This window comes from Mobula hypostoma, chromosome 2, assembly GCF_963921235.1.
Source record: "Mobula hypostoma chromosome 2, sMobHyp1.1, whole genome shotgun sequence".
NCBI lineage: Eukaryota > Metazoa > Chordata > Chondrichthyes > Myliobatiformes > Myliobatidae > Mobula > Mobula hypostoma.
Genome location: NC_086098.1, coordinates 28,695,164 through 28,805,303, shown reverse-complemented (window position 1 = coordinate 28,805,303; position 110,140 = coordinate 28,695,164). Strand labels below are relative to the sequence as shown.

Here is a 110,140-nt window from a genome sequence, read left to right as displayed (position 1 = left end):
CTTTGAATCCTAAATTCTGAATCTTCAATCTTTAATTGACAAACTAGATGATAGCTATATCACAAATACTGCCAGTAATATTGATTGATGTAGTTTATTTTCCAATGCATCTACAGAGTCAAACTGTTATAGAACACCTAGAAGTGACATGATAGAGAGGTATAAAATTATGAGCGGCATTGATAGAGAGGGTGGATGGACAATGTCTGTTTCCCAACGTAAGGGTCCTCATGGTAATGATAGTTTGAAGGGTAAATATTTCACACCAGAGGAGATGTTCCAAGCCGGAACAGTAACAATACATAGAAGAAATCTGAAGAGGTACTTCAATGAGCAGGGCTTTGAAAGATATAGAATTAATGCAGCCATATGGGAATGGAAAAAATAGGCGTGATGGTGGGCCAAGGGAGCTGTACAACTCCATTACAATATCTGGATGGGAATTATCACATTAGGAGCTCAGATGGCTTAGAGAGTATGCTTGGTTTAGAGATTATGCATTATGATCAGAGTTTAAGGGAGCTAGGGCTTTACTCTTTGGAGAGAAGGAGGATGAAAGGAGACATGATAGAGGTGTACAAGATAATAAGAGGAATAGATAGAGTGGATAGCCAGCGCCTCTTCCGCAGGGCCCCACTGCTCAATACAAGCGGACATGGCTTTAAGGTAAGGGGTGGGAAGTTCAAGGGGGATATCAGAGGATGGGTTTTTACTCAGAGAGTGGTTGTTGCGTGGAATACACTGCCTGAGTCAGTGGTGGAGGCAAATACACTAGTGAAACTTAAGAGACTACTAGACAGGTATATGGAGAAATTTAATGTGGGAGAGTTATATGGGAGGCAGTGTTTAAAGGTCAGCACAACATTGTGGGCCGAAGGGCCTGTACTGTGCTGTATTGTTCTATGTTCTATATCATAAACTACAGACTGGTATTGCAGTGCAGTGATTTATCTATGAGAGTACACTTCTCTCTCAGCCCAGTTACTTTGATTTTTAAATTCATTCTCAGTGTATGAGTACCCTTGACAAGGTCAGAGGTTATTGAATATCAAAAAGGTACAGATGGTGGAAATCTGAACTAAAAACAGAACACACTGAAAACACACAGCAGGTCAGGTTGCATATGTGGAGTGGAAACAAGAAAGCTTTCAAGGCAGAAGACCCTCTGTTTATTACCTCCATTTCTACCGAGGAGGTGGTTTGAGGCTGCCATCTTGAAATGTTAAAGTCCTTGTCGAGGTTGTACTTGCTTCCACTGTATAGCGCAGTAGGGATTTTGACCCAAGGATGAAGAGGAAAGACATATAAATTTCAAGTCAGGGTGGTTTATGATTTGAAGAAGGACTTTTAAAAAAGTGTTCTGAATCATCAGCTGCCCTAATCCTTTGAGTTGTAAACATTGCCTGATACACTGAAGCTCCATGCAGCAGGTAAATACAGTGTTAGTCAAGTGAGCTGCTTTGTTCTGTGATATTTTCAGATTCTTAAGTGTTGTTGGAGTTTCACAAATTACGGTCACTGGCCTCCCTGGGTTAGAATGACATAACTTATGGGAATCTGACTTTATGCAAGTCCTCCCATATATTTTAAAGCATTTTGAAGCTAATAATGATACTTTTTTCATGGTATTCATTAATGACTGGTTTTCCATCATCTTTATATTTCCATTAGCTTAATTATGGGCAGTGTTAGGGTAATTATTACATGAAATGAAAAAAATCATAAGTACTGAAGGACCTAAATAGAATGGATGTGCAGTGATGTTTCCTATCTAGGACCAGAGGGCACAGCCTCAGAAAAGAAGAACGGAGATGAGGAGGAATCTATTTAGCTAGAGGGTAGTGAATCTGTGGAATTCGTTGCCGCAGAAGGTTGTGGAGGCCTAGTCACTGGGTAGTTTTAAAGCAGTTCTTGATTAGTTAGGGTGTCAAAGTTTAATGGGGAGACAAAAGGAGAATGGGGTTGAAAAGGATAATAAAGCAGCCTTGATGGAATAGTTGTACAGACTCTAGGCTGAATGACTGAATGGTCTGCATGTAGGGCAGTACTATAGTAAATGAATGTTTCTGACTTCTGGAGAAATCAGCTTGTGGACATTTTACAGAAACAGAACCCTTACACAGGGACTGTCTATACTCCTGACGCACTAGGATGAACCACATACGTCGTCTTTAACCAGCATCAAGGTTCGAATATCTCCCCCTATCTCACTAGAAAAAGAGCCTTTTATTATAATTCTGATTTGCTTTCTTTATTGTGTGGTCCAGAGAGAATCGGGCCTTGTTCTATTGTGGAATTCTGAGATGAATTCAATATGTTGGCAATCCTCCATCTCACACTTGTATTACTACTGTGAGCATTCTCTTGTTTTCTGACATTGATATTCGTTTCTAAGGAGGCATTACATTAATGTGTTTGAAGTACTTGAAAAACCATGAAAAGGAGGTGTGTTTCTTCTGGAAGATTGTATGAGGCACTGTGTATTTCAATAGTGCTCACATTTCATGATCAAACCTGCATAATTATTTCTTCAATGCCGGACTTCAGAGCGAAGGCTCCCAAGTTCGAATCCATCCAGCTCACTTGCACACTTTCCATCCGTGCTGAGCTGAGCGTCGAGCTAGCAACTTGGCCTTGTAAAAATAAGAAAGCCTGCTAAACAAAAAGCCGTCATGATGGCGTCCCGATGACTCCACTCAAAGTTGAGGGCTTTCTTCTTCTTCTGTTAACTTCTGGGAATGACAAGGCCAACATTAATTTCCGGTCTTTAATCATTTTCTGGAAATAGCTTGTGGGCTGTTCTCCAGGCTGCTGGAGTGCTCGGAGCAAAGGTGGGCTGTCCAGACGGTGTGCACGAAGAAACGGCCATGATGTTTAACTCAGTATGTGGTGTGATTTTGAGATGATGGTTCTTTGGCTCTGCTGCGTTTGTTTCTAGTGTAATGGAAACTATAGAGTCAAGAGATTGTAAAAAAAAAGCTTTATGAAAATACCACAAGGATGTGAAAGATAACACACACTGCAGACTACAGTTTGCTGGGCAAAGAGAACATGTATTTCAAACGGTGGGTGGAATTGTCCAGGATTACGTCATACTTTGAGAATCCCAGGTTTCTAAGGCAATGGTTCATGTTTTTTGCAAATTTAATGATCAAAAGTGCCCTGGGACGGGATGATAATGAGAGAAAGGTGGAAGTAAGGGCTGGCAGAGGCATATGACACGGGCCAGGACATATGCATCTTTCCTCCACATTAATGTAAAATCACAATTCAAAAACTGATCTTCATATTTCTGTATCTTCAACAAGCAGGGTTTTTGCAAGGAATCCTACAAAGATCATGGGGGGAGTGCAAAGCTAAAGATGGCACCTGAGGGTGACTTCTCCTGGCCCATCAGCGAAACAGTTTAAATTATTCTAATGTCTCTATTTATTTTTTCAAGATTTCTGGGGTCCGTGATCTACAGCTACACTCAAACTGTGGTTCTGCACAGGAACTGTGTAGACCCATTCTTGGAGCTCACCACTCGGCCACATTTTCAATATCTCCAGGAGCAGCCTGAAGACGGGTGCCTTCGGGGTGCGGCCTGTGGACTCAATTTCTCGCCAGGGTGGCAAACTGAAGTGTTGCCGGGAGCTGGAACATGAAGATGCCGCGAGTGCAGCTGTCGGAGGCCTCTGCACTCAGGTAATCTATCTCTCTCTCCCTCCCCTCTCTGATCCTTGAGTCCAAGAAACTCAAAATAAAAGTACAGACAGAATATAACATCAAAATAGTGACTGTTTTGTCTCCCCTCTTGCTGAGGAAGGAGTGATATCTCTCTGTCTCCTTTGTTAGCGAGAGAGAGGCGGAGTGATGCTGAACTGTTGGGAATAACACTAGTTTTTGATGAACTGTAGACCAGGGTCTCTCTTTGGGGCGTGGTGGGTGGTAGGAATGCTGATGCTTTCTGCTAGAATAAGTGGGGGAAGGGTTGATGCAGTTTGCATGTGGAAGGGGGTGGGACTTTGGGGTTCTTAGGTTTTATTTCTGTCATTCATTCTTTGGCTGTTTTCTTCTGTTTCAAGAATGTCTGCAGAGAGTAAGAATTTCAGGTTGTGTACTGTATATGTTCTCTGATATTAAATGGAACCATTGAACTATATCATGGAAGCCAGTAAGGTGTCAAACATGCTTCTGTGTGCCCCTACGGAACTATACTATTTACCTAATCTCTACACCCAAAAATGAGTGTGCCAGCTTCCAATTTATGTCCTGTTTGGGTAACAAAACTATGCCACTTACTGGTTATAATGCACAAAGAACAGAGGATCACACACCTATTTTGTTGCTACGATTTATTCATCATGGCCTCTTACTGAGAGCAATTGGGAAGAGATGAAGTTATCAGGGTAATCACCGGCAGCTAACAGACATGCCTCTCAACCATTGGATACTTAGTGACATAAAAAAAGATCTTGAACTGCCTGCCATTTTATTTTTTGACTTGTTTGCTTCATATTGATCAACTGTGAACAAGAGATCAGATTCATCATTATAGATATGTATCACAATAATCAATCCATTTTGAATATCTGCCGAAGAGGCAATATACACATATCAGTTCTAAATAAGCAAAGTATTGTTGGAATCATTAATTAAACATGAGGTGTAAATTCAGGTAGGTATGTTTTAAGCTGTAAAATCTCTACGACTGGCTGCTTCCTGTCGTGATAAAAATCGAGTCCAGTGATCAGCTCCACATCCCGTACTCGTGCTGTGTGAGCCCAGATTCGCTCTTCAATCCACTGAGGATAACGTTTGCCCTCCTGCCAAAGAATATAGGAATCAATATCCACTGGCTATATGCTTAGGTTACTCCACATTCTTACCATGAACAATCTACGTCGTCAAATAAAATTAATGTACTGTTTACAGAATGAAATGTATTGCTAGGTCATTCATGTGCCTTTAGCTAGTTTGTTGATGTAATTACCAATTTCAAAGGCTGCGGCAGGGAAGGCACAGTCACCCCCCTCTTTGCAGACTGTGGATTTACAAATGGCATGGTGACAGATGCAAGGGAACTGTCCCAATTGATCACCAGCATCTGTGGAACAGAAGACCCAGTCCTAGCATATGTTCTCTGCTGCTGGAGGGCCATTATCTCAGTGAAAGACGCCCTTTGCACTGCCACACGCTTGTTGATCTTCAAAGGGAAGAGGATGCTAGGCAGCCTGCACACTCCAGGATGCAGGAGTACGTGTTGAAGGATGCCTCGAATCTCAGTGCAGACAATTCTCTTGGGGAATGTCCACAGTCCAGAGCCCTTCCACTACTACACATAGAGGTGTAGAGCTGGATGGGGAAACTTCTTGAACAGTGAAAAGGGTACATCACACACAGGGGCCATACAGGTGGCATGGTTCTATCTCTACTTGTCTGTTATTTATTTATTTATTGGGATACAGCCTTTGCAGCCCTTCGAGCCACAGCCCTGATTTAATCCTCGCTTAATCACGGGACAATTTACGATAATTAATCTACCAACTGTTACGCCGTTGGACTGTGGGAGGAAACTGGAGCACTCAGAGAGAACCCACACGGTCACTGGGAGAACGTGCAAACTTTTTACAGGCAGTGGCAGGAATTGACCCAGGTTGCCTGTACTGTAAAGCACTGTGCTAACCACTATACTACCTGCTGTCCCTTAGCTGATAAGGAAAAGTTTAGAGTGCTGATATAAGTTTTTGCACTGTCCTTTGTATATAGAGTATTTTTCTATTATGAATAAAGTTTATTTCTGTAGAAAAGAAAACTTCTTCAGAGTTTAGAGGACCATGAGATAAGCTTACAGAGACATAATATTATAAAGGAGCTTGAGAGGATTGAACCTAGAAAGAAAATTATTCTGGCTAAGAAGACTAAAGATCAGATCCTGAAATATAAGGTCCGGGATCAATAACTGAGATATAGAGACAATTCTTCAGATAAAACACAGTGAATCTTTGGAATTCTTTACCCAACAGGAGAGTGGGTGCTCAACTACTGAATGTGCTCGGGACCCAGAGTAATAGATTTTTGAATGTTCATGGGATGTAGGAATCTGGAGACAATGGAGGAAGTTGGCGTCGAGGTAAAAGATCAGCTGGGATTTTATGCAATGGTGGAGCTCCTGCTCCCATTATTTACTTATTACTTTTTCTCACAACAGGGGAGGCCATTCTGACAATTAACTTCACGCTGCCACTTAGCACAATTCCTCTCCCCCGGTGGAATTTTCCAGTCACTTACTCTCTCTCAGATGCCATCAAACACCTCCAATTCTCCTATCACCTACCTACGCTTGTGAGCATATGCAGCCGATTAACCAACCAACCAGAAAGAGCGTCTTTAGGATGTGGAAGGAAACCAAAGCACCCAGTGGAAAAACATGTGGTAATAGGTAGAGACTGCAAACTCCACTCAGAGAGCATGCAAACCCCACACAGTGTTTAAAAGACTCTTGTGTGAAAAGAAGCTCTCTTCATGAATAATTGTTTCAGAAGATGTTTTTGTTTGTTCACAAAGGCAACAGAATAATATTGATTATAATTCTGACATGCAGTATTTTAGAATATAACACTGAAATACAATACTTTAGGGCAGTAATTCTTCTGGCATTGTTGCAGGTTGAATTATCAATGAGTTATGTGACTGGTTTTCCTTTCACATCACTTAAGGAGGGAATAGTGAACAGGAGGAAAAGGTTTCTCCTGCCTCCTCGATGGAGCCCTCACATCCTTGCAACAGCTTTATCTTGGCAGCTGGGTATCTCTGAGGTATTTCCTGGCTGCCTCAGGAATCCAGTTAGATGTGCTCACTAAAGGCCCAAAGCAGAATGCGAACTGGTTAGTCTAGAAAGTAGTAGTTTGGAAAGGATCAATGTTTTTTTTTATAAAATTGGGTCGTTATGAAAAGATTCAGTGCATGTTAGGACAGATCCACTGTTCATTATTGAAGTAGAACTGATAGATTGTCTACTTACCGGGCAGCTCTCACTGTTATCCGGCCGATGAGGTAGAATGAATGACCTTACACTCAAAGGGCCAACACAAGACAGAGGGGTCTGTGCAGTGTTGTTGCAGTTGGTAAGGATCACATAAAAGTGAGTTGGAATGGGGACGTTCGTGTCATTTACATGCCTAGAAAAACAACATGGAAAGTCATTAAAAGGGTAAGATTTTATATCAGTATCAGTGCCCCCATCTTGTAATGACATTTGATCGGATTACCCAAAGCTATCTTTGCCCGAATTTCCCTGCTCCAGATTTGTACATTTGGTCTCGTTGGCCCTCGCATTCTGCAAGCTGAACCATGAGGACACAAGCAGAATCTGTGAACAGTCCAGATCAGGCCCTGTCTAGAAAATCTCTCTGGAAGTTTCTGAGTCAGGGACATTGAAGAAAACTGAGTAACCATGGAAACCAAGGCAGTTGTCAGCGTTTTTTTTTCTATATTACTATATATTGCATTTCAAAACATTTTCAGTAGAATAAATTTAGAATGAAGGTGAGGAGAAATTTCTCTCGCCAGAGAGTGGTGAATCTGTGATTTTATTACAACAGGTCGTGGTGGAAGCCAAGTCATTGGGTATATTTAAGGCAAAAGTTGATTGATTCTTGATTAGTCAAGGCATTGAAGATGCAGAGAGAAGGCAGGAGATTGGGATTGAGATGGAAATGGATCAGCCATGATGAAATGGTGGAGCAGACTCGATGAGCCAAATGGCCTAATTCTGCTCCTGTATCTTATGGTTTTATGGTCTTAAATAGATTAAAACACTAATTAAAAATGTATACAGTTCATGGCAGGATCCTTGGATGTACAGAGGGAACTTGAGGTCCAAGTCCATTGCTCCCTGTAAGTGACTGCACTAGTTGATAGGGAGGTAAAGAAGATATCTAGTGTGCTTGAGGCATTGAGTTCAAGAGTCAGGAGGTTACGTTGCAGTTTTATAAAACTCTGGTTAGGACTTATCTGGAGTATTAAGATTTGTATGTTTTGTATATAATATGTGAAGGCTTTGCAGAGGATACAGAAGAGGTCATCAGGATACTGCCTGGATTTTTGGGCATGTGCTATAAAGAGAGGTTCTTCAAACTAGGATTTCTCTGAAGCTACCAAGACTGTGGGAAGATCTGATAGAATCCTACAGGATTATGAGAAGCAGTGAGTAGACAGCTGATATCACTTAATGCCTAATACAGCAAAAAATATATTTACAGTGAGAGGGGGAAAGTTCAAAGGAAATGTGTGGGTTCTTTACATAGAGAGTGAGATGCTGGAAGTCTTGAGGAACACAAAAAAACACTGGAAGAACACAGCAGATCAGGCAGTGTCTATGGAAGGAAATGAACAATTGACGCTTAGAGGCATTTAAGAGGCCTGTTAGATAGGTTTATTTACCTACCTAACGGATGTGGACTGTGTGCAGGCAAAGTTGGGTTAGTTAATTAGGCATCATTAGTTTAACTTTTTTTTCACCATTTCAGAATCAGGTTTAATATCACCAGCATATGTCATGAAATTTATTATCTTTGCAGCAGCAGTACAATTCAATACATGGTTAAATATAGAAAAGAAACTGAATTATTGTAAATATATATATGTATATTAAATAGCTAAGTTAGAATAGGTAGCGTAAAAACAGAAGTAAATAAAAAAAAGTAGTGAGGTAGTGTTCACAGGTTCAATGTCCATTTAGGGATCGGGTGGCAGAGTTCTTGAATCACTGAGTGTGTGCCTTCAGGCCTCTGTACCTCCTACCTGATGGTAACAGTGAGAAAAGGGCATGTCCTGGGTGATGGGCATCCTTACTTACTCAGTTTAACTATTTAATATATATATTTATACTGTAATACACATTTTTCTATTATTGTATTGTACTGCTGCCACAAATTTAAGACATTTCACGAGATATGCCGGTGATATTAAACCTGATTCTGATTCTGAATTTGTTTGGTACAGCAGTGTGGACTGACGGGCATTTTACTGTGATGTATAGTTCTATGCTTTTGGTTCTATGTTCTTTGTTAGTAATGTTAACTCTAATGATTAGAAAATAATTTTCTTTCCCTCACCTCGACTATAATAGCAATATTCTTTCCCCTACTGTATCAAACTGGAGGGCTTGAGGACAGTTTTCCCAAAGTAAATGCAGGACCACATCAGCGAGAGTCTACACTGCCTGACTCCATTTGGAAGCTAAAGATGGACTGCAATCAGTTGTTAAGGCAGTTAAGTTAACAACTCTTGAGTTTATGTCAGGGACTTGAAGCATGCCAATAGTAATGCTGAGAAACACAGGCAGCTTTGTGTGGGACTACTCCCAATATTGGCAACAAGGGCCAAATGGCAGCATTTGTACAGCTATTTACTAATGAGCAAGGCATATAGAGAAATAAATGGTTCATGATGTTGCTTTCTTTACCAAGATTCAGGCAGCATAAGGACAAAGTACTGGAAATTCAGCAGGTCAGGCTGTGAAAAGAAGGATTAATGTTTCAGCGCTAAGAACCTTTATTAGAGCTGGGAAAGAGGTAAAAGGAACTTTTGTGGCCTGATTAAGGGTTTTCACCCAAAACTTGAACAGACCATTTCTCTCCATGTCTCCTGAGTTCCTCCAGTACCTTGTGTGTGTTGCTCCAGATTTCCAGCACCTGCAACCCCTTGTGTCTCCTTGCAAGGAGGTTGGGAGGACGTGATCACCAGTGTGAACAGAGAGTTAAACTGGAAACGAGATTACCCGGTAAATGGGAACAGTCAAGAGAGTGAGAACAGACAAAACAAAAGCACAGATGTGGTTTGTGGACGTGGTTTTTGGACAATGATAAAAGTATTTTTAAATTAATTTCTCTTCCCACAGGTATGACCTGACCTGTTGAATATTTCAAGGTTTTTATCATTTTTAATTAGTTTTAATTTATTAAGCCTTTTTATTTCAGATTTCCAGCATCTACAGGTTTTTAAATTTTATTCATTTTTTAAAAATTTCTATTTGGATACACTGTTGATGATCAGAATCATAGGCAATTCTCATGATTTGAAATGTAACAGCATTTCCCCTCACTGTGGCATTATTACAAAAATTTAATTTGCTTTTTCTAGAGGCTTGAGATCTCTAGAAACTTTTATTTGAAACCTATACTTATCCAAGATTATTTTCTCCAATGTAAGGCAAAGATGAGGGGGAATTAATACTTGCATAAGGAAAAGAACAGATAACACAATGTTGCAGTACGAAGTTACTTGCTATCCTCTATCCCAGAGAGCACCAGGGACAGAATATATTCAAGGTGCAGATTAACAAGTATTGGAACTGCGTGGCATGATACAACACACACAAAATGCTGGAGGAACTCTGCAGGTCAGGGAGCATCTATAGAAATGAATGAACAGTCACTGTTTCGGAACAAGACCCTTCTTCAGGACTGGAAAGGAACAGGGAACGTGACAGAATAAAAAGGTGGGGGGAAGGGAAGGAGAACTAACTAGAATGCAATAGGTGAAGCCAGGTGAGTAGGAAAGGTAAAGGGCTGGAGAAGAAGGAATATGATAGGAGAAGTGAGCGATCAATAGGAGAAACGGAAGGAGGGGGGGTCCCAGACGGAGGTGATAGGTGGGTGAGAAGAGGTAAGTGGCCAGAGTGGGGCGGGGGGGATTTTTTTTTAACAGGAAGAAGAAATTGATATTTATGCCATTGGAAGCTTGGAGGCTACTCAGACAGAATATAAGGGTGGCCTCATCATGGTACAAGAGGAGGCCATGGACTGACTTGTCGGAATGGGAATTGCAATTAAAATGTTTGGCCACCGGGAAGATCTGGTTTTTGGCAGGTGGAGCAGAGGTGTTCAGTGGAGTGCTCCCCCAATTTATGATGGGTCTCACCAACGTAGAGGGGGCTGCATCAAGAGTACTGGACACATTAGACAACCCCAGAAGATTCGCAATAAAGTGTTGCCTCACCTGGAAGGACTGTTTGGGGCACAAAATGGAGATGAATGAGGAGGTGAATTGGCAGGTGTAGCACTTTGGACGCTTAAGAGGGATAAGTGCTGGGAGGAAGATTAGTGGGGAGGGAAGAATGGACAAGGGAACCATGGAGGGAGCAATCTCTGCAAACAGTTCAATTCAATTTCACTTGCCCCATCACTAAACTGTTCCCACAATCTATGGGCTCACTTTCAAGGACTCTTCATCTCATGTTCTCAATACTTATTGCTTTTTTTCTCTTTTGTATTTGCATAGTTTGTTGTCTTATGCACATTGGCTGTTTGTCCTCCCTGAGAATGCCTGCGAGAAAACAAATCTCTGGGTTGTATATGGTGACTTGTATGTACTTTGATAAGAAATTTACCTTGAACTTTGAATCAGTAGGTTTTGGAGTAGTGGGAAAGTGGCACTGAGACCAAGACTGGATCAGCCATCACACTGTTGAATGGCAGAGCAGGACAAAGAAGCCTTCTGGTCGTTGCCTGCTTCTATTTATTTCATTCATATTAAATGTATTCACAAAGCATCATGGCGATATTTTGAAATCAGGTGTCTTGTTGGCTCTATTTTATTTTACATTATGGTTCATTACGAAAGCCATCTGGGTGTTGGAGTGGAGATACATCTCTAATGAAGGAGGTGTAAGACGTTCCTTTCTTCTGACAGACTGCGGATCAGCGTTGAGCAAGTTGTAGTGCCTGCTTAGCCCTCACCCCAGTTGACCAGGGTCAGGGTCTTGTGAAGCCATGGGAGCAGGTGGTGGCTGGTCGTATGAGCAGCTGGTGCACATCACAAGTCCTGGTTATGCGACCATTGATTTAAAGGTGGGAATTCTTCGAAGTCAGCTACACTCTATTACTGATGTAGCTGACAACTTTTCAGACGTAATGGTACCACGTATCCAGAACATATTATATATTTTTATCTATTCTTAAATAAATTTCAAGTAGTGAGATTATCCTTTCCACAAACCAGGTTTCCTTTTCAATATTTCTTAATTATGCTCTCAAAATGGTGATCAAAATTTACTCCTTGTGTCAAACAAAACAAAATACAAAATGAATGCTTCTTACTTACATTTGGATTTCCTTTGGTGTATCAAAGTGTCCATCATAATTATAATCAAACACTGGCCCGCTCATCACATTGATACCATTCTTCCGTACAGCCTCCTTCAGCAACATACTATCATGGAAGTAATGCCATATCTCTATGAAGCATCAGATAAACTGAAGTTGGTCACTTTGATATTTATTATAGGAAAAGTTCTGTTCAATATTTATTTAGAAACATTTCCACAACATTCCTCTTAAATCCCATGACACAGAAACAGGTTTCCATAGGGGCTTTTTGTAAGCTTTATACTTTTTTTTCGCTAGTTCATTGCAAGAAATAACTCTTATAAGGTTTTTCTTTAGCACTTGGTACCATGTTTTTTTGATCCTGTGCATCTCTGATATGTGTTTCAAGATTTCTTGAGTCTAAAGGGAGGTATTGAGGCCAATGTCTTGAAACTTTTGATTAATTTTGAAGGGATGATGGTTTGAATGCTGAGCTGTAGTCAATAAAGAGCACCTTGATGAATCCTTATTTGCTGTCCAGATATTACAGAGTTGAGTGAAGAGCCAGGAGTGGGCGTTTGCTCACCAGGGTTTATGGGACAGTAGTGCTGAAGGCTGAACTGAAATCCAGAAATAGCATTCTGACATAAATATCCTTGTTTTCAAGGTGTGTCGGGGCCAGGTGCATGACAGATACTATGGTGCTCTTGGCAAGCATTTCAGCGAATGGCCAATGTGACACAGATGGAGTCTGTCATTAATATGGTTCAGATTTTTACTGGTTTCCAGAACTTTATTCCAGTGTTCCAGAGTTTTAAATCTTGCCTTACACAATTTGAGTCTTCCTGACAATACTGCGAACTGATGAAGAAACCAGCATTTTGTTAGATTTAACCAAAATCTCTACCACAGAAACACATAAAATATGCAGTATAATTAATGATAAATTATGATTTTAGAAGAGTACAAAATTAAGTCAGCAATATTTCATGGCCCTATGTCGTAAAACGTTCTGGTAATAAATTAATTTGGAAAGATTTCATCTGGCGCCAAAATAGGCCCATAGCGAACACCATTTCACTGAGCCTACGCTCATCTCTGGAGCATCTGGATAATAAAGGCACCTTATTATCTCTAAAACTCAGCCTTCAATACTATCATTCCTAGCAAAATCATCTTCAATCTCCTATATCTGGGATACAACAACTCCCTTTGTAATTGAATCCTTGATTTCCTGACCAAAAGCCAACAATCAATAAGGAACGGCTGCAAAATCTTTGCCACAATTATCCTCAACAAAGCTGCGTTCTTTGCCCACTACTCTGCTCTCTGTACAGCCATGGCTGGGAGTACAGATTCTTCTCTAACTCATGGTGGACAAGAGCTCAAATAATGATGGGTCAGAGCGCAGAAAGGAGACAAAAGAGCCCAGTGGCACAATGTCATGGCAACAACTATTCCCTCAAGGTGAGCAAAGGCGCCAGCCACTGACCTCAGGAAGGGAAGCTGTGAATGTGGTCCTGTTTATGGATGGTGCTGAGATCAAGCAATTTGACAACTTCATGTTCCTAGGAGTAAACATCATGAATAGCCTGTTCTGGTTCAACTATGTAGATACCATAGCCAAAGCACACCTGAGGAAGCATCTCCACTTTCTCAGAAGGCTAAAGAAGTTTGTCAAGTCCTCGTTGACCTTCACTAATTTTTATCGATGAACCTCAGAAAGCATCCTATCTGGATACACTATGACAACTGCTCTGACAAAACCACAAGAAGCTACAGCGAGTTGTGGACACAGCTCAGCACATCACGGGAATTAGCCTCCTCTCCATGGAATCTGTCTACATTTCTTACTGGCTTGGCAAAGCAGCTTACGTTATCAAACACCTCACCCATCCTAGACATTCACGGTACTTTCTCTGTAACTGTAACATTATATTCTGTGTTGTGTTATTTTTTTTGTGCTACCTTAATGTACTTACGTTTTTAAAATGATCTGGATGGCAAAACAAAGTTTTTCACTGTATCTCAGTACATGTAACAATAATAAACCTATTACCAATTGAAGTTTCTAAAATAGTCATGTCGTACGTAAAAGGACAAGTTGGAGCCATTAACTCATGGTTACCCAGGAAATAATAAATATTAATCACACTTACTTTTAAAAGCCTGATACATAGGCACAAGATTGCTGGTAATTAATGCATCATATTGTTGATTTCCTGTTACCATATCTGCAAAAATACCATTACATATTATTAAAGGGAAATAATATTCTGATCTGGATTCACATGAATCTGAACTATTTCATCAACTTGCCCCCATTACATTACAGATTAATAAAAGCAAATGACAAAAGAAAGTATTGTTTCACAAGACTTTTAGAGAACTGAAAATTTGCCATCAATTCTATTTGTTGCAACATTCACTCACAGTCCATCACTGAATTATTCAAGTTGAGACCATCTTTCAAATCCAAACTTCAACAGAGTCTCTAGGCAGGAACACCCAATGAACACCCGATGGGCTTTTTTCCCAAGTTATAATTTACAAGTTGAAGAGCTGACCAACAGGGTAACTAGTTTTCAACACAGTAGTTACTAACAGTTACTGTTAGTTACTAACAGTAACTAATGAAGTTTAACTGAGATTCCTTTATATAGTCGGTGCTCCTTTCCGAAATCAAGCTAAAGTGAATTCACTTACTGGGAGGATATAGAAACCCGTAGGTGATGTTTGAAGCTGTATTATAATATGAACACCGCTGGCTGTTACTTGGAGAGATTCGAGGATCAGCCCGTAGGCAGTTGTGAATGTCAGGGGGTAGAACAGACTGTCCCTGCTGGTGAAATAAAGCAAAAGTTAAGTAAAATAAAAGGTTTTAATGTGAACTTGCAATATGTTGGACTGGGTTCAGCTCCTGAAACAATCAGATATTAACTTGCCAAACCGCGCAGACCAACTCCACAGTACTGTCAAGCATTCAATGTCATATATTTGAATCATTTGATTACAGTTTAATCATCTTGTACGTTTATGGCTTCATTCATAACAACACAATTTATTGGGAAAGGAGCAGCAATTCACTTGATTGCTGGCCTCCACAGATACTTAGAAAAACATTGGACTATTTACCTCACCAGCATTTGTCACCAGCTTTGTTTTGGCCTATGACAGTGGTGTCATCAGCAAACTTAAATATGGCATTGGAGCTGTGCTTATACTCACAGTCTTAAGTATAAAGCTAATAGCGCAGTGGGCTAAGCACATAGCCTTGTCCAGAACAAGCTATCTAGTTCACCAAACCTGAGAAACAAGATGTTAAAATAAAAAGGCATCAGGGTCTTGGGAGTAGATGGCGTTCTTGTTAAGGTTCTACTGTGTGAAGGTCATGTCAGGGACAATGTAATTATTACTCTCTTCAAGTCCGGATGGATTCTGTCCAACTACAACACAGTGGACATAATTTTCATTGGGTATTAAGTCAAGAAATATGCAGGGAGCAGTAGTAACACTTTAGTACAGCCTTTTTTGACTTCATTAAAAACCTTTCACTCCATCAATCAGCAGTGATGGTGCAGAATTCTTCTCAAATGTCAATGTTCAAAAATATTTGTCTTCATTTTATAAATTCTGCATGATGCCATGCAAACTAATCTCTGTGTGATCAGCTGACAAATAAGGTTGTGTTATCACCCCATTTCTTCTCTCAATTGTCCATGACATAATACTACACCCCATTTTCAACGAACTACTGCTGGAATGGAAAATAGGACAAATAGAAATCTCTTCAGTTCAGGTTATCTCCACTTGAGGACCAAGATCGCCTCAACTTCAGTCAACAAACTACAGTAGGCAGATGACACATGCAGATACGCATATTTGGGGAGCAAGTTCCAAGCCATCTTGACTTGTCCACTGGAGCATGCAAGCAGATGGGCTTAAGACATGCAAAATGAAGGACATTTACTGATCTCCCCGAACTGTATAACATTGCACTTCAACAGAAAAGGTCCACTAAGAAATTATGTAAATATGGGCTACATCCCATGACTGAGGAACCACCTCTAATTGACACCAAACATTGATGATCATAGTCACCACTCTGTTCAATATACCAACACAGATTTTGCTCAACTGAGGAAAACATATGGTTAAAGATCAAGACCTCAGACCCACCACATGATCCACTGGACAGCTAGGATCACTGCCTTCCCTAGGTTTTTGAACCAGGGACTACCAACAGCAGGCTTCTCAAGCACTGGAAAGACATGGCCATTACTGTCTGCAAAATCCTCTAAAAGCCTTGGCAGTGTATATAATCAGTATCAGTGTCTCTCCTAGCCAACACCCCCTAGCTGTGTCCCACTAATATTATTTACTGGGTTCAGATGAGCAGCCCATGCCAATTGCAACACCAAACAACCTCACCATGCATTGTGTTCCAAGATCTGTAACAGCCAGAGATGGCTAATGGAAATTGGAACCAATCCATAGATCTTCTCGAAGCATCTTGAAACTTCCTCACTGACTCTCCAGCCTCCCTGATGGCCACATCTGTGCCAAGTGCACCGAGATGCAGCTCCTCAGAGACCATGTTAGGGATCTGGAGCTGCAGCTTGATGACCTACTGCTTATTAGGGAAAGTAAAGAGGTGATAGACAGGAGCTACAGGGAGGTAGTCATCCCTCAGCTACAGGGCTCAGAAAACTGGGTGACTGTCAGGAGAGGGAAGGGAAATGCCAGATAGTGGAGAGCTCCCCTGTGGCTGCCACCCTCAGTAACAAGTATCTCATTTTGGATGCTGTTGAGGGGGATGACCTGACATGGGATAGCCACCGTGACCAGGTCTCTGGCACTGACCCTGGCGCTGTTGTGCAGGAGGGAAGGAGGGAGAAGAGAAAAGCGGTGGTCATAGGAGATTCCATAGTCAGGGGAACAGACAGGAGATTCTGTGAGATTCATAGGGATACCCGCATGGTGTGTTGCCTCCCAGGTGCCAGGGTACCGGCTGTCTCGGATGGGGTCCAGAATATTCTGAAGGAAGAGGGCGAGCAGTCAGCTGTCTTGGTACATGTTGGTACCAATGACATAGATAGGAGAAGGGAGGAGGTCCTGTAGAGAGATTTCCAGGAGTTAGGAAGGAAGCTGAGAAGCAGGACCTCCAGGGTAGTAATCTCAGGATTGCTACCTGTGCCACGTGCTAGCGAAGGCAAGAATACTAGGATCAGGCAGATGAATGCGTGGCTGAGAGACTGGTGCAGGGGGCAGGGCTTCTGATTCTTGGATCATTGGGATCTCTTCTGGGGGAAGTATAACCTGTTCAAAAAGGACGGGTTACATCTGAACCCAAAGGGGACCAATATCCTGGTGGGAAGGTTTAATAGAGCTGTTAGGGAGGGTTTAAACTAATGGCAGGGGGATAGGAACCGGAATGATAGAGCAAAGGAAGGGGAAAACAGAAATAAATCGAAGGTAGTGAGTAGTAAAGATGTCAGGAAGGACAGGCAGGTGATGGGGCAAATTTGCAGCCATTACAGTGGCATGAGAGAGGAACTGGCCAAAGTTAACTGGAAAGGGACACTGGTGGGAAAGATGGCAGAGCAGCAGTGGCTGGAGTTTATGCGAGAAGTGAGGAAGGTGCGAGACAGGTATATTGCAAAAAAGAAGAAATTTTCAATTGGAAAAAGGATGCAACCATGGCTGACAAGAGAAGTCAAAGCCAAAGTTAAAGCAAAGGAGAGAGCATACAAGGAAGCAAAAATTAGTGGGAAGACAGAGGATTGGGAAGTTTTTAAAAGCTTACAAAAGGAAACTAAGAAGATCATTAAGAGGGAAAAGATGAACTATGAAAGGAAGCTAGCAAATAATATCAAAGAGGATACTGAAAGCTTTTTCAAGTATATAAAGAGTAAAAGACAGGTGAGAGTAGATATGGGACTGATAGAAAATGATGCTGGAGAAATTGTAATGGGAGATAAGGAGATGGCGGAGGAACTGAACGAGTATTTTGCATCGGTCTTCACTGAGGAAGATATCAGCAGTATACCGGACACTCAAGGGTGGCAGGGAAGAGAAGTGTGCGCAGTCACAATTACGACAGAGAAAGTATTCAAGAAGCTGAATAGTCTAAAGGTAGGTAAATCTCCTGGACCAGATGGAATGCACCCTTGTGTTCTGAAGGAAGTAGCTGTGGAGATTGCAGAGGCATTAGCAATGATCTTTCAAAAGTCAATAGATTCTGGCATGGTTCCGGAGGACTGGAAGATTGAAAATGTCACTCCGCTGTTTAAGAAGAGGGCAAGGAAGCAAAAAGGAAATTATAGACCTGTTAGCTTGACATCAGTGGTTGGGAAGTTATCGGAGTCAATTGTCAAGGATGAAGTTACGGAGTACCTGGAAGCATATGACAAGATCGGCAGAACTCAGCATGGTTTCCTTAAAGGAAAATCCTGCCTGACAAACCTATTGCAATTTTTTGAGGAAATTACAAGTAGGCTAGACAAGGGAGATGCAGTGGATGTTGTATATTTGGATTTTCAGAAGGCCTTTGACAAGGTGCCGCACATGAGGCTGCTAAACAAGATAAGAGCCCATGAAATTATGGAAAAGTTACATACGTGGATAGAGCATTGGCTGATTGGCAGGAAACAGAGAGTGGGAATAAAGGGATCCCATTCTGGTTGGCTGCCGGTTACCAGTGGTGTTCCACAGGGATCAGTGTTGGGGCCGCTTCTTTTTACATTGTACATCAACGATTTGGATTATGGAATAGATGGCTTTGTGGCTAAGTTTGCTGATGATACGAAGATAGGTGGAGGGGGCTGGTAGTGCTGAGGAAACAGAGAGTCTGCAGAGAGACTTGGATAGATTGAGAGAATGGGCAAAGAAGTGGCAAATGAAGTACAATGTTGGAAAGTGTATGGTTATGCACTTTGGCAGAAGAAATAAATGGGCAGACTATTACTTAAATGGGGAGCGTATTCAAAGTTCTGAGATGCAATGGGACTTGGGAGTCCTCGTGCAGGATACCCTTAAGGTTAACCTCCAGGTTGAGTCGGTGGTGAGGAAGGCGAATGTAATGTTGGCATTCATTTCTAGAGGAATAGAGTATAGGAGCAGGGACGTGATGTTGAGGCTCTATAAGGCACTGGTAAGACCTCACTTGGAGTACTGTGGGCAGTTTTGGGTTCCTTATTTAAGAAAGGATGTGCTGACATTGGAGAGGGTTCAGAGACGATTCACTAGAATAATTCCGGGAATGAGAGGGTTAACATATGAGGAACATTTGTCTGCTCTTGGACTGTATTCCTTGGAGTTTAGAAGAATGAGGGGGGACCTCATAGAAACATTTCGAATGTTGAAAGGCATGGACAGAGTGGATGTGGCAAAATCGTTTCCCATAGTGGGGGAGTCTAGTACGAGAGGGCATGACTTAAGGATTGAAGGGCGCCCATTCAGAACAGAAATGCAAAGAAATTTTTTTAGCCAGAGGGTGGTGAATCTGTGGAATTTGTTGCCACGGGTGGCAATGGAGGCCAAGTCATTGGGTGTATTTAAGACAGAGATTGACAGGTATCTGAGTTGCCAGGGCATCAAAGGTTATGGTGAGAAGGCGGGGGAGTGGGACTAAATGGGAAAATGGATCAGCTCATGATAAAATGGCGGAGCAGACTCGATGGGCCGAATGGCCGACTTCTGCTCCTTTGTCTTATGGTCTTATGGACTCATGAGAATCCCTGGTGCACGATGACTCAATATTCCATGTGACAGAAGTCCAGCATAAATACAAGTAGCAGCAAACCACCTGCCACATTGCCAGCTGCCCCAGATCCCACAGGACTGGAGAGGAAGTGAGTCAGCCTCAGCGCCACAACCCTATTTAAAAAGAAGAAACAACAACTGATATGAATTTCATAGAAGCCAACGTCACCAACGTGCACCTCCTAGCAGTCAAGATTAGAGTAGATTTCTTAGCAGTACAATGTAAATCTCCAATACACCCTCCTGCAGTAAAAGCTCCATGGTCTTTCTCGTGAGTTGAAGTAGGGAGTAACAACCAAACGTCATATGAAAAACCTAAAAACAAGGTTATGTCTTAACGTTGCCTATGTTAGTATTAATGTTGGAATCACTCTAAGGATGTGGGAAAATTAATCTTTTTTCGGTGGTTTTTGTTCCTGTTAGGATTACTTTAATGATACAAGGCTTTCACTGCCATAGCACAAACACATCATTATTGGCCACTAAACCACAACCACATCCCACACCTCGCCCATGCACCAGCATTCCAATGAGTTTTACTTGGGATTCTTTGGTTATTTCTGGTTGTTAGCACCTCTTATTTTTCAACTCACATTTTTCCGGTTTCTGTCTTTTTTTTCCTTATTAATAGAACATTAATGCTCATTACTATTTACCTCTTCTCCTGGTCCCTCTGTGCCATACCTTTTCTCCTGTTTTATTTTTGAGTTGTTTTGATTCTACTTCAGTTCCTTATCATTCTCCCATTGCTCCCTTTCAATTACCCACCTTGTTTTCTTTCCTCTCTCACTTTAACTTTTCTGTTTCTCTTTCAGTCTGCCAAGTTCTGCATTCCCCAGTGGCCCAGGAATTACAGTGATTCTGATGAATGCAAATACTGAAGTTAACAAGTCCTATCATCTTCAAAGGCAGTGATGTCTTTGTGAACTTTGTGTGCATTGGCTGCTTCTAAATACTTGGCGCTTCCTGTTGCAAAGCATATTGTGAACTTTAACAATACTTAATGCCTTGTGCAAAATAAAACAACAAAATATAGTTCAGTCAGGATAATAGTCTTAAATAGCAGATTGTGGAGTCTCATTAGTCTAGAAGAATATTCAAAATTTGTAAAATTTTATTTTATTATAACCATATATCAATTACAGCACGGAAACAGGTCCATGCCAAACGCTTACTCTCACCTAGTCCCACCGACCTGCACTCAGCCCATAACCCTCCATTCCTTTCCTGTCCATATACCTATCCAATTTTTCTTTAAACAACAATATCGAACCTGCCTCTACCACTTTTACTGGAAGCTCGTTCCACACAGCTACCACTCTCTGAGTAAAGAAGTTCCCCCTCGTGTTACCCCTGAACTTTTGCCCCCCAACTCTCAACTCATGTCCACTTGTTTGAATCTCCCCTACTCTCAATGTAAAAAGCCTATCCACTTCAACTCTGTCTATCCCCCTCATAATTTTAAATACCTCTATTGAGTCCCCCCTCAACCTTCTATGCTCTAAAGAATAAAGGCCTAACTTGTTCAACCTTTCTATGTAACTCAGGCGCTGAAACCCAGGTAATTTTCGAGTAAATCTTTCTGTACTCTCTCTATTTTGTCTTGTTATACCTTTCTTAATTCCTTGCATACTTCCCAGACATAATTTGCTTTCTATACAAGGATTAAAATGTTACAAATTTTGCTTTATGCTTCACTGTTTTTGAGACTTTTATTATGTGACTGGTTGGTCAGCCAGACTGCAGGCCTTCTTTTTGTCTTTGATTTTTGAGGTCTTCGATTCCTTTGTCATTTACTGCAAATTCAATCAACATCTTAATTTAAAAGCTTGATCTGAAGAGAGAAATTTGTGCACTAGTGCACTGATTTGAAACTAAATTGCGTTGAATTGCATGACGTTAGCATTGAAATGGAGTAAATTCTTTGTTAAATGCCCAGTCAACACTAACCACATCATCTTTTAATATAACTTCAATGGAATTAAAATGAAAACAGATTTTAAGTTGTGGGGTCAAGCCCTATTTGCCATTCTGCATTTGTGGTCCAAACAGCAAGTTCCATTTTGTCAGAATACAGTTTATACTGTGTGAGGTGTCAAAATGAGGCTGTGCCTACATGTTCTGCAGATAAGAATTTTTAAAGGAATATTGAAGAAGAAAAGGGATTTTTTTTTTCCAGTGTCATGGCCAATAATCATCTCTCAATCAGCATTGGCAAAAACAGGCAAGCAGGCTGTGTTGTCAATAGGAGATTACTTTGTGAACAGTAGGTGCTTCTCATTAGCCCTAGTCCTTGCTGCTGCACCACACATTGAAAATGCAAAGGGGTAAGTGTCCAATGGGAAACATCTCAGACACGAGGAATTCTGCACAGGCTGGAAATTCAAGCAACGCACATCAAGGTTGCTGGTGAACGCAGCAACTTTGATGTGAACGGGAAACATCTGATGATTTATGCAGAAATGCAACCGATATGTCTTTAACATTTTTCCCATTTCTCCATTGCCTCCTTGATTGCTGCATTCTTTAATGACTTTTCTTTGCTGTTTACTTGCCTTTCCTGACTCCAAAAATCCAGTTCTTCTGGCTATTTCAATCATCATATCCTCTATGAGAAGCACAGTTTTAAAAAAAACTTTCTCTTACTCAGGTAAGCCAGTTCAGAAATAGCATCTCCTTCTCACTGACAACAACACTGGTGCACCTGAAGGATGTATGCTCTCCCACTGCTCTACTCTCATGTCTGTGTGGCTAGGCACAGCTCAAATGCCATCCATAAGTTTGCTGACGCAACAATTATTGTTGGCAGAATTTCAAATGGTTACAAGATGGGAGACAGGAGCGAGATGGCTCAGCTGGTTGAGAGATGTCACATCAGCAACCTCCCACTCAGCATCAGTAAGACCAAGGAATTGATTGTGGGCTTCAGGAAGGGGAAGTTGAGGGACCACACACCACTCATTGAGGGATCAGGACTGGAAAGGTGAGCTGATGTTGCTGGGTGTCAACATCTCTGAGAATCTATCCTGGGCCCAAGATACTGATGCAATTATAAAGAAGGCATGACAGCAACTATATTTCATTAGGAGTTTGAGGAGAATTGGTGTGTCTCCAAAGACACTCGCAAGTTTCTACAGATGTACCAGGAAGTGCATTCTAATTGGTTGCAACAACATCTAATATGGAGGGGCCACTGCACAGGATCAGGAAAAGCTGCAGAAAGTTGTAAACTCAGCCACCTCCATCATGGGCACCAGCCTCCCGTGCATCCAGGACACCTTCAAAAGCTGATGCCTCAAAAATGCAGCATCCATCATTAAGGGCCCGCATCACCCAGAACATGCCCTTTTCTCATTGATACCATCAAGGGAGAGGTACACTCAACATTTCAGGAACAGCTTGTTCCCCTCCACCACAGATTTCTGAACACTACCTCAGAATTTTTAAAAACGCAAACACGAGGAAATCTACAGATGCTGGAAATTCAAGCAACACACACAAAATACTGGTGGAACGCAGCAGGCCAGACAGCATCCATAGGAAGAATAGGTCCTGACGAAGGGTCTCAGCCGGAAACGTCGACTGTGCTTCTTCCTATGGATGCTGTCTGGCCTGCTGCGTTCCACCAGCATTTTGTGTGTGTTGCTTGAATTTTTAAATCTTTTTTTCCTCTTTTTTTGCACTGCCTATTTAATTTAATTTTTATACATACACTAATTATAATCTTTAGTTTTTATTATTATGTATTGCAATGTACTACTGCCGCAGAACAATACATTTTACAACATATACCAGTGATACAAAAGCTGTTTCTGCTTCTGAATGGATGTATGTTGTAATTTCTTGCACTCCCAACGTGGCATTTGAAATTAGTGAGAGGAAAGATATTAGAAGAAACAATCTTACCGATTTGTTAACATTATATGCACTCCATAAAGGCATTAAAATGTCAGAACTATATCCATTTGTGTAAGATTTATGTGTCAAGAGGCAATATTTGCTGTTCTTCTGTAAAACTCTTGGTCTTCCATATGGCATGCTTATTGCTCCAGCTGTTTTGACTAAAAAGAGATGCAATGTTAACATTATATACAGTTGGAAATAACTTGGAATATGTGTAGCTCGGGTGGTTGATAGTTGGGTTGAGTTGTTTCCCGATCTTGGCAATTTACTTGTAAACATTTCGTCACCGTGCGAGGAGACATCGTCGGTGCGCTGTTGTTTGTGGCGTGTCCTCCAAGTGCTTGGCCATTATATATTTTCCAATCAGCTGATTGGTTGTCATTTCAGAAAACCAGTTGTAGACCTCGATCCTATTTATTAGCCAATGTGGGCAAAATTCCAGACCGCAACGCACGAAGTTTGCCACGCAGCCAATCAGCAATAAGGTTTCCTCCCCACAGCACAATTGAGTTTCCAAAATGGCGTCCAATCAGCTGATTGAAAGTACATAAAGGCCTAGCATTGAGGACATACCACAATCAACAGCGCACTGATGATGTTTAATCGTATAGTGAGAAAGCATTTGCAAGTAAATTGCCAAGATCGGAGAGCAGCTCAACCCAACCATTATATACAATATTTAAAGCCAACCTATCCACAGCAATTATTCTATTAATTCCATTGCTTGTTCATTTCTATTGCTTGGGAGTGGGAGAGAAGGAGGAACAGTCAAGATGACCTATTTGGCAAAGCAGCAGCTGCCAGGTCAGTACAGGTACAGATATCACTTTTCACTACAATTGAAATCTTTAACAAAAAGGACTTCTGAAATCTCTAATTGTAAAGAAAGGATATAAAGTGAATCTGTGACGTGAAGGAACACTTTTCAAATTACATGAAAGAAAGGCTGTTTAAATGAAATTACAATTGTGAGTATCACAACTGAACTTAAGCCAATGTTAACAGCTCTGGTATTTATGACTGATATTAAACAGTGCATATTTGCACATGTATTTATCTGGGGGAATAGTTACTGTCAATACTTCTGAAAACACTTTATCATTAATATAGAATTACTATTGCTGCATTAATCGAACATTCCACTCAAAGCTGAATTATGAAAGGATTTACATCTATGGCAGATACAGGAAGATCCTGGGAATGAGTGAATTCCATTTTTATAGACATCCATATGGACAACATTGACTTAAGTCGGAAAGTACAGACACATCATTCAATGTGGTAACTGTGCCTTCACAGTGAGTGTTGAGTAATGAGTGATAAAACACCTATATTACACTGTTGCTTATTTACTACAGCTCTGCCTTCAATATGTACAATAATTGGATGCAAGCCCATCTCCAAACTCCAAGACTTTGGATTTAATACCTCCCTTTGTAACTGGATCTTTGATTTCCTGTCCAACTATGAATAAGAACAGGCAGCAACACCTTTGCCCCAATTATCCCTACATGTCTGCATACTATTCCCCTGCTCTTCCCCCTTTATACTCATGACACCATGGTCTTTTCCTGCTCCAACTCCAGCTATACATATGCAGGTGACTCTACTACAGTGGGCCGAATCTCAAATAATGATGAGGGGGGAGTACAGGAAGGAGACAGAGATGCAGTGGTATGGTGCCACATCAACAACCTTTCCCTGAGTGCCTGCAAATCAACAGAGCTGGTCATTGATTAAGCAAGGGGAGAGTGCAGTCACGCCTGTGTATATCAATGATGCAAAGGCTAAGAAGGTTAAAAGCTTCAAGTTCCTGGGAATGGACATCACCAATAGCCCATCCTGGTGCAGCTACAAGAAACTGCAGAGTTGTGGACACAGCTCAGCACATTGTAGAAGCCAGCCACCCCTCCATGGACTCTGCTTACACTTCTCATTGCCTCGGTATTCAGCCAACATTATCAAAGGTTCCACCCAGCTTGGACATTCTCTTTTCTCCACCACACCGCCCTCCCAGTGGGCGGAAGACACAAAAGCCCAACAGGATGAAACATCAGGCTGAAGGACAGTTCTATTCTGCTGTTATAAGACTATTGGACAGGCTCCTAGTATGATAAAATGGACTCTTGACCTCACAAACCATCTTATCATGACCTTGCACCTTATCGTCTACCTGCACTGCACGTTCTCTGTACTGTAACACTATATTCTGCTCTCTGTAATTGCTTTCCCTTGTACTACCACAATGCACCATTGTAATGCAAAGATCTGTCAGGATGGCAAAAGAGATTTTCACTGTATATGTAGCCATATTAAACCAAATTACCAATTTGAATGATAACAAAAACACAGATGACTGATTAGGAATGACAATTACGAAAAGTAAATCCCTCTGCGAGGGTAACATGACTTGCAGAGGGATCTGCATCAGCAGGAAAAGTGGGCTGAAAAATGGCAGATGGAATTTAATGCAGACAAGTGCAAGGTTTTGTACTTCGGAAGGACCAACCAGGGTAGGTCTTATACAGAGAATGGTCGGGCACCGAGGAGTGTGGTAGAACAAAGGAATCGGAGAATGCACGTCCATAATTCATTGAAAGTGGTGTTACAGGTAGAAAGGGTCATAAAGAAAGCTTTTGGCTATTGGCCTTCATAAATAAATGTTTTGAGTACAGGAGATGAGAGGTTATGTTGAAGCTGTGTAAGACATTGGTGAGGTCTAATTTGGAGTTCTGTGTGCAGTTTTGGTCACATATCTACAGGAATGATGTAAATAAGGTTGAAAGAGTACAGAGAAAATTTACAAGGACGTTGCCGGGTCTGGAGGACCTGAGTTATAAGGAAAGATTGAATAGTTTAGGACTTTATTCCTTAGAATGTAGAAGATTGAGAGGAGATTTGATAGAGGTATACAAATCTATGAGGGCTATAGATAGGGTAAATGAAAGCAGGCTGTTTCCACTGAAGTTGGGTGGAACAACAACCAGAGGTCATGGCTTAAGGGTGAAAGGTGAAAAGTTTAAGGGGAACATGAGGGGAACCTTCTTCACTCAGAGGGTTGTGAGAGTGTGGAGCGAGCTGCCAGCACAAGTGGCGCATGTGAACTCGATTTCAATGTCTAAGAGAAGTTTAGATAGGTACACGGATGGTAAGGATATGGACAGCTATGGTCCTGGTGTAGATCGACAGTAGTAGGCAGTTTATCTGGTTTCAGCATGGAATAGATGGGCCGAAGAGCCTTTGTCTGTGCTGTATTTCTTTATGAATCTATGATGAAATGAGAGGGAAATCTACTTTGACTATTCACAGGAATGAACATATGTATGTTTCTTTTGAACTTAATAATGTTATAGGAACACGTTCAAGTGTAGGATCCAAAATTCAGGCATTTTTAACTCAGAGATGGCTTGTACGTTCCATTCATCAGAATGCATCCCTGACTGTTCACTTAGCAATGGTCTCACTCATGTTAAAGCTGAAGATTTCCCAAACTTATATTATGTGTTCGAGAACCATTGTGTATATTAACAATGGGTGGGGCTACAACCAGAGGTCTTGTGTTAAGGGTGAAAGGTGAAAAATATAAGGGGAACATGAAAGGAAACTTCTTTGCTCAGAGGGACGTGAGAGTGTGGAATGAGCTGCCAGCACAAGTGATGCAGCGAGCTCGATTTCAATGTCTAAGAGAAGTCTGGATAGGTACAGGGATGGGAGGGGTATGGAGGGCTCGGGTCCCTTTGCAGGCCAATGGGAGTAAGCAGTTTAAATGGTTCGGCAGGGACTAGAAGGGCCAAAGGGCCCATTTTTATGACTATGACTAACTCCTGCTTGGCGGTTAAGAATCATGTCTTGTAATGAATTATCCTTTAATATTTGGGTAGGTTTCCAGGAATTAGCTGCTGAAATTTAATCAGAGTATACTTTTTTCATATTTGCAGAACATTTCTCACAGCAAAACACTCATAAAACCCACACATTATCCTACCTTGTTCAGCCGTTAGGTTGATGTTTTCATTCATTTCCTTAATTGTGATTGTCTAAGGAATATGAACACATTCTGTTGAAGTTAACAGTTTGAATGTTGTTCAAAGAAGTTTTAAAACAGTTCATCAAACTTCATTCCTGTACTTACTGAATTATCGCATAAACATCCCAAGTTGTCACTTGAATTTCGTGTGGAGAGGGGGCAGTTAGATAAACCAGATACCTCAGCAGGAAGAGTAGGACTCTTAGGAGGATTCCTCAGCAGGTGATTTAAGCTCCCGTGAGTTCCATTATTAGGCGAAGGTATGATATGCAACATATCTAACAGAAACATCATAAAGCAATCGGGTCAGTCTTCTGTACCTCCCTTTCTTCGGTACTTTTTTAATAACATACATGAAAAAAATCGATGATTTACCCCTAATGTCTGATAGCCTCTAAGTTGGTGTATGAGAAATTAGTTAATATGGCTCATTTAGTACTGTATCTAAGATTAGAAAACTGGTAAAATTAGAAAAAGATTAGAAAATACAGTAATACATGAGATACACTAACTAAATTTAGAAACCAACAAAAGAAGTTTTATTTGGATTTTTCCTTGAGCTAATAAGTAATCTATATGTTAATTGTCCAAAGACATAGATTTTCCACATGTTAGATCAGTTTACATCCTACTAATACAGGTCCATTTTATCATTCTAGAAGACAATCACTAATCCATCCCTTTCCCAATAATAATGCACCCTATTGTCATGACACACCACCAACAAAAGACTCTTTGCATCAATCCTACTGTAGGAGGAAAATGTGATTGCTTTTGGCAAAGCATCTGATACAGCTTCATGAATCATTTGGAAATACTTAGTTATTGTTTCAATGTAGAGTGTTCAACTTTAAGCACTTCAATAATTAGACAGATTTTTATAATCAGACAGTCCATAACAAGCACTGTTGTGGATCAAATTTCTGCTAGGAAAATATAAATAATTTCCTGGATTCAGAACCTGGCAGATTGGCTATTTTACATACCACTCTACAGACTGAGGCCAAAACAAATGACGTAAATCTTTAGTAGGTTTGGGTTATTAATGAGAAAGGTTTTCTTATTTGCATTCATACTCTCAAACTAGTTCAGAGTACACCATTGATTTTTTTTTAATTAGAGAAAATCACAGCTAGTAGTAGTTAATGGCTCAGATTTCTGAAGCAAGGGATCAGATCAGATTTCAGAACAAGTGATATGAATTACGAGAATGATCCCAGAAGTGACAGGTTGAACATATAAGGAATGTTTGATGGTTCAGGGCCTCTACTCGCTGGAGTTATGATTATGAAGACACGTAGTCCTCTTTTATTGTCATTTAGTAATGCATGCATTAAGAAGAACAAATGGAAATCTCATGGAAACCTATGAAATACTGAAAGTCCTAGTGGGGAGACCATAAGACCATAAGACAAAGGAGCAGAAGTTGGCCATTCAGCGCATCGAGTCTGCTCCACCATTTTATCATAGAAACATAGAAACATAGAAAATAGCTGCAGGAGTAGGCCATTCGGCCCTTCGAGCCTGCACCGCCATTTATTATGATCATGGCTGATCATCCAACTCAGAACCCTGCACCAGCCTTCCCTCCATACCCCCTGATCCCCGTAGCCACAAGGGCCATATCTAACTCCCTCTTAAATATAGCCAATGAACTGGCCTCAACTGTTTCCTGTGGCAGAGAATTCCACAGATTCACCACTCTCTGTGTGAAGAAGTTTTTCCTAATCTCGGTCCTAAAAGGCTTCCCCTTTATCCTCAAACTGTGACCCTCATGAGCTGATCCATTCTCCCATTTAGTCCCACTCCCCCGCCTTCTCACCATAACCTTTGATGCCCTAGCTACTCAGACACCTATCAATCTCTGCCTTAAATACACCCAATGACTTGACCCCCACTGCTGCCCGTGGCAACAAATTCCATAGATTCACCACCCTCTGACTAAAAGAGTGGCATAGAAAGGATAATTCCTGTAGTGAGGGAGTCTAGGACTAGAGCACACAGTCTCAGGATAAAAGGACATCCCCTTAGAACGAGATGAGGAGGAATTTCTTCAGCCAGAGGGTGGTGAATCTGTGGAACTCGTTGCCACAGATATTTGTGGAGACAAGGTCATTGGGATTATTTAAAGCAGAGGTTCATAGGTTCTTAATTAGTCAGAACATCAAAGGTTATGGGGAAAGGGCAGGAGAATGGAATTCAGAGGGTAAATAATTCAAACATGATGGAATGCGGAGCAGACTCGATGGGCCCAATGGCCTTCTTCTGCTCCCACATCTTATGGGCTTAATGTTTATTGTTGTGTGTACCTGGAAATATGAACTGAATCAAAGAATAGTCAAAGAAATTCATGTATACTGAAAGACGCACAATAAATTCAAATCAAATTAGGTACCATGCAGACAATTCAAGGGAGAGAATGAAGAATTTAACTGAGAGAAAATAGTGATGGAAGTAAAAAAGTAAGAAAACAAATTAAATCTAAAAATCAAACTCATAGGAAACTTTTAAGGACAGTTTGTTACCTGCAAGGATAAAACTGTTCAATTCTTTACCTGCCAGGCTAGTAAACTTTACCCACAGCTTAGTGAGCTATCTCCCCTTGTAAGTGTGAGATCAATTGCTATCTATAATGCAATCCAGCCACTCCTTAATTTTCACAAGAACCTTGACTACTTGCATCCAGTTTGTGCATCAAATCATTCAGCATTTCAGCAGTTTGCCAGATGTCATCTGTGTGCTACTCATTAGTGTGGTCTGATGCACAAATAGTGTTCAGCTTTGTAGCAATTGAAATTTGAAAGATTCTGGTAGCACTTACAAGCTTTCTGTATCACTACAGTGGCTCTCAATATGTGCGCAAACATTGCAGTGTTAAATTAGAATTGCATCAGTTAAGTGATCTTAAGCAATTTTCCATTCGAAACAATTGCCTAGAGCAATTAAATAGGTGAAACAAAAGATCTTGATGGTATCAAGTTAGAAACAGGATTAAATAGTATTGGATTTCATTATTATTACAGAGGTATCTATACCCTGTCTTCATTATTTCTAGACCTAATTCATCCACTATCACCTGATTATAAGAGAAAGTAAGCACAACTCAGGAACTAGAATGATTTAAAAAATAAACCATTTGCTTCAAGTCATAAGGTTTCTGGTACAAGCACTATCATGCTGAAAAGTTTGGATTTGTTAATGCACTTCATAAGGAATAGTTTACTTGCAAATTAAAACAGCAAGAGCAATAAATAAACAAATCTTGTACTTTTACTAGTAGTCCCCCAGAGAACTGAAGGCTTTATCTTGCTCACTCTTTAGCTTGTGTCCAACTTTCAAGACTTCCAGGACTTTGATTTTTTTTCTAATTGTGTTTTTTCTTGTTTTTTTTAATAACTTAATTTAAGGTATTCTTGTGACTGCTGCTTATATAGAAATTAGAACATTCTGGGCCCTCAGCCCACAATGTTGTGCTGATCTCTATAAACCTACCCTACTATCAATCTACCATTTCCCTTCTACACAGCCAACAACACTCAGTTTTTCCTACATCCATGTGCCTAATCTAAGAATCTCTTAAATGCCCTTACCACCACCCCAAGCAGATTGTTCCGGACTCCTACCACTCTCTGTGTGTGACAAAAATACCTACCTCTGACTTTCTCCTTTAAACCTTCCTCCAATCACATTAAGTAGATGTCCTCTGATATTGTTCTGGTAAGAATATTCTGGCTGGTTGAATATCCTTTCTATGTCTCTCATAATCTTTTACACCTCCATCAAGTTGCCTCTCATCTCTCCTACACTCCAAAGAGTAAAGCACAAGCTCAATCAACCTTTCCTCTTAAATGATGTTCTCTAATCCAGGCAGCACCCTGATGAATCTCCTCTGCACCCTCTTTAAAACTTTCACCACCCTTCCTATTATGAAGCAACCAGAACTGAACACAATACTCCTAGTGTGGTCTAACCAGAGTTTAATAGAACTGTAATGTTGTCTCACGGCTCTTGAACTCAACTCTCTAACTAATAAAGACCAACACACGATAGGCCTTCTTAACCACCCTATCACCTTGCTCGGTAGTTTTGAGGGATCTAAGGTTTGGACCCCAAGCTCCCTCTGTCCCTTCACACTGCTAGGAATCCTGCTATTAACCTTGTACTCTGCCTTCAAGTTCAATCACTACACACTTTACTGAATTAAACGCTATCTGTCATTTCTCTGCCCAGCTCTATATCCTGTCTCCAGTACATCCCTTTGTATGTGTCCTCTTATAGCTGCATTGTGGAGGGGAGTGTTAGGTAGAAAAGACTTCCTTTTTTATAGTGCCTTTCAAGAGCTTGGGAGGTCTCAGAACGATTCTCTTGAATTGTAGTCATTGTTCTAGTATCAAATAACCTACCACACATCAGGTTGTAGAGTTCAATATTGTCAAATGGACCAGCCTCCGTCTTGAATTTGAAGCCAGGCCCGTGACCTATGAAAATAGCCTGGATTTTTCCATTGAGACAAAAGATGGTTAATACAACTGAGAAACATAGTTTATTAAAGAAACAATTTAAATTGAATTGTGTTTATGTCTTGCAAGACAAAGATTCTGCAGAAACAGGGTTTAACTCAGTGATAACATTTATAATTCACTGGAATTCAGAAGAATGGGGAGGGGATTTCATCGAAACTAGTCAGATGTCAGAAGTCCTTGAAGGAGCAGATATGGAAAGATGTTTCCTATGGAGGGGGCACTTAAGACCGGAGGACACAGCCTCAGAATAGAGGGACACCCATTTAGAATAGAGATGAGAAAGAATTTCTTCAGCCAGAGAGTGGTGAATCTGTGGAATTCATTGTCACAGGCAGCTGTGGAGGCCAAGTCAGTGGGTATATTTAAGGCAGAGGTTAATAGATTCTTGGTTAGTCAGGGGATGAAGGGATACAGGGAGAAGACAGGAGATTGGGGTTGAGAGGGATATGGATCAGCCTTGATGATGATGAAAGTGGAGCATATTCGATGGGCCAAGTGCCTAATTCTGTGCCTGTATCTTATGGGCTTAAGGGTTTGTGTGAAGTTTCATGAGTGTTACTATTTTCAACTTCCCAAATTGATATTTATTTCAAAGATCGTCTTACATTTTTCAAGAAAATGCTGCAATTTTTCTATTTGTTACATAAATAATTTTTATTTTGCAAATTTTCCACCTGTATAACATCTTAAGTCAAAGCTATTTGTGGAAAACTTCACCAATTGAAAACTGAAGATTGAAAATTTGGGGGCATGCTACTTAATATTACTTTCTCATTACAATCATATGCTTGCAATTATTACAGTCATAACACACACCATTGAAGTTCCCCACTGAAAACGGACTCATAAAGTTACCCATCCATTGTCTTTGCATCTACCCCTCTAATGGCATTCCATGATCCAGCCCAAACCATGTGCTGACTAATAACCTCAGCAAATTTATATTTCAGCAGTGGTTGATAGACTCTTGATTGGTTGGGGCATGAAGGGATACAGGGAGAAGGCAAGAGATTGGGGTTGAGAGGAAAATTGGATCAGGCATAATGAAATGGCGAAGCAAACTCGATTGGCTATATGACCTAATTCTGCACCTATATCTTATGGTCTTATAGAAACACCTTCTTCTGTCCCACATTATCCATCTCTGTGATATGTCATAGTGATTTCATAACTAAGGGAAAATGATTATGCTCTCAGGATTTCCATGATGAATAATAATCTGTGCAATGTTCTAACATGGGGTTATGGTAGGTGATATTTAGTACCACCAATGCAGAAAGATGAAAGCTGACTAAATGTGTCAAGTGGTGTAAATTGATATTAAATAGTTATGAGTACTACATTCATAGAAAGTTCATAAATGGAATAATCTAAGTTTCTGTCCAAATGTCAAATGTCAACACAGTATAACACTGATAGATACACTTAATACTTACACGCATACTTTTATATTCATTATCATAGCCATGATTTCCACCACCACAGAAATTATATGACTTGTCTCTGAAAATGAATTTTTAAAAAAAATATAGACATAAATCACAAAGAATGGGGCTGATATAGCCAAAGAGTACAGATACCCTCCGGTGCAATACTCGCTAGAGAATACAAGATAAACCTGAGGATGCCAGATTTGGCATGGAGCAAGAATGTCCATAGAACATAGAGTAGTACAGCACAGTACAGGCCCTTCGGCCTACAAAGTTGTGCCGACCCTCAAACTCTGCCTCCTAGATACCCCCACCTTAAATTCCTCCATATACCTGTCTAGTAGTCTCTTAAACTTCACTAGTGTATCTGCCTCCACCACTGACTCAGGCAGTGCATTCCATGCACCAACCACTCTCTGAGTAAAAAACCTTCCTCTAATATCCCCCTTGAACTTCCCACCCCTTACCTTAAAGCCATGTCCTCTTGTATTGAGCAGTGGTGCCCTGGGGAAGAAGTGATGGCTATCCACTCTATCTATTCCTCTTATTATCTTGTACACCTCTATCATGTCTCCTCTCATCCTCCTCCTCTCCAAAGAGTAAAGCCCTAGCTCCCTTAATCTCTGATCATAATGAATACTTTCTAAACCAGGCAGCATCCTGGTAAATCTCCTCTCTACCCTTTCCAATGCTTCCACATCCTTCCTATAGTGAGGCGACCAGAACTGGACACAGTACAGTACTCCAAGTGTGGCCTAACCAGAGTTTTATAGAGCTGCATCATTACATCACGACTCTTAAACTCTATCCCTCGACTTATGAAATCTAACACCCCATAAGCTTTCTTAACTACCCTATCTACCTGTGAGGCAACTTTCAGGGATCTGTGGACATATACCCACAGATCTCTCTGCTCCTCCACACTACCAAGTATCCTGCCATTTACTTTGTACTCTGCCTTCGAGTTTGTCCTTCCAAAGTGTACCACCTCACACTTCTCTGGCTTGAACTCCATCTGCCACTTCTCAGCCCACTTATAGAAAACATAGAAAATAGGTGCAAGAGTAGGCCATTCGGCCCTTCGAGCCTGCACCACCATTTGTTATGATCATGGCTGATCATCCAACTCTGAACCCCGCCCCAGCCTTCCCTCCATACCCCCTGACCCCCGTAGCCACAAGGGCCATATCTAACTCCCTCTTAAATATAGCCAATGAACTGGCCTCAACTGTTTCCTGTGGCAGAGAATTCCACAGATTCACCACTCTCTGTGTGAAGAAGTTTTTCCTAATCTCGGTCCAAAAAGGCTTCCCCTCTATCCTCAAACTGTGGCCGCTCATTCTGGACTTCCCCAACATCGGGAACAATCTTCCTGCATCTAGCCTGTCCAATCCCTTTAGGATCTTATCCGTTTCAATCAGATCCCCCCTCAATCTTCTAAATTCCAACGAGTACAAGCCCAGTTCATCCAGTCTTTCTTCATATGAAAGTTCTGCCATCCCAGGAATCAATCTGGTGAACCTTCTTTGTACTCCCTCTATGGCAAGGATGTCTTTCCTCAGATTAGGGGACCAAAACTGCACACAATACTCCAGGTGTGGTCTCAACAAGGCCTTGTACAACTGCAGTAGTACCTCCCTGCTCCTGTACTCGAATCCTCTCGCTATAAATGCCAGCATACCATTCGCCTTTTTCACCGCCTGCTGTACCTGCATGCTCACTTTCAATGACTGGTGTATAAGGACACCCAGGTCTCGTTGCACCTCCCCTTTTCCTAATCGGCCACCATTCAGATAATAATCTGTTTTCCTATTTTTGCCACCAAAGTGGATAACTTCACATTTATCCACATTAAATTGCATCTGCCATGAATTTGCCCACTCACCCAACCTATCCAAGTCACCCTGCATCCTCTTAGCATCCTCCTCACAGCTAACACTGCCACGCAGCTTCGTGTCATCCGCAAACTTGGAGATGCTGCATTTAATTCCCTCATCCAAGTCATTAATATATATTGTAAACAACTGGAGTCCCAGCACTGAGCCTTGCGGTACCCCACTAGTCACCGCCTGCCATTCTGAAAAGTTCCCGTTTATTCCCACTCTTTGCTTCCTGTCTGCTAACCAATTCTCCACCCACACCAATACCTTACCCCCAATACTGTGTGCTTTAAGTTTGCACACTAATCTCCTGTGTGGGACCTTGTCAAAAGCCTTTTGAAAATCCAAATATACCACATCCACTGGTTCTCCCCTATCCACTCTACTAGTTACATCCTCAAAAAATTCTATGAGATTCGTCAGACATGTTTTCCTTTCACAAATCCATGCTGACTTTGTCCGATGATTTCACCGCTTTCCAAATGTGCTGTTATCACATCTTTGATAACTGACTCTAGCATTTTCCCCACCACCGATGTTAGGCTAACCGGTCTATAATTTCTCTCTCCCTCCTTTTTTAAAAAGTGGAGTTACATTAGCCACCCTCCAATCCTCAGGAACTAGTCCAGAATCTAACGAGTTTTGAAAAATTATCACTAATGCATCCGCTATTTCTTGGGCTACTTCCTTAAGCACTCTAGGATGCAGACCATCTGGCCCTGGGGATTTATCTACCTTTAATCCCTTCAATTTACCTAACACCACTTTCCTACTAACATGTATTTCGCTCAGTTCCTCCATCTCACTGGACCCTCTGTCCCCTACTATTTCTGGAAGATTATTTATGTCCTCCTTAGTGAAGACAGAACCAAAGTAATTATTCAATTGGTCTGCCATGACCTTGCTCCCCATAATCAATTCACCTGTTTCTGTCTGCAGGGGACCTACATTTGTCTTTACCAGTCTTTTCCTTTTCACATATCTATAAAAGCTTTTACAGTCCGTTTTTATGTTCCCTGCCAGTTTTCTCTCATAATCTTTTTTCCCCTTCCTAATTAAGCCCTTTGTCCTCCTCTGCTGAACTCTGAATTTCTCCCAGTCCTCAGGTGAGCCACTTTCTCTGGCTAATTTGTATGCTTCTTCTTTGGAATTGATACTATCCCTAATTTCTCTTGTCAGCCACGGGTGCACTACCTTCCTTGATTTATTCTTTTGCCAAACTGGGATGAACAATTGTTGTAGTTCATCCATGCAACCTTTAAATGCTTGCCATTGCATATCCACCGTCAATCCTTTAAGTGTCATTTGCCAGTCTATCTTAGCTAATTCACGTCTCATACCTTCAAAGTTACCCCTCTTTAAGTTCAGAACCTTTGTTTCCAAATTAACTATGTCACTCTCCATCTTAATGAAGAATTCCACCATATTATGTTCACTCTTACCCAAGGGGCCTCTCACGACAAGATTGCTAATTAACCCTTCCTCGTTGCTCAAAACCCAGTCCAGAATAGCCTGCTCTCTAGTTGGTTCCTCGACATGTTGGTTCAAAAAACCATCCCGCATACATTCCAAGAAATCCTCTTCCTCAGCACCTTTACCAATTTGGTTCACCCAATCTACATGTAAATTGAAGTCACCCATTATAACTGCTGTTCCTTTATTGCACACATTTCTAATTTCCTGTTTAATACCATCTCCGACCTCACTACTACTGTTAGGTGGCCTGTACACAACTCCCACTAGCGTCTTCTGCCCCTTAGTGTTACGCAGCTCTACCCATATCGATTCCACATCTTCCCGGCTTATGTCCTTCCTTTCTATTGCGTGAATCTCTTCTTTAACCAGCAACGCCACCCCACCTCCCCTTCCTTCTTGTCTATCCCTCCTGAATATTGAATATCCCTGAACGTTGAGCTCCCATCCCTGGTCACCCTGGAGCCATGTCTCTGTGATCCCAACTATATCATAATCATTAATAACAATCTGCACTTTCAATTCATTCACCTTATTACGAATGCTCCTTGCATTGACACACAAAGCCTTCAGGCGCTCTTTTACAACTCTCTTAGCCCTTATACAATTATGCTGAAAAGTGGCCCTTTTTAATGCTTGCCCTGGATTTGTCGGCCTGCCACTTTTACTTTTCTCCTTAGTACTTTTTGCTTCTATCCTCACTTTACACCCCTCTGTCTCTCTGCACTGGTTCCCATCCCCCTGCTGTGAACTGACCTCCTCACGCCTAGCCTCTTTAATTTGATTCCCACCCCCCAACCATTCTAGTTTAAAGTCACCTCAGTAGCCCCCGCTAATCTCCCTGCCAGGATATTGGTCCCCCTAGGATTCAAGTGTAACCCGTCCTTTTTGTACAGGTCACGCCTGCGCCAAAAGAGGTCCCAATGATCCAAAAACTTGAATCCCTGCCCCCTGCTCCAATCCCTCAGCCACCCATTTATCCTCCACCTCATCGCATTCCTACGCTCACTGTCGCGTGGCACAGGCAGTAATCCTGAGATTACTACCTTTGCGGTCCTTTTCCTCAACTCCCTACCTTGCTCCCTATATTCTCCTTTCAGGACCTCATCCCTTTTCCTACCTATGTCATTGGTACCTATATGTACCACGACCTCTGGCTCCTCACCCTCCCACTTCAGGATATCTTGGACACGATCAGAAATATCCCGGACCCTGGCACCAGGGAGGCAAACTACCATCCGGATCTCTGGACTGCGTCCACAGAATTGCCTATCTGACCCCCTTACTATTGAGTCCCCTATCACAACTGCCCTCCTCTTCCTTGCCCTACCCTTCTGAGCTACAGGGCCAGACTCTGTGCCGGAGGCACGGCCACTGTTGCTTCCCCCGGGTAAGCTGTCCCCCCCAACAGCACTCAAACAGGAGTACCTGTTGTTAAGGGGCACAGCCACCGGGGTACTCCCTATTACCTGACTTTTCCCCTTCCCCCTCCTAACCGTGACCCACTTGTCTGCCTCCCGTGGCCCCGGCGTGACTACCTGCCTGCAACTCCTCTCTATCACCTCCTCACTCTCCCTGACCAGACGAAGGTCATCGAGCTGCAGCTCCAGTTCCGTAACGCGGTCCCTTAGGAGCTGCATCTCAATGTACTTGGCGCAGATGTAGACGTCCGGGAGGCTGGGAGACTCCAGGGCCTCCCACATCCGACACCGAGAACAGCAAACGGCCCTCACACTCATACTGCCCCCTCCTCAAATAACAGCAGAAAATGAATGCCAAACCTTCCTCGCTTCGCCCGTTTCCGCCTAAGCATCCTATCAATGTCTCTCTGCAATCTGCGACAATCCTCTACCCTATGTACAACACCACCAACCTTTGCGTCGTCTGCAAACTTGCCAATCCACCCTTCTACCCCCACATACAGGTCGTTAATAAAAATCACAAAAAGTAGAGGTCCCAGAACAGATCCTGTGGGACACCACTAGTCACAATCCTCCAATCTGAATGTACTCCCTCCACCACCACCCTCTGCCTTCTGCAGGCAAGCCAATTCTGAATCCACCTGGCCAAACTTCCCTGGATCCCATGCCTTCTGACTTTCTGAATAAGCCTACCGTGTGGAACCTTGTCAAATACCTTACTAAAATCCATATAGATCACATCCACTGCACTACCCTCATCTATATGCCTGGTCACCATCTCAAAGAGCTCTATCAGGCTTGTTAGACATGATCTGCCCTTCACAAAACCAGGCTGACTGTCCCTGATCAGACCATGATTCTCTAAATGCCCATAGATCCTATCTCTAATAATCTTTTCCAACGGCTTTCCCACGACAGACATAAGGCTCACTGGTCTATAATTACCTGGATTATCCCTACTACGTTTTTTGAACAAGGGGACAACTTTTGCCTCCCTCCAATCCTCCGATACCTTTCCCGTGGACAATGAGGACATAAACATCCTAGCCAGAGGCTCAGCAATCTCTTCCCTTGCCTTGTGGAGCAGCCTGAGGAATATTACGTCAGGGCCCAGGAACTTATCTATCCTAATGTATTTTAACAACTCCAACACCTCCTCTCCCTTAATATCAACATGCTCCAGAACATCAACCTCACTCATATTGTCCTCACCGTCATCAAGTTCCCTCTCATTGGTGAATACCGAAGAGAAGTATTCATTGACAACCTTGCTCACTTCCACAGCCTCCAGGCACATCTTCCCACCTTTATCTCTAATCGGTCCTACCTTCACTCCTGTCACCCTTTTGTTCTTCACATAATTGAAGAATGCCTTGGGGTTTTCCTTTACCCTACTTGCCAAGGCCTTCTCATGCCCCCTTCTTGCTCTTCTCAGCCCCTTCTTAACCTCCTTTCTTGCTTCCCTATATTCCTCAATAGATCCATCTGATCCTTGCTTCCTAAACCTCATGTATGCTGCCTTCATCCACCTGACTAGATTTTCCACCTCACTTGTCACCCATGGTTCCTTCACCCTACCATTCTTTATCTTCCTCACTGGGACAAATTTATCTCTTACATCCCGCAAGAGATCTCTAAACATCGACCACATGTCCATAGTACATTTCCCTGCAAAAACATCATCCCAATTCACACCCACAAGTTCTAGCCTTATAGCCTCATAATTTGCCCTTCCCCAATTAAAAATTTTCCTGTCCTCTCTGATTCTATCCTTTTCCGTGATAATGCTGAAGGCCAGGGAGCAGTAGTCACTGTCCCCCAGATGCTCACCCACTGAAAGTTCTGTGACCTGACCCAGTTCATTACCTAGTACTAGATCTAGTATGGCATTCCCCCTAGTCGGCCTGTCCACATACAAGAATCCATCCTGGACACACTTAACAAACTCTGCCCCATCTAAACCCTTGGAACTAATCAGGTGCCAATCAATATTAGGGAAGTTAAAGTCATCCATGTTAACAACCCCGTTATTTTTGCACCTTTCCAAAATCTGCCTCCCGATCTGCTCCTCTGTATCTCTGCTGCTACCAGAGGGCCTATAGAATACCCCCAGTAGAGTAACTGCTCCCTTCCTGTTCCTGACTTCCACCCATATTGACTCAAAAGAGGATCCTGCTGCATTACCCACCCTTTCTGTAGCTGTAATAGTATCCCTGACCAGTAATGCCACCCCTCCTCCCCTTTTTCTGCCCTCTCTATCCCTTTTAAAGCACTGAAATCCAGGAATATTGAGAATCCATTTCTGCCCTGGTGCCAGCCAAGTCTCTGTAATGGCCACTACATTATAATTCCATGTATGTATCCAAGCTCTCGGTTCATCACCTTTGTTCCTGATGCTTCTTGCATTGAGGTACACACACTTCAGCCCTTCTACCTTACTGCCTTTACACCATTTATTCTGCTTCTCTTTCCTCAAAGCCTCTCTATATGTTAGATCTGGCTTTAGTCCATGCACTTCTTTCACTGCTCTATCGCTCCAGGTCCCATCCCCCTTCCAAATTAGTTTAAACCCTCCCGAACCATGCTAGCAAACCTACCTGCAAGGATATTGCTCCCCCTCGAGTTCAGGTGCAACCCTTCCAATCTGTACAGGTCCCACCTTCCCCAGAAGAGATCCCAATTATCCAAAAATCTAAAACCCTGCTCCCTGCACCAACTCCTCAGCCACACATTCAACTGCCATCTCCTCCAATTCTTACCATCACTGTCACGTAGCACTGGCAACAATCCTGAGAACGCTACCCTTGAGGTCCTGTTCTTCAGCCTTCTGCCTAGTTCCCGAAACTCACACTTCAGGACCTCATCCCTCTTCCTGCCTATGTCGTTGGTACCAACATGTATCACGACTTCTGGTTGCTTTCCCTCTCGTACCAGTATGTCGTGCACCCGGTCAGAGACATCCCGGACCCTGGCACCCGGGAGGCAACAAACTATGCGGGTGTCCTTCTCACGTCCACAAAATCTCCTGTCTGCTCCCCTGACTATAGAGTCTCCAATGATGACAGCTCTCCTCTTCTCCGTCCCACCCTTCTGCACCACAGGGTCAGACTCAGTGCCGGAGGCCCTGCCACTGTGGCTCACACCTGGTCAGTCGTCCCCGCCAACAGTATCCAGGACGGTAAGCTTATTATTCAGGGGAATGGGTACAGGGGTGCTCTGCACTACCTGTCCGGTCACCTTCGCTTTCCCCCCTCTGACTGTCACCCAACAACCTGCTTCCGACAGCCTAGATGTGACTACCTCCCTGTAGCTCTCATCTATGACTGCCTCATTCTCCCTTATGAGTCGAAGGTCATCCAACTGCTGCTCCAGATTCCTTACACGGTCTTCCAGATCGCCCAGCTGTATGCACTTCTGGCAGATCTGACTCTGCGGTAGAGGGGCGTTCCCCCAAGACTGCCACATCTCACATGAGAGGCACATCACCGTCTCAGAGGGCATTGTAATGACTAACTGCGAGCTTGCTTGTCCCCTGCCTCTTCTCGTCGAAGCTTCTTGAGTCAAAGCCTCAAAGCTCTACTCCTTCACTGGCCCACTCACGCTCTGGCCGCTTTCCAGTGAGTGTCAGAATGTGCTGTCCAATGTGCTGTCAGAAACTCTGTAGACATTCTGATAGAAACCTATTTCACACGAGATGGGTTATCTGAGGTCCCCTCCCCTCCAAGTCACTGACCACAAGGCTGCACCTACTTCAGTTGGAAGTTGGCTTATCTGCTACGTGCTTAGCCCCCTGCTCTACTCACTTTATACTTATGACTGTGAGGCTAAGCACAGCTCCAATGCCATATTTAAGTTTGCTGATGACACCACTATCATTGGCCAAATCAATGGTGGTGACAAATCAGCACATGGGGGGAGGGAGATGGAAAACTTGGCTGAAAGGTGCCATACCAACAACCTTTCACACAATGACCAAGGAGTTGGTTACTGACTTCAGGAGAAGGAAACCGGTCCTCATTGGGGGATCAGAGGTGGGGAGGGTCAGCAACTTTAAATTCCTCGGTGATATCATTTCAGAGGTTCTGTCCCAGCACGCAACTACCATTACCAAGAAAGCACGGCAGCGCCTCTACCTTCTTAGAAGTTTGCGAAAATTTGGCCTGTCAAAGTTCTATAGATGCACTGTGGAGAGTATATAGACTGGTTGCACCACAGCTGGTATGGAAGCACCAATACCCTTGAATGGAAATGCCTGCAAAAAGCAGTGGATACAGCCAAGTCCATCATGGGTAAAGCCCTCCCCACCTTGACCACATCCATACGGAGCGCTGTTGCAGGAAAGCAGCATCCATCATCAAGGACCCCCACCATCCAGGCCATGCTCTCTTCTCACTGCTGCCATTGGGAAGAAGGTATAGGAGCTTCAGTCCTCACACCATCAGGTTCAGGAACAGTTATTACCCTTCAACCATCAGGCCCTTGAACCAAAGGGGATAACTTCACTCACGCTGTCACTGAACGGTTCTCATAACCCTTATGAACTCACTTTCAAGGACTCTTCATCCCAGGTTCTCTAGATTTATTGCTTATTTATTTATTATTACTATTATTTTCTTTCTTTATGTATTTGCAATTTGTTTTGCACGCTGGTTCTTTGTCTGCCCTGTTGGGTGCAGTCCTTCATTGATCTTGTTGTGTTTCTTGTATTTACTGTGAATGCCCACAAGAAAATGAATCTCAGTGTAGGGTTAGTATATGGTGGCACAGATGTACTTTGATAATAAATTTATTTTGATATCCAGATCATTGTCAACTCACACTGAAGTTACTAAGGAATCCAACAGAAATACTAATAGGGACCTTAATCATTCAGAAGCTACCCAAAAAATCCATGTTTTATGCTGAAAAAATTAACAAAAACTAATAAGTTTAGCTTTGTAAAAAATCTTGGTAAATACTGATTGATCTGAAACTTAACTGCTTTTTCCTCCACAGATATTGTCTGACCTGCTCAGTATTTCCAGCATTTTCTGTTTATATATCAAACCTTCAGCTTTTGAAGTTTTATTTTAACTTTTTTCAACTTATTTAAATATCATTACCCAATGAAAGAATGATGTGCATTGAAAAAGCAACCTTCCCATCTTTTACGATTAATTGCTGTTGAAGTGCAATCACTGATAAAATGGAGGAAACAAGGCTGACATTTGGTACCCAATTATCTCCCACAAACAGAGGTTGGTAACTTGTCTTTTCTATAATATTGTGTAAGGGACAAATATTGGCTGGGGTGCTGGAGTTAAAGCATTTGTTCTTCATTATACAGCAGGCAGCGGAGTTTGCATGCTGCGGAGTGAGTCGGGAGCAGAGTGAAGGCTTAAGGGCTTCGGCTCAACGGGCTTAGGCGGAAACGGGCGAGGTGAGGAAGGTTTGGTATGCATTTTTTGTTGTTATTTGAGGAAAGGGGCAGTATGAGTGTGAGGGCAGTTTGTTGTTCTCGGTGCTGGATGTGGGAGGTCCTGGGGTCTCCAAGCCTCCCGGACACCCACATTTGCGCCAGGTGCGCCGAGATGCAGCTCCTAAGGGACCGCGTTAGGGAACTGGAGCTGCAGCTCGATGACCTTCGTCTGGTCAGGGAGAGTGAGGAGTTGATAGAGAGGAGTTACAGGCAGGTAGTCACACCAGGGCCACGGGAAGCAGACAAGTGGGTCATGGCTAGGAGGGGGAAGGGGAAGAGTCAGGTAATAGAGAGTACCCCGGTGCCTGTGCCCCTTGACAATAGATACTCCTGGAAAAAATTTTAGATTTAAATCTTTCTCAGAAAAGTGTTATAGCAATTATATATAATATAATTATAAATGTATGTCCTGATGTTTCAAATAAAATTAAAGCTGATTGGGAAAGAGAACTTAAGATTATTATACCGATTGAAAAATGGGAAAAAATTCTTCAATTGGTGAATTTATCCTCTGTATGTGCTAAACATGTGCTGATACAGTTTAAAGTAGTGCACAGGGCTCACATGTCCAAAGATAAACTATCTCATTATTGTTCTTATATTAATCCAATATGTGACAGATGACATTTCGAGATAGCTTCTTTAACTCACATGTTTTGGTCATGTCCTTTGTTGGAAAAATATTGGAAAGACATTTTGACATTATTTCAATGGTTTTGAATATAGACTTACAACCTCATCCAATTACTACTATCTTTGGACTACCTATGATAGATTCAAATTATTTAACATCTTCAGCACACAGGATGATTGCATTTCTTACTCTAATGGCTAGAAGATCCATTTTGCTGAATTGGAAAGAGATTAACCCTCCTACTGTATTTCATTGGTTTTCACAAACTATGGTGTGTTTGAATTTGGAGAAAATTAGAAGTGCGGTTTATGACCCTTCCATTAGATTTGAAAAAACTTGGAGGTCATTCATTCAGCATTTTCATTTGATGTAATTTGACCATTTCCAAACTTGTTTTATTTCTCTGTACTGTTGTTGGAGGGGAATGGAGTCGTCGACACTAAGGTTTTCTTCTTTCCCATTTTTAAGTTGTTAGTACTGCCCAAGTCTTTTAGTTTAGTTGACTAATTCTGTTTAGTTTAGTTTTTTTTGGGATGGGGTTTTTTTCTATTTTTTTTTCTTTTTCATGATTTTTCTTCAGTTTTTTTTGCCCTGTATTATTCATTGTTATTCTACACGATTGGGAGCTTTGTAAATTTATACCATTTGGTCTTACAATTACTCATTTTAAGTGCAACAATGTATCTCCTACTATTTGAATTATTGCTATGTTATGTTTTCATTCTATGAAATTAATAAAAAGATTGAAAAAGAAAAGACAATAGGTACTCCTGTTTGAGTACTGTTGGGGGGGACAGCTTACCCGGGGGAAGTGACAGTGGCCGTGCCTCCGGCACAGAGCCCGGCCCTGTAGCTCAGAAGGGTAGGGAAAGGAAGAGGAGGGCAGTAGTAATAGGTGACTCGATAGTAAGGGGGTCAGATAGGCGATTCTGTGGATGCAGTCCAGAGACCCGGATGGTAGTTTGCCTCCCTGGTGCCAGGGTCCGGGATATTTCTGATCGCGTCCAAGATATCCTGAAGTGGGAGGGTGAGGAGCCAGAGGTCGTGGTACATATAGGTACCAATGACATAGTAGGAAAACGGAAGAGGTCCTGAAAGGAGAATATAGGGAGTTAAGAAAAAGTTAAGAATCTCGGGATTACTGCCTGTGCTACGCGACAGTGAGAGTAGGAATGCAATGAAGTGGAGGATAAATGCGTGGCTGAGGGATTGGAGCAGGGGGCAGAGATTCAAGTTTTTGGATCATTAGGACCTCTTTTGGCGCAGGTGTGACCTGTACAAAAAGGACGGGTTACACTTGAATCCTAGGGGGACCAATATCCTGGCAGGGAGATTTGCGAGGGCTACTGAGGTAACTTTAAACTAGAATGGTTGCGGGGGGGGGGTGGGAATTAAATTAAAGAGACTAGGAGAGAGAAGGTTAGTTCACAACAGGGGGATGGGAACAAGTGCAGAGAGACAGAGGGGTGTAAAATGAGGGTAGAAGCAAAAAGTAGTAAGGTGAAAAGTAAAAGTGGCAGGCCGGCAAATCCAGGGCAAGTATCAAAAAGGGCCACTTTTCAACATAATTGTATGAGGGCTAAGAGAGTTGTAAAAGCGTGCCTGAAGGCTTTGTGTGTCAATGCAAGGAGCATTCGTAACAAAGTGGGTAAATTAAAAGTGCAGATTGTTATTAATGAATATGATGTAGTTGGGATCACAGAGACATGGCTCCAGGGTGACCAAGGATGGGAGCTCAACATTCAGGGATATTCAATATTCAGGAGGGATAGACATGAAAGAAAAGGAGGTGGGGTAGCATTGCTAGTTAAAGAGGAGATTAATGCAATAGAAAGGAAGGACATTAGCCGGGAGGATGTGGAATCGATATGGGTAGAGCTGCATAACACTAAGGGGCAGAAAACGCTGGTGGGAATTGTGTACAGGCCACCTAACAGTAGTAGTGAGGTTGGGGATGGCATTAAACAGGAGATTAGAAATGCGTGCAATAAAGGAACAGCATTTATAATGGGTGACTTCAATCTACATATAGACTGAGTAAACCAAATTGGTAAGGGTGCTGAGGAAGAGGATTTCTTGGAATGTATGCAGGATGGTTTTTTGAACCAACATGTCGAGGAACCATCTGGAGAGCAGGCCATTCTGGACTGGGTTTTGAGCAATGAGGAAGGGTTAATTAGCAATCTTATTGTGAGAGGCCCCTTGGGTAAGAGTGACCATAATATGGTGGAATTCTTCATTAAGATGGAGAATGACATAGTTAATTCAGAAACAAAGGTTCTGAACTTAAAGAAGGGTAACTTTGAAGGTATGAGACGTGAATTAGCTAAGATAGGCTGGCAAATGATACTTAAAGGGTTGACGGTGGATATGCAATGGCAAGCATTTAAAGATTGCATGGATGAGCTACAACAATTGTTCATTCCAGTTTGGCAAAAGAATAAATCAGGGAAGGTAGTGCACCCGTGGCTAACAAGGAAAATTAGGGATAGTATCAATTCCAAAGAAGAAACACACAAATTAGCCAGAAAAAGTGGCTCACCTGACGACTGGGAGAAATTCAGAGTCCAGCAGAGGAGGACAAAGGGCTTAATTAGGAAAGGGAAAAGAGATTATGAGAGAAAACTGGCAGGGAACATAAAAACAGACTGTAAAAGCTTTTATAGATATGTGAAAAGAAAAAGATTGGTTAAGACAAATGTAGGTCCCTTACAGACAGAAACAGGTGAATTGATTATGGGGAACAAGGACATGGCAGACCAATTGAATATCTACTTTTGTTCTGTCTTCACTAATGAGGACATAAATAATCTTCCGGAAATAGTAGGGAACAGAGGGTCTAGTGAGATGGAGGAACTGAGGGAAATACATGTTAGTAGGGAAGTGGTGTTAGGTAAATTGAAGGAATTAAAGGCAGATAAATCCCCAGGGCCAAATGGTCTGCATCCCAGAGTGCTAAAGGAAGTAGCCCAAGAAATAGCGGATGCATTAGTGATAATTTTTCAAAACTCTTTAGATTCTGGACTAGTTCCTGAGGATTGGAGGGTGGCTAATGTAACTCCACTTTTTAAAAAAGGAGGGAGAGAGAAATTATAGACCGGTTAGCCTAACATCGGTGGTGGGGAAAATTCTAGAGTCAGTTATCAAAGGTGTGATAACAGCACATTTGGAAAGCGGTGAAATCATCGGACAAAGTCAGCATGGATTTGTGAAAGGAAAATCATGTCTGACGAATCTCATAGAATCTTTTGAGGATGTAACTAGTAGAGTGGATAGGGGAGAACCAGTGGATGTGGTATATTTGGATTTTCAAAAGGCTTTTGACAAGGTCCAACACAGGAGATTAGTGTGCAGACTTAGAGCACATGGTATTGGGGGTATGGTATTGATGTGGATAGAGAATTGGTTGGCAGACAGGAAGCAAAGAGTGGGAATAAACGGGACCTTTTCAGAATGGCAGGCAGTGACTAGTGGGTACCGCAAGGCTCATTGCTGGGACCCCAGTTGTTTACAATATATATTAATGACTTAGATGAGCGAATTAAATGCACCATTTCCAAGTTTGCGGATGACACGAAGCTGGGCGGCAGTGTTAGCTGTGAGGAGGATGCAGGGTGACTTGGATAGGTTAGGTGAGTGGGCAAATTCATGGCAGATGCAATTTAATGTGGATAAATGTGAGGTTATCCACTTTGGTGGCAAAAACAGGAAAACAGATTATTATCTGAATGGTAGCCGATTAGGAAAAGGGGAGGTGCAACAAGACCTGGGTGTCATTATACACCAGTCATTGAAAGTGGGCATGCAGGTACAGCAGGCGGTGAAAAAGGCGAATGGTATGCTGGCATTCATAGCAAGAGGATTCGAGTACAGGAGCAGGGAGGTACTACTGCAGTTGCACAAGGCCTTGGTAAGACCACACCTGGAGTATAATGTGCAGTTTTGGTCTCCTAATCTGAGGAAAGACATTCTTGCCATAGAGGGAGTACAAAGAAGGTTCACCAGATTGATTCCTGGGATGCCAGGACTTTCATATGATGAAAGACTGGATCGACTAGGCTTATACTCATTGGAATTTAGAAGATTGAGGGCGGATCTTATTGAAATGTATAAAATTCTAAAGGGATTGGACAGGCTAGATGCAGGAAGATTGTTCCCGATGTTGGGGAAGTCCAGAACAAGAGGTCACAGTTTAAGGATAAAGGGGAAGCCTTTTAGGACCGAGATTAGGAAAAACTTCTTCACACAGAGAGTGGTGAATCTGTGGAATTCTCTGCCACAGGAAACAGTTGAGGCCAGTTCATTGGCTATATTTAAGAGGGAGTTAGATATGGCCCTTGTGGCTAAAGGGATCGGGGGTATGGAGGGAAGGCTGGTACAGAGTTCTGAGTTGGATGATCAGCCATGATCATACTGAATGGCGGTGTAGGCTCAAAGAGCCGAATGGCCTACTCCTGCACCTATTTTCTATGTTTCTATGTTTCTTTGGTACTTTCCCATTGGGATTTTTTTTTACACCCTTAGGAAAGAGCAGACAGGTCTTTGGTTAATGTTACATTCCAACAGAGCATTATTAATTAGTACAACCTCAACAATTAGACACTGCTTTCATGCAATGTTTAATGTGGAACTTTCATTTAAATGTTGTTTCCTGGCATGCAGACACACTTACGAAAGTGTAATTTCAGTTTCCTTTTACATGATAACCAAGTTTGAAATGCAGCTTTTTGTAATATTTTATATCGAATGGTAACAATTGCAAAATGGCTTGCTATGTATTAAAACTTTCTCAAAGGCCTGAACTTGCAACAGAGTAATGATACTAACATGAAAATCATTAAATTTTAAATATTAGAATATGGATTGCTGCCATCTCCTTTGCCTTCCGTTCCATGTGCACTCAATATCTTGCTCAACTATCTTAAACGCAGAATGGTTTCCTTCCTTTCTCATAATTTTCTGATTTAAGATTATGACCTGTTTCTGAAACTGTTAACAATAACTATATAACAATTACTGCACAGAAACAGGCCATCTCGGCCTTTCTAGTCCGTGCCGAATGCTTACTCTCACCTAGTCCCACCGACCTGCACTCAGCCCATAACCCTCCATTCCTTTCCTGTCCATATACCTATCCAATTTAACTTTAAATGACAATATCAAACCTGCCTCTACCACTTCTGCTGGAAGCTCGTTCCACACAGCTACCACTCTCTGAGTAAAGAAGTTTCCCCTCATGTTACCCCTAAACTTTTGCCCCCTAACTCTCAACTCATATCCTCTTTGATGCCATCAATCATTTTACATGTCATTAAGACACCTCTCCAAATGACCAAACCAAAATCAAGATTCCTTTTACATTTTTCAGCCTTATTATTTAATTGAGATAGTGGTGAATAATTAATGACCTACATTACAGTAATAATGCTGAAGAATCATAGATGGCACAGACAGTGACCTCTCATCCCACCAAGTCTACACCATTTATAATAATTCTACACTCTTACCACTTTAGCTCTCCCCACCCTACCATGAACTTCCCCCAGATTCTACCATTCATCTGTACACTAGGTGCTACTTATAATGGACAGGTAACCTACCAATACACACATCTTTGGGATGTGGGGGGAACCCAGAGAACTATAATCCATAGTTTCATTTTTTTAAATTCTTAACAAGAATTTTTCAAACAATATATTGATGATACTATTTACCATCAGTTAAAGATTCTTCCCTTTGGAGTGTCATACAGCACCATGAACCAACTGACGGAGTATGGATGTAGCTGAAATTATTTCTAAATGTTTCAGATAACAACACATGCACTTCAGGAAATAACAATGCCCAAAACTCAAAATATATACTGCACAACTGCGGAGCAAAAGGCAACTGAGGAGATTGGATTCAAGAATAGAAACAGAAAGTTGTTAGTGGTAGTGGGTTGGTGGGGGTGGGGATGCAGGGCGAGGGATTCTAAAAACAGAGGAAGAATTTTTATTTGCCGGTTTTGATATACAATTTCAAATAATGTCTTATCTCTCTAATAACCCGCATAAGAGATAGCTATTGCAAACAATAAATCTTGCTGGAACCCAGATCGTATCAACGATGGATTAATTAATGCTGATACAATTGTATTTCTAAGCTATATTAACTGTTCTGTTGTATATCTTACTGTACATACTATTTATTATAATTTGCACATTGCACATTCAGATGGAGATGTAACGTAAAGATTTTTACTCCTCATGTATGTGAAGGATGTAAGAAATAAAGTCAGTTCAATTCAATTCTTTACAGAGACAGTACGTTCACAATCTAGCACTGGATGAGAAATGCCTCGGTTTATTGCCAGATAGAGAGAATATGATTAATATATTATTATAAAACATAGACTAGGTTTTATGGGGTGCTATGTAGAATTCTGGTTGTTATTTAAGGAAAATGTGATTGCAGCACAGGGGCTGAAGAGAAAATTCACCATGATCTTGTCTGTGATGGAGAGTTTCAGTTCCTAAGAGAGATTGCATAGGCTGGGCTTGTTCTCCTTGGAGCAGAGGTGACTGAGAGGGGATCAGACACATATACAAGATTATGAGGAACCTAGCAAAGATAGAAAATAGGAAATGTTTCCCTATACCAGAGATATCTAAAAATAGAGGGCATAGGTTTAGGATAAGTGCTAACAGGTTTGAGGGTATAGGTTTAGGATAAGTATTTGCAGTTCAAGGGTATAGGTTGAGGATAAGTGTTAGCGGGTCAATTGGAAATTTGACAAAGAACTCTTTCACCGAGATGGTGGTTGGAATCTGGAAAGTACTGCCTGAGTGGATGGTAAATGCAGGTCCTCCCACAATAATTAGGAAATACCTAGGCATGCATTTTAATTGCTAATATGCAGAAGACTACAGACCAGATACTGGAAAATGGAATTAGTATAGATGTGTTAGGTCAGCATGGACATGGTGAGCTGAAGTGCCTGTTTTTGTGCTGTATGAACCTGTGGCTCTGATACATTTATTAGAAGATATGTTGAAGGTTTATTAGAGATAAATACTGAGAAAGAAGCAGGCTATTAAGAACTTAGAATTAAAACCTAAAGTTGAATAAAGTATGAATGAGAATATTAGAGAACAAAGCATCTCAACATTCCGGAAAATCAGAGTGGCATCAGATAAATATCTAGTCTTTCAAAGCCCAACCCTACAAGGATGTTGCCTGGATTGGGGAGCATGCCTTATGAGAACAGATTGAGTGAACTCAGCCTTTTCTCCTTGGGGCAACGGAGGATGAGAGGTGAACTGATAGAGGTATATAAGATGAGAGGCATTGATCGTGTGGATAGTCAGAGGCTTTTTCCCAGGGCTGAAATGGCTGCCACAAGAGGACACAGGTTTAAGGTGCTGGGGAGTAGGTACAGAGGAGATGTCAGGGTTAAGTTTTTCACTCAGAGAGTGGTGAGTGCGTGGAATGGGCTGCCGGCAATTCTGGTGGAGGCAGATACGATAGGGTTTTTTAAGAGACTTTTGGATAGGTACATGGAGCTCAGAAAAATAGAGGGCTATAGGTAAGCCTAGTAATTTCTAAGGTAGGGACATGTTCGGCACAACTTTGTGGGTTGTAGGGCCTGTATTGTGCTGTAGGTTTTCTATGTTTCTATATCCCTGTCATGAAAGGCGGAAACAGAAGGCTGGGGTGAAGCTGTAGAGCCCAATCCCCCGTACAGTGGATATAAGGGATTACAGAAACATAGATAAACTCCAACCATACCATTGACTTTGATGATGGAGGTGGGAGGTTATACATGGCCGATGCTCCACTAGGAGCTTAGGGGCCAAGAAGAAGAAGATAAATGTCAAGAACATTCTAAACAAAAGTGTGGAGAGAAATGATTTGCTACCAGTAAGGTATGGCTTAAATTTAGATAGAAATAGGACATCAATAAGGATGAAACTATCATATTCTGGAAGACAACCGGGAGAATGGGAAACAGGAGGTAGAACGGCACTACTAATGAAATATTATTTCACACTGCTAGAATGTTGTAAGAGTTCTAACAAGATACTGTCTACATGGGAAAAATCAGGAAAGAGAAGGGAAAAAATGGTACAATTCTTTGTTTCCATTACAGATAACCGAACAGTAGAAATTGGAGAGAGGTGAAAACACCATGACTAAATAAAATGACATACCGTGCAGCCTGCCATTGCTTATCCAAGTACAGATGGACCTCCTTACTTATCCTTCTGTTGTTGGCATAGTGGAAACGTTTTGGCAGCTCATATGCCATATAAGGTATAAAATGCTGGTTGGAGAATCTGCACTAAAGGAGTATTAAATAGGTATTAGAAAAAAATGTTAACTTTATTTTTAATACATTTTGTTATTATAATAAATCCTGTTTGCTTTTATAAGACCATAACATATAGGAGCAGAATTAGGCCATTTGGCCCATCGAGTCTGCTCCACCATTTCACCATGGCTGATCCAATTTTCCTCTCAGCCCCAATCTCCTGCCTCCCCGCCCCACCCCTGTATCTCTTCATGCCCTGACCAATCAAGAATCTATCAACCTCTGCCATAAATATACATACAGACTTGGCCTCCCCAGCTGCCTGTGGCAACAAATTCCACAGATTCACTGCTCTCTGGCTGAAGAAATTCCTCTTTATCTCTGTTCTAAAAGGACACTCCTCTATTCTGAGGCTGTTCCCTCAGGGCTTTGGCTGTCCCACCATAGGAAACATCCTCTCCACATTGACACTCTCAAGGTCTTTCACTAATCGATAGGTTTCAATTAGGCCACCACTCATTCCTCTGACTTCCAGAGAATACAGGCCCAAGTCATAAAACTCTCTTCATATGGCAAACTGTTCAATTCTAGAATCATTTTCATGAACCTCCTTTGAACCCTCTTCAGTTTCAGCACATAAGGGGCTTAAAACTGCTCACAATACTCGAAGTGAGGCCTCACCAGTGTCAACATTAAAGTCTCAACATTACATCCTTGAACACATTGAATGTATACATTTTATACCATGAAAGAAAAATGTTTCCATAGGGAGCAGATTGTTTGCTGCTTAAAAAAATTGTCTCCTGTGGTCTAAATTATATTAATTTTAAGCTGCTTTATGATGTCATTTGATGAAGACAAGTCATTTATCACTTCATATAATTCTACTTGTTTTTTAGTGCTGCCTTATTAATGTGTTTACCAAATACTGTAAATCTGAAATAAAAGCAGGGAATGCTGGAATTCTCGGCAGGTTAACCACCATTTACAAAGAGTAACATTTTCATAGTTAAGATTTCAAGTCAATGACCCTTTACCCAGGAGAAATTAAGAAACCAGCCAGCAGGGTATGATGCTATTGAAATAAGTGACAGTGCAGACTTTAACATCAAAGCAGCGAGCTGTTGTTCTCCCTCTCGATGTGGCAGGAGTGATCCCTCTCTCCTTTGTTAGTGAAAAGGAGAGCCTATGTCGAAGTGTTGGGATGAACAATGGTTTTTGATGGACTCCAGATCATGGTCTCCTTGGGAGTTTCCTATTGCTTGCGTGATGGGTAGTGTGTTTGCTGAAGCAGGAAGGTGGGGGGGGAAGAAGGGGAAGGGAGAGAGGGAAGGGGGAGGGGGAGGGCAGGGTAGATGCTTTGCTGCTTCTTGTGTGTTGGAGTGGGAGGGGAGAGCTTTGGGGTTCTAACATTTTTCTGTCATTCCTTCTTTGGGGTTTTTTCTTCTGTTTCATGGATGTTTGTGAAGAGTAAAAGTTTCAGGTTGTATAGTGTATACATTCTCTGATATTAAATGGAATTCTTGAACCATTCAACCATGCTTTAAGTTGCCGAGAAGAGATTGGAGGATGGATGTAGGGGGATGTCTTTGATCTGGTAAAAGCCAAGTGACGACATGTAAATCACAAATGACATCTGGAAAAATTGTAAGTAAAAGGAGATGAATCAGGAGAGGGGAAATGGAAAAGGACAATACCACAATGGTAATCAGGAAGAAGCTACATATTAACACCAGCAATATTAAACAAGCTCTTCACATGGAAATACTAAATTAATTTTTGACAGCTGGGCGAATCATTCCCACAAGATCCCAACTTGGCCAGCTGTCAGGTTTACAAAACTACAATAATTTTTTCTAAATTGTCTTATATCACAAATCATTCCAAACTAGGAAGGTAAATTAGATTGTTAAAAATGCTTTAAGTTACAGTGTAATTAATTTAAAAGGAATGCAAAAAAAAACAACTAAAAGTGCTGATCTTAGTTCCCTTGCAATTCACCTCCATTGAAATCAGAGTAAGAAAACTCTCTTGAGTCATGTCACATTTGAAGACAAGTTCTTCAAATGGGTTTGTGAGGATAAGTGCAATATTGTACTCTACCCTTTGATCCATGGGAGGTTCAGTTCCAACTGAACTGAAATACCTTGTGAGCAACAGCCAGCAAATGCAAGCTTTCACATATGTGGAAATATGCTGAACTTAATGGCATTTCCTTGCAAAATCCAGCTAAATGTTTACAAAATATTGAAATGTTCTATTACTTACAGAAAGGCTCTGAACAATTCCTTCTGCATCAACTGGAAAAGAAACAAATCCTTGTCGTAATTCCACAAAAAACTGGTGGAACATGAAAGTTCTGCCCTCTTGCCCCATCACTAATAGTGCATGCTGTATTGCAACTTGTGACCCTTGGCTCAAACTCTCAGGAGCCCAAAGAACAGAAAATATCCCTCACGACGTGGGAGATGTTACATTTGAAACAGAATAAAGAGTATAGTAAATAAATTAGGAAAAACATGACCATAATTAATTGTTATATAATTAATACTTTTGACAAATTTGTTTTATCTTTCTCATCTTAGCACTTCACTTGTGTCTTCTGCAGCTTTCATCAATACACGGAAAGTAAAACAGTGACAGAAATCAATGTAGGTCTTTTATGGACTAAGTAAGAGGATTTATAGAGAGAGTAAAGAAATGTCGGAGAAATGATACAAAAATTTTATGTTGTCCATCTTGAAAGATGCAAGAAATTTCCCAGAAATATTGTAGAATGGGTCTAATTGAGATTGTTCCCACAACCAATGATCTCACTTTAAGGACCCTTTATCTTGTTATTTTTATGTCCTCGTTATTTATCTTTTTATATTTGCGTTTGCACAGTTCTCTTCTGCACTCTGGTTGATCTTTTATTGATCTTGTTATTGTCACTATTCTATAGATTTGTTGAGTATGCCCTCAAGAAAGTGACTCTCAGGGTTGTATATGGTGACATGTATGTACCTTGATAATAAAATGTACTTTGAACTTTTAATTTACTTCTAATATGAACGAGGAGCTGAAAGAAATAGTAGATTGAGGGGCAATCATTGCCAGTTCGAAAGAACACTGTGAAGAGTGTCACTACTCTGTCCATAGCAAATAATTGTTTTTATTACAAGAGACCTCCTCAATTGCCTCCTCCCAATGGCCAGTGGGCTATTCCCCAAACAGCAGTATGACTTCCGCCTTCAAGCACAGAATAGGTTCGTGAAATTTGGTAAATTGATTTGATTTTTTTTTGAGTTTGCAACTATCAGAATTGAAAATAGGAAAGTAATTGGTTATTTTGGAGTTTCAAAAAGAGTCCGATGGGGTGTTGCGCAAGGATTTATCAAGTAATTTTACATCACATGGTACTGGACACAATCGGCATGGATTTCAGATTGGTTAATGGAGACCAAACAGAGAGTAGGAATAAACATTTGACTTTACATTTTTGTCTTGAGAGGCTGTGACTAGTGTGGTGCCATGGGGGTCAGTGCTAGGGATGCAGCTGTACACCATGTATGTCAATGACCTGTATTAAGGGACTAGGTCAAATAGATATCCAAGCCTGCTAGCAGCACAGAGCTGGATATCAATGTAAGCTGTGAAAAGGATGCAAAGAGGCTTCAAGGAAAAACAGACAAGCTGAGGGGATGGAAGTTAAGATGGAATTTAATGCCAAAAACAGTGAGGTCTTCCGCTTTAGTAGAAAAATATAAAGGCTGAATATTTTAAACAGTGACAAATTGAAAGATATCGGTGTTCAAGAGGTTATGAGTGTCTTTATATGCAAATTACTGTAAGTACAACAAGCAATTAGAGAGGCCAATTTTACTTTGACCTTTTTGTAAAGTACAAAAGTAGAAATACTTTGTTCGGTTATATATGGCCCAGGTGAGGCCACACTAGGAATATTGTGCAGGTCTGGCTTCCCTACCTAAGGAAAGATACAGTTGCAAAATAAAAATGTGCAAAGATTCGCCAGAACGATTCCTGGGATGTGTTTCTATCCTTTGAGGAAAAATTAAGCAGAACAGATCTTCAGGCTTCAGAGCTTGAGTGAATGAGAGGTGGTTATCGCAGGCCTTGACAGGGTAAATGCAGGAATAATGCTTCCCCTGACTGGAGTGTCTGGAACCAGGGGTTCAATTTCAAAATATGGAGTCAGCTATCTAGGGCATGGTTGGGAAGAACAGTCTTTGGAATTCTCTGTGTAAAGTGTACGTGGGAGCAGAGTGATGAAGTACACTCAAGTCAGGGGTTAAAAATAATTGAAGAATATGATACAAGAAAGCAATGTTAAGGAAAAAGATTAAGCATGATCTTTCTGAATGGCAGAGCAGATGGACAACTTAAGTTCTGTTTCTATAGATGTTATGACTGATTATTTTGTACATAAATCTGTGATTTTAACATATCCTGTTTATATTTATTAAAAGTACTTACATTTCAAATAATCCTCTGGAACTTTTTTGGCTCGGATGCGAGCAGCCGGACCACTATAAACATGTAAATTCTTTACACTGTCAAAGTAGTTTGTCATAAACTCAGTTTGATCACAGTAAGTATTTTCCATACCTGGAATATATATTAAAAAATCAATGAAAAATCATTGTAACATCTTACTCAATTCAAATCTAGTTTTTTAAATGTAAAGTTTCTAAATGAAAGGGCTAATTTTCCAAGAATATTGTCTGCATTGATTGCAGTAATACAGCAACAAACAAAATGTCAATCTAGATGTTATTCTTGGAAAATTAATTTTTTCAAAATGTCAGTTACATTATTCTTTAGGATCACCACCTAACGCACAGTGGCGTAGTGGTTAGCACAAAGCTTTACAGCACCGGCGACCCAGGTTCATTTCCCGCTGCTGTCTGTTTGTACGTTTTCCCCATGACCTCGTGCTTTCCTCCCACAGACCAAAGACCTACCAGCTTGTAGGTTAATTGGTCATTGTAAGTTGTCTCATGATTAGCCTAGGACTAAATCAGGGGATTGCTGGGAGGCGTGGCTTGAAGGGCAGGAAGGGCCTATTCTGTGCCGCACCTCAATAAATAAATAAATAAACAAACAAATAATTAACAATTAGTAAGTTAACTTTTACAATTTTAACTCTCCAGCAGAAGCTTGTACTAGGAGGTCAACAGAACCTGTGACATTTCCTATTGCTTTATATGAGCCACCAAACACTCGGCTCTCAACTGTGGCTCCATGCAGCTGTTCGCATGCAACAGCGGCCACACCCCGGTACACCGCTTCGACAGGTGGAAGAAAATAGGTGAAGTGTAGCTGACAGGCCTCACCCCAGTGAGAGAGGGACATGCCCGTCCTAGCAAAACAACTCATTTCTGGTGGCAAACAACAGGAATTCTGCAGATGCTGGAAATTCAAGCAACACACATCAAAGTTGCTGGTGAACACAGCAGGCCAAGCAGCATCTGTAGGAAGAGGTGCAGTCGACGCTTCAGGCCGAGACCCTTCATCAGGACTCATTTCTGGTGGACTAGGTGGATGAGATCAACAGTGAGATTCAAAGGGCCAGGAAGCCGGGTCCACCTTTCACGGAGAGCACACAGAAGAAGTCATGGTCATCCACTGAAACCAAGGAAGACCCCAGTTGTGATGACTACTCAAACCACTGGACCTGATCTTCCGAGGTCAAGAAAGTGGAATGGCTTTTCCATTTAAAAAACTCTTCCATGCAGGTTTCGCTGCCTTCGTCGGATATGACGGACAAGCAATTAATCATATAAGCCATTTGATTCCTTCCCCTTCTAACATTTGGTTCCATTGGTTTTAATGGGAGAGGTCCACGATAAGCAGCCTACAATATATCACACCTGACCAGCTCTGGTGTGTAAACCCACATCTGGGTGAATTTCTAGTCCAAACATTTACATCTGAATTTTTGGATTTCCACATCAATAATTTACAGTACAATAGCATAGAAACAGTATCTTTTGGAATTCAATGTGGTACAGAGAATGAGTGCATCAATTATTAAGGCAGAGAAATAGCTCATGTGAAAAATAGCACATCTAAAATCCCTCTGACCACAAGTGGTGGCGTTTTCCTGCTGGGACAGCTTAACAAATGTTTGAAGAAAACAAGTTACAGATTTGAAAAGCCACCTGTGCCAGAATGGTACTTTTGGAGATCCTTAAGAACAGATGTCCAAGAACAACCTCAAGAGTTTATATACATCTGCTCTCAGGATGAGGCTTTTCATTCTAGGACGAGGGAAATGTCTTCATTTTTTAAAGAAAGGGGCTTCCCTTCCTCCACTATCAACTCTGCTCTTAAACGCATCTCCCCCATTTCACGTACATCTGCTCTCACTCCATCCTCCCACCACCCCACTAGGAATAGGGTTCCCCTGGTCCTCACCTACCACCCCACCAGCCTCCGGGTCCAACATATTATTCTCCGTAACTTCCGCCACCTCCAACGGGATCCCACCACTAAGCATATCTTTCCCTCCCCCCCTCTCTCTGCATTCCGCAGGGATCGCTCCCTACACAACTCCCTTGTCCATTCGTCCCCCCCATCCCTCCCCACTGATCTCCCTCCTGGCACTTATCCGTGTAAGCGGAACAAGTGCTACACATGCCCTTACACTTCCTCCCTTACCACCATTCAGGGCCCCAAACAGTCCTTCCAGGTGAGGCATCACTTCACCTGTGAGTCGACTGGGGTGATATACTGCGTCCGGTGCTCCCGATGTGGCCTTTTATATATTGGTGAGACCCGACGCAGACTGGGAGACCGCTTTGCTGAACATCTACGCTCTGTCCGCCAGAGAAAGCAGGATCTCCCAGTGGCCACACATTTTAATTCCACATCCCATTCCCATTCTGACATGTCTATCCACGGCCTCCTCTACTGTAAAGATGAAGCCACACTCAGGTTGGAGGAACAACACCTTATATTCCGTATGGGTAGCCTCCAACCTGATGGCATGAACATTGACTTCTCTAACTTCCGCTAGGCCCCACCTCCCCCTCGTACCCCATCTGTTACTCTTTTTTATGCACACATTCTTTCTCTCACTCTCCTTTTTCTCCCTCTGTCCCTCTGAATATACCTCTTGCTCATCCTCTGGGTCACCCCCCCCCCCGTCTTTCTTCCCGGACCTCCTGTCCCATGATCCTCTCGTATCCCCTTCTGCCTATCACCTGTCCAGCTCTCGGCTCCATCCCTCCCCCTCCTGTCTTCTCCTATCATTTTGCATCTCCCCCTCCCCCTCCAGCTTTCAAATCCCTTACTCACTCTTCCTTCAGTTAGTCCTGACGAAGGGTCTCGGCCTGAAACGTCGACTGCGCCTCTTCCTATAGATGCTGCCTGGCCTGCTGCGTTCACCAGCAACTTTGATGTGTGTTGCTTGTTCAAGAGTTTTATGCTGGGTTGTAATCAGGAGAATTTCTATCAGCCTGTCCAGGACTTCCATATTTATGTGTACATATCTGAACTTGGCAGTACATCACCATAGTGATATGAACTGCTCAGCTAAGATGCTATTTTATTCTTTTGAATATTTAATTTATTTAATGGATAGTTATTTAATTAGGTTTGAGTACATTTGTACAGAACAGTTCATACTACTTACAGTAGTAATGTGCCCTCAGAATTGTAAAATTAAGTATGTAAGTTGATGCAGTTTTGCTATCAACACTGTATTAATCTCTTTTAAAACTTTTATTTTAGTAAAATCTTTATTCTGACTACATGTTTTGCTTTGGCAGAAAGCAACACTTAAAAGCTCATACCGTGATCTGCTACAATGATGAGGTTCACACATTTATGCAAGTTCCTCTTTTTAAGCTCGTCCATCAACATTCCTACAATCCGATCAACCAACTGCAAAGCTTCAACCACCTGAAAAATGAGGTAATTTTTTTTATTAAAGGAAGCAAAATGAACTCACTCTGAGAGTAAATGATTTATTTCTCGTCTATCGGCTTGTATGAGGTTTATTCAGAACCAAGCAATTCTGAAATGAGCATCAGCACAGAACTACAGGTAGGAGGAAGGCATCTGGCCCTTCATCCATCAAGATCATGGCTAATTTATAACCTTAATGCCATTTCCCTGTAGCATCCTTTGAAGTCAAGAAATCTATCAATATCTTTTTTGAATAAATTCAATACCTAGACATCCACAGTTAAGAATTCCAAAGATTCACCAAAAGTTGCACAAAGACATTTCTCCTCTATTCAATCCTAAGTGACATCCCCTTATTTTTGAAACTGCCACAGTGGTTCTAGATGCTTATGTCAGAACCTGCCACCTTTGTCCTTCTTGGAATGAAGTAAGTATCCATACAAATCTTTGATTTCTAACCTTTCTTCCTTTCCTTTATTAATTCACTTCAATACCAGGAAGTGACAAGCTGGAAGATAACATGTCTCAGAAAAGCCATGTAACACCAGGATGAATTTTACCAATGGGTCATCAATGTTTAATTAAATATCCAGGATCTGCACAATGGATTTCAACAGCTGAATGATTTTTAATGTGGGTGGGAAGTTAATAAAATAGCCAGCATTGACAGTACCTTGATTTTTTCCAAACAAACTCTAAGTTAGGCTGTTCTAAAAGTGGGAATTTCCTCCTGATGTGTCTAGATATTGAACACTGCTGAAGAAAAGGAGAAAAGGGCAACTGCGTTTTATTTTCAAGAGAAGGTTTAAATCAATGGTGATGAATTGATATCCCAGAAGAAGATGTGAATTAAATATCTCAACTTCAGCTGACAACGGACAGTGTCAGGATTAATGTCAATGGTCCATCACAAACTGTGATGTTGATCAAGATAATATATGCAGTATCTGATGAGAAGACGCATGTATAAAGACAACTCCATACCATAATGTGTGTATCATTCGTCCAAAACCTGCTTTACTCCAAGAACAAAATCTATTCTGGTTATCTAGCAATCAGCAACAGTAAGCAAGGAGTCAAAGTACTGTATCTAATTTTGATATGTCAAATTTTAATATTATTGCTTATTTATTTACTAAAGGACCGTAAGATATAGGAGCAGAATTAGGCCATTCGGCCCATCAAGTCTGCTGCACCACTTCATCATAGCTGATCCAATTTTCCTCTCAGCCCCAGTCTCCTGCCTTCCCCCCCACCCGCCGTATCCCTTCATGTCCTGATCAACCAAGAGTCTATCAACCTCAATTATTAATATTATTTATTTTTCTTTCTTTCTTTTTGTATTTGTACAGTCTGTCATCTGTTCCACACTGTTGGCGTGGTCTTTTATTGATTCTGTTATGTCTATTGGATTTATTGAGTATGCCCATGAGGAAAAGAATCTCAGGGATGTATATGGTGACATATATGGACTTTGATAATAAATTTACTTTGAACTTTGAACTTATAATAAAAGCAAAGAAGCAAGTTTACAAGTATAGATCTAAGAAAAAATACATGAAAACTAAGTAGGCATTTTGTAAAATAGGTAATAAATCTTATTTTAAAGAGTTAATTCAAAAAACATTAACTTACTTCACCACTGCCAGGGCCGGAATTATGTCCTGCGTGGTCTGGTTCATCAAAATAAAGGGTGTAAAAATCTGGCCTGATATAACAAAATCAAACATTAAGTAAACCATGAGTAAGATTTTCAGCAAACCGGTATTGCTAATTTTAATGGTAATTTTGGTAAATTATTTCAATTCCTGCTGCTTTATTCACAGAATTGCAAACGTGCATCATTCTTTCCCAAGTCTATCATATTGATTATTTCATATATTCTTTAATGCGAGTGTTCCCAATCTATTTTATGCCATGGATCCCTACCACTAACTGAAGGGTCCATTGACCCCAGGTTGGGAACCCCTGATTTAAAGCTTAACAATCTGTATCTGGCAGTGCATCTCCCCCCCTCCCCCTACTCTCCCCTCTTCTCCCCTCCCCCCCAATTGTTATCTCTATCTGTGAACCTTTTATTGTTCTTTTTTTCCCTCTGTCTCACTTTCTTTCACATATCTGTGAATACTCCTGATGTTCCACCCTTTTTAATTCTGTCTGTAAATCTCCCATATTTTCCTTCACTCTCAGCCTGTTTCTATTCTTTTCTCATCACTTTCTCCTTTTCCTTTCACTTCATGGAGTGATATTAAGCGGAGCATGGAGCACTAAACTTCTGAAAGCTTTTGAAAGGATATCATCCTTCCACAGATCACAGGAAGAAATAGATGCCAGGGTTTTGAGATTAAGTTCTGAGAAAGAATAGGAAATCTAGGACCACAGGCCGGGAAGGACTGAATCTATGATACAGCTTGCAGAGCTAGTGCCTTACAGTCCCAGACAGCAAGCTCAAACTTAAGCTCCAGTGCTGCCTGACTTGAATTTGTTTCGTTTGGCTGCATCTGTGGTGGTTGAATGATAATTAAACTTGATTTGATTTGATTTCAGTTTGCATGTTCTGTCCATGATCTCTGGGAGCTGTTGCCTCTCAGCTACCAAAGATGTACAGGTTGGACACTATCAATTACCATCTGTGCACAGGTGACCAGCAGAATCCTGGAAAAAATGAGAAATACAGGAAGAAATAGTGTAGGATTAGTATGATTGGGTTCTTGATGATCAGTGCAGACTAAGTGGGCTGAGGGGCCTATATCTATACTATAAAACTTATGGTACATTATGATATAGCAGGAAGGGCTGGATTTGAAAGTTAAACAAGGTGAGAGAAAGGAAACAGATACAAAGAAAGGGTACACAAAGAGGACAGAGGCCTTGGAGCAGGATTTCAATAGGTACATTTAATGTCAGAGAAATGTACACAATATACATCTTGAAATTTTTTCTCTTTGGAGGACACCTGATGCCAAGGAAGTCAGAATGAATGATGGATCAGAGCTTAGGCACAGTGGTCAAGGAAGGAGCAAACACATTTGATAAATAAGATTGTGAACAAATGATAGATAACAGGTCTATAAAGGCTGTTAGAAATTAGCAATTAAATATCAAGTTACCTTTCAGACTCAGGTAAACTTAACCATTCCAAAACAGTACGTACTCTTTCTTCAAATGGAATAGATCTGGAATGTACAAACAGTTACATGAAAAAGTGACACATCAAAGAGATTCGAGATAAATCCCTGACTATTGCTAGTCCACTAGCTAGTCTGAAACTTATCTGGTAAGATCTGGGATGGATGCGGCATGTTAGCTTGTTCCAGAGAATGTCAATTGCCGTACCAGACTAACATGGTGTTGGTGTCTACCTAACACCAACAGTGATTGTTCTCACATTAAGGTTTATTGCTGGTTGAAATTTTGCAAGTATTGTATATTAATTCATTAACTTACAGAATGTAAATAATGCAGGAAAGGTTGATATTTATTGTGCATGAGGGCAGCACTGTATCGTAGTGGTTAGTCTTACAGAACAGGCGACCCGGATTCAATTGCTGCTGCTGCCAGTAAGGAATTTGTATGTCCTCCCCGTGACTGCATGGGTTTCCTCTGGGTGCTCCAGTTTCCTCACACAGAAGAAAGAAGTTCCGGTTGATAGATTAATTGGTCATTGTAAATTGTCCCGTGATTAGGCTCGTATTAAATCAGGGGACTGCTGGATGACCTACTCCGCGCTGCATCTCAATAAATAAAAGGTTAATGGTGAGATCCTTCCTGGACTGCTGCAGTCCTTGTATGATGCGCCTTCAATTACTCCAAAAGACTGAAGTAGGGTAAATACTGAAAGGCTTTTATTCACAGTAAAATATGACTTCCAACGTGCTGAATATCTGCCCCTGGACTGAGGAGGAGGAGCAGGGTGAAATCATCTTTATTCAGGGGTCTGTGGGAGGAGCCACAGGGGCAGTCAGCAGAGGGGCATGTCCAGACAGGTAACACAGTTACAACATATATATATATACGGTTTACCACATTGTGGCAGGGTTATTTTGGATTTGGACATAACATATCCAAACATGAGCATGGTTGAGGTGAGACATATGACTAAGGCTTATTTCTCTGCTGTATGTCTCTATGAGAACAAAGGATGAAGAGGTAATATAAAAAAAAGCTGGCACTTAAGATAGAGGCGCTGTGAAACTTTTTGATGGTGTTGAGTCTTTGGAACTTGTGCAAAGAATGACGATGGGTTTAAATCGATTCTTGCTAAGTAAGGTTACAGGAGTAGGCAGGAATACAGGCTGGATTCAGATCGGTAATGATACTGAGAGATTGAGAAGGCTAGAGAATGGAATGGCCTACTCCACCTCCTAATTCATAAATTCATATCCTTGACAGGGTAAGAAAGCAATTTAAAACCGACGCTGGATTCTTGGCTATAAAAGGTTCAAAGGCTCATTTAGTATCAAAGCGTGTATCCATATGCAATGCTAACATTTGTTTTCTCCAGAGAGTCACGAAACAAAGAAAGAGCACAAAAGTCATTCAGGGAGGAAAATGTCAAATCCAATCCCCACCCCCTGTACAACAAAGAATGGCAACACAATCATCAACCCCAAAACCCCTTCCTTCGCACAAAACAGAACAGGAACATCAACCCCCAAACACCCTCTGCTCACAAAACAAAATGGAAAAGGATTCGTAAATCAATTATAATGGTGACATGATCAGCCTCTATAGACCATAGTTTGGACACAGCTGGGGTATAGTATCCAACATTAAATAGGACTTTATAAAAAGTGACAAAGATTGCTCAGAGACTCAGCTTAGACTATAGGCTAAATTGCCTTTTAGCAGTTAGACAGGTCAATGTGTTGGCCTAAATCCCATTTTATTGAATACAAGGATAAAGATATTTTACTGAAATCATACAAGGCCCTGATCAAGCTGCACTGGAAATATTATGTACATGGCTGGCTACAGAGGAACTGCAGTGGACAATCACCAGATAGATTCCCGGGATGGGAGATGTTTGTCCTAAGAGGAGAAATTAAGAAGCATGTGTTCACACTCTCCAGAGTTTAGAAGAGTTAGAGGAGATCTCGTTGAAAAATATAAAACTGTTACAGGGCTTGACAGGGTGAGGTAGGGATAATATTTCCCCAGATGAAGGGTCTTAACACAAAATGTCAACTGCCTATTTCCTTCCACAGATACCGTCCGACCCATTGAATTCCTCAACGTCTTGTCTGTTGCTCCAGATGCCAGCATCTGCAGCCTCTATAATACTTCCCCTATATGTAACATCTGGAACTAAAGATCCCATCTCAAAACAAGGATCTAGACATTCAAGATAGAGATGAGAAGAAATGTCTTCACTGCAAGGGCCATCTCAAGTTCCTTGATTTTAAATGAGCAGACTTCCATTCTCCTGAGCTAAAGAAGCACTACATTTGAAAAAGAACTCCTGAAAGAAAAGCTGACAGTCAATTGGTTGGCGTCTGCATACATTTTGTCCATGGTAATGAATAAATCTGGTTTTGGATGCTGATTTGTTTTGTTCCTGCAAAATTCTGCCCAAATTATAACAGCAGAAGGAAGGTTATTTACAAATTGCATTGCAGTGGGCAATTTTGTTTGAGCTCATTTTGTGGTTGTTTAAATAAGCATTTAACTAGAGAAGTGTCTGAGGCACATTCTCTGAATACTAGGGATTTCCAGGATTTTTTTCTGAGTGAGTAGAAGGTGTGCCAAGTGACTCAGAGACAATCTTCCATATGGTAATATGGCAATCCCTGCCCTAGTCCTTAGACTAGAGTATGGAGGTGGTGTTTTTCCCCCACAGATATCATCAAGGAGGCCTCAGGGAGCTGCTGATACACATTTTGTAGATGATGCCAACTGCATGCGTATGCAACATGGACAGAGGTAGCAGATGCTCAAAAGTTGTGGGTGGCCTATTAACCCCGTAGGCTCTTTACACCCATGACTGAGTGTCATCTATAAATTTGCTAACGACACAACAGTTGTTGGCAGAACTTCAGATGGTGATGAGAGGGCATACAGGAGCGAGATATACCAGCTAGTTGAGTGGTGTTGCAGCAGCAACATTGAACTCAGCATCAGTAAGACCAAGGAACTGACTGTGGACTTCAGAAAGGGTAAGACGAGGGAACACACACCAGTCTTCATAGAGGCATCAGAAGTGGAAAGAGTGAGCATTCTCAAGTTCCTGGGTGTCAAGATCTCCAAGGATCTAATCTGGAACCCCCAACATATTGATGCATCAACAAAGAAGGCATGACAGCAGCTATATTTCATTAGGAATTTGAAAAGATTTGTAATGTCACCAAAAACACTCAAAAATGTCTGCAGATGTACCATGGAAAGCATGCTGACTGGCCGCATCACTGATTGGTATGGGGTGGGTCTATTGCACAGGTTCAAAGTAAGCTGCATGGAGTTGTAAACTTAGTCAGCTCCATTATGAGCACTCGCCTCCGTAGTATCCAGGACATCTTCAAGGAGTGAAGTCTCAGAAAGTTGGCGTCCATCATTAAGGACCCCAATCACCCTGGTCAAGCCTTGTTCTCATTGCTACCAACAGGAAGGAGATACAGAAGCCTGAAGGCACATACTCAACAATCCAAGAACAGCTTCTTCCCCTCTGCCATCCGATTTCTGAAAGGACATTGAATCTTTGAACACTACCTCACTAATTTTTAAAAATTTCTATTTTCACATGACTTACTTAATTTAACTATTTAATATATTTCCTGTACACTGTAATTCAGTTTTTTTTGTTGTGTATTGTACTGCTGCTGCAAAGTCAAAAAATTTCACAATATATGCCGGTGATATTAAACCTGATTCTGATTCTGATTCTTGGTCCAGGATAACATTGAATCTTCGTGGAAGTAGAGAATATTCTATCACATTCTTGATATGTTGTTTTGATAGTGGGGATGTTTTGGGGGAATCATGAGGTCAGTGCCATGTAACAGAAGTGAAGCATTCTTGCAACTACCGAAAGCCTGTGAGGTGTTCTTACAACTGAGCAAAGTACAGTGTGTCTGCTGGTAAGAGCAGTTTTACTATATGTGACGTGCACAATGCTTTAGTTGGACTAAGACAGCCTAATTGCCTGAGGATTGACAACTGCCCAAACTACATGCTTTAGGCAATTTCAATTCCCGAATTAGCATAAATCATGCAAATCAGGTGTTCGTATTCACAAATTTAAACATAGCCAATTAATATGCTGTCATGACATGACCCAATATTTTGACAACTGTCTTCATATAAAAATGTCAAATCCTTTTATAATTTGCACACTTGTTTAAAATGGCCGAATGAAGAGCCTCAAATGTCAACTGTTTATTTCTCTCAACTGATGCGGCCTAACTTGCTGAGTACCTGCAGCACTTTGTATGTGTTGCTCAAGATTTCCGGCATCGGCAAGATCTCTTGTGTTTATGTCTAAATTTAATTATTTTCCAATGTACAGAAATTGCCGTTTGCGTTTGAAGTCATTTTGTGAAGATTTATCTTCTGGCATTTCTTACTCTGACACAATTAGGCAAGTCAATGAAAGGAATTTCATTTAAAGGAATTAACTTTTAAATGAAATTCCACTGAATCTGCTCAAGAGTTCATAATTTCATTTGAAACAACTGTGTACGGGTGTGTCTGCAGCATGCTTTCAATTGTAATTCAATTCAGGATACAGGGGCGTCCATTTAAAATAGAGGTGCAGGTAAATTTCTTTAGCCAGAGGGTGGTGAATCTGTGCAGTTTGTTACCACAGGCAGCAGTGGAGGCCAGGCCATTGCGTGTATCTAAGGCTGAGCTTGATAAGTTCTTGATTGCACACGGCATCAAAGCTTATGGGGAGAAGACTGGGGAGTGGGGCTGAGGAGGGGGAAAATGGATCACCCGTGATTGAATGTTGGAGCAGATTCGATGGGCCAAATGGCTTAATTTTGCTCTGAGATCTGGAATTTGCTTTAGATATTCAGCAGCATTTTACCCATCGCTAGAAATCTTCAATACTGTTACAAGAAAGTGTTCAAATACATTCAACATCTACTAATACTTCTTCTTCATTTATTGACCATTACTTTTCCTGCTGATTCCAGTAAAGCAAAAGCTGATATGTTCATTTGTAAACTGGACAGCATATTTGTAATCTTAAATATGCATTTGTCACAATACACAAGATAATTTGTCACAAACCCTAGAAAGTCTGCAGATGCTGGAAATCCAAAGCAACACATACAAAATGTTGGAGGAACTCAGCAGGCCAGGCAGCATCAATGGGAAAAAGTAAACAGTCGATGTTTCAGGACTGATAAAGGGTTTTGGCCTGAAACGTCAACTGTTATCTTTTCCGTAGAAGCTGCCTGGCCTGCTGAGTTCCTTCAGCTTCTTATGTGTGTTGCACAAGATAACTTGTGGTGCTTCTATCCTTAGAAACATTAAAAACTATGGGCTTTGATACCCCACCTGTTTGTCATTAACTGTATTCTACAACGTTTGCAGGTGATGAGCTAATGAGAAAGCTGGGCCCAGTCAACAGAGAGCCATTGTGAACATTAAGGGTTTGGCTTCTCTTGTATTCATAAAATGTACCTTAACCACACCTTCTGACTTTACAATTTCATCCTGTAAGAAATAATTAAAACTAAAACCTTAAAATATTGATTCCAAATTCAGAATTGAATTAAATTCTAAAATAGAAATGTTATTCTTAAACTAAGTGAAAACTTATGAAAAACCCACCACAGCATATGACACAACTACATTGTAAATGGCACATGACAGGCAAAATATATATCACCCACCCAATGTCCAGCCTATCTTTGCTCAACCCCCACCCCCTTTTGTACAAGACACAGACTGATTCTCACTGACTGAAATCCTGACCCAGATTGTGCTCACTGTTTTCCCTGATTTGCTCTGATTACTGAAGTTTCTTAATTGCAAAATCAGATTTCATTTTTTAATCCCATAAACCTTGTCAATGGTTTGATCTAAATTTGAACAGGCTTAACACTAAATACCTTTTCAGCAAGACACAGCCAAGATTTTTCACAATTTCCTGACAAATTGCTTCAAGGCAGGTCATATTATTTGCTTAGGTTGTAATACTTACGAATTAAACTTTACATATTTGTCCGGGTAAGTCCCATTTATTTTAACTTCCGATCCAGGCCAGAAGAACGTGCCTGCTTTCAGACCCTGATACATGGCTGTCAGCCATATCTATGGCAAGAACAAAAGCAAAATGAATATGTTTATGATTCATATGAAAATCGTTGTGTCAGCAGAGGTTAAAGGATCAAAGAACACTGCCCTTTGACTATCATGTCACTGGTTACACTTTTATTTTGCTGTTACTGCCAGGAAATTTAACTTCAGGCATTCCTGATTGGACAGGAAATGGAGTATATCTCACTTTTTCACTGATTTTTATTGACCGATGTAAACCAACACTAAATAATTAAGGACTGATGCAAACATACCGTGCCGAAAGCACTTACACTTTCTGGAAGGATTTGGCAGCAGGATTGGATGGAAATAAGATCCACGCTTGTGATGGGAGTGGAAGACTGAATATGTGGAATTTAACAAGAAAGAGATAACCGGAGAGAAAATGAAGTGACATAAACTCCAAAAGCATTTAGAAAGGTTTCAAAGGCACTAAAACAATTATTTACACATGTGGCAATATCTACATATTGAAATTTACATTATCTCCATGGAAACAGGGGATGGAGAAACAATTACAAGCAAGCGATGACAGAATGCAGCACCCAATCTTCATTTGACGCCAGCTAGTTAAACTGATTTCACATGTGCTGCCTGCATGTTGTACTACTCAATACACTTCCGTTAACAGCCCACATTGGAGTACCTGCAAATGGATGTTAACACAGTTACGCTGGCAGCTCACTGGCCGCATCACATGTTCGATCTTCAATCATCGATCTTTCGGTTTAGGATAGTGCTGGTGATTTCTCAGTGACTTCTGGCTGGTGGCCAGTGAAACAAAGAAAACATCTAAATACTTTGTTAACCACTCTTTTTTTCTGGTAAACTATCATCACAAACAAATAGCCTGTAATTTCCCTTTGGACTTGGAAGCAATTTAATGCAGCAGAACTGAGGTGAGGCGAGGCAAGGGGCCCATCGCTGACAGCGAGGAAGGCCTGCAGTTTGATAAATTTTAGTGCTGAGCCAAATTGGAAAGGTTGGGTACAGGCCAAATTGAAGTGGCGGGATCTAGGCCCCAGAGCACATTAAAGTGACAGAACCCAATGTTTGGACAATGATTTAAGTGCCAGGCCAGATAAGGTCAGGGTGTTGGGGCCCAAGGCAAGGGATGGACCAGTTCAGCACACTGCTCTGTGATTTTTACACGGCTCTGCACTGAACTAAGGGTCTGTGGACAGACTCTCTTTGTGGACTTCAGTTCTGAATGCTACTTGCTTGCTTTTATTGTTTGCATGATTTGTTTTTTTCCCCTCTCACACATTGGGACACCCTGAGCCAATAGGCTGGTCCTGGACTTATTTCCTGGCATAATTTACATATTACTATTTAACTACTTATGGTTTTATTACTATTTAATTATTTATGGTGCAACTGTAACGAAAACCAATTTCCCCCGGGATCAATAAGGTATGACTATGACCATGACTATGACTATTTGACAACCTTTTTCTTAATGCTTTCTTTTGGCTTTCTTTGTTTTGTGCTGCCTGTAAGAAGACAAATCTCAAGGTTGTATAATGTATGCATACTTTGATGCTGATCTAGTCCTCAGTTCTGTCCGAAAGGAAGGCACCATGATCATGGACTATATGAAGATCAGAACTGCCTCTTTGAAGCAGTTACTCGGCATTAGTGTAGAGCTCTGTCCTTGATTGGAATTGAGATATTTTTCTTCTTGTATTGCCTGTTAGTGGCAAATCAGATGTGCCATATCATTGTGTGCCAGTTTGATTCTCAAACCATTGCTACTCACACAGAGGATCCTTAATCCAATGTGGCAGAGAGCGGCAAACAGAGTTCCCATCTGAAACAAGCTTTATTAATCAATCACGCAAGAATGCCATTTTTTGACACCCAGCCTGTGCTTCCTCTGCTTCACACAGGTTCCAAATAATATTATATGAATTAGTCCCCAAGGTGATGGACAGCAAGCTGTATAGGTGCAAGGATGCTCATTCATTCTGTGGAAGTGGTTTCTGCTAACATTGATAATTTTGTTACTTACCAGAGTAAAGAGGTAGTGTGTTCAATTATTCCCATTTAGGCAAACTTACAAAACAATTGATCCCGTCTTGTAAATTTGTCTGTTGTAAATTTTTTTTCTGAAACTTACAGATCAATATGGAAATAACTTGGAAGATGTGTAGCTCAGGTGGTGGATGGTTGGGTTGGGTTGTTCTCCAGTCTTGGCAATCCATTTGCAAATGTTTGGTCATCATACCAGGAGACACCATCAGTGCACTGTTCACTTGTAGTGTGTCCTCCAAATGTATACTTGTATACACTTATCAATCAGTTGATTAGTCTCCATTATGGAAACTCAACTGTGACATCAGGAGGAGGCTTTGTTGCTGATTATTTGCGTGGTGAACTCTGCATTGTCTGGAATTTTGCCCACATTGGCTTATAATTTCAATATCAGACTAAGCACCCCAGGTTAGAAGCAGCGTAAACAGAGGTCCTGGGAAATTATGAACATGAAGACTACTCAAACATTCCTCACAAAGTACACCACAGGAATTAGGAATTTTTATCCCATTAGTTTGCATCGCTTTTACTGAGGACCCAGAGCTAAAGGACCAGTATATCAGCCCAGTACATCATACGCATATTCTATTATATATTGTTTGAAATCACACTCTTCTTTTAACAATTAGATGGAAAAATTAAGTTTTGAAATTAGAATTTAAAATGCAATTGTCTCTAGATAGCCCTCTGCATGTAAACCTTCATCCACAAAGTTTTACCTTCAGCAGCAAAATAAATTGGGAAAATCATAAATTTAGAAAATCTAAAATAAGTATCAAACCAAGACAACAAAGTAATCATCATATTAAAAATCAGTTTCATTAAAGATATATGGTCATTTTTTTTTACAAATATTGACTGACCTGCTATGTGTTTCTAGTATTGTCTGTTTTTGTTGTTGTAGTTCGTTGGGAATAATCTTTTACTATAAATGTTCAATAAACAATAATGTGTCCCATTTGGACACTCATTTTCATACTATTCCACATATATAAAGCTCATAGACCCAGAAATGGCCTAAAATGTACGAAGTTCTAAATACATCATATAGAAATATTAATATTATACTTACTGGCTGCCCTCCCCACCATTTTGGGTTGTTCTTTTCATCACCAGACAGAGAAAAGGACTTATTAAGTTCGTAATCATACATGTTGTTGTCAACTATGCCATGGGTTTCGGCATACAGTCCCTAAAAAACGTACATCGATTGAAACAAATACATGAAGATTAATTGAATTCATCATCCTCTCATCAAAGGGTAATTACAACGAAGAAACTGATAGCAGCAAGGTAAAGAGGAAAACGGGGAGGAGTGACAGTACATACATTGTTAAAGTTAACCAAATGTAAGATTAAACATTAGCTCTGATGCAGTCTGGAGTCAACAGTATTCTCCTCAGATCCCCTTTTGAATTTTTTTAAAGAGATGATCAAGAGGATCGGCAAGTGCAGGGTGATAAATAATATTTACATGGACTTTGGCAAGGCATTTGACAAGGTCTCACATTGGTAGGCAGGACTGGAAGGTTAGAACACTTGGGATCCAATGTGAAGTGGCCAATTGGATTTTAAAAATGGCCTGTGGAGGAAAGCATGAGGTGTTAGAGGTGGGCTGTTTTTTCAATTGTAGGCCTGGGACCAGTGGACAGGTGCAGGAATTGGCGCTAGGTCCCTCTTGCCTGAAAAGGGTGGTAGAAGCAGAAAACGTTACCACAAATAAAAATGACCGGGCTACGGATGAGGCAATGCAGCAGACATTGCAAGCAAGAGAAAATTCGGCCGTTCCGAATTGATATCGATATGTGTTAACTAGGGGGCTGTGCACAATCCTGATTTGATGGAGACAGCCGTGAGAAGCACGGAGGAACACCTGGAGAAACTTCTGAAATGCCCGCTTCGCTGCCGCTGCTACTGTGTGATCGAGAATCTCCAGAGGGGAAGGCCCCAAAATCTCGCCTTTGCCTATTGCCTGTTGCCAGGGCCGGGGTCGAAGCTCTCGTCAGGGATGGTGCTCAGTGTCGGAGAGCTGGTCGGAGGCTCGGAGTTTTCGGACGGACTCGGAGTCAGACTGTGGTCAGATGTTTCCAAGATGCTGCATCGGCAAGATTGCGGCGCTGGAGGTTTACCATCTGCATGAGATGATGGGACTTCCAAGAGATTTTGAGACTTTTACCGTGCCCATGGTCTGTTCTTATCAAATTACAGTATTGCTTTGCACTGTTGTAACTATATGTTATAATTATATGGCTTTTGACAGTTTTTAAGTCGGTTTGTCATGTGTTTCTGTGATATCATTCTGGAAAAACATTGTATCATTTCTTAATGCATGCATTACTAAATGACAATAAAAGAGGACCGCGTGTCCTCATAATCTAATCTAATCACTCTGACACAGCGGTGTCAAGAAAACAACCTCTCCCTCAATGTCGCAAAAACAAAGGAGCTGGTTGAGATTACAGGAGGAATGGAGACAGGCTAACTCCTATTTCACCTCAGACAGTTAAGGAAGTTTGGTATGGGCCCCAAACCCTAAGAACTTTCTACAGGGGCACAATTGAGAGCATCCTGACTGGTATGGGAACTGTACCTCCCTTAATCGCAGGATTTTGCAGAGAGTGGTGCGGACAGCCCAGCACATCTGCAGTTGTGAACTTCCCATGATTCAGGACATTTACAAAGACAGATGTGTAAAAAGGGTCCGTAGGATCACTGGGGACCCGAGTCACCCAACCACAATCTATTCCAGCTGCTACCATCTGGGAAGCGGTACCGCAGCATAAAAGCCAGGACCAACAGGCTCCGGGACAGCTTCTTCCACCAGGCCATCAGACTGATGAACTCACACTGATTTGAGTGTATTCTATGTTACATTGACTGTTCTATTTATTATAAATTAATATGATTGCACATTGAACATTTAGACGGAGACGTAATGTAAGGATTTTTACTCCTCATGTATGTGAAGGATGTAAGAAATAAACCCAATTCAATTCAATTCAATCTGCAGATGCTGGAAATCTGAGCAACACACTCAAAATGCTGGAGGAACTCAGCAGGCCAGGCAGCATCTATGGAAAAAAGTATAGTTGATGTTTTGGGCTGTAACAGCGAAGGTACTTTTTTCATAGATGCTGCCTGGCCTGCTGAGTTCCTCCAGCACTTTGTGTGTATTGCGCCGTTCGTTGTGGTTAGTATTAGCATATTGTGTGTGAACGGTCTCTTTTTCTGCTATATATTTCACTGATTTTATAAACTATTAATATCTGTTAATCAACTCCTTTTCTAACAGCAACATACAAAATTTGTTCTTCTGATATCTGTAGGAATCTTCCAGGCCAAGATGTTTTTTCCCCAACCATCCTTATGGAGATACATACATAAAGACACTTAAATCTTTCCAGGACATTGAGATTCCTCTTTCTTCAAATAACAAGGTTTCCCTTCATAAACCATTGATGTTGCCCTCATCTGCATCTCCCCCATTGCCTGAACATCTACGTTCATCCCATCTTTTTGCTACCTTAACAGTGATAAAGTTCCTCTTGTCCTTACCTACCACCGTATGAGCCTCCACATTCAATGCATCATACTCCGCAACTTCCACCGTCTTCAAAGGGATCCTACCACTAAGCATATCTTTTCCTCCCCCCAACCTTCCGCTTTCTGCAGGGATCACTCCCCCTGTGATTCCCTTATCCATTCATCCCTCTCCACCAATCTCCCTCCTGGCACTTACCACTGCAATTGACCAAAGTACGACACCTCCTCCCTCACCTCCATTCAGGGCTCCAAAGAATCCTTCCAGGAGAGGCAACACTTCACCTGCAAATCTGTTGTGTCTGGTGCTCCTGATGCGGCCTCCTCTACATTGGTGACACCCGTCGTAAATTGGGGGACCGCCTTGTCGTGCACCTCCGCTCCATCCACCAAAAGTGGACTTTCCCGGAAGCCAGACATTTTGATTCCAATTCCCATTCCCGCTCTGGCATATTGGTCCATGGCCTCATCTTATGCCATTCGGGGTGGACGAGCAACACCTTATATTCCATCTGGTTACCTTCAACCTGATGGCATCAATATCGATTTCTACTTCCAGTAAAACATTTTTTCTCCACCTCCCCTCTTCTTCTATTCCACACTCTGGTCTCTTATAACTTCTTACTTGCCTATCATCTCCCCCTGGGTCCCCTCCTTCCCTTTCTCCTATGGTCCACTCTCCTCTCCTATCAGATTCCTTTCTCTCCAGCCCTTTAGTTTTCCAACCCACCTGGCTTCACATATCACGTTCTAGCTATCCTCCTCCCCCTCCCCTCCACCTTTTTATTCTGGCGTATTACCCCTTCCTTTTCAGTCCTGAAGGTGGGTCTCAGCCTGGAATGTTGACAATTTATTCTTTTCCATAGATGCTGCCTAACCTGCTGAGATCCTCCAGTATTTTACATGTGTTGACTTAAATCTGCATGTCAGGAACTTGCTAGTTTCCAAGTTGCTCAGTGCAAAGGAAGTGGGAACAGTCATCCTTCCTTTGGGGGAAAGATATTCTGTCATTTTAGCATTAGAATTTTTAGAATTTTAGAATTTATTTTATACCAGCAGGCCAACCTCCAGAGCACCATATAACATCAAAAGATGTAAGCATTCTGCAGGTTGCTCAGGATTGGAAAATGGACATGGACTTGGAAAAAAAGCTTGTGTTTCTCTCAGACTTTGCAGCTACAACATTCCGGCCAGATATGGTCCTGTGGTTCACAACAGCCAAGCTGGCGTATGTTGTGGAACTGATAGTACCATGGGAAGATGGTGTCGAAGAAGCTTATGAGAGGAAAAAGACCAAGTACTCTGAACTGGCAACTGAAGCTGCCCAGAATGACTGGAAGACCAAGATTTTCCTCGTAGAAGTGGGATGCAGGGGATTCGTTGTTACATCTACGACCAGTCTATTGAAGAAGATGGGGGTGAGGGGTCACTCCCTCCAACAAGCAATCAAGTCCTTGTCAAATGCAGCAGAAGAAAACAGCAATTGGATTTGGATTAAAAGGAATGACACAACTGGGCTGCAAGATGAAGACAGGAGGGTATGGAACTGAGGGGGGTGTATCTGGGACGCCAGGTAGCACCGTTGAGCCCTCTGGAGATGTCATGGGCTTATCAACGAAACGTCAAAGAAGGAGGGTGCCCAGCTGATGACCCTGATGACGTACCTACCTTCCCTCCTTGTCACCACTCCAAGCCCACTGCCAACATCGAGAGTTCCGACTTACTATAGGGATTGAAACATCAAGTCCTAGTGGCTCGACTGAGCTCTACCACTTACATCCATTTCACAATATGAGGGAGTAAAGATCTTTATGTTGTGTCTTTGTCGCAATGTACAAGCCATAAAGAAGGGAAATCTGGGAGAATATTGCCCAAACACTAAGATTGTATACACGGTTGTTTTGTATACTTGCATCTACAGTCAGATATGCAATCAGATCAATGTGTATTGATAAACCTGATGGCCTGGTGAAAGAAGCTGTCCTGGAGCCTGTTGGCCTTAATGCTGCGGTACCGTTACTGAAGTAGCTGAAGCAGCTGGAACAGTTTGTGGTGGGTGTGGCTGGAGGTCCCTGATGATCCTCCAGATCCTTTTTACGCACCTACTGCTTTGAATGTCCTGAATAGAGGAAAGTTTACATCCTTGGTTTCACTGGGCTGGATGTGAACTTTCCTCTATTCAGGACATTTACAGCAGCAGGTCTTAAAAAGGGCCCAGAGGATCATCAGGGACTCCAGCCAACCCAACCACAAACTGTTTCAGCTGCTTCCATCTGGCAAATTTGACATTCTTCTAATGCAAACGACTTCCACAGATTCTGTTGGGAGAATGCATTAGTTTATCTTCAGAAGTGAAACACTGGAAAATAAGTATTCTGCAATCTGCAATGAGCATTTCATTAAAAATGCTGGATTTGGTTGATAACTATTTATGTGTATAAGAAAACTGAAAATGTTGGAATAATTCAGCAGATTGGCTAACTTCTACAGGGTGAGTAAGAGAGTCAACATTTCAGGATGACCATCTTGCATTAGTACTCTGTTTCTCTTTCCACAGATCCTGCCTGGCCTGTTGAGTACTTACAGCCGCCTTCTTATTTCAAATACCTAGTATATTTAGTTTTTACTTGCTTTTTAATATCTAAAAGAGGTTTGCTATTTGTATTACTTCAAAAAACATGAATACAAAATAACCAAAAACTGTATCAGCTAAGGCGCAGGAGTCAGGCATTTCCTGCTCTCAGGGTGGGAGATAATTTCCAGAATAATTGTGATAATGTAATAAATACCTCATAAGTATTATCCGGTGGGTTGGACTACTGCACAATATAATGGAATGTTAGCATATTTTTATCATGCAAAGCCAACCTAGGCCAGGTGTAAAGTCCAAAATATTGGAAGTCTCCTACAAATAAATAACTTATAGAGGGAATATTAAGAAAAAATCCTTCCCATTATTCCCCATTATTCAAAGTATCCACAACATCATTCTCCAGCATTAAAGAGGACTGAGTGCAACATCCAGTAGCTAAGAGGCCAATTACTGATGTTCCTTTAGCTGCTTTCATTTCTGAAGTCACACAGAGAACAGAAATGTGATGGAAAGTCATTGTGATCTAAATGAGAAACTTACCGTGACAATCGTGTAGTGATTGGGAAATGTTTTAGTGGGGTACATGGCTCTCATATACTTGGAGTGCGTTCCACAGGTTTCTGGAAAAATTACATTCAATTTTGTCACATTTTTTAAGCGGACAGATAAAATTTCACATCACTTCATCTGTGGTTCCCAACTGATCTTGCTCCATTTGGAGAGATGGGACACATAGACAACATTGTTTGAATGTAAAGTATATAAACTTTATCTTTGGGTATTTCCATTGCAAATGTCTCCAAGCTCCAGTCATCATACAATTGGAACCCAAAGTGCAACCAAGGATGAAATAGCGATGCTTCATAGTATGTTGTAATTTTCTGAAGGAAAAGTTTATGTTCACCATGCAAGTAATAAGGAACAACTTTTTTCTGAGAAAATAGTCAGATGCAGCTATGAAATCTAGTAGAAAACATTGGTCATCCACTAAAGATGAAAGAGATTAGATATGGTGGGAATGTGAATATGTCCTCTCTCTGGCCAAAATTTGAGGCAAGCAGGTCAGAAGGAAAACAGAACTTCCAACCCAACCTTCAACAGCCTCCTACAACCCCTTCCCCTTCTTACAGGAGGAAAAAACACTCATCCCCTATTCTGATATTCAGGACCCCTTGCCCATCATCTTCTGTTAATCAGAATTAATTAAAATATTAATTGAGAAAGCTATTTCTTTTGTTTCTGATATTAACAAGAGCAACACAATGTTGTTGCTTTTTTTATTATAAGAATGGACCGGTAAGCTAAAAGAGATTGAATTCCAAGGAAATATATTGATTAAAAGGTCGGGCTTTGGTTTCAGAAGTGAAAAAGAAGTATCTAAGTGGAGTTTATGGAGAAGTGCAGATACATAGGAATCTTGTAATGCAGTCTGGGGACACCTACTGTTAGGGATAGAAATTGTTGCAATGTCATGGTTCCAAATTGTACTAAATCTGTATTCTCAAAAATAGATCATTTTAGTTTTACAATTTTAATATAAAAGTGCATTGAATCTCAATCAGTACTCTATAAATAACATTTAATTGCTGATTATAATACACATTTCAAGTTTGTAGGATTGTGGCAATTTACATTTGAATATGTTTATTTTAACTCTTCAAAAAGACACAATTGAATGGATTTAAATTAAATGGATCCAAATTACCATATGGCACTGTTAGCATAATATATTTTCATGTTGATAAAGACGTTAATCCATCTATTTATTGCATGTTAAAAATAACAGAGAGAAGAATTTTATAACTTTGGATACCATTATTATACAGATACTTTAATCTCTTTGATTTTGATCATATAAACATATTATGGCAGGAGGGTTGCTTTCAACATTGTCTAGTTCCAGTCACTTACTGAGTTTCTCAATAACTGGGAGGAAGTTGTCCCATGTTTTTAGATACCCAGCTCTGAATCCATCTAATGAAAGTAGTATCAAAGGTGGACGGGAAAATCTGAAATCCGAAGACAAAATGTTATCCTACCATTATCATTGAATCACATCGATGTAATATACTGTATGTGTCATAAACTCAATTTATTACACACACATCCTTGTGTTTCATAGTGCTGCAACCTTGTGTTTCAATTTTCTGAAGACATCTCTGATCTGAAACATTAACTCTATTTTGCTTTCCATATCCTGATCTGCTGAGGGTCTCCAGTAATCAAGTAAATAACTTTTCATCAGACCTTGAAAATTTTATAACTTGAAGATGAAGGGGGAGGGAGAGAAAGAAATAGCAAGATCTGTTACTAGATGCAAGGCAGTAGGAGTGAGACGAATCAAGAGATCATATGTCAAAAGGGTGATAACGTAACAAAATATCCAAAGAACCCCAAAGGTCAGGTGGGCCATAGTTTCATATCTCAACTAAAAGATAGTGCAGGCCAGCCTCAGAACTACACCAAAATCTCAAAGTAAATGTTGTATTCATGACTCTGAAGTAGAACCTGAACCCAATAACTTCTGGCTCAACAAGAAGGGGGTCCTTTTTCTATTTCTGTGCAGTTGTCTTTTCTTGCTGTCTCTAAAACATGAGCCATTAAGCTGATATACGTAACTAATTATAGATTCCCTTACCCTGTAGGACATTCAGGAGTTTTGATTTCTTCACACTGATCTTCCAGCCAGGATGGCTCCCCTCCTGCACAAAGAGTAATATCACCAAAATTATCACTTTTTAAACTTTGAATTCTCACTCAAAAAAAACTTCACACTTTCATATTAAATACTGTTCATTCTGTTCTCATTTGAATGCCAGAAGTTGTTGCAGCCTCTCAGTTCCTCGTGCCTGCTCCAACACGCAATACAATCAAAACAGATCTTTTACCACTGATGCCCCTATCCTGCGCTAAACTCACTTATTTTGTTTCCCTTAATATACTCAGCAACTGATCCTTCATAGCCCTCTTTGATACTGAAATCTGGGTGATAATTTTTCATTTCTACTCTGTCCTGAATGGCTCAATAGGGTCAGAAGGTTCAATTTAATGTCAGAGAAATGCATACAATATACATCCTGAAATTTGTTTTCTTCGCAAACATCCACAGAGGAGTGCCCCAAAGAATGAATGACAGTTAAATGTTAGAACTCCGAAGCCCCCTGCAGCTCCCCCTCCCACGCATAAGCAGCAGCAAAGCAACGACCCCCTCCCCCCACCAGCAAAAAAGCATCAGTTCCCTCCACCAAGCACTTGAGCATGCACCAAAGCATCAATAAAGAGACAGACTTGCAGTACACCAAAGACTACTCGTTCACCCGGTAATTCGACATACCACAGGCTCTCTCTCTCTCTCTCCCTAATAAGGGAAAAAGAGATGTCTCTGTTTCACAGCGAGAGTGGAAACAAGGGCTACCCCTTAATTTATCTACTGGGTCAGTCAGGGGAAATATCAACCCTGCAACTACCCTGCCTGCTGTGATGTTTGTATATTTCAGAACTGCCATTATTACGTAGGGTAATGTAATTGGTGGAAACATACAGAGTTCACAGCCACCGGCATTGAGTTGGGGTTTCACGTTACGAGGCTGGTCTGATGTGATTATATAAAGGGTTTTTAGGACATCTTGAGTTCAGTTTTCTAGTGTTCAATAAATGATTTGCTATGGATTTTCTGAAACATAAAGCACTTCTGCTATTTTCTTTGTGAAAACCTACAATTATACTTAGAATGAACCAAAATCCTCTCCCTACATACATAAAAATGATATTTCAATTTGCATCATAAGTAATACTAAACCACAGGACCGATTAGCATTTCTCTTTCAATTAATGAGGTTTAATCATTGGTTATATTGTGGTAGTTTGCTGTGAAAATAACTACGTTGAACCACTTATCAATGGAGTTCCGCAGGGTCAGTATCCTTCACAGTCTATGCTTTTGATCTGGAGTTAATGTGCTTGAGGGCATGAGTTGTATTTAACATAAACTTCTGTACACTAATGTGAAAACATTACATCCTGGTGTAGATGTGATTTGAGAATGGGCCCAAATTTCACTGAACATATTTTGTTTCAATGCATGCAAATTTTTAGCATGTAGGGAGTGGCTAAGGCCAAGTTAATGCATATCTGCTTAGTTCAGAATTAATGCCTGTTGCTCAACATAATATCCTTTGGATCACAGTTCAAAGTTGCCTAGTTAGTTGCAAAATGACTTTGCAAAATCATATTGAATATTGTGGTACATGTCAGACAAGGTGCTGAATTTCACTGAAGTTTCAGGGTGTTTTTCATAGTTTTGTCTGGTACTTGCTCACTGTCAAAGCCTGCAATTTTTTATGATCAATAATGATCAAGTTATCATTAATGCATAAATGGCACAAGTTATTGCACTTATGATTAAGTTTGCAGATGACAATTTGGACAGATTGGGAGAATGGGCAAAGAAATAGCAGATGGAATATAGTGCAGGGAAGTGTACGGTCATGCACTGTGGCAGAGCAAATTAAAGCATAGGCTATTTTCTAAACGGGGAAAAAGTTCAAAAATCAGAGGTGCAAAGGGACTGCGGAGTCCTTGTATAAGATTCCTCAAAGGTTAACTTACAGCTTGAGTCAGTGGTAAGGAAGGCAAATGTAATGTTAGCATCCATTTTGAAAGGATTATAATGTAAGAGCAAGAGTGTAACGCTGAGGCTTTATAAGGCATTGGTCAGACTGCACTTGGGGTACTGTGAGCAGTTCTGGGCCCCTTATCTATGAAAAGATGTGCTGGCATTAGAGAGAGTTCAGAGGAGCTTCACAAGAATAATTTCAGGAATGAAAGGGTTAATGTATAAGAAGCATTTGATGTCTCTGGGCCTGTACTCAAGGAGTTTAGAAGAATGAGAGGAAATCTCATTTTAACCTATCAAATCCTGAAAAGCCTAGACAGAGTGGATGTGGAGAAGGTGTTTCCTATAGTGATGAGACCAGTGGGCACAGACTTAGAATAGAGGGACATGCAGTTAGAATAAAAAAAAAATCAAAATAAGCCAGATGTTAATATCCCTCGTGCCAATGGGTCATGAGCAGTTGCTCAAGACTGCCTTGATGTTGGGAATGGCACAAGGTTGGCACGCAGGGGTTTTCAAGTGTACATGTTTCCTTGATTAGCCCACTACATCCCTGGAGGGCTCGATGATGACTTCTAGTGTCCCTGAGCCACCCTCCCTCGTGCCTTCCCACTCTCTTGATGCTATCTTGGAGCCCAGGAGAGGTCTTTTCACTTGATCCTAAGCCCTTGACTGTTTCTTTCTGCCGCCTCAGTTGTGGCTCTGATGGTTTACCATAGAGTCTGACCATGGATCCTTAGCTCCTTCAGTAATTTGATGGTGGGTGTGGCTATAAATCCCCTAAAACCCACTTCCACAGGACAAACTTTGGTTTTCCAGCCCAGTTGCTAAGCTTCTGCTGCTAGATCTATATAGTGTAGACTCTTGCACTCATATACTTCAACCTCCCACAGGACTGTGAATTCCACGATGTAGACTATCTGTAATGAGAACCGTCTGGCCCAACGTTGGTGGTTGCAATTTCTGGTGGAAAGGTGAATTGTTTGTTGACATCCACCAGCATTTTCCAGTCACGGGCCATGTTCATCTGTCCCATTTCTGCTTAGGAGGGAGATTCATTGGTCCTTTCTCTTCCTCCCCGACAAATGCTGCTGGTTTCAGAGGGTTAGTCGTTCTAGGGGGCAAGGAGTTGGTTGCTGTCCTGTTGGTCTCGATTACCACGGCCAGACTCTTCAAGTCCTGGTTGTGACCTCACGTGTATCTGCCTTGTGTGAGGCTGGTTTTGCAGCTTGCCAGGATATGCTTGAGGGTTGCCAGAATCGGGCACAGGGCACAAGTTGGGTCCTCACCGAACCACAGGTGGAGGTTTTTCTGTGAGGGAAGCACATCATATGTAGCTCTGATGAGAAAGCTAAGTATGTTTGCTTTCATCTTGCATATGTCCTTCCAGCTGCTTTTCCTCCACTTAATGCTTTCCCACTGCATCTGTTGCCCCTGCTTAGCCAGGGAGACAGCCTTCACGCTTCTGTCTGGCTCTTCTTGTTGCCACACTTCCTCGACAACCATCTTTCTTCGCTCTGGAATTGTGGCGTGCCAGGTGGGGCCACTTGCTGCCTGCCCTGCAATGTCTCTAAGCCTAGGGGTTGCTGTTGCTTACTGCACCGCATCAGCTGGGGTCCATTTCCGCCCAGTTGATGAGGTCCATGCAGCATAACTGATGATCTTGTCACAAAAGTCTTTGAGTGTCATCAGTAGGCGCACCTTAGAACTCTTGAATTCCTCTGTAAGGCCGGTGAAAGGTAGTTAAGGACTCCTTCACTATAGAGATTGATGTTGCTGATACACCTTGGGACACTGAACCACTTCTTTACGAACAACACAGTGGTTTGCTCGAGCTTCGTCACGGTTGTTAGTGGGACCTCATAGACAGTGAGTGGCCACATCACTCAGGGTAGGAGTCCAAACTGTAAGCACCAGAGCTTCAGTTTTCCAGATAGCACGGTCTTGTCGATGTTATCCAGGCGTTGGTGATATGTTGCTTTAGTTGCTGCACTTGTTCTTTGTTTGTGAGGCTGGTGTTGTACCATCTACCCAGGCTTTTGAACTTAATGTCTTTCAGCCTTCCCTTGACTATGGAGATACTTCGTGACTTGCTGGGCTTGGTTTCCATTCTAGCCCACTTGATGTTTTCCTGCAGCTTTCCAAATAGTCGCTTGGCGCATGTTGCTGTAGTGGTCAGTATTGTTATATCGCCCGTGAATGCCCTGACGGGGGAAGAAAAGCCCAGTGCTTGTTCTTTCACTGCATACCACCCTTCTTGAAGCCCTGATAATGGCCATTGTGAAGGGCAGGGGTGATATAGTGCAACCTGCCATAATGCCTACTTCCAGTCTCTGCCAGGCTGTGGTAAAATCTCTGTGAAGCACATTCGCAGGTCTTTAAGGTACAAATTCACCAGCATTATGGTGCACTCTGGTATCCGGAAAAAGTCAAATGCTTCCTAGAAGAGTGCATGAGGAATTGAGCCAAATGCATTGGCAAGGTCCAGGAAGGTAACACACAGATTTCTTTTGTTCGTCCTAGCTGCTTGGATCTGGTGCCATATCATGCTTGTATGTTCCAAACACCCAGAGAACTCTGGAATTCATGCTTTCTATATAGATGTATCAATGAACTTGTTTCTCTCTAGGTAATGGAGCAGAAATCTCTTACCTTTCCTCTTCTCCTCACCTGACTATCACGTTCCTCCTTCCCTTTCTCCCATGGTCCACTCTCCTCTCCTATCAGATACCTTCTTCTCCAGCCTTTTACCTTTTCCACCTATCACCTCCCAGCTTCTTACTGCATTCCCCCCCTCCCCCACCCACCTGGCTTCACTTATCATCTTTTAGCTTGCATTCCTCTCCTTCCCCCAACACATTATTCTGACTTCTTTCCCCATTTCTTTTCCAGTCCTGATGAAGAGTCTCAGCCTGAAATGTCGACTGTTTATTCATTTCCATAGAAGCTGCCTGAGCTGCTGAGTTCCTCCAGCATTTTCTGTGTGGTAACTCCATCGCTCTCTCTTGTTCTTTCGTACATATTCTCCTCCAGCTGACCTTTGAACACTTAATTATTTGCATGAATGCCCAGGCGGTCAGATATGCTGACTCTTCTTGATCAACACAAGGAGACTGCCTGTTCAAAGACCATCTGTTTTATTTGACCACTCCCTATTACTCAAAGTGTCTACGCCACTGATGTAAGCTTTGGAAAACAACAAAGTAAAGTCCAGAGGCTAACTGGCTTCTTAATGCACTTTCATTCTGAAACAGTACGTTGATTGGATGTTTGCTAGAAAGCTCAGAGAGTTGCTGTTCACAGACAATAGTAAAGTCATCAGGAGTAACAAATTATGGAGATTTAGAGGAGAGTTAGTATTGGAACAATATTGAATTGAACTGTCTCCAATAGAACTTCCAAATGCATTATCCTATATTTCCAATGAACTACAAGAGTTAAGTGCAATTACTGTGGAGAGCGTTTTTCCTGTAGTGGCCTCAGAATACAAGGATGTCCCTTTAGAACAGAGATGAGGAAGAATTTCTGCAGCCAGAGGGCGGCGAAACTGTGGAATTCATTACCACAGACAGCTGTGAAGGTCAAGTCATTCAGTATGCTTAAAGCGGAGGTTCACAGGTTTTTGATATGTCAGAGCGTGTAAGGTTATGGGGAGAGGGTAGGAGAATGGGATTCAGAGGGTTAATAAATCAGCCATGATGGAATGGCAGCATACTTGATGGGCCCAATTGTCTAATTCTACTCTTATGGTTAAATCAAAGTATGTCCTAAACAGTTGTTCAAATATATTGACCTTGAAGCATAGGAGCAACCAGCATTTAAGGATGTCTTAAGAATCCAGTGCTTAGGCCCATTTTGGTCTGACCCTTTTTCGTTGTTTAAATGTCCTGGCTGATGGAACTGAATGGCTTCATTTTGAGGGGTATTTGAGGGTTAATTGAATTGCTGTGGGTCCAGGTCACATATAGCTCCAATCATATAAAAACATCTGATTTTCTTGAGGGAGAGGGCACAATGGACCAGCCCATTGTGTGAGAGTTGCCCAGGTATCCCAGGGTAGCATGGTGTCCCTGTCACTGACCACTGCCCATCTGCCCATCTGCCCCAGTCGGCCACTTTCTCTCAGATCCACAGAATTCTGTTGTGCTGCTGTCGAGAGGTTTCCTTCAGAACTAACGTTCTTCCCAGTGGTGAGTACGGCCTATGACACCATCATACTGGGCACTAGTGCTTCACACAGCACCTTGTTAATGGACCAAAAATGGTCTACTGCAAATAGCAGGCATTACAAATTCAAATTGTTAAACAAACGTAATGTATAAATTGTCACTTCAGCTTGATGTATGGTGTATGAAATTAGTAAAGTTACCCTTCTCATCATTAGGAGATGACTGATGTTTCAGACCCAATCCCAGTCCAAGTCCAAGAGATACAACAATTAAACAGACAACCAGCGCCTGCAAAGCAAATATTGTGACCTCATTAACTCTACAAGATTACTCATGGATTAATGAAAAATGTTAATAACATATAACATTTCTTACCAAACCACATCAACACCTGTGTGGATGACTGTGTGGCTTCGAGAACATACTGGACCTACCCAAACTAAAAGCTGTGGGCATGTTTTGGTGTATTAAATTTTGTAAAAATATTGTCTAAACAAGTCCAGGTGACCTTAACTCTTTGTGAGCTTGCAGCATGTAAGGCTACGTCCACACTACACCAGATAATTTTGAAAACGAAGCTTTTTCTCTTGGTTTTGACCCTCTGTCTACACTAAAACAGCGTTTTCATCCCCCGAAAACGGAGATTTTCAGAAACGGTCTCCAGAGTGAATAAATCTGAAAACACCTAATATCCGTTGCAGTGACGATATGGTAAACAGAGCATTTTAAAACCGCTGTCATGACGTGCCGGAACAGATGGCGATAGCGCGGCATTTCATTGTTTTCTTATTATTATTATTATTATTATTACTTTATTGTCGCCAAACAATTGATACCAGAGCGTACAATCATCACAGCGATATTTGATTCTGCGCTTCACAGAACCTAACAATTTCAGAACAGACGGCAACAAGACTGAAGCCAGAAGAGTTAGAAATGTACTCACCAAATACTTGGGCCCATAGCTTACTGAATAAATAAGTATACTCACTTTGCCCTGTTTTCTGTCCTTGCTTGTATGAAGGTAAGGACAGAAAACACCCTCCACCACCTCCAGTTTAAGTTCCATGCAGAATATTTTGGAGGATCAAGAATCAAGAACCAAGGTGGTTTACCTATTTATGCAAGTACTTCTCTGACAATAGATGTGTAACAGCCTAATGTAACATTGTATGGTAATACAAGATAACACTGATGCAGACATGTTTTATTCATTTAACAAGGTGCTTTATTAATGCAACAGAGTTAGTCAGTTTTTCAATGTTTGTCATCAGCCGGGTCATACTGTCCATGAACTCCCTGTCGGTTGCCTCCATACACTCCAGTATTTGTTTCTTTTAGTTTTAAATCCTCCTGCGCGAGAGCCAAGAGCAAAAGTTTTTCTAGTCTGTAACTGGACAAACCCGCACCAAGTATACCGTTTCCTCTTCGCTTGTTTTCTGTGTGTCCTGCGCATGCCCAGTAGGAGGAGATTCGCCCAAATATCCGTCTAATGTGGACAGAGATATTCTAAAAAACACTTAGTGTGGACGCCTGTCATTTTTACTCGAAACCGGCATTTTCAAAATTATCTGGCATAGTGCGAACGTAGCCTAAGGCATCTGTACAAGATTAACTAGGCAGAAGGCTGAAGAACAGGACCTCAAGGGTGGCGCTCTCAGGATTGCTGCCAGTGCTACGTGACAGTGATGGTAAGAATTGGAGGAGATGGCAGTTGAATGCGTGGCTGAGGAGTTGGTGCAGGGAGCAGGATTTTAGATTTTTAGATCATTGGGATCTCTTCTGGGGAAGGTGGGACCTGTACAGGTTGGAAGGGTTGCACCTGAACTCGAGGGGGAGCAATATCCTTGCAGGTAGGTTTGCTAGCATGGTTCGGGAGGGTTTAAACTAATTTGCGAGGGGGATGGGACCCAGAGCGATAGAGCAGTGAACGAAATGCATGGAGTAAAGCCAGATCTAACATACAGAGAGGCTTTGAGGAAAGAGAAGCAGAATAAACGGTGTAAAGACAGTAAGGTAGAAGGGCTGAAGTGTGTGTACCTCAATGCAAGAAGCATCAGGAACAAAGGTGATGAACTGAGAGCTTGGATACATACATGGAATTATGATGTAGTGGCCATTACGGAGACTTGGCTGGCACCAGGGCAGGAATGGATTCTCAATATTCCTGGATTTTGGTGCTTTAAAAGGGATAGAGAGGGTGGAAAAAGGGGAGGAGGGGTGGCATTACTGGTCAGGGATACTATTACAGCTACAGAAAGGGTGGGTAATGTAGCAGGATCCTCTTTTGAGTCAGTATGGGTGGAAGTCAGGAACAGGAAGGGAGCAGTTACTCTGTTTGGGGTATTCTATAGGCCCCCTGGTAGCAGCAGAGATACCCAGGAGCAGATTGGGAGGCAGATTTTGGAAAGGTGCAAAAATAACAGGGTTGTTATCATGGCTGACTTTAACTTCCCTAATATTGATTGGCATCTGATTTGTTCAGTACCAGGACCCGCAGCAACTTGCCTATTGCACAATGGGTCTACAGCGATGCAATTTCACTGGCTGTCCACTCAGCCTTCGATCATCTGAACAATAGTGTTACCCACGTCAGGCTGCTGTTTATTGATTGCAGCTCAGCATTTAACTGAATCATACTCTCAGTTCTAATCAACAAGCTCCAAAACTTGTGCCTCTGTACATCCCTCTGCAACTGGATCCTTAACTTCCTCAACAGGAGACCAGATTCTCTGCGGATGTAATATAACATCTCCTCCTCGCTGACAACCAACACTGGCGCACCTCAAGCATGCATGCTTAGCCCACTACTCTACTCTCTCTACATCCACGTTTGTGTGGCTAGGCACACTTCAAGTGCCATCTATAAATTTGCCAACGACACAACTATTGTTGATAGAATTTCAGATGGTGATGAGATGGCGTACAGAAGCAAGATAGATCAGCTGCTTGAGTGGTGTCACAGCAGCAACCTTGCACTCAGCATTAGTAGACCAAGCAACTGATGTAGATTTCTGGAAGGGGTAGTTAAGAGAACACATACCAGTCCTCTTCAAGGAATCAGCAGTGGAAAGGGTGAGCAGTTTAAGTTCCTGGGTGTCAGCTTCTCTAAGGATCTATCCTGGGCCCAACATATTGATGCAATTACAAAGAAGGCTTGACAGCTGTGATATTTCATGGAGAATTGGTATTCTCACAAACTTCTATAGATGTACCATGGAGAGCATTTAAACCAGTTGCATCTCCGTCTGGTATGGAGAGGCCATTGTAGAGGATAAAGCTGTAAACATTAGTAAGCTCAGCCAGCTCCATCATGGACATTAGCCTCCCGAGCATCCCGAACACCTTCAAAAGCTGATGCCTCAAAAAGGTGCCATCCATCATTAATAAACCCGAGCACCCAGGATATGTTCTCATTACTACCATCAAGGAGGAAGTATAGGTATTTGAAGACACACACTCAACATTTTAGAAACAGCTTCTTCCTCTCCGCTATCAGATTTCTGAATGGACAATGAACCTCAGTATTTGTTCCTTTCTTTTTGCATTCCCTATTTAATTTAATTTTTTCTATATTTTTATTGTAATGTATAGTTTTTATTATTATGTTTTGCAGTGTACTTCTGCCACAAATAAATGCTGTATCTCAATAAATGAATAAAATATTAAACTGGATTCTGATTCAGGTTGTGAGGTTGCAATCATTGGTTCAAAGATAAAAATAATCTCATTGAAAGTATTCTTCTGGGGCCGGCTAGTGGCACAATGACATCGGCGCCGGACCTGGGAACGGAGGTTCCCGGGTTCAAAACCAGTCGGGTCCGCTCCCGAGTACGCTTTCCATCTGTGCCGGGTTGAGTGTCGAGATCACAACTCGACCTCGTAAAATAAAAAAGGAATCATACTGTGAAAATGTCTGTGTGAGGAGTGGTGCACCACACAGTCTCCCTCTCGCTCCGCGCCTTGTAAAAGCCATGAAAAAGACATCATCACGGACGCACGCGCACGCAGACTCACACACACAGACTTGCACGCACGCAGGCACACGCAAAAAAAGAAGAAAATATTCTTCTGAGTAATCATGGGAAAAGATATATTTTTGAAACTGGTATGAGTCACTTATAATCCTAAATCATTTTGGCAGAGAGTGCGCAACACGGCACTAAGGCTATATTTATGAAGAAAATAATGATTAGAATACAATTTATGACAATTAATATAATCTGATATAAGAATTCTTGGGGATAAAGTTATAGTCTAGGTGAAATTTCAAAATTTTAAAACAATGATCAATTGACAAGAGGCATACAGATCATAATTTTTATATTTTTTCTGTATCAATAATGTGCTCATAATTCTAATTTTGTTGAAATTTCATTGACAAATTTAAAAAAGAATGTAATATCCTGGTCATGAAAGGTCTTTTGGAAAATTCTACCTAACTGTATTTGAATCAGATTCTGTGGATTACGTTGGTTGTGTTTTGATCAAAACACAACTCTTTAACATCAACATGGTTGGTATGAAACATATTCTACAGGAAATTCACTGCCTGCCATACATTGCAGATAACCAAGGGTGCAAAAAAAATACATGCTAAAAGTTTAGCATCGAGTGGGTCAAGCAGCATCTATGGAGGCAAAAGAATGCTCAACGTTTTGGCAGCCTGTTGACAGATAAATTTTATGATTGTAAATTTTTTTTTGTAGTTGAACTTTCGTATGCTTGGTTACAATTTTATATAAGCATCTATATGTGTATAATTGTTCAGTGAATTTTCCATAACTGTAGTACAGCCAATTCTGTATTTCTCTAGAAGCTTATCTGCAGTCTGCACGGAATTTGGTTATTACATAAGTTACTTCTTGTCGCTGGAATGTGCTTTATCTCTCTAGTGAGCCAGCTTTTAGTATAAGGTAACTTTAATTTATTTTTTTTCTTTTTTCTCCTTCTGCTCATTCTCTCTCCCCCTCTCTCCCTCCCTTACAGAGCTATGAGCTGGTTACCGATATTTTTTATTGTTATGAACACCTAATAAAATGACTATAATTATAAGATTTACGCCTCATTCTGGACTTCAAAGGAACCGCTAGATCAATATCATTCGATCCAACACAGGCCTTTAGGCCGAACAGTGCAGAACTACCACCATCAAAGCCCTCTGTCAGCATTAGGCATTCAATATTATTGCAGAAATTGCTTCAGAGGTTTTGAAAGTTCTTACAATTTTTTTTACATTCCTGAAACTAGCATTATTAACAATAAATGATAACTAATGGTGGCATTATACAGTATCTCAATGCATGGAGTATTATATATAAGGTGGATGATCTTGTTGCACGATTACAGATTGTCAGGTATGATGTTGTGTCCATCACTGAATCTTGGCTGAAGGATGGTTGTAGTTGGGAGCTGAATGTCCAAGGTTACACGTTGTATCGGAGGGATAGAAAGGTAGGCAGAGGGCGTGATGTGGCTCTGCTGGTAAAGAATGGCATCAAATCAGTAGAAAGATGTGACATAGGATCGGAAGATATTGAATCCTTGTGGGTTGAGTTAAGAAACTGCAAGGGTAAAAGGACCCTGATGGCAGTTATATACAAGCCTCCTAACAGTAGCTGGGATGTGGACCACAGATTACAACAGGAAATAGAAAAGGCGTATCAAAAGGGCAATGTTATGATAGGGAGATTTCAACATGCAGGTTGATTGTGAAAATTAATTGGATCTCAATTAATTAGTTGGAAATAGATCTCAAGCGAGTGAGTTTGTTTAATCGCCATGAGATGGCTTTTTAGAGTAGTTTGTCATTGAGCCTTCGAGGGGATCAGCGATACTGGATTGGGTGTTGTGTAATGAACCAGAGCTGAATAAGGAGCTTAGGGTAAAAGAATCTTTAGAAGACAGTGATTACAATGTGATTGAGTTCAACTTGAAATTTTGTAGGAGGAAAGTAAAGTCTAGTATAGCAGTATTCAGTGGAGTAAAGGAAATTACAGTGGTATGAGAGAGGAGTTGGTCAAAGTAAGTTGGAAGGAGCTGCTGGCAGGGATGTCAGCAGAGCAGCAATAGCGTGCATTTCTGGGAAAAATGAGGAAGGTGCAGGATAGATGTATTTCAAAAACAAAGAAATACACAAATGGCAAATCTGTACAACCATGGCTGCCAAGGGAAGTCAAAGCTAATGTAAAAGCAAAAGAGAGGCCATATACAAAGCAAAAATTAGTGGGAAGACAGAGTACGGGAAAGCTTTTAAAACACCACAGAGAGCAACTAAAAGAATCATTAGGAGGGAAAAGATGAAATATGAAAGCAAGCTTGCAAACAATACCAAAATGGATACATAAAAGTTGCTGGTGAACACAGGAGGCCAGGCAGCATCTCTAGGAAGAGGTACAGTCGGCGTTTCGGGCCGAGACCCTTTGTCAGGACTAACTGAAAGAAGAGATTTGAAAGTGGGAGGGGGAGGGGGAGATCCAAAATGATAGGAGAAGACAGGAGGGGGAGGGATGGAGCCAAGAGCTGGACAGTTAAATGGCAAAAGGGATATGAGAGGGTGATGGGACAGGAGGCCCAGGGAGAAAGAAAAGGGGGGGGGGAGCCCAGAGGATGGGCAAGGGATATAGTGGGAGGGACAGAGGGAGAAAAAGGAGAGAGAGAAAAAGAATGTGTATATATAAATAAATAACGGAAGGGGTACGAGGGGGAGGTGGGGCATTAACGGAAGTTTGAGAAGTCAATGTTCATGCCATCAGGTTGGAGGCTACCCAAATGGAATATAAGGTGTTGTTCCTCCAACCTGAGTGTGGCTTCATCTTTACAGTAGAGGAGGCCATGGATAGACATGTCAGAATGAGAATGGGATGTGGAATTAAAATGTGTGGCCACTGGGAGATCCTGCTTTCTCTGGCAGACAGAGCGTAGGTGTTCAGCAAAACAATCTCCCAGTTTGCGTTGGGTCCCCTGCCCCACTAGAGGCCGGAATATACTTGACCACTGCTACACAGCAGCCAAGGATGCCTATCATTCTGTCCCACGACCTCACTTCGGAAAATTTGACCATCAGGCCGTACTCCTCCTCCCGGCTTACAAACAGAAACTGAAGCGGGGAGGTCACGGTGTCAAAAGTGGTGTCGCGTTGGACGGAGGAAACGGATGAGGTCCTCCGTGACTGCTTTGAATCAGTGGACTGGTTGGTATTCAAGGACTCGGCAGCTAACCTCGATGAGTATGCCTCAGCTGTCACGGACTTTATCTGGAAATGCACGGAGGACTGCGTGTCTCGCAAGACGATCCGGATATTCCCTAACCGGAAATCTTGGATGAATTATGAGGTCCAGTCCCTTTGGAAGGCTAGAGCTGCGGCTTTTAGGTCCAGGGATACCAGTCACTACATGGAATCCAGGTATGAACTCTGGAAAGCCATTAGGGGCGCCAAGAGGCAATATCGAGCCAAGTTGGAAGCCCAGGCTAACCAGAGGGATGCCAGTAGACTATGGCAGGGTCTAAATAAGATCATCGGGCGCAAAGAAAAGGCTGGGAATATCAATAACTGTGGCACTTCTCTTCCTGATGAACTTAACGTATTCTGCGCAAGATTCGAACAGAAGAGGAGAATCCCGCTCCCTCCGGATGAACCAGACCTGGTGGCATCGAGATTCGTCGTCACCGAGGAGGACGTTAGAAGGGCCTTCCTGAAGATAAATCCAAGGAAGGCGACTGACCCAGATGGTGTCCTGGGATGGGTTCTCCGGGCCTGCGCAAGCGAGCTAGCTGGAGTGTTTGCTGACATCTTCAACTGCTCCTTGCTTCAGTCTAAGATCCCCTCGTGTTTTAAGAAGGCAACGATAATCCCAGTGCCGAAGAAGAGCAAGGTGGCATGCCTGAATGACTATCGACTTGTGGCTCTGACATCAATTGCTATGAAGTGCTTCGAGCGATTGGTTATGGCACACATCAACCACAGCCTACCGGTCAACCTCGACGCTTTGCAATTCGCCTGCCGGAGCAACAGGTCAACGGCAGATGCCATCTCTCTGGCCCTACTATTTTCTATTTATGATTTGTAATTTAAATTTTTAATATTTACTATCGATTTGTACTCCAGGAAGCATGAAGCGCAGAATCAAATATCACTGTGATGATTGTACATTCTAGTATCAATTGTTTGGTGACAATAAAGTATAAAGTATAAAGTACTATCAATATCAGATTATCTTAATTAGTTACTTGTTTTCTCATTCATGTTTTGATAATATTCTATCTCATTCTCATTGAGTTCTGTTTAAACTCTGCAATCTTTCCAAGACAACTCATTCTACATGCGGTACCCTGGGTTAGGTCTGACTAAAATCCCTGTACAATGGTTGCAAGATATTCCTCCCTTTATACTCCACTTTGCTCATACTGAAAGTCAGCATTCTACTGGCCTTCGGAATTGCTCTTTGTAACTGCAGGCTAATTTTCCATATTTCCTGTGCAAGTGCAGCCAGATCACTGTGGCGGAGGCATTCTGCACTCCCCTTCCATGAGAGAAATTTTCTGGTTTCTGCCATTGACTAGATCCCTGCCAACTTATTTACATCCTTTTTGTGGCCTCCCTATTTCATCAGCTCAACTTAGTTCCCTTGGGCCATCAGCAAATTTTGCTGCCTTCATCCAAATACTTAACAATAATGGTTAAAATGTTGAGGCCCACCTTTGCAGTATCTTGTTTGTTACAACCTACCAATGTGAGAAAGATCCATTTAAGTTTACTCTCTGTTTCCTGTCTCACAGTCAAACCTCTAACCACTCCACTTGGTACTTCTTCAATAAGCTTCAATAAATTGCTCAAATATGATTTCCTTTTCTGATCATCTTGATTTTCTTTTATTTAATAGCCCTGTTATAATATAGTTAGAAAAGACTTCCAACATTTTTCTCTATACTTATGCTTTCCTGTTTTTCTCTCTTCCCCTTCAGCTGATCCTAAAAAAAATCTGGCAATTTATGATTCCAGATTCTTCTGCATTTTCCCTCACTTTTTGTCTCAGGTGTATTGATCACCAGCCCTTGAGGGTTTATCCAATTGAATTTCTCCTGTATACTTCATCTCCTTATTTAACCCCATTCATCAAATCAATCATTTGGTCACTTTATTTATCAACAAACGCTGGTGTCTATTTCTTTGGTTGAAATCCATTTTTTTTGTTTGATTGTCCCTTTATAAAGCACCCTGGAACACTTACGTTTGTTAAATGCACCCTGCTGCAAGGGAATTTTCCTTCATGCTCATGTTCCTTTTGTATGCTTACTTAAAACACATGGGAGTAAATATTTTAATCACAGTCCAACCTGAACAGAAAACAACCCAACTTAAGCAACACACACAAAATTCTGGAGGAACAGCAGGCCAGGCATCTATGGAAAAGTGTAAACAGTCGACATTTTGGGCTGAGACCCTTCTTCAGAACTCAACTTAAGTATGTGTTAGATTAGTTTAAGCAAATATTGCCTCTGGCCACCAAGATACAGCAAACCTTGAGAATAATACCAAAATACGATCACATATGAGTAAATTCACATCTGAAAACTTTCAAATTATTTGGATGGCCTGCTATTATGAACAAAGTCGTAAAGTTATACAGCATGGAATCAGGCAATTCAGCCCAACTCATCCATGGTTACCAAAGTGCCTTTCAGAGCCAACCCATCTACCTGCACTTGGTCCATATCCTCTAAACCTGTAATCCATAAACCTGTCCAAATGTCTTTTAAATGTTATCTACATGAGGGCAGCATCCATTATCAGGGACCCTTGCCACCCAGCTCACGCTCTCTACTCATTGCTGCCATCAGGAAGAAGGTACAAGGGCCTCAGATCACACACCACCAGGTTCAAGAACAGTTATTACCCCTCAACCATTACACCTTTCAACCAAAGGGGATAATTTCGCTCAACCGCATGTTCCCACAACCCATTAACTCACTTTCCATAAGACCATAAGGCATAGGAACAAAATTGGGCCATTTGGCTCATCGAGTCTGCTCTGTCATTCAATCATGGCTGAGTCTATTTTTCCCATCCTCAGCCCCACTCCCTGGCCTTCTCCCCATAACCTTTGATGCAGTATTAAATCAAGAAACTTATCAAGCTCTGCCTTAAATATACCCAAAAGCTTGCCTCCACAGCTGTCTGTGGTAATAAATTCCACAAATTCACCACGCTCTGGCTAAAGAAATTTCTCCACATCTCTATTTTGAATGGATGCCCCTCTATCCTGAGGTTGTGCCTTCTTATCCTAGACTCTCCCACCATGGAAAACATCCTTTCCACATCCACTCTGTCTAGGCCTTTCAAAATTCAAAAGGCTTCAATGACATCGCCAATCATCCTTCTAAATTCCAGCGAGTACAGACCCAGAGTATTCAAACATTCCTCGTATGATAACCCTTTCATTCCCAGAAACTTCCTTGTGAACCTCCTCTGAACCTTCTCCAATGCCAGCACATTTTTGCTTAGATGAGGAGCCCAAAAATTTTCACAATACTCAAGGTGAGGCCTCACCAGTGCCTTATAAAGCCTCAGCATCTTGTATTCCAGACCTCTTGAAATGAATACTAACATTGCATTTGCCTTCCTCATCACCAACTCTATCTACAAGTTAACCTTTATTGTGGACACCCAAGTCGCTTTGCATTTCAGATTTTTGGATTTTCTCCCTGTTTAGAAAATAGACTGCAAATTTATTTCTACTAGCAAAGTGCATGACCATGCATTTTCCAACACTGTATTTCATTTGCCACTTTCTTGCCCATTCTCTGTATCTGCCTAAGTCCTTCTGCAGCCTAGCTGTTTCCTCAACACTACCTACCCCTACATTAATCTTTGTACGAGCTGCAAACTTGGCAACAAAGCCATCTATTCCATCATCTGAATCATTGATATACAGCATAAAAAGAAGCAGACCCAACACCAACCCCTGCGGAACAACATGAGTCACTGCCAGCCAGCCAGAAAAGGATCCTTTGATTCCCACTTGCTGCCTGCTACCAATCAGCCAGTACTCTAACCATGCCAGTAACGTTCCTGTAATACCATGGGCTCTTGGTAAGCAGCCATTTGTGTGCCGCCTTGTCAAAGGACTTCTAAAGGTCCAAATATACAATACCCACTATATTCCCTTTATCTATCCTACTTGTAATCTCCTCAAAGAATTCCAACAGGTTCGTCAGGCAGGATTTTCCCTTAAGAAAACCATGCTGACTTTGTACTATTTTGTCCTGTGTCACCAAGTACTCCATCACCTCATCCTTAACAATTGACTCCAACAGCTTCCCAACCACTGAGGTCAGGCTAACTGGCCTATAAACTTCCTTTCTGCTGTCTTCCGCCTTTCTGAAAGAATGAGGTGACATCTGCAATGTTCCAGTCCTCTGGCATCATGATTCAATGATTTTTGATAGATCATTACTAATGCCTCCATATTCTCTACCACTTCGTCTTTCAGAACCCTAGGGTGGAATTCATCTGGTCAGGGTGACTTAGGTACCCTTAGGTCTTTCAGTTTTTTGAATACCTTCTCCCTTGTAATAGTAACCACATTTCCTCTTCCCTCACACCCTTTAACATCTTGCACACTGCTAGTGTCTTCCACAGTGAAGACTGAGGCAAAATAGTAATTTAGTTCATCTACCCTCTCATTATCCCCTGCTATTATTTCTCCAGCCTCATTTTCCAGCAGTCCTCTATCCATTCTCATCTGATGGTGTGGTGTCTTTTGCACACTGGTTGAACGCACAAATTGGTGTAGGATTTTATTGATTCTATTATAGACTTATTGAGTATGCCCACAAGAAAATGTATCTCAGGGTTGTATATGGTGACATATATATACTTTGATAATAAATTTAGAAACATAGAAAACTGTTACAGCACAATACAGACCCTTCAGCCCACAATGCTGTGCCAAACATGTACTTACTTTAGAAATTACCTAGGGTTACACATAGCCCTCTATTTTTCTAAGCTCCATGTACCTGTCCAGGAGTCTCTTAAAAGACCCTATCATAGCCGCCTCCACCACCGTTGCTGGCAGCCCATTCCACGCACTCAGCGCTCTCTGCATAAAAAACTTACCCCTGACAGCTCCTCTGTACCTACTTCCAAGCACCTTAAAAATGTGCCCTCTCTTCAGCTCTGGAAAAAAGCCTCTGACGATCCATATGATTAATGCCTTTCATCATCTTAGATACCTCTATCAGGTCACCTCTCATCCTTTGGCAATGAAGAAAGCTAATGGCATGTTGGCATTCATAACAAGGAGAGTTGAGTATAGGAGCAAAGAGGTCCTTCTGCAGTTGTACAAGGCCCTGGTGAGTCCCCACCTGGAGTATTGTGTACAGTTTTGGTTTCCAAATTTGAGCAAGGACATTCTTGCTATGGAGGGAGTGCAGCGTAGGTTCACTGGGTAATTCCAGGGATGGCAGGACTGTCATATGTTGAAAGATTGGAGCGACTGGGCTTGTAGGCACTGGAATTTAGAAAGATGAGAGGGGATCTGATTGAAACCGAAAAGATTATTAAGGGATTGAACACGCTAGAGGCAGGAAACATGTTCCTGATGTTGGGGGAGTCCAGAACCAGAGGCCACAGTTTAAGAATAAGGGGTAGACTATTTAGAACAGAGTTGAGGAAAAACTTTTTCACACAGAGGGTTGTGGATCTGTGGAATGCTCTGCCTAAGGCGGCAGTGGAGGCCAATTCTCTGGATTCTTTCAAGAAAGAGTTAGATAGAGCTCTTAAAGGTAGCGGAGTCAAGGGATATGGGGAGAAGGCAGGAACGGGGTACTGATTGTGGATGATCTGCCATGATCACAGTGAATGGCGGTGCTGGCTTGAAGGGCCGAATGGCCTACTCCTGCACCTATAATCTATTGTCTATCCACATGATCAATGCCTCTCATTATCTTGTACTCCTCTATCAGGTCACCTCTCATCCTCTATCGCTCCAAGGAGAAAAGGCCGAGTTCACTCAACCTATTCTCATAAGGCATGCTCCCCAATTCAGGTAACATCCTTGTAAATTTCCTCTGCACCCTTTCTATAGTTTCCACATCCTTCCTGTAGTGAGGTGACCAGAACTGAGCACAGTACTCCAAGTGGATTCTGACCAGAGTCCTATATAGCTGCAACATTACCTCTCGACTCTTAAACTCAATCCCACAGTTGATGAAGGCCAATACACCGTACGCCTTCTTAACCACAGGGTCAACCTGCGCAGCAGCTTTGAGTGTCCTATACACTTGGACCCCAAGATCCCTCTGATCCTCCACACTGCCAAGAGTATTACCATTAATACTATATTCTGCCATCATATTTGACCTCCATCTTCCACTTCAGTTTTGCATCCTATCGATGTCCCGCTGACAGCCCTCTACACTATCCACGAGACCCCCCAACCTTTGTGTCATCAGCAAATTTACTAACCAATCTCTCCATTTCCTCATCCAGGTCATTTATAAAAATCATGAAGAGGAGAGGTCCCAGAACAGATCCCTGAGGCTCACCATTGGTCACCAACCTCCATGTAGAATAGGACCTGCCTTTGCCTTCTGTGGGCAAGCCATTCCTGGATCCACAAAGCAATGTCCCCTTGGATTCCATGCCACCTTACTCTCTCAATAAGCCTGGCATGGAGTACCTTATGAAATGCCTTGCTGAAATCCATATACACTACATCTACTGCTCTACCTTTGTAATGTGTTTAGTCACATCCTCAAAAAATTCAATCAGACTTCTAAGGCATGACCTGTCTTTGACAAGGCCATGTTGACTATTCCTAATCATATTATATCTCTCCAAATGTTCATAAATCCTGCCTCTCAGGATCTTTTCCATCAAGTTACCAACCACTGAAAAAAGACTCACTGGTCTGTAATTTCCTGGGCTATCTCTACTCCCGTTTTTGAATAAGGGAACAATATCTGCAACCCTCCAATCCTCCGGAACCTCTCCCATCCCCATTGATGATGCAAAGATCATTGCCAGAGGCTCAGCAATCTCCTCCCTCGCCTCCCACAGTAGCCTGGGGTACATCTTGTCCACTTCCAACTTGATGCTTTCCAAAAGCTCCAGCACATCCTCTTCCTTAATATTTACATGCTCAAGCTTTTCAGTCCACTGTGAGTCATCCCTATAATCGCCAAGATCCTTTTCTGTAGTGAGTACTGAAGCAAAGTATTCATTAAGTACCTCTGCTATCTCTTCTGGTTCCATACACACTTCTTCACTGTCAAAATTGATTGGTCCTATTCTCTCACGTCTTATCCTCTTGCTCTTCACATACTTGTAGAATACCTTGGGATTTTCCTTAATCCTGCTTGCCAAGGCCTTCTCATGACCCTTTCTGGCTCTCCGAATTTCATTCTTTAGTTTGTTCCTGCTAGCCTTATAATCATCTAGATCTCTGTCATCACCTAGTTTTTTGAACCTTTCATAAGCTCTTCTTTTCTTCTTGACTAGATTTTCAACACCCTTTGTACACCATGGTTCCTGTACCCTACTCATTGGAATGTGCCTATGCAGAACGCCACATAAATATCCCCTGTACATTTGCCACATTTCTGCCGTACATTTCCCTGAGAACATCTGTTCCCAATTTATGCTTCCAAGTTCCTGCCTGATAGCTTCATATATTCCTTTAGTCCAATTAAATGCTTTCCGAACTTGTCTGTTCCTATCCCTCTCCAATGCTACTGTAAAGGAGATAAAAATTGTGATCACTATCTCCAAAATGGTCTCCCATTGAAAGACCTGACACCTGACCAGGTTCATTTCCCAACTCCAGATCAAGTACAACCTCTCCTCTTGTAGGCTTATCTACATATTGTGTCAGGAAACATTCCTGAACACACCTAACAAACTCCACCCCATCTAAACCCCTTGCTCTAGGGAGATGCCAATCAATATTTGGGAAATTAAAATCTCCCACCACAACAACCCTGTTATTATTGCATCTTTCCAGAATTTGTCTTCCTATCTGCTCCTTGATGTCCCTGTTACTATTGAATGGTCTATAAAAAACACCCAGTAGAGTTATTGACCCCTTCTGGTTCCTAACTTCCAACCACAGCGACTCAGTAGACAATCCCTCCATAAGTTCCTCCTTTTCTGCAGCCATGACACTATCTCTGATCAACAGTGCCACGCCCCACCTCTTTTGCGTCCTTCCCTGTCCTTGCTGATACATCTAAAGCCTGACCATTCCTGCCCCTGAGCCATCCAAGTCTCTGTAATGGTCACAACATCATAGCTCCAAGTGCTGATTCACGCTCTAAGCTCATCCGCTTTGTTCATGATGCTTCTTGCATTAAAATAGACAGATCTCAAACCATCAGTCTGGGCACATCCCTTCTCTGTCACCTGCCTATCCTCCCTCTCGCACTGTCTCCAAGCTTTCTCTACCTGTGAGCCAACAGCCTGTTCATTCTTTTCTTCAGTTCGGCTTTCACCCCACAACAATTCTAGTTTAAACTCTCCCCAAAAACCTTAGCAAACCTCCCTGCCAGAATATTGGTTCCCCTCGGACTCAAGTGCAACCTGTCCTTAATGTACAGGTCACACCTGCCCCAAAAGAGGTCCCAATGATTCAGAAATCTGAACCCTGACCCCTGCTCCAATCTCTCAGCCACATATTTATCCTCCACCGCACTCTATTCCTATACTTATTGTCGCGTGGCACAGGCAGTAATCCCGAGATTACTACCTTTGCGGTCCTGCTTCTCAACTTCCTTCCTAGCTCCCTGTAGTCTTTTTTCAGGACTTCTTCCCTTTTCCTACCTATGTCATTGGTACCAGTATGTATCACGACCTCTGGCTGTTCACCTTCCCACTTCAACTTACATGTAACCACCTGTACAAGTTCCTCCGGCAGTTTTGTCCATATACCTGTCATCCTTTAAATCTTTATCTTCACACCTCAAACTCATGCCCTCCAGTTTCAGATTGTGCCACCCTTGGAAAAGGACGTTATTTATGCCCCTCATGATTTTTAAACCCATTTGAGAGTGGTGGCCAAATTGGTGATAATCTTCTAAACAATTCTGTTACATGAGATGGCAATTTTGAGCAGAGGTGATCATTGACTAATGAATTAGTAACAATATTTTTGGAGGATGAGTCCTGTTGCTTACTTGTATGTATTCATTGTTTGACTATTAACAGAGACCAATTGAAATAAATGAAGCATTTTGGAAAAACTGTTCAAAATTATTAATATTAATATTTTCAAACAACAGTTGAAAAATAGCAATTTCTAAACAGTATTGTTATTATTAGTGTGGTGGGGTGGAGATACATCTCTACCAAAAGAGGTGTAAGGCGCTCCTTTCCTCGGCTACTCTGCAGATCACCCTTGGGCAACTGCGTACTCTCAATCAGAGTCACGTGAAGCCATGGGGGTAGGTGGTAGATAGTCTTATGAGCAGCTGGTATATATCACAAGTCCTGGTTATGCACCATTGACGCCAGGCAGACAATGTCTGGAGTATTGATAATGGCTGGGGTCACTTGACTTGTAAAGATACTGCCCAGAAGAAGGCAATGGCAAACCGTTTCTGCAGAGAAATTTGCCAAGAGCAATCATGGTCTAGACTATAATCATCCACGTCATATGACATAGCACATAATGATGCTGGTGATGATGATTGTTATTGTAACAATTGGCTACCTAGATACCAATGTGTACATCAGGTCTGTGAGGATTTCAAAATGTATCTGCCAATGTCACCTGTGAAAATATCTCACTGATCTCAGGTTGTAAAAAAATCATTTGGTTGTAAAGATAACCATCATATATCTTTTTATGCAACATACATCAAAGTTGCTGGTGAACGCAGCAGGCCAAGCAGAAGAGTGAACTCTTCCTTCAGTTAGTCCTGACGAAGGGTCTCGGCCTGAAACGTCGACTGCACCTCTTCCTACAGATGCTGCTTGGCCTGCTGCGTTCACCAGCAACTTTGATGTATGTTGCTTGAATTTCCAGCATCTGCAGAATTCCTGTTGTTTGCATTTAAATATATCTTTTTATTATGGGTTGGATTTGCAGAATTGGGGGTGAAACTGCATGCTGCATGCCAGCATAGTTTTTGCATGTGTCTTCATGGGCACATGTGTCACAGGTTTGCCACCCCTGCCCCCTGCAATCCAGAGAACCAGCCGCAGCCTTATAGTCTGATACATTCCTAGTCTGAGTCCAGTCTCAGCGTAAACTCAAGCCCTCTAGACCTGGAAACATCCTTATGAATCCTTTCTCAACCCCCTCTAGCTCTATCATATCTTTCTTTAAATATGGTATACTATATTCCAACATCTCATAAATGTCTTGAACAGCTGTAATGTGATGCCCCAACTCTTCTACTCGATGTCCCATCCAATAGGATGCCATACACTTCTTCACTATTTTGACTAACTGTGTTACCATTTTCATGGAACTATGAACTTGTATCCCTAGGTCTCAATGTTTAACAATACTCCCTAGGACTGTTTATGTCATCGCCTGGCTAACTTCCCAAAAGGCAAAACTTCAAACTTGCTTGAGTTTGTTACACCTGCAGATTCAGCTTGCCATTTTAAATAAATTATTTCCTGACTGCTTGACTGAACAGAGCAACCTTCAGATAGGTAATTAACATTGAAAACCTACAGCACAATACAGGCCCCTCGGCCCACAATGCTGTGCCGAACATGCCCTTACCTGAGAAATTACCTAGGGTTACTCATAGCCCTCTATTTTTCTGAGCTCCATATACCTGTCAAGGAGTCTCATAAAAGACCCTATTATATCCGCCTCCACCACCGTCGCTGGCAGCCCATTCCACGCACTCACTGGTCACCGAACTCCATGCAGAATATGACCCATCTACAACCACTCTTTGCCTTCTGTGGGTGGGCAAGCCAGTTCTGGATCCACAAAGCAATGTCCCCTTGGATCCCATGCCTCCTTACTTTCTCAATAAGCCTTGCATGGGGTACCTTATCAAATGCCTTGTTGAAATCCATATACACTACATCTACTGCTCTTCCTTCATCAATGTGTTTAGTCACATCCTCCAAAAATTCTATCAGGCTAGTAAGGCATGACCTGCCTTTCACAAAGCCATGCTGATTATTCCTAATCATATTATGCCTCTCCAAATGTTCATAAATCCTTCCTCTCAGGATCTTCTCCATCAACTTACCAACCACTGAGATAAGACTCATTGGTATATAATTTCCTGGGCTATCTCTACTCCCTTTCTTGAACCTCCGAAACCTCTCCTGCCCCCATTGATGATGCAAAGATCATCATCAGAGGTTCAGCAATCTCCTCCCTCGCCTCCCACAGTAGCCTGGGGAACTTCTTGTCCGGTCCCGGTGACTTACCAACTTGATGCTTTCTAAAAGTTCCTGCACATCCTCTTTCTTAATATTTACATTCTCAAGCTTTTCAGTCCATTGTAAGTTAGGTTTCAAGTTCCAAAATAATCACTCCCTATGCACGTAAATGTCCAAAAAGCGTAACTCCTTACTTGTGTTATCTACAAGTTTGTTGTGAATCATTTATAAAAATTGTTAATTTATTTGATCAAAGGTTAATCAAACCTTTGAAAGGTTTCACTCATACTTGATCTTACCCTTACATCAAAAAATAAATTATTGATGACATAACATAATAATTGTCTTTTTCCTGCACAGGAGCAAAACCCTAGATTTTTGAGCTCAAGTGCCTAGAGTGGAGTTGAACCTTCTGATTCAGACAATTGAGCCACAGCTGAAATAAACATATTGGGCTTTATTACAGATATACAATAACAGCAGATTAAAAATTGTTTTATAGCCCACCTAATCACCTATATGAAGACAAATTTTCTTCAGTCAACTTCCACATGTTAAGAAGTGACATTTGTTAGTTATTTCATAAGAACATTCAGGAAGTGAGGGAAGGTGATCAACGCCATTAGGAAGCTATTCCACTGGGAAGTTAATAGAAAGTCAGCAAAGTGTACGGTACAAAGTCAATTTTAGCACGTATTAAGGATGCTACATTTTGATTAAACATAGTTTAAACAATTTAAATGAACTTAAAGCAAGTTGGCCAAATTCAATTTCAAAACCAAAGGGTAACACAATCTCTTACCCAATACATGGAAATTTTAAGAAGAACTTCGTATGCTGAAAATCTGAAGGGTCTTTGATCTGAGATGTAAACTCTGTTTCTCTTTCCACAGATGCTTCCTGAACTACTGAGCATTTCCATAATTTTCAGTTTACAAATCTTTTACCCATTATTTGATCCACTGTAAATATGATTTTTTTTAAAAAAAGTAATTATACTCATGAAAAATCTTTCGGAAACATAATATTCATTCATAGTTTGATCACTTCAATACTGGCAGATCCAAATGTTCTTTAATTATAACACCAAGAAAAACATCTAAAGTAACAGAATAGCAGATTCCTTAAACAATCAAATCACTTACCACACACAATATTTTGAATATTTTTAGTTCGTCCTCTTTTGATAGTTTCTGTAAATTTACCATTTCTCAGTATTTTTCTCTGACACATACACAAGTTGTCAAAACTGGTAAAGGATTGTGGTTCTCCCTCTTTCTAAAACTCTCCTTACTCCTTTGCAGTCTACAAATCTGTTGATTCACATGGCATCATTAACTGTGCAGGTTGAGATCAATGTCCCTACTATTATAAATGGTAATTAAAATTTATTATATATGGTAATAGATTCCAACTGTGAGTTGTAAAATGATCAACTGACTTACTGAAATGAAACTACTAATTATTAAATGAAATTACAAAGTGTTGGTATATTTTCTATAAATTAAATGGTTTTAAATTTGGATAACTTCTACATGAGCAAGAAATACATCTGATTTCCCATTTCAAACTCCATATCATGTGAATCTTTCATCTCCTGCAGTTTTGATTCACCAGCATGAAGCTCCAATGGCATAAGTTTTGAAAATTTTAAAGGCATCCGTTAGTCTTGCAAGACCATGGATCTGCGCCTGGAAAGTCTTCACTCTCCAGGGCGTAGGCCTGGGCAAGGTTAGATTTAGATTATTAAGACACGCAGTCCTCTTTTATTGTCATTTAGAATTGCATGCATTAAGAAATGATGCAATATTTCCTCTGGTGTGATATCACAAAACACAGGACAGACCAAGACTGAAAAAACTAAGAAAACCACATAATTATGACATACAGTTACGACAGTGCAACAATACCATAACTTGATGAAGAAGTCCATGAGCACAGTAAAAATTTCGAAGTCTCTCAAATGTCCCACATCTCACGCAGACGGGAGAAGGAAGAAAAACTCTCCCTGCCGTGCCCAAACACAGTCCGACTCTGAGTCATCCAAAAACTTCGAGCCTCCGATCAGCTCTCCGACACCGAGTACTGAGCGCCGTCTCTATCCGAACGATTCAACCTCAATCTTTGTTGCCAACAGCAGGCAAAGCCAGGGATTTTGAGACCTTCCCTCCGAAAGATTCTGGATCGCGCAGTAACAACAGCAGCGAACTGGTGTTTCAGAAATTTCTCCAGATGTTCCTCTGTACTTTCACGTCTGTCTCCATCAAATCAGAATTGTCCACGGCCCCTATTTAACGGATACAATATCATTTTTCACAGGAGGGCTGCGCACACACAGTGCGCTGCTCTCTCTCCTCCCACCATTGTATGGAAGACCGGCAATTGCCCATGCTGCAAGTCTGCCCTCTCCACAACACCAATGTTGTCCAAAGGAAGGGCATTAGGACCCATACAGCTTGGCACCAGTGTCGCCGCAGAGCATTGTGTGATTAAGTGCCTTGCTCAAGGATACAACACGTTCCCTCGGCTGGGGCTCAAACTCACAACCTTCAGATCGCTAGTCAAACGCCTTAACCACTTGGCCACGTGCCCACACAAGTTTTGAAAATAGTTCCATAAAATATATTAATAAAAGATACTATTGCATAAAAAAAGTCCACGTCAGCAAAGAAAAATCTTGAGTGACTACAGATTAATATCCATTTCACTCTGAAGCATTCATATCTTTTCAACCACCATCAGCAGATGAGTCATTGGTACAAGGGGAGATTTGAAATGTTCTTCCATGAAGTTAAAAATTAATAATAAGTTTAGCTCCAGTTTTTAAAAATTAAAAAAAGATTTTAAAAGTCTTTTTTTTATTTTAGAAACTTTGTTGTCTCCCATTTCATGAAGGCAAAATACATTTGCAAATCCTCACGAGTGGTTTATGGCAACTTTGAATGTCCTCCCACCATGAGACATGAATGGAACTGGAAAATGGGGGATATCAGGCAAGATACTGTTCTTATACACTATTTTACACAATTACCTAAAAATCAAAACCTCCCCACAATGAATATCTTGGTCAATCTCAACAATGTAGTAGCAATGTAGGTCCAGATATGATAGCAATCTGTTCACACAATAAGTGTTTTAGCTGGAAAGGATCTAAAGAGCCTAATGTTATGGCATCATATGCAGTGATTTATCAAGATCCTATGTAAGTTTGAGGAACAGCATCTCATCATCCATCTGGCCATGCTGCCACATTCATAAAAGATTGAAACAGGTCCTTTGGCCCACAATGTCATGCCAACCATCGCAGTTACCTATTCTAATCTCAATGGCTTAATATGAATTCAGCTTACTTTCTCCATAGGAGAACTGGCCAATTCAGCTGCGTCAACTATCTGAGATAATAGGTTTTCTTTCTCTCTGCTAACACAGACATATCACAAATAAGAAGAAATTTCGAATGGAAGGAGAACACTACCGTGGCTGACAACTGCAGACAGAACCAAAGTAAAAGCAAAAGAGAGGGCATACAAGGAAGCCAAAGCTAGTGGGAAGATAAAGGATTGGGAAGCTTTTAAAAACTCTCACAAGGAAACTAAGAAGGTCATTAGGAAAGAAAAGATGAATTATGAAAAGAAACTGGTGACTAATATCAAAGAAGATACTAAAAGCTTTTTTAAGTGTATAAAGGGTAAAAGAGATTTGAGGGTAGATGTAGGACCAGTAGAAAATGACTCTGGAGATATTGTAATGAGAGATGCAGAGATGGCAGAGGAACTGAATGTGTATTTAGCATCAGTCTTCACAGTGGAAGACATCAGCAGTATACCGGACATTCAAAAGTGTCAGGTAAGTGAAGTTTGTGGAGTGAAAATTACGACTGAGAAGGTGCTCAGGAACCTTAATGGTCTGAAGATGATTGCGGAGGCATTAACAATGATCTTTCAAGAATTGATAGACTTTGGCATTGTACCGGATGACTGGAAAATTGAATATGTTACTCCGCTACTTAAGAAGGGTGGGAGGCAGCAGAAAGGAAACTATAGACCTGTTAGCCTGACATCAGTGGTTGGGAAGTTGTTGAAATAGATTGTTAGGGATGAGATTATGGAATACCTAGAGGCATATGACAAGATAGGCCAAAGCCAACATGGTTTCCTGAAAGGAAAATCCTGCCTGACTAACCCACTGCAATTTTTTGAGGAAATTACAAGCAGGATAGACAAAGGAGATGCAGTAGATGTGGTGTACTTGGATTTTCAGAAGGCCTTTGACAAGGTGCTGTACATGAGGCTGCTTAGAAAGATAAGAGTCCATGGAATTACAGGGGAATTATTAGCATGGGTGGAGCATTGGCTAATCGGCAGAAAACAGAGAGTGGGAATAAAGGGATCCTATTCTGGCTGGCTGCCGATTACCAGTGGAGTTCCACAGGGGTCGGTGTTGGGACCGCTGCTTTTTATGATGTATGTCAATGATTTGGACTATGAGATTAATGGATTTGTGGCTAAATTTGCTGATGATACGAAGACAGGTGGAGGAGTGGGTAGAGTGGAGGAAATAGAGAGCCTGCAGTGAGACCTAGATAGTTTAGGGAAATGGGCAAAGAAGTGGCAAATGTAATACAATGTTGGAAAGTGTATGGTCATGCACTTTGGTGGAAGAAATAAATGGGCAGACTATTATTTGTTACTTAGACGGGGAGAGATTTCAAAATGCAGAGATGCAAAGGGACTTGGGAGTCCTTGTGCAGGATACCCTAAAGGTTAACCAACA

The 110,140-nt window shown here is 41.5% G+C and overlaps 1 protein-coding gene across 2 annotated transcripts; it reads right to left on the bottom strand.

Moving 5' to 3' along the window:
- Positions 1–3,175: 3,175 nt before the first annotated feature.
- Positions 3,176–106,725, bottom strand: LOC134338749 (ectonucleotide pyrophosphatase/phosphodiesterase family member 3-like). 2 transcript variants are annotated; one of them, XM_063034795.1, is made up of 23 exons: positions 106,513–106,711; positions 87,210–87,297; positions 80,864–80,927; positions 80,137–80,234; positions 78,766–78,845; positions 73,165–73,284; positions 69,943–70,052; positions 63,905–63,970; positions 62,430–62,502; positions 60,680–60,788; positions 57,357–57,488; positions 55,149–55,180; positions 52,780–52,910; positions 33,728–33,794; positions 32,172–32,259; positions 27,874–28,046; positions 27,727–27,778; positions 23,745–23,899; positions 14,781–14,916; positions 14,234–14,308; positions 12,091–12,223; positions 7,007–7,163; positions 3,176–4,808 (listed from the first exon to the last, which is right to left on the bottom strand). In XM_063034795.1, exons 1-23 carry the CDS (start codon positions 106,573–106,575, stop codon positions 4,638–4,640), a joined length of 2,373 nt encoding a protein of 790 aa, XP_062890865.1. In that variant the 5' UTR covers positions 106,576–106,711; the 3' UTR covers positions 3,176–4,637. The 2 variants fall into 2 exon arrangements, with proteins under 2 accessions (XP_062890865.1, XP_062890872.1); XM_063034802.1 differs by lacking the exon at positions 87,210–87,297 and having other exon boundaries at positions 106,513–106,725.
- Positions 106,726–110,140: the final 3,415 nt, after the last annotated feature.

Coding starts and splice junctions, on each gene's coding strand:
- LOC134338749 (XM_063034795.1), bottom strand. CDS start 106,575: ATGGTAAATTTACAGAAACTATCAAAAGAGGACGAACTAAAAATATTC. Junction 32,260..33,727: donor ATGAATATAAAAGTATGCGT/GTAAGTATTAAG, acceptor GGAAAAATCCAG/GCTATTTTCATAGGTCACGG. Junction 14,917..23,744: donor CATATAATGTTAACAAATCG/GTAAGATTGTTT, acceptor TTATTTCACCAG/CAGGGACAGTCTGTTCTACC.